The 144,179-nt window shown below is 41.1% G+C and overlaps 5 protein-coding genes and 2 long non-coding RNA genes across 9 annotated transcripts; 2 read left to right on the forward strand and 5 right to left on the reverse strand.

Annotated features, from left to right (window-relative positions):
- Positions 1 to 8,449: 8,449 nt before the first annotated feature.
- LOC143477589 (uncharacterized) lies at positions 8,450 to 15,213 on the forward strand. Its single transcript, XM_076976267.1, has 2 exons — positions 8,450 to 14,591; positions 14,681 to 15,213. The coding sequence occupies exons 1-2, from the start codon at positions 12,554 to 12,556 to the stop codon at positions 14,749 to 14,751; spliced, it is 2,109 nt and encodes a 702-aa protein (XP_076832382.1). The 5' UTR covers positions 8,450 to 12,553; the 3' UTR covers positions 14,752 to 15,213.
- An 11,446-nt stretch (positions 15,214 to 26,659) lies between these two features.
- On the reverse strand, positions 26,660 to 33,591 carry gyg1a (glycogenin 1a). 2 transcript variants are annotated; one of them, XM_076977134.1, is made up of 8 exons: positions 33,447 to 33,506; positions 32,580 to 32,657; positions 31,658 to 31,793; positions 31,086 to 31,260; positions 30,769 to 30,931; positions 30,304 to 30,430; positions 29,602 to 29,812; positions 26,660 to 27,264 (listed from the first exon to the last, which is right to left on the reverse strand). In XM_076977134.1, the coding sequence occupies exons 1-8, from the start codon at positions 33,451 to 33,453 to the stop codon at positions 27,097 to 27,099; spliced, it is 1,065 nt and encodes a 354-aa protein (XP_076833249.1). In that variant the 5' UTR covers positions 33,454 to 33,506; the 3' UTR covers positions 26,660 to 27,096. The 2 variants fall into 2 exon arrangements, with proteins under 2 accessions (XP_076833249.1, XP_076833250.1); XM_076977135.1 differs by lacking the exon at positions 32,580 to 32,657 and having other exon boundaries at positions 33,447 to 33,591.
- LOC143478176 (uncharacterized) lies at positions 32,637 to 59,706 on the forward strand. Its single transcript, XR_013121707.1, has 3 exons — positions 32,637 to 32,895; positions 49,018 to 49,175; positions 59,412 to 59,706. It is a non-coding gene; the product is annotated as an uncharacterized LOC143478176 (long non-coding RNA).
- LOC143478173 (uncharacterized) lies at positions 52,276 to 59,466 on the reverse strand. Its single transcript, XM_076977136.1, has 2 exons — positions 54,588 to 59,466; positions 52,276 to 54,510 (listed from the first exon to the last, which is right to left on the reverse strand). The coding sequence occupies exon 1, from the start codon at positions 56,024 to 56,026 to the stop codon at positions 55,070 to 55,072; it is 957 nt and encodes a 318-aa protein (XP_076833251.1). The 5' UTR covers positions 56,027 to 59,466; the 3' UTR covers positions 52,276 to 54,510; positions 54,588 to 55,069.
- A 4,985-nt stretch (positions 59,707 to 64,691) lies between the features above and the next one.
- On the reverse strand, positions 64,692 to 91,459 carry LOC143478174 (gamma-interferon-inducible lysosomal thiol reductase-like). Its single transcript, XM_076977137.1, has 7 exons — positions 91,269 to 91,459; positions 90,226 to 90,408; positions 90,065 to 90,136; positions 81,524 to 81,613; positions 66,874 to 67,026; positions 65,366 to 65,434; positions 64,692 to 64,975 (listed from the first exon to the last, which is right to left on the reverse strand). The coding sequence occupies exons 1-7, from the start codon at positions 91,404 to 91,406 to the stop codon at positions 64,916 to 64,918; spliced, it is 765 nt and encodes a 254-aa protein (XP_076833252.1). The 5' UTR covers positions 91,407 to 91,459; the 3' UTR covers positions 64,692 to 64,915.
- Positions 91,460 to 93,941: 2,482 nt separating this feature from the next.
- bloc1s3 (biogenesis of lysosomal organelles complex-1, subunit 3) lies at positions 93,942 to 96,385 on the reverse strand. Of its 2 annotated transcripts, none has more exons than XM_076977027.1 (2): positions 96,267 to 96,374; positions 93,942 to 96,052 (listed from the first exon to the last, which is right to left on the reverse strand). In XM_076977027.1, the coding sequence occupies exon 2, from the start codon at positions 96,037 to 96,039 to the stop codon at positions 95,434 to 95,436; it is 606 nt and encodes a 201-aa protein (XP_076833142.1). In that variant the 5' UTR covers positions 96,040 to 96,052; positions 96,267 to 96,374; the 3' UTR covers positions 93,942 to 95,433. The 2 variants fall into 2 exon arrangements, with proteins under 2 accessions (XP_076833142.1, XP_076833141.1); XM_076977026.1 differs by having other exon boundaries at positions 93,944 to 96,052; positions 96,272 to 96,385.
- Positions 96,386 to 102,634: 6,249 nt separating this feature from the next.
- LOC143478088 (uncharacterized) lies at positions 102,635 to 117,632 on the reverse strand. Its single transcript, XR_013121694.1, has 4 exons — positions 111,545 to 117,632; positions 111,102 to 111,412; positions 107,857 to 108,026; positions 102,635 to 103,992 (listed from the first exon to the last, which is right to left on the reverse strand). It is a non-coding gene; the product is annotated as an uncharacterized LOC143478088 (long non-coding RNA).
- Positions 117,633 to 144,179: the final 26,547 nt, after the last annotated feature.

Consider the following 144,179-nt stretch of genomic DNA (forward strand, 5'->3'; position numbering starts at 1 on the left):
TTGTTAAGTAAGAATAAAACCATGAAAGGGCTGTGCCAGAGACTCCAACCCAGCGTTCTAACCTTTCTAGCAAGATCCTATGATCAATTGTGTCGAATGCTGCACTAAGATCAAGAAGCACTAACAGTGATACATAGCCTTGATCTGAAGCAAGGAGGAGATCATTTGTTACTTTAACTAATGCTGTTTCAGTACTGTGATGGGGCCTAAAACCAGATTGGAACTTTTCAAATATGTTATTCCTATGCAGATATAGGCATAATTGCTGGACAACAGCTTTTTCTATGATCTTAGATATAATGGCGCATTTCCACTAGGGCCTGCTTGTCGCGGTATGGTTCGATACGGGTCGATTCGCAACGGAACGGTTGCGTTGTGTTTCCATTACAATGGTGAACCACCCCAATGTGGGTGGAGTCGTTGTTGGCGCGCGGGTTGTAGTGTCGTGACATCATTTGTATGCGACCACAACACCAGTCGATGCCCCTTAACACATAGCATTATTGTATCTTATTTATCTTTATCTTCATTATTGTATGTGGTTGCTCTAATTATTGATAATAATTTGGTATTACTCAAACAGGCTGAACACACCCTGCATAAAAAGCATCAGTCATACAATCAAATGAAATCAAACTTTATTATGAAATATTTAAAGTACAACATATGTAAATAATATAGTTATAGTTTAAAAAAAGTTTTTAAAAATATTTATAGTACTACAAGCAACATTTTGTGTGCTTTTACTGGCGTCTGTCTCGCATGGTGTTCACAAGTTCGCCAAGCACCCCGAGGAAAGCCCGGTTGAAGGAAACATTTTCCGCCAACTCCGCTCGCCTCGTCAGTGGAAGGGGAATCTTGAACGTAAAAAATAACAAATATTAAACACAAGCATTCCCGTGAAAGCAACAACAATATAGCGTAACTGCACAAAATGTGTAGCACGTCATCGCTGCTCATGCTGTGTTTATGGCTACAGGGTTGCCAACTTTTGACGTTCGCTTGGAGTGAGATTTTAACCTGGAGCCGGTGGCGAATGAAAGTTGTTGAGCGGGGGGGGGGGGGGTTTGGGGGGGGGGGGGGGGGGGAACGGTCAAATACATGTGTCTCACGCTCAATGCGTGAGAGTTGGCAACCCTGTAACTAGCAACTAGCAAGGCTAAGAGCTAGCTATTGTACAGTAGTGACTGTGGTGGTAACATTAACTACAAACACAGCTCTAAATTCCTGTGTTTACAATAGATGCGTTCATATTACGTTCATATTACATCTTTTATGAGCCTAGTAGTAAAACTGTGAAATCACAATACACTCACCATTCTCCGTGGCCTCCAGCACCGACATTGTCCAGCGCGTTTTCTCTTCCGTTACTGGCTGGCTGGTGACCGTATATGACATCCATTTGCTGGAACCATATCCAGTCTTTGCGGTTTGCTCCGCTGCATCCGTTATGGTCCTTCACCGCCCGGTAATCGCGTTAAGCTTTTTTAGCTTGGACCTTTACATTTCTAGTGGCCCCGTCCAGTTCGCCCTGGATTTTTTGATCGCTGATTATTAACAGAAAAGTTTATACCTCGGCGTTTGACTTCGCTCCTTGGGTTTTAAAAATGGCTGAGGAGTCCATAGCATAGCGGAGGAGTCGCTCTCCTGACGCAACCTGTGATGACACTCCCTGGCCAATCAGTGTCATGCTGTTCCTCCACGTCACAGAACTGTACCGCTTCGGAACGGTTAGAACCTCGAGCGAGTCGGTACGAAAAAAGTACCCGAAGGGGCCGGCTCACAGGGAAGTGGTACTAATGGAAACACTCACAAACCGTCACGAATCGAACCGTACCGCGCCAAGTAGGCCCTAGTGGAAATGCGCCATAAATGATGTGTTTGAAATGGGTCTATAATTAGATAGCACAGTCGAATCAAGATTTGGTTTCTTGATCAGAGGTTTAATAATTGCTAATTTACATGATTTGGGCATGTGACCTATTGTAATGGATGAGTTAACTATAGTTAGAAGAGGTTCAGTTACAGCTGGTAATACCTCTTTTAATAACTTTGAGGGAACTGAGTCTAGTGTGCAGGTAGTACAATTTAAGGAAGAAATTATTTTCTCAAATTCTGATTGTGGGAGTGGATGAAAAGCATCAAGTTTTTCTCCCGGTATGTAATTTAAATCAATATCAACCAAACCAGATGACATACCAGTTGTATTGCTAATAAAGGGTTTTATATTTTGTCTAATATTCTTTATTTTATTATCAAAGAAATCTATAAATACATTACTAGTGAGGTTTACTGGAATCTGAGGTTCTGTGCCTGCTTGATTTTTTGTAAGTTTAGAAATAGTATTAAAAAGAAATCTAGGGTTGTTTTTATTTTTCTCTATCAGTGAGGCTAAGTATGCTGAGCGTGCTTTAGTGAGAGCCCGTTTGTACTCGATAATGCTATCCTTCCAGGCACAGTGGAATACTTCCAATTTAGTAGATCGCCATTTCAGCTCTAATTTACGTGCTATTTGTTTTAAGTTTGTAGTTTGGTCAGTGTACCACGGGCGAGCTTTTTGGATCTAGCTTTTTATATTTTAGTGGAGCTACTATATCTAGAGCTGATCTGCAGGTATTCTCTAAGCAGTCAGGTAGACTATCTAACTCTCCTGGATCGGATGGCGAGTGGGCTAAAGCAGTTAAGTCAGGGAGGGTTTCAATAAACTGTGTTGCTGTTGATGAAATTATCGAGCGCTTTATACACTGCCGAGGAGACGGGCGGGTATTTATGTTAAGATGAATCTCAAATTGGACTAAATAGTGATCGGAGATTGCTACGGTTTGCAGAAGTATATTTATGTTATCTACGTCAATACCCAGCGTTAAGATTAGATCTAGGGTATGATTTCGATAATGTGTAGGTCCTACTACATTTTGTTTAATGCCGACAGAGTTCAATATAGAGGTAAAAGCCCTTGTCAGTGGATCCTCCACATTATCAAAGTGTATGTTAAAGTCACTACTGTTTTTGTCACTACTGTTCTGTAAAGCGGAATAGTGTAAAGCAGGGGTTCTCAACTGGTCTCAGCCCGGGACCCACATTTTCTCATTGTCATTAAGTCGCGACCCAGTTTTATACAGTACAAATATTATAACCTCTGGTTATAACAAATTAAAAGGGTAAACAATTGGTGGTTACCATGGCAACAAGTTGGTTCTCATGCTGGGCTCCAGACAAAAAAAAATACTCAAGGAGCCATTTGGTCCCAAAAGAAAAAATGAGACACCAATAACTTTTTCTAGGCTCCATAATAATATACAAAATAATAAACATTGCAACACTCACATCAGATCAGCTGTTATTTAGGATCTCTGTCGTCCAACATGCCTGATGTCTTTCTCTTCCTTGTAACTGTGGTTAAGTTGGCTTCATGTTCTCATTTTAAATGTACTACTATTACCGTCTACAAATGACCTTAACATGGACGAAAGTGGCGGTCGTAAAGGCCCCAGAGCACTGCGCACTCTGTTTTTCTTCAAAGATTTAAATAATTTTTAAATGATTCTTCATAAGATAAAAACAAGTTGTATAAATATTAAGTGCACATTTTGTCAAATCTTTCAATAGCTTTTAAAATGTCCATCATAAGAGCATAAAACAAGTTATAGTACATTAAGTGCATCCTAATCAACAATCTTGTTTTGTGGAATTATGGTGGCCCATTTAAAAGCTATTGAAATATTTGACAAAAACCACCACTCATTGGTGCAAGGTATAAATACTTTTAGTTGTAGGTTGTTACTAAAGATGAACTTAATGTAATCCAACTACTTTGGTGGTCTTAGATGGACCGTTTAAAAGTTATTGAAATTATTGCAAAAAACGGAGTGCGCAGTGCTCTGGGGCCTTTACGACCTCCACTTGCGTCCGTGTTAAGGTCATTTGTAGACGGTGCCTTAGATGTTGCAGCGGTGACAGCAGTATATTTAAAATAACATGTTTTAAAATACATATATTCCTGACATAAACAAAGTTGTAGATGTTTGTCTTGGGTGCCAGAAATAGAAATTTGCATATTTTGGCACTTTTAACTTAAAGGTATTGAAGAAATAATTCCGAATATGCGAACGTGAAACGAACTTTACCAAGTTTCCTAGTATGAGTGACTTTTGATCCCATTAAAATTTACTTAAAACTATGTACAGTTATAAAGGAGTGTGTCCTCTTATGGTCCGACAGAAATGTAGACTGTGTGAAAAAATCCAATAATTTTGGCTTCGCTATTTTCAACAAGCTAACGCTTAGTGCTAAAGTTTCAGCTCGGCTCCGCTGCTTTGCGAGTCACGCTGGTGATTCCCGCTTTTGTTAATGGGCAGAGCGAACATGAGAGTGGGAACTACAGCATATCGGTTAACTTTTAAAATACAACCTCAAAAGAAAATTGTGGATATTTTTCCAATGACAAAAAATCTTCACCCATAGAAAATAATGCTCTTGTATCACCTGTCGCCACTGGCGAGTGAAATAATTTTATTACTCGCAAATTAATATTTATGGTCGCGATTGCGACCATTTTAGTCGCAGTCTGGAGCTGTGGCATGTGCCTCTGTCTTTTTTCAAGATAAAAGACGAGTACAAAATCAGAAGAGTACTTTTTTTTAACAAGCTGTCCGCGACCCACCCAGAACGTGTCCGCGACCCACTTTTGGGTCGCGACCCACCAGTTGAGAATCACTGGTGTAAAGCACTGCAGAGAGTTGTAGCACGGACTATGTTGTGTGTAACACACTTCCTGTTCTGGAGGAAATAAAGTCACCCGTGAGTTACTAAACCGCTAACCTGAGTACTGGTCTCCTTCATGCTCACTCACAGTCTGCCCCTTAACATAACAACTACATACTGCTAAATTTGCTGCAAAATCAGTGAAATCGTTTAAGAAATCTGAGTAAGGCCCTGGTGGTCTGTATACATTAGTTAGGGAAAATGTACTTTTATTTTCAGATGGACTAATTACATTAATAGACTGCATCTCAAATGAGTTTGAGATATCTAAGTATTTCTGATGAATTTCTAAACAATCACGGTAGATTATACATATTCCTCCTCCTCTGCCTGACAATCTAGGTCTATGTATATAACTATATCCCACAGGAGTGGCTTCGTTTAGAGTTAAATATCGTTTAGAGTACACTAAACGACGACACTCCTGTTTCCTGTTTCACCGGCGCACGGCAGCACGCTCGCACGCAAACTCGGATTCACGTATCACATTAGCATAGCTGAGCTATAGCCTAATACACTTACATTAAACACTACAATTCTAAATCAGTATAATACACGTACCGACATCTAATTATTAGTTATTAATTATTATCTCGTTTCTGTTTTCTCCCCGTTTCTTTCTTTCTCCCTTTGTTTTCTCCCCCTGTTTCTTTCTTTCTCCCTCTGTTTTGTCTTCCGTTTTTCATTGCTACCGCAGAGGAACGGGCTCTCATCAAGCTCGGCTCGGAGCTGGACAAGTTGGGTCGGCAGATCCAGCGTCTTCTGGAGAAGCAAGCGGAGCTCACCCAGGAGAAGACCAGGCTCGAGGCCGCCCGCAACGCTGCCTACTCGGCCGTCTCCACTCCCTCATCACGGCCAGTGTTGCCATAGTTACTTTGAAACAGTAATCCGACTACTGACTACTTCTTTAAAAAGTAACTCAGTTAAGTTACTGACTACTTGCTTTTAAAAGTAACTAAGTTAGATTACTTTTAGTTACTTTCAGCAGAGGCTGATCCCCCGCCCCTATAACATGAAAATGACTACCAGTTCTGCCAATACTCACTTTATTGACATGTATTTTAACCGGAACATCAAAAATGACACTGGAATTTGTAAACTTTTTCTTGAAATAGGCTTACATGTTTTTTAAAATAAATAAATAAGACAGTCTTTCTGTTCAACTCCGCCCACTTACAGGGTTGCCAACTCTCACGCATTGAGACACACGCATTTGACTGTCTTCACACGCTTACACGCCACACTTCCGATATCTCATGCCGAAAAAAAATATAGTTTATTTACCTCTGATCCACATCTATGATTCAATGAGTTACTTGTTTGATCTGACGCCAACCACCGGCGATCGATCGATCGCGATATAATACTGAATTTAGTCCATTTTACACCCCGCCCGGTAACAATTTACGTTCGCCGCCAAGCCCCGGTTTTTTTTTTCAGGTTTGACGTTGTGTTTTTGAAAGTAGACAGCACTCTGTCGCCAGGACAGAGTGTACAACTGACCTTAATGTTGTCTTCCTTAGCCAAAATAAAATCAAAATAATGCCTGTATTTCCAGCTGCTAAAGGCGAACCTCTCCTTCCATCTGACTTTGGCGCCGCAGAGCAGAGATGACGTAACCGCGTAAGAAACGTGTAGCCAAAAAATAAGAATGAATAAATATAACCTACGTTCCCCCGAAATGCAGAAATAGTAACGCATGATGTTTTAGATAAGTAACTTTAATCTGACTACTAGTTTTTAAATAGTAGTTGCGTTAGACTACTCGTTACTGAAAAAAGTAGTCCGACTACAGTAACACGTTACTAAGTAACGCGTTACCGGCATCACTGGTCACGGCGGCTCAGCGCGACCGCCATCTTGACCCGGGCACCAGGCTGGGAGTGCCAGCAAGGACGCGGAAGGCAGCCGGCGTCGTCACCCCTACCTCAGCCGGACTTCTCCTCTGCAAATCCGTTCGAGGTGCTCAGCTCCAGGTCCTCCGTCTCGCTCTCACCCCTGCGTCCGACACCACCCTCACCAGCGCCGGCACCGAAGAAGAATAAGGGCGGTATCCTTGTTATCGGCAACTCGATAACATGACACGTAAAGATTAGCCTGCCAGGCTCTAAAAGAACCCCCACTGTGTCCTGTTTTCCAGGCGCTCATGTCCTGGACGTGGCCAGGCGGCTTCCCTCGGCGCTGAAGCAGCGAGACGACTTCGGCACCGTCATCCTTCACGTGGGGGCTGTCGACACCTTCGCTCGGCGCAGCGAGATCCTGAAGGAGCACTACCGCTCGCTTCTGGACACCGTGCGGAAGAAGACGTTGGCCAGGCTTGTTGTCTCCGGTCCGCGTCCAACGTTCCGGCGAGGGTGCGAGTTATTTAGCCGTCTTTTCTGTCTCCACAGCTGGCTCCGGGACACCTGTAGCAGTGCCGGCGTGGACTACGTCGACAACTGAGAGAGTTTCCGAGAGCGTCCATCACTCTACCGCCGAGATGGACTTCACCCCAGTCGCCTAGGCTCGGCAGTCCTCTAATTAAAATTAAATTAAATAATCAACATGAAGTGAGCAGCAATATTAAGCTAAGGCTAGGACTTTTAAACATTAGATCGCTTGCATCAAAAGCTGTGATAGTAAACGAAATAATCTCAAATAACAGACTAAATGCACTCTGTTTAACAGAGACATGGGCTAGAGTAGACGAATATGTAAGTTTTAATGAAGCAGCTCCTCCTGGATACAGTTATGTTCATCAGCCCCGTATCACAGGGCGTGGAGGTGGAGTAGCCACAATATATGACACAGATATAGGTTTTACTGTAAAACCAACCACCTCTATTAACTCATTCGAGGCTTTGATAGGTGAAATAGGCAATAATCTTATAGGCAATAAAACAAAGCTTAAATTAGTGACCATCTATCGACCGCCAGGTCCCTACTCAGAATTTCTTCAGGAATTTGCTGAGTTTCTTTCGAACTAGTCTTAACCATAGAGAGATTTGTAATTGTGGGTGATTTCAACATTCATTATGAAAATGAATCAGACCCACTGAAAATTTCGTTCGACTCCATACTAGATTCAGTAGGTATAGCTCAAAATGTGACAGGGCCTACCCACCGCTGTAAACACACCTTAGACTTAATACTTACTTACGGATTAAACATTGAACATTTGGCAGTCATCCCCCAAAATGACGCCATTTCAGATCATTCCCTACTAATATATGAAATGACTTTATACAATGTACATCAGATGCGCCATACAAAAACCACGCGCACTATCACATCCGACACTGCAGCAACATTTATAAACTTACTGCCGGAGCTACCGAACACTATGCCACTGCAGCCCAATGAATTGGAACAGGCAACACAACAGTTTTATTCCACACTCAGCAATACCTTAGACCAGGGGTGCTCATTACGTCGACCGGTCGATCGCGAAGGAAGTGTCGGTCGATCGCGAAGGAATGTGCGTAGATCGCGTCACATAAAATAGTAGTAGATGAATCGCACATCTGCACTGACGGTTGTATTTTGATTGACATTCACGGTAGCCAATCTGCAATCCACTCAACAAATTACGTTCGCCAACCCCCCCCCCCCCCCCCCCCCCCCCGCTCAACAAATTACGTTCACCCCCCCCCCCCCCCCTCGCTAAACAAATTACGTTCGCCGCCACCCCGGTAGATCTTTCTGACTTGGTCATCTTATAAGTAGCTCGCAAGCTGAAAACTGTGGGCACCCCTGCCTTAGACAGTGTAGCTCCAGTTAAAACAAAATTAATTAGGGAGAAAAAGCTTGCACCATGGTATGACGACCACACTCGTCTTCTAAAACAGGCAGCTCGAGCAGCGGAGCGAAAATGGAAATCCACCTCACTAGAAGTGTTTAGAATCACATGGAAAGACGCCATAGTCAAATATAAACATGCCCTAATAAAAGCTAGAGCCGCATACTATTCAACACTAATAGAAAACAACAAGAATAACCCTAGATTTCTCTTCGCGACGGTATCTAAACTAACAAGAAATATTACCGACACTAGTTCTAACACAGCACTTACACACACTAGCGATGAATTTTTAAACTTTTTAAATAATAAAATAGATAATATCTGACTACAGAGTCATAATACATCGTAGCCTAACCTCCAATCCAACCCCAGTAGTTTAGTTATTAGTAACTATGCATCCAAAAATATTACTGAGCTAAATATCTTCGATCCTATATCGCAAAAAGAGCTCACAACACTGATTAATTCGTCTAAACCTACATCATGTATATTCGACCCAGTTCCAACCCATCTATTTAAAGACCTACTCCCAGCCATTGCAGGGCCCTTACTTAATATGATTAACTCCTCCCTTAACCTAGGTTACATGCCCAAACAATTAAAATGCGCCGTAATTAGACCCTTGATTAAAAAACAGAATCTCGATCCGCAGATTCTAGCCAACTATAGACCCATTTCTAATCTCCCATTTATCTCTAAAATTTTAGAAAAAGCAGTTTCCAATCAGTTAAACCACTATCTCCAATCAAATAGTATCCATGAAAAGTTCCAATCAGGATTTAGACCAAACCACAGCACTGAAACAGCTTTACTCAGGGTAGTGAATGATCTACTAATATCGGCCGATAATGGGCTCGTCTCGTTCCTTATACTGTTAGATCTTAGTGCAGCTTTTGATACTGTAGACCACAACATTTTGCTGGATAGACTAGAAAACACGGTAGGTATTAAAGGAGTCGCACTCTCCTGGTTTAGATCATATTTAACTGACCGCTTCCAATGTGTAAGTGTTAATAATAAAACCTCTAAATCTGTGCAGGTTAAATATGGTGTCCCACAAGGGACAGTCCTAGGACCACTTCTATTCACACTGTACATGTTACCCTTAGGCGAGATTATGCATAAGCGTGACATCAGTTTCCATTCCTACGCAGACGACACTCAGCTATATTTATCGGCAAAATCCGATGATTTAGGTGCAAACAGTAAGATTGAGAAATGTGTAGAAGAGATAAAACATTGGATGGCGTGTAACTTTCTAGCACTAAATCCCGATAAAACAGAATTAATAATAGTTTGGTCTAGATGTAGCATTGAATCTACATTCTTTTACTATAACCCCCAGCGCAGAGGTAAAGAACTTGGGCGTCACAATAGACCCAGATCTCTCGTTCGATACACATATTAATAATATAACTAGGGTAGCGTTCTTTCACTTGCGCAACATTGCCAAAATTAGAAACATATTAAATATTAGTGATGCAGGAAAACTAATCCATGCATTCATATCCTCTCGTTTAGATTATTGCAACAGTCTCCTAGCTGGATGTTCTGGTAAATCCATAAACAAACTCCAGCTGGTTCAGAACGCAGCAGCACGAGTTTTAACAAAAACTAAAAAGTTTGATCACATTAGTCCCGTACTATCGTCATTACACTGGCTGCCAATTAGATTCCGTATTGACTATAAAATACTTTTATTAACATATAAACGCTGCATGGCTTAGCTCCAGACTATCTTAGTGAACTTATTGAACAATATAACCCAGCACGTTCACTTCGCTCGCAGGACGCAGGGTTATTAACTGTTCCTAGGATCAAAAAGATCACAGCAGGTGGAATAGCCTTTTCTTTTAAAGCTCCACAATTGTGGAATAATCTTCCTGCCTCTATTCGGGACTCAGACACAGTCTCAATGTTTAAAACTCGATTAAAGACTCATCTGTTTAGTTTGGCCTTTGATTAATCTGTTACATATTTACTACATCTCGTATCTTTTCTCCGAGGTTCACCTGGAGAGTAACATTGCAGTCGGAGCCTACAATACCAGCATCGCTGCTCCGACACGGAATGAAAGCCTGGCGTTCATCAACAGACATTTACAGTGACAATATCATAACCCAGAACTTTCATTTTTACCTTTACTTAGTCTGATTGTGTGATTTGTGTGTGACTTGTGTATTTGTCTGTATTTTGTGTAATTTGTGTGTTAACGGGCCACCCAATGGAGGATGGGTTCTCTTTTGAGTCTTGGTTCTCCCGAGGTTTCTTCCTATTCCCCACCATCATAGGGAGTTTTTCCTCACCACTGTCGCCTTTGGCTTGCTCATTAGGGTTCTGGACCCATAGTATTGTTAACCCTGTAAATCCTGTAAAGCGCTTTGTGACAACTTGTGTTGTGAAAAGCGCTATACAAATAAACTTTGATTGATTGATTGATTAGAGTTAAATAAATAATGACAAATATAGTCTGACAAATTATTATTTAATATAAATTCCAGATATTGATATATATCCATGATGTTTGCATGGCATTATCTAGTTGTAACAGTGCCTGGTTTTATGTAGCTGAGGATATGATGTAAAATAACTTTCACTCACTGCAGAACATGCAGCTCAGAGGTGATCATGGTGACAGTGTGGTGGGTCGTGTGTTTCTTGGGCTGCAGTGTGATGAGAGACTTGGGTAGATCAAACCTGGATCTCTTTGAAAGTGCTTAACATGGACATGGGCCTAGAACAAAAATAAAGAAAATAATCACATCTTAAGACATTTTTATTTAGGCAGGCTTTCTTTTAAGTATTGTTCATTGTGTTTTAATTGTTATATTATCCGTGACTTGTTCCTAGTTATGTTTGTTCAGCAATTTGTGATGATTCTGTATGTGAAAGGTGCTATATAAATAAAGTTTACTTACTTACTTACTTAATTCAGCTAATTTGGTTCAGTTTTACTGGTGTGGCACACAAGGAAGGTGTTTTAGTACAGCTGTTCAATGTTTACATTTACATTTACGGCATTTAGCAGACGCTATTATCCAGAGCGACTTACAAAGTGCTTTGCATCTGATCACAGAATTCATCCTAGGTAATAGTACGGATAGGCCAGAATTCAAGACACCATTGAGTCAGACTACTACTAAACTACAGGAGTCAATGTCATTACCTAGTGTTTTGCAAGTTAGACATTTGCCAAGAAGCACAAATAACCTTAGACAGACATACAATTTAAGAACAATGTTCTAGGCTAATAAGATTATTCACAATGACATTTAGCACTTTTATTACTCACACTGTTCATATAGCTGTGATACCTGAGCTCCAAGAGTATAGGAAGCATTCAAGAGCCAGGAGAGCTAGGAGAGCCAGGAGAACTAGGAGAGCTAGGAGAGCCAGGAGAACTAGGAGAGCCAGGACATGACCTAATGGGGCTTCTCCCTTTATGGAGGGTTACAGTCTGTTTACGGAGTGAACAGGACTTGTGGGGCATGATGAGTTGTGCTGTGTTTTTCTTGGGATTGTCTTCTGGTTTTAAGGTAGGCCTTGGATTACATTACTTTCAGCTTGATTCTGCTAGTCTGTAGTCTACTTGGTATATATTGTCATTAGTGAAATCAGCTGTCTTAATTTCAGGTTAGGAAGTGTGAATAACTGAGGAGGCGGGACCACATATTGACTGCTGCTTAAATAAGTGGCATTTCTGATTGGAATTAGTTGTGCTGTGTTTTTCTTGGGATTGTCTTCTGGTTTTAAGGTAGGCCTTGGATTACATTACTTTCAGCTTGATTCTGCTAGTCTGTAGTCTACTTGGTATCTATTGTTGTCATTAGTGAAATCAGCTGTCTTAGTTTCGGGTTAGGAAGTGTGAATAACTGAGGAGGCGGGACCACATATTGACTGCTGTTAGAGACATCCTCTACTCTTCAATCAACTGAAGCCCATCTTCATTTTTTGGTTAAGTATCACACCTTGACACACATCATATACCACCTTCATTCATTATTCATCATGTGTTTTTCCATCCCTGTTCTTACTCCCTATAGTCGCCGTCAATTCAAACATCACTGCAGAAAACGCACTACCAGTAACCTCATCTACCCTCCACTCTCAACAAACACCCCGATCATTGCGACCGGGGGGCTCTGGAACTGCCAGTCTGCAGTCCAGAAAGCAGACTTCATCACAGCCATTGCAGTTCATCAGTCCCTTGACTTCTTGGCCCTAACAGAGACATGGATCACCCCAGAGAACTCTGCTACTCCTGCTGCCCTGTCATCTGCATTTTCCTTCTCGCACTCTCCAAGACAGACTGGAAGGGGAGGTGGCACTGGATTGCTTCTGTCCAGTTGCTGGCGCTTTACTCCTTGCACTTTCCCACAAATTACCATCTCAACATTTGAGTATCATGCTGTCACTGTATGCTTCCCAACCACACTTCACATCATTGTTGTTTATCGTCCACCCTGCACCCTAGGTAACTTCACTGAGGAATTGGACACACTTCTGAGCGTTCTCCCTAATGATGAAACTCCTCTTCTTCTGCTTGGTCACTTCAACCTCCCAACAGATAAACTACAATCATCTGGCGTTCTTCCTCTGCTGTCATCATTCAACCTCAACCTCACCCAGTCTTCTCCAACACACAGAGCAGGCAATGTCTTAGACCTGGTCTTCACTAGACCACCTGCAGTGATGGACATTGCAGTAACTCCTCTCCACTGTTCAGATCATCACCTTGTATCTTTTTCCTTATCTCTTCCTCCCCACCGTCACACCCTTACTGCTACAGGCACTACCACCATCCGTCGTAACCTTCATTCCATCTCTCCATCAGTACTTGCCTCTACTATCACCACAACCCTCCCGTCCCATGACTCTTTCTCTTGTCTCTCCACAGACACCGCCACTGACACTTTATTGTCCTCCCTCTCTTCATCTATTGACCTCTTATGTCCCCTCTCTTCCAAACCCACAAGATCCTCCCCACCTGCTCCTTGGCTCTCGGACACCCTACGTAACAACCGACGAGAACTGAGGATGGTTGAGAGGCAATGGAGGAAATCGAAGCTTACTGCTGATCTTCGCTTGTATCAGTCTCTCCTGTCCCTATTCTCCATGGAACTAACTTCTGCCAAGACATCATTCTACAGAGAGAAGCTGGAGGCATCTACATCAGATCCACACAAGATGTTCAAAATCTTCTCTTCTCTCCTCAAACCCTCCCCCACTCCAACTCCCACTTCTCTTACTGCAGATGATTTTGTCACCTTCTTTGAAGAGAAGGTCAATACGATTCGCAGCACCTTTTCCCTAGTCCCTGTGCCCACTGTGTCCCCTCCTACTCCGCCCTTTTCTCTAACCTCCTTCTCTCCTCTCTCAGCTGAGATGGTGCTTCAGCTGCTGACATCCAGCAGTCCCACCACATGCCCTCTGGACCCCATCCCATCCACACTCCTACAGACAATCTCCCACGAACTCCTCCCTTTCATCTCGACCATAATCAACAACTCCTTATCTTCAGGAATTGTGCCATCATCATTCAAGGCGGCTAGGGTGGTGCCAATCCTAAAGAAACCCAACCTTGACGCCACCAACATCAGCAACTACAGACCGGTATCTCTCCTCTCATTCCTTTCTAAGATCCTTGAACGGGCTGTACACAACCAGCTATCCTCTTTTCTCTCACAGAACCAGCTTCAGGACCCCAACCAATCTGGCTTCAAGCCGGCACATTCTACGGAAACTGCACTCATTGCAGTAACTGAGAAACTCCATGCGGCTAGAGCAACTGGACTATCATCAGTTCTGATTCTGCTTGACCTTTCGGCGGCCTTTGACACAGTCAATCACGAGATCCTCCTGTCCATCCTCTCAGGCCTTGGTATCACTGGCAATGCATGGACGTGGTTTGCATCCTACCTGGAGGGTCGTTCCTACCAAGTAACATGGGGAGGATCAACATTCATGCCATGCAAACTCTCCACCCGTGTTCCACAAGGCTCAGTGCTGGGTCCACTTCTTTTTTCCCTTTATACCCGCTCTCTGGGTGAGTCAATCTCTGCACATGGCTTCTCTTATCACTGTTATGCGGATGACACCCAGCTCTTCTTTTCCTTCCCACCCTCTGACACACAGGTTTCAGCTCGAATCTCTGCATGTCTGAAAGACATTGCCTCTTGGATGGCAGCTCACCACCTAAAGCTTAACCCAAGCAAGACGGAGATGCTGTACATCCCTGGAAGAGCCAGTCCTCATCGTGATCTTTCTATCTCATTCGAGAACACCGTGATCACTCCATCCATGGAAGCGCGTAGCCTTGGTGTAGTTGTCGACAATCAACTCTCCTTCACGGCCCACGTTGCTAACACAACACGATCATGCAGATTCGCCCTTCACAACATTCGGAGGATTCGGCCATTTCTCTCTAGGGAGGCCACTCAGGTCCTTGTCCAGTCCCTTGTTATCTCAAGACTGGACTACTGCAACTCCCTACTGGCTGGTCTTCCTATGCATGCCATCAAACCCCTGCAACTCAATCAATCAATCAATCAAAGTTTATTTGTATAGCGCTTTTAACAACTCAAGTTGTCGCAAAGCAGCTTTACAGGGTTTACAAGGTTAACAATACTATGGGTCCAGAACCCTAATGAGCAAGCCAAAGGCGACAGTGGTGAGGAAAAACTCCCTATGATGGTGGGGAATAGGAAGAAACCTCGGGAGAACCAAGACTCAAAAGGGAACCCATCCTCCATTGGGCGGCCCGTTAACACACAAATACACAAGTCACACATAATTCACACAATCAGACTAGGTAAAAGGTAGAATTGAAAGTTCTGGGTTTTGATATTGTCACTGTAAATGTCTGTTGATGAATGCCAGGCTTTCATTCCGTGTCGGATGCTGGTATTGTAGGCTCCGACTGCAGTGTTACTCCCCAGGTGAACCCCGGTATCAGCACATCCACCGGCAGCCAGACCATCCCCCAGGTGCCTGTAGGTGCCTGTATCCAATCGTCTTGGGTAGAGCCATGCAAGAAGATAGATAATACAGACTGAGTGGACATGAATTTAAACCACCGTTGATTTAAATGTACGTAGCTCACGTGCCAGTGATCAGCATGTGGCTCCGGCAGACTAATCTATAGCAGCATAACTAAAGGGAGAGGTTCAGAGGTGACCACAGGCATGAGGGCTCACTGAGACATTGCTTTCCAGTCAAGTCATTGTCACAAATAGAGTGATGCCATGACACAGCTGGATGACAGCATCAACATCTCAGATCACCAGAAATCTCAACGTCTGGGGGCCCCCAAGCCCCTACACCTTACAAGGGGAATTTTAGCTGAAGGCTTGACTAAACAAGTGAGTCTTAAGTCTAGATTTAAAGATTGGAACTGTGTCAGAGTCTCGGATTGGAGCTGGAAGGCTATTCCATAATTGAGGGGCTTTAAAAGAGAAAGCTCTGCCTCCGGCTGTAGTTTTACTAATTTTTGGAACTACGAGAAATCCAGCATTTTGGGAGCGCAAAGGGCGAGATGGGTTGTAGTAATCAATGAGTTCACTCAGATATTGTGGGGCAAGACCATTTAACGCCTTATAGGTTAACAGGAGAACTTTAAATTCAATGCGATATTTAATCGGCAGCCAGTGTAGTGCGGCGAGAGTGGGACTAATATGATCGAATTTCCTAGCCTTGGTTAGGACTCTAGCTGCGGCATTTTGTACAAGTTGTAGCTTCTTTATGGACTGTTTAGAGCATCCAATTAGAAGACTATTACAGTAGTCCAATCTCGACGAGACAAAAGCATGAACTAGCTTCTCTGCATCAGCTAATGAAAGTAAGTGTCTCAGCTTGGCAATATTACGTAAATGGAAAAAGGCAGCCTTAGTGACATTGCATACATGTGTGTCAAATGAAAGATCAGAATCAATAGTGACACCTAAACTTTTTGCAGTAGATTTTGGTGTTACTGAAAAACCATCTAGGGTAAGGGGAATATCAGCCCAATTGCTTCTAACAGCTTTAGGCCCAAGAATCAGTACCTCAGTCTTGTCAGAATTTAGTTTAAGAAAATTAGACGCCATCCAGTTTTTAATATCCTGGACGCAGTTCTCAATCTTGAGAGTTGTGGTGGTATCATCTGGATTAGAAGATATATACAACTGAGTATCATCTGCGTAGCAATGGAAGCTAATACCATGCCTACGAATGATAGTGCCCAGTGGTAGCATATATAATGAGAATAATATGGGGCCCAGTACAGATCCTTGTGGGACACCATACTTTACTTTAGAATGCTCAGAGCATTCGTTATTTACTAGCACAAATTGGTAACGATCTGTCAGGTAGGACCTGAACCAGGAGAGTGCTTGACCTCTTATGCCAATGAGTGTCTCCAGTCTATTAAGTAGAATATTATGATCAATGGTGTCAAAAGCAGCACTGAGGTCTAGCAGTATGAGAAACGAAATGTGTCCTTTATCAGAGGATATTAAGAGATCATTCAGTACTTTAGTTAGTGCTGTTTCAGTGCTGTGATGAGCTCTAAATCCAGACTGAAATAACTCTAAGACATGTTCTGTCTGTAAGAAGGAAGAGAGTTGTGAAGAAACTACTTTCTCTAAAATTTTGGATATGAATGACAGATTAGAAATTGGCCTATAGTTGGACAGTTCTTGGGGGTTAAGACCAGGTTTTTTAATTAGCGGCTTGATGACTGCAAGTTTAAATGAACTGGGAACGTAGCCCAGGCTCAGAGAATAATTTATTATAGTAAGCAACGGTTCTACATTGCTGTGCAGTAATTCTTTAAGTAGATGGGTTGGTACAGCATCTAGTATGCATGTGGAGGGTTTAGCAGATTTCACCAGTGAAATAAGCTCCTCACGACCAATTGGGGAGAAGGACTCTAACAGGGCATCAGAGCTGACCAGACAGCTGTCAAGGTGCATTGGCATGTTGACAGGCTCTGAGATAGCACCAGTAATGTTTTCCCTAATTTTATCAATCTTATCATTAAAGAATTTCATAAAATTGTTACTGCTACACTCTAGTGGTAAAAGAGAATTGTTTTGTTCATGACTCCTCGTAAGGCTGGAAACAGTTTTAAAAAGGAGTCCTGAATTGTTTTTATGTTTTTCTATTAAGGCCGATAAGTATAAGGACTTTGCCATATGGAGGGCATGCTTATATTCAATAAGGCTGCTTTTCCATGATAGTCTATACACTTCTAACTTCATATTTCGCCATTTCTGTTCCAGGATCCGCGCGGCTCGTTTGAGGCTACGCGTGTGCTCATTGTACCATGGCGCTATTCTTCTCTCCGTGGCTCTCTTATAGCGTAGTGGTGCAACTTTGTCTAAAGCTGTACGAAGGGAAGTCTCGACGTGCTCGGTGAAACGCTCTAGTCCTTCCGGAGCTACAAGTGGATCAGTGTTTGTCAGACCCGGTAAAATATCAGTGAGCGCGGCTATGGTGCTGGGTGTTATAGCTCGTTTAATTTGATAGCGGGGTGGCCGATGAACACAGTCAGTTAAACACAACTCGTATGTTATGAGGCTGTGGTCAGAAACAGCCTCACTCTGAGGAAGAATTGCTAAACTGGATATGTCAATACCAAATGACAAGACCAAGTCTAAAGTATGACTACAGTTATGCGTAGGACCCACCACATTCTGAGTGATACCCATTGAATCAAGAATTGCTTGAAAATGAATGCTAAAAGAGTCACACCGATTTTCAAAATGGATATTAAAATCACCCACTATAATCACCTTATCGGCTGATAGCGCTACATGAGACAGGAAGTCTGAAAACTCCTGCAAGAACTCAGAGTATGAACCAGGGGGGCGGTAAATGGTAATTAAGTAAGTCAGCTCGCAGACAGTCGGTTTAGCCTGTTTGTCTGCTGCCTGGCCTCGGCTCTGGTTTGTCAATCCCCATTAACTACACCTACACTACCACTATTAAGCCTAGCAGATATGCTATGAGAAATGAGAGCAGCACCCTCCCAAGAGGGGTGAATGCCGTCTCGCTTCAAAAGGCCAGGCCTGCCCTCAAAACGTGTCCAATTATCTATATAGCCCACTTTGTTATCTGAGCACCATTTAGACATCCAGCGGTGTAACGCCCATAACCTGCTGTAGGTTTCAGCGCCACGCCGAACTGGAATGGGACCAGAGCATATTACGGCATCTGACATCGTCCCCGCTAACTCGCACACCTCTTTAACATTATCCTTGGTGATCTCAGACTGTCTCAATCCCACATCATTGGTGCCGACGTGTATAACTATCTTAGAATATTTACGTTTAGCCAGCACCTTAAGATTAGCCCTGATGTCAGGCGCTCTAGCCCCCGGGATACACTTGACTATGGCCGCTGGTGTCTCTAAACTAGTCGCTACGTTCACGTGTCTGAGCTGTGAATCTCCTATCACCAGAGCTCTTTTAACAGGTCGCTCAGTCGGTGTATTACTGAGTGGGGCAAACCTGTTTGACACGGGAACCTGAGAAGGACGGTGCTCAGCCCTACGGTTATGCCGCCGAGACGTCACCCATTCGCCCCGCTGCGAGGGCTCTAATGCCGGAGCTGAGGGCTCGCTAGCTACAGCTGTGCAACCCGGGCCTGCTACGCTAGCTGCGCTAGCCGCTACGCTAGCTGCGCTAGCTGCTACAAACTTTCTAGGACTTTCTAAAGCCCGGATGCGTTCCTCTAAAAGCGAAATCTTCTCCGTCATACTAATAACTAACCTACACTTTACACAAATATAATTATTATTATCACTACTGACGGAAGAAGAGTAGCTATACATGCCACACTCAACACAAGCAACAAGGGACTCAGACATGATGAAATACTTAGCATCGGTTAAGATGTCGAAATGTCGAAGATGTTTCCAGTCGAAGAGAGTAGTCAACTGTCTTGATAGTGGAAGCACTACCTGTAATAGTTGTCTAGGGAGGCAAAAAGTAAAGATTAGTACGTAAACAGATTATCACACTTTAGAGAAACAATCAAAATTCGCTCCGCAACAGCGTCGGCAGGAAGCAGCGTCGGCAGGAAGCCGTTCTGATCCAGAACGCTGCAGCTCGGCTGGTCTTCAACCTTCCCAAGTTCAGCCATGTCACTCCCTTGCTGTGCTCCCTCCACTGGCTTCCGGTAGCTGCTCGCATCAAATATAAAACCCTGGTGCTGGCCTACAAAGCAAAGAATGGTCCAGCTCCTCCTTACTTGATGGCCATGGTAAAACCCAGATGCATACCTAGAGCCCTCCGCGCCTCAAGTATGTCTCGTCTTGACCCTCCATCATCCAGGACACATGGGAGACAAGCATCCAGACTTTTCTCTGTCCTGGCTCCAAGGTGGTGGAATGAACTTCCCTTGTGTGTCCGAACATCGGAGTCACTTGCTGTCTTCAGACGCCGACTGAAGACCCACCTCTTTCAAGTGCACTTTGCATAATTATGCTTTGTCTATTGTACTTTATCGTCTCTTTCCTCAGATATTGTGCATAATTGGGTTATAGGAATTGTTTACTGTCTTTTTCCTCAGGGGATGTGTATATTCAGGTATAATTGTTAGGTATCATTTGACTTTCGTCTAGTGGTTTTTCCAGCTTAGAGTACCTTGTGTTCAGGACTATCTATTCTACCTTGGAGATTCCAAGCAACTACATAGCACTTTTGTAAGTCGCTCTGGATAAGAACGTCTGCTAAATGCCATAAATGTAAATGTAAATGTAAATATACAAACACGCAATGTTATACACGAAGGACAATACCAAAAATACAATAACACAGGGCAGCTATCTGCATTGAACGTCTGCTAGCGGGTCGCCCAATGGAGGATGGGTTCCCTTTTAAGTCTTGGTCCTCCTAAGGTTTATTTCTTACTAAACTGACTAAGACTGAGGTGCTGATTCTTGGGCCCAAAGCTGCTAGAAGCAATTGGGCTGATATTCCCCTTACCCTAGATCAGGGATGTCAAAGTCAAATGCACCGAGGGCCAAAAAACCAAATTTGCTACAAGCCGATGGCTGGACTGGTTCAATGTTTATTAAAACATATTGAAATGATTGCACATGGCCTATTGAACCTAACACAGTGTATATTATTTAATGCTTAAATGAATAAAGCAATATTTTCTTATGGATCTGTCAGTAGTTTCAAGTGAAAACATTTTTCAACAAGCAAACAGATAAAAATAAACTTCCTTCAAAGAAAACATGTTCTGTACATTAAATGAATAAAGTAATAAAGGTTTGAAAAGTGCTGGAATTTAGGCTAAAGTACTTGAAAATGCTTGAAATTGTAACTACTTCATTTCACAACAAATATCTGTCTGACTGAACAGTTCTCTTGTATTACGTTAATAATTCCAGGACGAAACATGAGAGAACATGAAGACGTTAAGATTGGGCGTTTTAAAAATTAACAACCATTAAATAATGTGAATAAAAAGTGAATTATTTTGAATAGATGTATAAATATTTAACTTAATTAAGTTTAACGTGCTGGTGCGCGCAAAGTTACAAAATTTGAGAGGTGCACAACCTCGCGAATCAACAGCTCGCGACGCCCTCGCCCACGGGCAGAGCCACTGCGATTACGTCATTTTCGCCGAGCGGACCATATATGTAATGCTGCAGGCCGGAGCCCCGGTGGGCGTGGGTGAAGGGATTACGTCACACGCAGCGCCGTGCGGCCGTAGTGCCTGTAAATTTGAATTTTAATGGTGAAATGAAGGTAATTTAAAAACCAGGACATTTCCTCACTAAAAAAAAAAACCCGGGACAGGACGTGAAATACGGACCAGTCCCGGGAAATACAGACATTTAGTCACCCTACTTTAACCCTCCTGTCGTGTTCGGGTCAAATCTGACCGATTTACAACTTAAACCACTCATAAATATTGTGTTTTACATCTGATTGCTGCAAGGCCTTATGCCATCCTCCACACTATGCACTGGAACATATAAGTGATGATCATCTTTTTCACTGAATTTTGAGTGTTTTAAACCAACGTTTTACATCTGTGTTGTTGCCGGTCAAGCGTGACCGTCACAGGAAATGAATGGGTATTCAGAATATATTCATCTATGAGACAGAAAACATCTCCATACACACTCACACACACACACCTACACACACAGACACACACACACTCACACACACACACCTACACACACAGACACACACCTACACACACAGACACACACCTACACACACACACACACACACACACACACAGACACACACCTACACACACACACACACACACACACACACACACACTCGCTCTCTCACACACACACATGCACACCTATACACACACCTAAACACACACACACACACACCTACACACACACACCTAAACACACACAGACACACACACACACACACACACCTATACACACACAGACACTCACTCGCTCACTCACTCACTCACTCACTCACTCACACACCTACACACACAGACACACACACACATGTTATGCCTATGTTTGCAAGGCCCCTCTGATCTGAGTGTGACATGCCACTCATGTGCATGAATTCACACACACACACACACACAGACACAGACACACACACGTTATGCCTATGTTTGCAAGGCACACTCTGATCTGAGTGTGATGAATTCACACACACACACACACTCACTCACTCACTCACTCACACACCTACACACACCTACACACACACACACCTAAACACACACAGACACACACACAAACTCACTCACTCACACACACACACCTACACACACAGACACACCTACACACACACCTACAGACACAGACACACACATGTTATGCCTATGTTTGCAAGGCACACTCTGATCTGAGTGTGACATGCCACTCATGTGCATGAATTCACATGCGCGTGTGCACACACACACACACACACACACACACTCTCACTCACTCACACACCTACACACACACCTAAACACACACACACACACAGACACACACACACCTAAACACACACAGACACGCACACACACACACACCTACACACACACCTACACACACAGACACACACACACAGACACACCTACACACACACCTACAGACACATACACGTTATGCCTATGTTTGCAAGGTGGTGAAAAAATTTTTTGTGTGTTAAAACAGACCGGTCTCTGAAGACCGGGAACACTAAAGTAAAAAACGTGAAGTCAACAAAACCGAAGGGTTAAGAGAGCTGGACTGTTTGCCATACCTAGCCACGGCAAATTTAACGGCTTCGGCTCTTTCTGCGGGGTCTTTTTACGTCTTGTCGTGTTTTGTCTGGTACTGCTTCTTAATGCTGGAAGTTCGGCACGCAACGTTGTCATAACACACGATCTTTGACATACACCAAACCATAGTCTTCTGTCCAGGGTTGAAATGCCCTCACTTTGTTTTTTTTTAAACCAGAGGCTCCATCATCTCTTGTAACGCTATCAGGTAGGTTAACTGATTTCGATTAGGCTAAATTTAAACATGTGTCTGTGGTGGGAGATGAGTGCAGAGCGTTGAGGAGTGATTTCGATTGGATTTATTATTATTATTATTTTTTACTGATGCTGGTCCTGCGTGGCGCGTGCCAGTGATTATGCCTTGGCATGCCAGCAGTGGCTCGCGTGCCATAGGTTGCCGACCCCTGGTTTAGAACATCGATAAAAGTACTTAGACTGTGGGTCCGTCCCAAAACCTAGTGAGCTTTCTAAGTAGGTATTGTTTATGCAGGTAGCCATTTTAGAAGACCACATTCTAACAGACATCTATCCCCAAAGCAAATTATTGAGATGCTGTAGACCTCATCACATCTCGTTCTTGCACAATGTATGAACCAGTGTTTGTAGCATAGCCTCTCCGTTTCAGCACCATGGATTCTCGTTCTCATGTTATACACTCACTGGCCTCTTCACTAGGTACCCCCTTTTGCCTTCAGAACTGCCTTAATCATTTGTGGCATAGATTCAACAAGATACTGAAAACATTCCTCAAAGAGTCTGGTCCATATTAACATGATCGCATCATGCACCCGTTCCACCACATCCCAAAGGTGCTCTATTGGATTGAGATCTGGTGACTGTGGAGGCCATTCGAGTACAGTGAACTCATTGTCATGTTTAATAAACCAGTCAGAGATGATTCGCACTTTATGACATGGTGCATTATCCTGCTGGAAGTAGCCATCAGAAGATGGGTACACTGTCAGCAACAATACTCAGGTAGGCTGTGGCGTTGACACAATGCTCAATTGGTCCTAATGGGCTCAAAGTGTGCCAAAGAAATATCCCCCACACCATTGCACCACCACCAGCCTGAACCATTGATACAAGACAGGATGGATCCATGCTTTCATGTTGTTGACAGCAAATTCTAATCCTACCGTCTGAATGTCACAGCAGAAATTGAGACTCATCAGACCAGGCAATGTTTTTCCTATCTTCTATTATCCGATTTTGGAGAGCCTGTGTGAATTGTAGCTTCAGTTTCTTGTTCTTAGCTGACAGGAGTGGCACCTGGTGTGGTCTTCTGCTGCTGTAGCCCATCCGCCTCAATGTTCGATGTGTTATGTGTTCAGAGATGCTCTTCTGCGTGCTTCGGTTGTAATTTCTGCTTATTTAAGTTACTGTTGCCATTCCATCAACTCAAACCATTCTGGCCATTTTCCTCTGACCTCAACAAGGCATTTGCACCCAGAGAACTGGATATTTTCTCTGTTTCAGAGCATTCTCTGTAAACCCTAGATATGGTTTTTGCGTGACAATCCCAGTAGATCAGCAGCTTCTGAAATACTCAAACCTAGTGTGCTTGTGTCTGTGTGCATGGTAGGCCTGTGTTGAAAAAATCGATTTTCCAATTCAGAATCGATTCGCATATGATGATCTGATAATCGATTTGTACGTCCAAAGATTGATTTTTAAAAAATTTAAATAATTTTTTACATTTCCCCCAGTGAACTTTTACCCCCGCCTCGTCACTAAATTCACGCAGGTATGCTCGGTCTAACTAACTGTAAAACAACATGGCGTCGGACAGTGCCGGTAACGACGATAGTCAAATCGGAAAAATCTAAAAACAGAAGGACAGTTTATCCAGTGTCAGTCACTATTTACAGTTAAAGTGCACTTTCCAAATCGTTTCCAAATCACGTGTGACTCAAACAACGACGAGCACAGGATGCTGCGTGAACGCACATTAAATAGACAAACCACAAAACCACGTGATGATGGATAATCGCAAGACGCACCCGCACCCACGGAGATCCACAGATGCAGACGATTAGACGCAGACGACGTAAACACACGCCCAAAATGGAGGGGTTGGGGACCGTAACGTGAGAGTTCTGTTCTTATATTCTCACTTTAAAGAAAAATACACGTTAACATTTTATACTTTCAGTTTATTAATTGTGAGCACTTTTAAAATAAAAATGCATTTGGTAGCAACAGCTTTTAGGTGAATTCTTAATTATTTCAATCATAATAATAATGCACTGGTTAGTGTCCCAGTAGGAGTCCACTGTTGCAGATATAGACACCTCAAATATGTCCTCTGTTTATTGTCCTGGATTACCTTTCTTGAAGGTAGATTTATGATTACTCTTTTCACCAGTATTCTGGTGATATTTGCTGATTAATATCGATATAATACTAGTTTTAGCATTTTGCTTCTGTACACAATCAGGAAACAGCTCAAATACATTTTTAATAACACTAAACCCTCAAATTGGATCAAATCGGATCGATTAAATCGGATTAAATCAAAATAAATCGATTCTTAATCTTCAGAATCGGATCGATTCTTGGAATTTGAATCAATACCCAGCCCTAGTGTATGGGGTGAGTGATTGTGAATGAAGGTGTGTAAGATGAGTGTGTGCATAATTTTGAGCATAAAAAAAGTGTGTATGATGTACATGTTGCATATACTGAGTGTATGAAGGTGTGCAGTGTGTGACATTTTAGGTAGGTGTGTGTGCGCACACGCATGTGTGCGGGGAGAGTCATTCAAAAATAACAGTCACTGCTCATCTTGGTGGAGAAGCCTTGTTTTAGTCCGATTTGCAACCTCCACACAAACGGTCATAGTTCAGGACTTAACTGAAGATATTGTGCGAGAGAGGACCCCTTGCCCATGATTTACATGGGCGCCAATGGGGCAGTTTTCTGTGCTTGGGGCCAAACAAATGCTCTTAACTCAAACTAATTGACCTGATGAGATAATAATAATAATAATAATAATACATTTTATTTCATAGGCGCCTTTCTGACACTCAAGGACACCTTACAGACAACACAGCAATAAATAAGAGAACAAACAATTTAAAACAGTTAAAGCTATAATACAACAGAAGCAAATTCACACTTACATTATGACATTTGGCAGACCAATCAGATGTTATAGGCTATCCTAAACAGGTAAGTTTTAAGTGAAGATTTGAATTGATTAAGAGAGCTTATGTTCCGTAGATCAGATGGCAGAGAATTCCAAAGTCGCGGAGCAGAGCGACTAAAAGCTCTGCTCCCCATGGTGGCAAGACGGGCAGAGGGTATTGTAAGGTGTATAGATGAGGAAGATCTGAGAGAGCGAGAGGTCTGAGAGATATTTAGGTCTGCCAGAAAGGACAAGTTTCTCGAACATTTAAATTTTAAATGGAGTGTCTAGGTGAAAGTGTAAGGATTTTACAGCAATTTATCCAAGGGGTTTTTGGTCATTCATGATGGTACACACTAACTGCCAGTTATAATTTGAAATCCGAGCAGAGATCTTTGAACTGCAGTTTGAACGGAGTCTGTATGTTAAGTGGTTCAGGCTGTATTAATTGCAGCAATGTGTTGAGAAGCATGAGGCTTTTCCAGCCCTCCAATTTGAAAACTTGCCTTAGCACCAGTGGAACCATTTGAAATTGGGCCTGTTTAAGAGTCTCAATAGGCAGCATATTTAGAAAGGTACCCAAGAATTGGGACAGCCTGCATATCGTGAGCATGCACACTGACTTGAAACACTGTCAATGCTCACTAGGTTTTGCAACAGATCCTAAAGTATACATAGAAACCAGAAAACACTAGAAAATGAAAACCGCTAAACTCCAAGAGTCTGGATAAGACAGGACGGACATCTGAGGATAATTTTTAATGATTAGTTCCAAGTGCATAATTGAACACATTTTATTCTCTTCAGGTAACAGCTTGATAGGCAGACAAAATAGCGTTTGTACTACAATTTATTATATTTTAGCATGCTGACAGTGGACTGCATTGTCTCCTTACAGCTGGTGTTTGACACCATGGACCAAGTCCTTAAATAAAAATCTAATCCAAGGTTTTATCTACCTGGAAAGCTAACGCTTGGTGTATCCAGACTCTTGTCATAGTATAATGAGATTAACAGGATGTTAGACAGCCAAAGTGTGTAGGTGTTCTATACATGTAGAAAAATACTTCTCCACCAGATCCACATCAATACCATTAAGAACCAGAAGACAGTAAGATTCCACTCTTCAAGCTCCGTTGGTATGCAGTACAAAAGTGACACCCCAACTCCGAGATCTTCACTTCAGGAAGGAATCAAGCTTTTTCTCTATATTTGCAAAAGAGTCCATGCCCAGGTAGTCAGCATGTCCCTGCTCCCACCTCTGCTTACGCTCCTGGGAAGATATCCGAACTGGTGAAGGAGGATGAGATTCTTGTTCCTGAACTGCCTCCAAATGCATGTCATCCTAAGGAATAAATGAAATGCTCATTAATGTATTTTCCAAATAAATCATAAGAACGTGAAGTTAAAATGCTTTTTGGCATGTACCTTTAAATAATGAAACAACTAAACAAGTAGAAACTAATCAGGACCATTGTACAAGAGTTGAAACTGTAGCCATGCTATGTAGCCATAGCAGAAAAAGCAGTCCCAGAACATGTTTAACAGTATAAAGGCAACTAGTGTTCAATGCCTTAAAATACAAGACACTGCAGCAGCTGCACCTACTTCAAGGCCAAATTAGCTTTGTATCCAACATACCAGCATCTGGGTCTTCAACATATTTAAAAGGTCATACAGTCATATGAAAAAGTTTGGACACCCCTATTAATATCATTTTTAGTTATCAAAATCTGGGTTTTTGCAACAGCTATTTCAGTTTGATATATCTAATAACTGACGGACAGAGTAATATTTCAGGATTGAAATGAGGTTTATTGTACAGAAGATGTGCAATATGCATTAAAACAATTTTACAGGTGCAAAAGTATGGGAACCCTTATTTTCTTGATTTGAATACTAACTCCTAACTACTTTTTACTGAAGCACTAAATTGGTTTGGTAACCTCATTGAGCTTTGAACTTCATAGCCAGGTGCAGGGGCGCAGATGGCACTGGGGACGGGGGGGGGGGGGGACATGTCCCCTCCAGATTTATATTGACCCCATCCGAATTCTAGCATCTACAAGCATAAACGTATATATTGTACAGCTTGGTCCCCCTCACTTCAGAATTTCCATCTGCGCCGATGGCCAGGTGTATACAATCATGAGAAAAGGTATTTAAGGTGGCCACTTGCATGTTGTTCTCCTATTTGAATCTCCTCTGAAGAGTGGCATCATGGGCTCCTCAAAACAACTCTCAAATGACAAAGATTGTTCAACATAGTTGTTCAGGGGAAGGATACAAAAAAGTTGTCTCAGAGATTGAAACTGTCAGTTTCCACTGTGAGGAACATAGTAAGGAAATGGAAGACCACAGGGACAGTTCTTGTTAAGCCCAGAAGTGGCAGGCCAAGAAAAAGAGAAGAAAGGCAGAGAAGAAGAATGGTGAGAACAGTCAAGGACAATCCACAGACCACCTCCAAAGTCCTGCAGCATCTTGCTGCAGATGGTGTCACTGTGCATCGGTCAACAATACAGCGCACTCTGCACAAGGAGAAGCTGTATGGGAGAATGATGCGAAAGAAGCCGTTTCTGCAAGCACGCCACAGAGTCGCCTGAGGTATGCAAAAGCACATTTGGACAAGCCAGTTTCATTTTGGAAGAAGGTTCTGGACTGATGAAACAAAGATTGAGTTTGGTTATAAAAAAAAAAAAAAAAAGGCGTTGTGCATGGCGGCAAAAAAAAACAGCATTCCAAGAAAAACACTTGCTACCCACTGTAAAATTTGATGGAGGTTCCATTATGCTTTGCGGCTGTGTGGCCAATGCCGGCACCGCGAATCTTGTTAAAGTTGAGGGTCGCATGGATTCCACTCAGTATCAGCAGATTCTTGAGAATAATGTTCAAGAATCAGTGACGAAGTTGAAGTTACGCCGGGGATGGATATTTCAGCAAGACAATGATCCAAAACACCGCTCCAAATCTACTCAGGCATTCATGCAGAGGAACAATTACAATGTTCTGGAAAGGCCATCCCAGTCCCATCTGTGGGATGATTTGAAGCAGGCTGTCCATGCTTGGCGGCCATCAAACTTAACTGAACTGGAATTGTTTTGTAAAGAGGAATGGTCAAAAATACCTTCATCCAGAATCCAGGAACTCATTAACACCTACAGGAAGCAACTCCTTTTGCAAAATGAGGATCTACTAAATATTAATGTCACTTTTCTGTTGAAGTGCCAATACTTTTGCACCTGTCAAATTTTATTTTAATGCATATTGCACATTTTCTGTTAGTACAATAAACCTCATTTTAATCCTGAAATATTACTGTGTCCATCAGTTTAGATATATCAAACTGAAATAGCTGTTACAAAAACCCAGATTTTGATAACTAAAAATGATTAAGATCAATAGGAGTGCCCAAACTTTTTCGTATGACTCTGTGAACAAGGGGAAGCAAACATTCTCCTAGAATTGGTTATTTCTTCTGATCTCCGTAAAATTGTCTCTTTAGTTGTCCAGCTTTAAAAACAAATTAAAATATAGCTATATAAAGAATTCATTTGTCATCACAATGTGTACAGAATGTTTACGTTCAAAGTCAGATATAAAAATTTTCCCACAATGTACCCAAAAACTGGTTGATTTAAAAAGCAGGTTATTTTTGCACTGCTATAAAGCAGACAGAAGTTACCTCAGAGCACCCTGTGTAAAAGGGCTGTTCATTGTATTCCTCCTTCATATGGGGCACCACTGATGAGGAAAATACATCCCACCATTGCAGCAGATAGTTGGACTGCATGTCAGATGTCTGGCCCTTCACTGACTTACTGGTAGCATCATATATATAATCCCAGGGCTTCAGTTTTCCCAGGAAGTGGACTACCTTTGCATTGTGACCATATCTAAGGACATAAGGAAACATGATGTGTAATGGGGAAAAGATGCAAGCAAACTCCGTTCTAAATTCACCAAGTGGTAGTTTTGCTCCTTGAGGGTGATCCTTTGGTGCATCAAAAATAGTCAAGAAAACAATAAAGTAACGACTGGAACTATGGCACAACAATTAGGTGTCAGAATTGGCAAGTAATTTGTAGCGTTAATACTGCTACTGCTTTTTACATACATTTTGCAATTTTAATTAATTTGTAGTTGGTCATATTGACATCTGCAGTTTTTGGTACAAGTTCTATAAACAATGAGTAAGGTATCACTAGGCAACAGGAGAGATGGTATTTACTTCTCCTTTCAACTTTTAAATAAATGTTATACTCCATCTCTTAGGGCACTGAAATTCCACAAGTGGGGGAAAAATATGAGCACAGAGTATGCATGTTGTGGCTCAGAGTTAAAGTACCAAATCCCAAGGAACTGCGTGTGTGGACGTTATACTCACTGCTTGAATGCTGGAAGATAAGTGTAGATGGCAATGCTACTCAGGTTATAAATGAAGGGAAGATGCTTGGAGATGTCTGCAGTTGCCCAGTCACTGAAGAAACTGTTCAAGATACCCTGATCCCCACCTGGAGATAATCAATTTCATACTGTAGATATGAAAGCCTTTCACTGGATTCTTCATAAAGACTCAAAGGGTGCACCATAATTGCAAATAAAAGTAGTAAGTAGTTAAGATTAGTGCTGTAGCTGGTTGAACTACTTTAGAACGAACTATGGGAGCTTAAGTCCAAAGAAAGTGATAAACTTGAATACTACTCATACTGTTCAGGCACCGAGTTTTATTTACATGAAGACAGGGCTACGTATTCCTTCGTCTATGCACCCAAAACAGCATAAAGCACAACCAGCTAATCTGGATGAGAACTCCCAACATATTCTAGAAGAGGAGAGAAGACCAACTTACCATCAAAACTACCCTGTTCCATGCACGCTGCCAGGAGCTTCCTATACGTGTCATAAGATGGTTGAAAGACAAACACGCCAGAGTTAAAGCAGTCGGGCCAGCCAGGATCTGGAGCAGCAGACAGCTCCTCTCGCTCAAACAGTTCATCTACGTTAGATACAACCTGTTGGCAGACATTATTGTTAGAGTTTATTTGCCCCAAATGCCATCAGTGCCAGTGATTCATTATTAAATAAAGATGTTAACTGATACCTGCCAGTTACATGTACATGTTGGTTAAGTGTTTCTTTAAAACGTGGAGCAGGAACAGTGCTCACCATTGTGTCTGCATCCATGAACACACATTTGGAGTACTGTGTGAGGGTCCAGCAGTGGAGCTTGGTGAACGTGACACCGAGGTCAGGCCTCTTCATCATGGCCAGGTGAGCCGTGTCTCCACTATCCAGGACATCAACCAGCTGGACCTCATCATAAATCTTACGAAGCACTGCTCTAAAAGCACAGCACATTCCAAATAACACTCACGCATGCACTCCTAGTTGAGCATCTGCAAACTAATGTAAAAGCAAGACGACAACTGAAGGAGTGGTTCTCTTTGTACTTGCTTTCCAAATTGAAAAATGTTCTACCTGATATCAAAGAAGCAATGAATCAAAAATTCTTAACCTGAAAGACAATCTACCCGAAAGAGTTGTTTTATTAACTGAACTAATGAGTTTGGAATACATCTTAAAGTTAAAAAAAACTGCTCTAAATGTGGTAATGCTTCAACAAGTCTGAAACAACAGTAAAAGAATCAGCTTCTCATGCCTTTTGCCAAAAATGCATCACTGATCAGAAGTTCAGTAGTGACCTGTGGTTTACTCATACTGGACAACAATTATAGTACCTGGACGTCTCTGCTACACGTGGGCCAATCAGGGCAACCAGCTTCCGTGATGTCATATGATTCCTTAAGGACTTGCCAAGCACCATAGCACCTTTGGCATAATTATTATTTGTGGCAAGTGTAACAAAAGCCTGGCCTATGGACGGACACACACACACACACACACACACACACACACACACACACTACAATTGTTAAGGCTATTAAGAGTAACTGCACTGAATAATACTCTTGACCATAATACTCTTGACCATCTTTTCCTTTTCTTTATTTCTTTCTGTCTAAATTGTTGTTGTTGTCATGGTGACCGGTGTCGGCCAGAGGAGGATGGGTTCCCCCCTGAGTCTTGGTTCCTCTTAAGGTTTCTTCCTCATGCAAAAAACTAGGGAGTTTTTCCTTGCCACTGTCGCCCTTGGCTTGCTCACTGGGGTCTAGGACTCAGCACTTGTAAAGCTGCTTTGTGACAACAACAGTTGTAAAAAGCGCTATATAAATAAAATGTTATTGATTGATTGACCTTGGTAATATTCTCATCGCTGTTAAATTCATAAGTGATTGATTGGAATTATAACTCTGAAGAGAGGAGGATCTTTTAGCTCAAAAATGGTTCTTCGCTCTTTTTTCCAGGCAGCAGGAGGCGCTACTGAGTAAACTTTATAAGACAGCCTTGATATTAATATCAATGAACAATTATGCAAATATTGCTACCTTGCCTTAAATGTAGCCCCAATTCAAATACTTTAAAAGTAAAAGAAAAAAAATCAAGTATTCAAATTGACAAGTATAGTTTTACAAAACAGAGTTTTGTGTAAATAGTTTGGTATCTGATTTGTATCGGTTGTATAACTTGTAGCCAAACTGGGCCTGTATTTCAATCATAAAAACAATTAGAAACAAAATCAAGATAGAAAATGTCATTTACATTTTGCAACTCTGCTCATTTGCTGAACGTGCTCTCTGCATGTCGACTGTAGTTCTGTCGGGCGCACGAGCTCCATATCTGCGCGTGCAGGAGGGCGATATTGAGTGTCGACGGATTTTTATTTCCACAATAAACAGCTCTTAACTATGACCGATACCATCTACTGATGCGAAGCGGTCTGTGTGGATTACAGCCAATATGAACTACACAAAAATAAACAGAAAATAAATCATTTGTATCGGCGCCCAGAGGTGTGACTCTGCTCTTTTCGTTCATTTAAAGAGCCGTTCAATAGAACTGGATGAATCACTGTAAGGTAAGAACGCAGAACATCGCCTACAGCTAAAGACACACTCATCCTTCATAAACACGCACTTCTGAAATCTAGGAGGATATTTTAACTAATGACGGAGGGGATGTGTACGATGGTATACTCTAGTTAACAAACGCAGAAAGTGAGTGCACGCTTCTTGATTACATGCGGAATTCAAAACGCGAAGAGTGTTAACGGTGAACTTCGTCCTGCCTGCATGTCACACGTATTAAAGTCATTACATTGTTTGGCTGTTGAATGAATTCCGTACGCCACGGAGGTGTATTAGTCCACCGCGCCGCAGTTCACTCTACTGCGTGTGACCGCACGGGCATCCTAAATAAACCATTTGGTCCGTTTAAAACTCAGCCAAAGGTCACTGTACGGTTTACAGGGTATCAATACAACATGTTACTATTATAGGCCTTTAAAGCCAATATCGCAAGCCAGTTCCTCGACACTGTAACCATGTAGTCATGTGGACCTTAACCAGAAGGATTCATCCTCGGACGACCACTCCAGTCCAAAATACACCAGCGGTGAACGTGTCCTACCTGCCATGAGCGGTCAAACCACAGGAATGAAGCGCAAGCGTTTGACCAGTAAGTAAGGAAGCCGGGAGAGAGATCCAAACGTATTTTATACTTGCAGCGTTGACATTCAACGGTCACGTGATCTGTGACGGCTCTAGACACACCCACAACAATGTGTGCACATTTGGAAGGCTTCATGTTTTAAATTCATGCACAGATCAGCTATACATACAACTGAGTTTACGTGGATCACTGCATTTTTACACTGATACAAATACTTTTTCCAATCTCAACAGACAGCGTGATCTTTCCTGTCACAATTAAACTGAGAATTTAGCAACCTATAGGTTTTTCTTCCGATGTTCAGTCGAATTTTCCTACCAGTCGAAAATTCCTACCTAGGCTTTCTGCGCATGCGCCAGTCACTATTACGTCATGATTTTGGTTAATGATGTTTTATAATGACGTTTAGGCTGTCGAAATCTCCTACCTATAGTGTTAATGAACTTAATGCTGGTTTATAATGACACACAGGCTAAAAACATGTTCATACAAAGATGTAAACAATCCAATTTGCTTGTATTAATATTAATAACAATACATGAATATACAAAATAAAACTTTTAATTTAAAGTAGATAATATAAATATACTCCCGCAAACCGTAGCAATCTCTGATCACTATTTAGTCCAATTGGAGCTTCATCTTAACATAAATACCCGCTCCTCTCCTAGGCAGTGTATAAAGCGCTTGATAAATTCATCAAAAGCAACACAGTTTATTGAAACCCTCCCTGACTTAACTGCTTTAGCCCACTCACCATCCGATCCAGAGGAGTTAGATAGTCTAACCGACTGCATAGAGAATACCTGCAGATCAACTCTAGATATAGTAGCTCCACTAAAATATAAAAAGGCTAGATCCAAAAAGCTCGCCCCGCGGTACACTGACCAAACTCGAAACTTCAAACAAATAGCACGTAAATTAGAGCGGAAATGGCGATCTACTAAATTGGAAGTATTCCACTGTGCCTGGAAGGATAGCATTATTGACTACAAACGGGCTCTCACTAAAGCACGCTCAGCATACTTAGCCTCACTGATCGAGAATAATAAAAACAATCCTTTTTAATACTATTTCTAAACTTACAAAAAATCAAGCAGGCACAGAACCTCAGATTCCAGTAAACCTCACTAGTAATGTATTTATAGATTTCTTTGATAATAAAATAAAGAATATTAGACAAAATATAAAACCCTTTATTAGCAATACAACTGGTATGTCACCTGGTTTGGTTGATATTGATTTAAATTACATACCGGGAGAAAAACTTGATGCTTTTCATCCACTCCCACAATCAGAATTAGAGAAAATAATTTCTTCCTTAAATTGTACTACCTGCACACTAGACTCGGTTCCCTCAAAGTTATTAAAAGAGGTATTACCAGCTGTAACTGAACCTCTTCTAACTATAGTTAACTCATCCATTACAATAGGTCACATGCCCAAATCATGTAAATTAGCACTTATTAAAATCAAATCAAATATATTTGTATAGCGCTTTTCACAACACATGTTGTCACAAAGCGCTTTACAGGATTTACAAGGTTAACAATGCTATGGGTCCAAATCCCTTATGAGCAAGCCAAAGGCGACAGTGGCAAGGAAAAACTCCCTAGATGGTGGGGAATAGGAAGAAACCTTGGGAGGACCAAGACTCAAAAGGGAACCCATCCTCCATTGGGCGGCCCATTAACACACAAATTACACAAAAACAAATTATACAGACGAATACACAAGTCACAAACAAATCACACAATCAGGCTAAGTATAAGGTAACTAGAATGAAAGTTCTGGGTGCTGATATTGTCAATGTAAATGTCTTGTGATGAACGCAAGGTTTTTATTCCGTGTCGGAGTGATGATACTGGTATTGTGGACTGCAGTGTTACTCCCCAGGTGAACCTCGGAGAAGAAAGATATGTGATGTGGTAAATATGTAAAAGAAACGCTGAATTCGTGCTAGAAACCACCTTGAAATGCAATTGACTGAACGTCATTGTATTCCATTCCGTCTAGAGGCAACGCTGTATTCGTGCCAGAATGAAATCTAATCACTGTCCAATAGGAACGCTCGCCTGAATTTGGGGCGGGGCTTAGACTCCAGTCAGAAGCAATCGCTCGTAGTTGGACTTGAAAGCAGCAGAAATGTCTTTTCATGACAGAATAAAAGAAGAAACAAACACTCGAATTGGACAAATTGAGGCTGGTGCAGTTACAGACGACTACGTGCTTAACTTAATTAAGCTGAAGGTGCTGGAAAATATTGAAAATGGACCTTGAAAGTGCCGTACATGTGCTTCAATTCCACCTTGTAAAGGTGGATGAACCCTGCAAACAGCACTGAAGAGCGGAACGCGGCCTCAACATGCCACAGTGGAGCCCCTGCGATTGCTACCCGTATTTTCCAGATTATAAACCAGTTTATTCCCTCACGCTTTGAACCATGACTTATAATGAGGTGCGGCTTTTCTGTAGATGTTTCTTCACCCATCAGGGGTGGAACAGAAAGTTAATCAGGTGGTAGGACAAAGTTGTAAATCAAAGAAGAAAGTGCTCATTTTCATTTAACACATGCAAGCAGCAGGCACGACGGAGAATTTTTTTCAAACGAACGTGTTGTGCCGAATTCCGACTCCCCTCGTTTGCACACGCATAATAATACTGCTGTATACTGTAATACTGCAAAGTCGTGGTCACAGGTGAACTTCGTATAGCTAGTGTGTATTTTATTTAAAATAATTAACACCCTTGAGCTAGTGTGGCTTTGGACATAGATAATTCCGTGCCGTTTGCTGTGATGGATAATTAAAGTCTAGCTATTATTTATGCATAGAAACATAAATCCACAATATAATCTGTAGCGTCTTTATGCGCAGATAAATGAATTCAACACAACACCGGCTGAAAGACCTTACAAATCAAATCAAATCAAATCAAATTTTATTTATATAGCGCTTTTTACAACAGTTGTTGTCACAAAGCAGCTTTACAAGTGCCGAGTCCTAGCCCCCAGTGAGCAAGCCAAAGGCGACAGTGGCAAGGAAAACCTCCCTAGTTTTTTGCATGAGGAAGAAACCTTGAGAGGAACCAAGACTCAGGGGGGGAGCCCATCCTCCTCTGGCCGACACCGGTCACCATGACAACAACAACAATATAGACAGAATGTAGACAGAATGTAAAAGATGCAATAATGTCCATTTAGACAGAATATAAAAGATGTAATAATGTCCATCATGGTGTAGGCATCCGGTTAGGCAGGAGGTGGCCGGCCCAGGATGGATCGCTTGTCTCTCCTCATCTCATTATTCCTCAAGCAGGCGGGCAGCCATGTGGAGAAATGAAACAGGGAAAATTAGCTCTGTATGAGGACATGTACAGGACAGGTAAATTTATAAACATTTCTGGAGTGTGGCAGCAACTCCGGCACTAAGTTAAATTATTACAGCCTAGCTAAAAAAGGCAAAACCAGAAGGTAACATAGGCTTGGGGGCATTCTGAGACAATGGCATCCGTCCACTGCACTGTCAACAAACTTGAGTGACCACGAGCAGTGACAGGATGACAGCACCAGCGCCCCAGTCTACCATAAAACCCTTCGTCTATGAACCCCTGGATCTGTACCTTTATCTAAGGGGGATATTAATTATCAAACGCTAGACTAAATAAGTGGGTTTTCAACCTAGATTTAAAGATTGTGACTGTGTCAGAGTCCCGGACACATTTAGGAAGATTATTCCAAAGCTGGGGGGCCTTATAAGAAAAGGCTCTTCCCCCTGCTGTTACCTTGTTAATTTGTGGAACTAATAACAGACCAGCACCCTGTGATCTTAGTTGACGTGGGGGTTCATAGTAGGAAATAAGTTCCTGGAGGTATTCAGGAGCAAGCCCGTGTAGTGCTTTATATGCTAATAATAGAATTTTAAAATCAATACGAAATTTAACTGGGAGCCAATGCAGGGCTGATAGGACTGGTCTAATATGCTGAAATTTTCTAGTTCTGGTCAGAACTCTAGCTGCGGCATTTTGAACTATTTGAAGTTTATTTAGATTCCTATTTGAACATCCTGACAGTAGTGAATTGCAGTAGTCTAGTCTAGAGCTAACAAAGGCGTGCACCAATTTTTTACAGGCATGAACTCTGAACTGTCAGGCACCGTTCAGAAACTGATCAGTTCAGTTAAATGTTCAATGAGTTCCACTTAACGATGGGTTTAGAGACTGAAAAGTCCGTCGTAAAGCAGCTTTCGTCATTAAGCGTGACCCTAGATTTAGATACGCTTTGATCATAAATACAGTGTAGAAAAAAACTAACAATATTCTCATGCGTACAGCGTGAGAAAGAGTGATCGCGTTGCTGAGAAGGTTGTCACTCTCCTTGTCAGCCAGTCCTTAGGTTCAGCGTAAGATCTGCCCAACTCCCTCTCCATCCACACCCACTGCTTCATCCTGCTGCACCCCCCCCCCCCCCCCCCCCCCCCCCCCGGAGGTTATTGAGTTGTTGAGTGGAAGACAGGCCAATCAGAACCCCCTCAGAGAAAAAAAAGTCTGTCGCATGTGTGCGCGTTTGTGTGGGTCACTCGTTCTGAATTCCGGGAGATTATATGTGACTCACGGGTATCAGGGAGACACTACCGAAATGTGGGAGACTCCCGCAGCTTCCGGGAGACTTGGGATGTCTGGGATACTGTTCATTGACTACAGTTCCGCCTTCAACACGGTCATCCCTCACAAACTCACCCACAAACTTTCATCCCTCGGACTACATCCCACCCTCTGTGGCTGGCTTCCGTCTGTCAGAATTAGAAACAGGACCTCAGCCAGTATTACCACCAACATTGGTACCCCGCAGGGCTGTGTCCTCAGCCCCATTCTCTACACCCTGTACACCCACGAATGTGTCGCCTCCCACCCTGACAACATCATCCTGAAGTTTGCTGACGACACTGCTGTGATAGTTTGTATCACTAGTGGAAACGAAGTAGCCTACAGGAAGGAGGTGAACAGTCTGGTGACCTGGTGTATGGACAACAACCTCACCCTAAACACAGACAAGACCAAAGAGATGATAGTTGAAAAGATAACTCATCAGCCACTATTTATCTGGGACTTTGAAGTCGAGAGGGTCAGCAACTTTAAATACCTGGGGGTCCACATCAGCGATGACCTCACCTGGACATACAGTGGGGAAAATAAGTATTTAGTGAGTCACCAATTGTGCAAGTTCACCCACTTAAAAAGATGAGAGAGGCCGGTAATTGACATCATAGGTAGACCTCAACTATGAGAGACAAAATGTGAAAAAAATTTGAGAATCATTTTGTCTGACTTTTAAAGAATTTATTTGCAAATAATGGTGGAAAATAAGTATTTGGTCAATAACAAAAATTCATCTCAATACTTTGTTGTATATCCTCTGTTGGCAATGACAGAGGTCAAACATTTTCTGTAAGTCTTCACAAGGTTGGCACACACTGTTGCTGGTATGTTGGCCCATTCCTCCATGCAGATCTCCTCTAGAGCAGTGATGTTTTGGGGCTGTCGGCGGGCAACACGGACTTATAACTCCCTCCAAAGGTTTTCGATGGGGTTGAGATTGGGAGACTGGCTAGGCCACTCCAGGACTTTGAAATGTTTCTTACAAAGCCACTCCTTTGTTGCCCTGGCAGTGTGCTTGGGATCATTATCATGCTGAAAGACCCAGCCACGTTTCATCTTCATTGCCCTTGCTGATGGAAGGAGGTTTGCACCCAAAATCTCACAATACATGGCCCCATTCATTCTTTCATGTACACAGACCAGTCGTCCTGGTCCCTTTGCAGAGAAACAGCCCCAAAGCATGATGTTGCCACCCCCATGCTTCACAGTTGGTATGGTGTTCTTTGGATGCAACTCAGCATTCACTGTCCTCCAAACGAGTTGTCTTTTTAACAAATAGTTCTACTTTGGTTTCATCTGACCATATGACATTCTCCCAATACTCTTCTGAAACATCCAAATGCTCTCTAGCAAACTTCAGATGTGCCTGGATATGGACTGGCTTAAGCAGGGGGACACGTCTGGCACTGCAAGATCTGAGTCCCTGGCGTCGTAGTGTGTTGCTGATGGTAGCCTTTGTAACGTTGGTCCCAGCTTTCTGCAGGTCATTCACTTGATCCCCCCTTGTGGTTCTGGGATTTTTCCTCACCGTTCTTGTGATCATTTTGACCCCACGGGTTGAGATCTTGCGTGGAGCCCCAGATCGAGGGAGATTAGTTGTGGTCTTGTAGGTCTTCCTTTTTCTGATTATTGCTCCCACAGTAGATTTCTTCACACCAAGCTGCTTGCCTATTGCAGATTCAGTCTTCCCAGCCTGGTGCAGGTCTACAATTCGGTTTCTGGTGTCCTCCGACAGCTCTTTCGTCTTCACCATAGTAGAGTTTGGAGTGTGACTGTTTGAGGTTGTGGGCAGGTGTCTTTTATACTGTTAACGACTTCAAACATGTGCCATTAATACAGGTAATGAGTGGGGGAAAGAGGAGCCTCTTAAAAAAGAAGTTACAGGTCTGTGACAGCCAGAAAACCTGCTTGTTTGTAGGTGACCAAATACTTATTTTCCACCATTATTTGCAAATAAATTCTTTAAAAGTCAGACAAAATGATTTTCTCAATTTTTTTTTTCACATTTTGTCTCTCATAGTTGAGGTCTACCTATGATGTCAATTACAGGCCTCTCTCATCTTTTTAAGTGGGAGAACTTGCACAATTGGTGACTGACTAAATACTTATTTTCCCCACTGTAGAACACCACACACATGCTAAAGAGGACTCAGCAGCAGCTGTATTTCTTGAGGAGACTGAGAAAATTTGGCATGTCACCCCAAATCCTCAACAATGTCTACAAGTGCATCATTGAGTCCGTCCTGACCAACGGCATTACTGTGTGGTACGGCAGCACTACTGCAAAGGACCGCAAACGCCTGCAGAGTGTGGTAAAAACAGCCACAAAAATCACAGGGATTATACAGTCCTCTCTACAGAGCATTTACCAACGCAGAGTCCACAGGAGAGCTGCCTCCATCATCAAAGACCCCACCCACCCCCAACACAGACTATTCACCAGACGTGTGGACTCGAGTCACATGACTTGGACTTGAGTCCGACTCGAGTCACTAAACTGATGACTTGTGACTTGACTCGACAACATCACTGAAGACTTGCGACTTGACTTAGACTTTACCTTTACTGACTTGGACTTGGAATCGTACTTGAGCTTTAAGACTTGAAAAGACTTGAAATCCTTATTTTAACATAATAAATAAGTAATATAGAATCACATGACTGGATTATTTTGTATAAAATGGTGCTATAAAATGTGAACTGCTCAGCTCAGATTATCTGTAACCTACAGGTGAGGTTCTGCAGCCGATCGGGGGAGAGGGGGAGGGGGCAGCAGCGTTGAATTTGTGCAGAGAGGACAAGCAACATGTTCCCAAAAATGATCCTGTTCAATTATAAAGATTATGCTGTTGTGAATAAAAGAAGAACTGCGACATGCAAGACATGTGGAGTCAGGATAAGAGATGGAGATGCAGCCACTTCAAACTTTGTTCGACATTTGAGGCTGCACAAACTAAAGCAAGTCTCTGCTATGTATATTTAACATAATGATATAACGGTATAGCTGGGGGGGGGGTTAGGTGACAACAATTGCGACATCTCACTGAAGCGAACCGAAACACTCAAATGCCTAACGTTATAGTCTGACTAAATTAATATACTACGCATCAACTGTATCAATTGTGTTAAATATTGAAATTACATTTGGTGACTTGACAAGGACTTGAAGTTTAAGACTTGGGACTTGACTCGAGACTCGCTTGTATTAACTTGGGACTTGACTCGAGACTGGACTGTATTGACTTGGGATTTGACTCGAGACTTGATTGTGAAGACTTGAGACTTACTTGTTACTTGCAACTTAGTGACTTGTTCACATGTCTGGATCACATGATGAGTTAGACCCTCAGCAGTGTCAGTGTGCAACTGGCGTCTCTCTCTTGACTTGTCACTCGTGGGATACAAACAGAGATATAATTAATGTGGCATTAGTATGGACAAGGCTTTTCCAGTTCGTGACCACTTGTATTAATAAGTGACACAGCTGCTGTATGTTTTCGAAGTCTGGCCCGGATTTTCTGGGACAAGTTGGTCTTTTTTCTGATCTCTGCTGCATGCCGTCAGCCCACATCAGCTGGCTGGCATGCTCGTTCATTTGTTTACAGGCCCAGTCCGTGGCTGCACACCGAGCAGCTTTGCCTGACTGCAGCTGTGATAGGCACCGTTAAGGCTGGATTATACTGTCGCGAGTGACCGTAGCACGCGACTCCGCACACCTCGGGCTGGAATTTTTACTTTACTTTAGAAAACCAAAGAGATAATCGTCGACTTTAGGAAACACAGCACGGACCTAGCCCCTTTATACATCAACCTAGCCCCTTTATACATCAACCTAGCCCCTTTATACACAGAGTTGTATAGTAACGAAGTAGAACTACTTCGCTACTGTACTTAAGTACTAAAATGCTGTATCTGTACATTACTGGAGTATTATTTTTTTCTCCTACTTCCACTTTTACTTCACTACATATTTTCCATCAGTTTAATACTTTTACTCCGATACATTTTTTACGTGCTATATAGTTACTCGTTATAATTATAAACGTGTTAGTTGGCGCTGTCACCGTGTCAAGAGATCAGGCTGTCTTATGAGAAAACTGCACATTCTCCGGTCGCGTCTCGTTTACTCTGCTGCTGCCTTCACTGAACACTTGAGCTTCGTAATCTAGGTTCACTTGACACGTCGTGACTGCCGCAAGGGTCCGCGCGGCAAAAATGACGCAATCGCGGCAGCTCCGCCCATGAGCGTTGACCACACGCGCGGTCGCGTCGCGATGTCGTGCACCACTCAATTTTTTTGTGCGTGCGAAGTTACAAGGTAGAATTCATGCACTTGTACGGCACTTTGAAGGTCCATTTTCTGTATTTTCCAGCACCTTCAGCTTAATTTACATATTTATACAAATGCACATATATTCGAAATTATTCCAAATAATTCGCTTTTTATCTCATTAAAAGAGATGGTACCGTGTTTGGTAACAGCAGAAGAGCGCAGTAAGCACTAGTTAGGTTAGATATCTTAGCTAACTAACCTAATTATGTTCATGGCGTGCTGCAGAATTCACTTAACATTAGCTGGCAATAAAGGCAACGTGCTGACTAATCGTGTCCATTTTTATAGTGTAGTGTTTTTATAGGGTAAGGGCATTTAATGAGGGTAAACGCAGGGCAGTAGGCTCACCCTTAGAATCCGACAGACGGATTTTACGTCCAAAATACACCTCGTTTTTCTCAGCTAAATTAAGGCGAATTTGTACTTCTGCGTCAAACCTACGACATAGCAAGACATAGGTTATCTGTTTTTTGTGTACGAAGTGTTAACCCCAGTTTTTTAAGTACATACAGAACACTTGTACTTGTGATCTTTGACATCTTTGATTTGTAAGTGATATATAAAAACTATTGATAATCAAACTTTGATGGCTTTCTTTAATTAATTCAAAACACAATACTTGTACTTTTTACTTTCAGTACTTGAGTAATAAATTTTAGACTAAACTACTTGCAATACTTAAGTACAAAAAATGCTGAATACTTCTGTACTTCTACTTAAGTAAAGTTTTTAAAGAACACTTCAACTTTTACTCAATGTTTTGAGAGTACTTGTACTTTTACTCAAGTATGGGTCTCGAATACTTTATACAACACTGTTTATACATCAACCTAGCCCCTTTATACATCAACCTAGCCCCTTTATACATCAACCTAGCTCCTTTATACATCAACCTAGCCCCTTTCTACATCAACCTAACCCCTTTATACATCAACCTAACCCCTTTATACATCAACCAAGCCCCTTTATACATCAACCTAGCCCCTTTATACATCAACCTAGCCCCTTTATACATTAACCTAGCCCCTTTATACATCAACCTTGCCCCTTTATACATCAACCTAGCCCCTTTATACATTAACCTAGCCCCTTTATACATTAACCAAGCCCCTTTATACATCAACCTAGCCCCTTTATACATCAACCTAGCCCCTTTATACATTAACCAAGCCCCTTTATACATCAACCTAGCCCCTTTATACATCAACCAAGCCCCTTTATACATCAACCTAGCCCCTTTATACATTAACGGTGAGTATGTGGAGGGTCCACACTTTCCGGTTCCTTGGTGTCCTTATCTGTGCCAACCTAGACTGGAAAGAGAACACCACAGCGGTCATCAAAAAGGCTCAGCAGAGGCTACACTTTCTGAGAGTCCTCAGAAAACACAACCTGGACTCCAACCTACTGCTGGTGTTCTACCGCGCCTCCATCCAGAGCCTGCTGACATACTGATGTACTGCATCACAGTGTGGTATGGCAGCTGCACCATGGCAGACAGAGAGAGACTCCAGAAAGTAGTTAAAACAGCACAGAAAATAATTGGCTGCCCTCTTCCATCCCTGATGGACATTTATACCTCACGCTGCCTCAAAAAAGCTATATCTAACCTCATATCTACACTGTTTAAAATGTTTTTGAAGTAACGTAATGGTTTGTACTACATCAGGGATGGGCAACTGGCGGCCCGCGGGCCGCACACGGCCCTTGTCCTCACTCAGTGCGGCCTGCAAATAGATCAATAATAATTTAATAATAAATAAATAAATAAAAGCGATAGAGCAGGACTTTTTTGTTCTTGTCACGTAGGGCTACGCCCCCCTCTCCCGTGTCGGTGTTGTTCCTTGCCCGGTTATCCCGCCCTGCGTGTCTGTTGTCCTGGTTTCCCTCTGTCTGTCACGCCCGTGTCGTCATTGTGTTCAGTTGTGTCTAGTGTAGTCCGGTGTACTCCGGTGTACTTGTATCTCTGTGTTTCGCCCGTTGTCGGTTATTTGTGGTTTGTTCGGTTTTGTGGATTATCTCTATCATCGCTGTTCTGGTATTTTCCAACTCCGTTGTGTTTCTCTGTTGTGAATGTCTCTCCTGTTACGACTCCTGCCTGTCCTGTTGACCACTTGAACGGCTCTCCCGTTTTGACCCGTGCCTGTACAAACGACTTCGCCTATGGAATTTCCCTTATTAAATCTCATTCTTCTCAGCGTTTGTGTCCGCCTCCTCGCTCCGCAGCGCGTTACGCGTTACAGTTCTTTGATATGAAGGAGTTCAAATTCCTTTCTGCACTTTTTTATTAAGCAAATGTTTTGTCTTTGTTGCTTATTAAGGACAGTGTTGGGGAGTAACGAATTACATGTAATGACGTTACGTAATTTAATTACAAAAAAGTGTAACTGTAATTCGTTACAGTTACAATGAGAAAATATGTAATTCAGTTACAGTTACTTCTGGAAAAATTAAGAATTACAATTTTAGTTACATTTTTTAAATATAAACAAAAACCTTTGCGAAATATTTAATGATATTTTTATTGCTTTGCGCCCTATATCGCCGTTTCCCGCTTGTTTCTGTGCTGGAGCAGCAAGCGCGCGGTTCAGTTTCAGCTCAAGCAGCAATGACTAGCCGGGTTTCCATCCAAACCTTTCGAAAAAATAGTGCGCAATTTCCAAGTTTCGGCAGAAAAAAATGTGAATTAAGCCTTGTTTCTATTCATTACAGTTATGCGAATAAACTTTAGATCACGTGAGAGGACGCCAAACAATAGTGGTTTTACGTCCATCTGGCAGTTACGCATTTTTGCACGTTGAGGTTTTTAAACATTTTTTCTTTTTCTTTTCTATACATGGAGAAGTTAAATTCAATTTTTGTTCTCTCCAGAACTGTTTTTGTATGAATTTGCCATCTTTACATCGCGATCATGTACAGAACCACATGACTTGAGGCATGATACGTCATCGTTTATGCGAAAAACCTTTTTCCATCCAGTTTTTCCGAATTTTGGCGATGCGATAGTCTAACTTTTCCACCTCCTCCTAGCGTAAAAATCTTTTTGCGATATTTGGGGCTTTTTTCGAATTTTGGTCTTTTTCCATCCAGCTTTTTTCATGTGCATTTTCAAAATGCGCAAAAACTCGGTGGACCCTCTACAGACGCCTTCAAGCACTGGACATTTAAAACCAGGTTCACACTACACGACTTTTCAGTCGTCAGGTTTTTGTGCCATTCGCACTACATGACTGGTTGTGCTGTAATCGCGAGTCTTTAGTTGTTGTGGCTTTCACACTACATGACTGATCGGCGACGCGGGCTCACGAATTACACGACTGGGGAATCGCCGACTCATCTGGCTGCCGTCCAAAAACGCGAGAACACGAAAATGAAACTCTCGCGAGAACCAGCAACACCACATAGAAGAAAAAAAACAATGTACATGTACTCCACATTTTCGTTATTATTTTTTTACCATTTAAACACTCCATAGTCCCAAGTGAACATAAATATAATCAATCGCACTATTTCTCCAGTGCTGTCACAATAACTTAAACACAGTGTTGTAGTAAAGTTGTAAGAAAGGTGAGGATTTTGTGTGTTTGCTGGGTTACTGTTTTGAAAGCATTCTTGAAAGTTTTTTACATTCTTCAGAGATATCTTCAGCGGTGCCGCGGTTCTCTCTACACGTTCCCATTGGCTGTAGCTAGCCGCTGCTGCCGACTCTCAGTCGCCGACTGGGCTAGATATTAAACATGCTAGATATCTGCCGGTCGTCTGCGACCAGTCGGCGACCAGTCGGCGACTGCTCGGCGAGCGTCTTTCAGCAGTTCACACTACACGACTGAGCGAGCAACGAGTGATCGCCGATTTGCCTCCGACCACAGTTTCTGTCCCCGATCAGTCGGCGACTGAAAAACCAGCCTAAAATCGTGTAGTGTGAACCGGGCATAAGGAGCATTTGTTTTGTTTTCGTGTTGTCAATAAATGTGAACCATGTGCCACCATCGGCAACTATTTGTGATTATGCCAAGCCTTTGTGTAAATTTCGGAGTTTGGAGGTTTATTTCCCATCAGAAGAGTTGCCACCTAGGTCTGACAAAAAACAAGGACACTGTCATACGCGAACGTAAATGTTACGGAACAGCTCCGGACCCTTCCCTGTGGGCGTGCCGCTATGTTGTCTGCGTGTCGTTATGTCCATGTTTGTACTTCCGTGGGTGTGGGTTGTTTGTGAGCGTGTTCGTGGTTACACCTGTGCCTTGTCTCGAGGTCACGTGGGTCTGTGTAATTCACCTATTTAATGTGCGTTAGCGCGGTGTCTAGTGCTCGTCTTTGTCTAAAGTTTCGTGCCTGTGTGAGTACTGTGTTTTGCTGTTTGCACTCCGCACGGAGCTTCGTGTTTATGTTCACTATTAAACGTTCATCATTGCACAGTTTGACGTTCCTCGTGCCTCCTTACCGAGCGTCACAGAAAGACGAGCCGCTCAGATGCCCGGATACGCTAAGCGTACCCCCAAGGGGAAGAAGAAGAGCCGGCGTCACCACGGCTCTTCCCCAGTCCGGCGCCACGAAGCCTCCGTCTCCGAGCAGACCATGAAGCAGGACCCACTCTGCACATACATGCTCTGCGCAGCTCAGGAGACGGAGGATGCACAGCTGGCGGAATACTTCCGCACATCCGCGGTACGTGTGTGGAGGGAGAGACACCCTTCCGCATCCGCGGAACTGCCACCCGGTGCCGTGGGCAGCTGCAATGTGGAGGAGAAGAGCGCACCGCTCCTGGTCTTCCCCGAAGAGGAGGAGACCAGTGAGCCGTTTATGGTGGGAGTAGGCGCCTTTGCCCTCTCTCCCCCCGAAGAGGAGTTTGGGAGTGAGGACTCCGGAGAGGAGAGTGAGGGTGAGGGCAGCTGCCCTTCCCCCCGGTCCGTGGCTTCCTGGACGTCGGACGAGGAGAAGGAGACCAGCGCCACTCCATCGGTCTGCTCCGACGTCGTTGAGCTCCCCGATAAGGCGGAGGAAGACGTCAGTCCTCCCCCATCCGTATGCTCCGAATCAACGGTGTATTACGGAGAGGGGGAGGACATTAGCCCCCCTCCGTCCCTGCACTCCGAGTCAACCGTGTGCTACGGGGAGAGAGGGAGCACCAGCCCACCTCCGTCCGTTTGTTCGACCCCTTCCAGGTTCGACAGCGGGAGTGAGGGAGAGGACAAGATCTCGGTGGGTTCTGCGGACACCGTGCGGGGAGAGAAAAGGGTGTCCGGTGCAGGAAAGCCTCTCAGGCGTCGTCAGAGAGGAGCAGCATGTGCTGGTCAAGCTGCCCTGCCACGGACGAACCCATGTCCCTGGACCGGTGCCTCTCGGAGGGAGAGGAGGAGCCCATGTCCCTGGATCGGTGTGTCTCGGAGGAGGAAGGAGAGCCCATGGACACATCGGGGGACAAAACACCGGTGATCCCGGCTGCGCGGGAAGGATCCAGCGCGGTTGGCGGTCCAAGGTGGGGGTTCCGCACGCCTCAGGAGAAGCCACGGAGGTTTGCCGGCGCGCGGCGCCGCGTCTCGGCTCCGGCAGCGCCCAGGAAGGAGGCCAAGGCTCCTCAGGCGAAGGTCTCAGGCGCAAGGACCAGGGGCGAACCAGGAGGAGCAGCGCGCACCGGAGGTGCGAAGCCGAGGACCGGTGGGACTCCGCTGCCGGTTCCGCCTGCTGCGCCCGCCCAGCCTGCTTTCCCTGGAGGGATAGCGCCACCGTTTGCGCTTTGGCAGGCAGCCGGAGCGATGCCGTGGCTGCCTGTCCCTATATGTCTGTCTGTTCCCCTGTGTCTCCCTAATCTCCTTTTCCCTCTTGTGCCTTTCGTGTTTCATGTACCTGTGTGTGTGTTTGTCAGCGTGCCTTTGTTTAATGTATTTTCCCCTGTCTTCCCAGGGAAGGTGTACTAGTGCTGTCCGCGGCGGTTCCCGCCGTCGGGGGTGACGGCTCTCGGAGGCTCGTGATCCCGGGGGCTCCGGACCTGCCCGTCGGTGTTTGTTCGGGGCATTCCCGCGGCGCGGGACGCTCCGGGAGTAGCGAGCCCCTGGCGGGGGGTTCTGTTACGGAACAGCTCCGGACCCTTCCCTGTGGGCGTGCCGCTATGTTGTCTGCGTGTCGTTATGTCCATGTTTGTACTTCCGTGGGTGTGGGTTGTTTGTGAGCGTGTTCGTGGTTACACCTGTGCCTTGTCTCGAGGTCACGTGGGTCTGTGTAATTCACCTATTTAATGTGCGTTAGCGCGGTGTCTAGTGCTTGTCTTTGTCTAAAGTTTCGTGCCTGTGTGAGTACTGTTTTTTGCTGTTTGCACTCCGCACGGAGCTTCGTGTTTATGTTCACTATTAAACGTTCATCATTGCACAGTTTGACGTTCGTCGTGCCTCCTTACCGAGCGTCACAGTAAATTGTTGACGGGGGGGTGGTGAACGTAAAATGGACACAGCGAGAAAAAACAGACAGATTTAAAGTGTGCAGAAACAGTCATTTGAACTAACTTAGTGAAAACCGGGACATTAAATGATTTTTTTTTTGCAGGAACCGAATATTAAAAAGAAGGAAAACCGAGACAAACTGGGACAGCCCGGGAAAACCGGGACAGCGAGGTGAAAACCGGGACAGTCCCGGGAAAACCGGGACAGGTGGCAACCCTAGAAGACAACCAGTATTGAGGTTGTAAGCGAGCTAACAGCAAGGTATGCTGACCGTCACACACACACACACACACACACACACACACACACACACACACACACACACACGCACACACACACACACACAGTGCTTGATTTACAGGCTAACCAAATTAGCTGTTTAAAGTCCTAAACAGGTATTCGTTGGAATCATACATGACTATTATAGACAATGACAGACGGTATCAAATGAATATTTATGACTGTTTGGTGTTGGAAAAACGTTTGTCGATGTCTATGACACAACCTAGCCTACCCAATTGGTTTCATTGGACCTATCTTAGACCTACCGTTCAACAAGCAATACATTTAAATTAAATTTGTATGAAGTAATGAAATACAGTTTGGTATCTAATCAAGTGCAACATTTATAGAATGCAGTATTTAGAGATACAATGCAGTTATTTACAGCTAGTGTAAGTAAAGATGGTTAATAAATATGTGCAGAGTAGATAAATTACCTAGGGAAATGCATGTATGTGTAATGTAGTTATGGCAGTACAATGCACAGGGCAAAGAAAAATAGCATGGTATAAATAAATGTGATAAATACAGATGGAATCATACAGATAATATACAGATTATCCTATACCACTGTAGATGGATTGAACGTGGATTGAAGAGGAACACTGTTCAGATTTTGTGTGGATGGTAAGGTATGGATAGAGAAGGAAAGAATGGTCTTTGGGAAGAGTTCAATAAGGTGACCGCTGTGGGAAAGAAGTGGTTTCTGAACCTGCTTGTGTTAATCTGCAAACTGTGAAAATGGTAGAGCCTGGTGGAGGAGCAGAAGAGTATGGTCCAATGACAGTAGTCTGAGAATCTTACATGCCTGGTGCAGGCATCTCTTCTTGTGGACCTCCTGTGATTGCCTATCAGCAATTCCCTCTCAGCTTAGTACTCTTTTAAGGTTCACACTGTCAGTTCTCAAAAATTAAATGTTGATCATGGGTCAATACTCATTTAAACCTTAAAGTAATCAAAAAGTAATCCAAAAGTAATTAGTTACATTACTTTTCAAAAGTAATCAGAAAAGTTACACTACAATTACATTTTAAACAAGGTAACTTGTAACTGTAACGAATTACTTTTTTAAAGTAACTTACCCAACACTGATTAAGGACATGTTAATGCATTTATATGCAGAAAATAGATGTATGTTGGTGCAATAAACATACAGATCTGAATTCATTTAAAATGTGTTCTTATTGAGAATAATTTGTTGTGTCTTTCATATCCAATTATTTGAAGTGCGTGGTCATGTAGCCCTCCAATAATAGTGCTGAAAAAATTTTGGCTCTCTTTATCATGGAAGTTGCCCATCCCTGTACTACATATTCCTTATGACTTGTGCAATTTAATTAAGTTTATACTGTATATAGGCTACTTTGCACTTCACTTGCCCGACTGAAGACCTCTGTCTAAACCTCCTGTTTCTCTATAAAATCTGCACAATTAGGGGAGACCGGGTATGTTTGTAACACTTTTTGCTTCCAGTATGGAAAACACAATATGTATTAGTTAAACAATATACAAGACTCGTGTGGCTTAATGAAATGTGAGAGTGATAGCATTTATAATTATTTTATATAATTGTGGGGTATTTTTCTTGTCCAGAATCAACCAGCGTTTTTTGCTGCCTTGGTTCTATGGGGTAACTATTTTGCACTTCAATGCATACACACACACACACACACATTATCAGCTTCATCTGACACCACCAGTTTTTGTATCCAGCTGTCAGTAGATTTACCACATTGTTGTACTTTAGACCTGTTGAAGAAGTGACCTTAATAACAGACGTGGTGCAGATGTTATTATATATTAACACAGGCAAACGTTCCCCTTTATTAAGAAAGGTTCTGCAACAAATAAGCAAACTAGTAATATGATTCTAGTATCATGCATTATGTCTCTATCTTGAAATTTATTCTATGGCAACCACATTTCTCAGCAACATTTAAAGTAAACCAAAAAACTGAGGCATTAGACTGAATGTAGAGTAACTGTTGCAGAAAAAGTGTATTGCACATAAAAACTTACATATAAATGTAAATTGTATAATATTGATATTGAATGGAGACCACGCTACATCATAATACTTCAGTTATTAACAGTATTAATATAAACAATTATTTCAGTAATAATTGTCTTTGCCTTTTAAATGGGTTTCTGGACTAGACATCATGATATGCGCAAATATATTACAATATAATATTAGGAACAATGGCTAATTTTTTCACTTGTTTCAGAAATGAGGAGCAGGTGTCATAAGATCTGTCAACATTTCAGTGGTGAATAAACCACACACACACACGTCTTCACATGTCTTAAACCACGCACAAACATGTATTGACATGTCTTAAACCATGCACAAACATGTCTTGACATGTCTTAAACCACGCACAAACATGTCTTGACATGTCTTAAACGACACACACAAATGTGTCTTGACATGTCTTAAACCACACGCACAAATGTGTCTTGACATGTCTTAAACCACACGCACAAATTGTCTTGACATGTCTTATACCACACACATAAACATGTCCTGATTTTATCTAATCGTCTGGAGTCAGTTTGTTTAGCTACCTGCCATCCAACCATACATGAACTACACAAATATTTACCGCAGTTATTTTCTAATGCACCGTCAGTGCTAAATAATTCTTACAGCAAGCCCATGCCTGTGGCCACCTACAGATTGTCAATTAACGGTTACCCTTTTCCATTGGGGTAGCCATGTCATACGGCCACATTCACTTTTTGTGACTTCTGTGTGGCAGGTATTCTACTATGGGGATCTTATGTACAGAGCATGGCACAAAGGGATTGCTTACGATGCCAAGCACAATTACTTTTACCACAAGAACTGGCCCACTTTCACAAAGAGCAGGTTTGGTTTATGTATGTATATACGGTCATGTACTGTCTTTTAGTGTTTCAGAAAAGTCTCTCCTGGCCTGTTCACGTCCTTTATTGAACTCATTGGAAACTGATGGAAATTTTATTATTTCATTATAGTCCATGAGTCATAATAAGCAATCATTATTAAAACACATAAGAGATATTTAATCAATTGATTAACCATTGTATTAGATATGTAAACTAATAATACATACACATATGTGAACCTTTACTGACGCTCACATAATACTTATGTGGTCTGCATATGAGACCCATGTAAACCTACAAAACTCAATAGAAAAACAAGGAACGTGAGCTCATGTTCATGGTCAGGTTTCCTAAGTAGAGTCACAGTAGCGTGTGTGATTGATGATGGGCTACATATTAAGGGACCAAAAGATAAAAATTTAACAGCACAAAATAGCGGCTATCCAGATCTTGATGTCCTTCACTGGTCGACAGTAAACAGCTCACTTTCAGAGGCTGTAATGAGGGTAGAATCTACTAACAAGGGCAATTACAGAGAATATCCATGTACCATGATGTCTTAACCACTCCAGTCATCCTCTGTTTTCTGGCATGTCCAATTACAGATAATATCCATGTACGATGATGTCTTAACCACTCCAGTCATCCTCTGTTTTCTGGCATATCCAACTACATTCAGAGTTATTTACAACTGTAGGCTCTGCTATTACAGCCTCTGGCCTTAATGAAATCAAATATGAAGTTCCATCTGCTTACATTTTTGACTGGCGAGTAGATAAGACAACTGACATTTCATGTCATGCACAACAGTCTGTGATAATTTGTTATGTAAATACCGCAGGCCAAACTTAGTAATGATTTGTGGTTGTTTTATATTTCAGAACGTCAAAATGCCCAATCTGTCTTTGGTGATTTAAAATAACAGATGCAGCACTGTGTGATGTAAAAATGTGATGTACAGTGTGACTGTACTTCCGCGAAAGGACTTTAAGATAAAGAAATTGCCACAAAAGCAATGTTTGTGAACTGCTATGCATATAGATTAAACTTGGTGTTAAACTGCTGCACAATTCATGCTTCTGTCCAGTGTTTTTGCAACTTTCTATGGGTTTGTCACATTTATTGTTAAACCCACATTTTCTGTTAAATGACTACCTTTCCTAAGTCTTCAGGAAGTTCCCTGAAACTCTGCTACACAGTGGAGCTTCACATAACAGATATTAAGCACTATGACCCAACATGTATCATAGGCTCCTGCAGACTTTGTTTTAAAAGAGTCAGGTGAATCCTGAGGAGATATTCCAACATTTGATAAAAAGTTATGGCAGTTTCTTTGATATAGGGAGACTGAAATCTGAGTTCCATGTATTAAAAAAAAACAGTGAAGCAGTGAATAAAACAACGTATTAATATTTTACATATATTTACATTGTTTTAAGGTTGTCATTATAAACATGATAGTTTAACAAGGTTCTCTACATTATATTTTAAAAGAGGTAGTTTTAATGTTTATACAGTGCGGTTTAACCCTTACGGAGGGAAGTGTGTGTGTGCACGAGTCTGCGTGACTAGGGTGTGTGTGTGTGTGTGTGTGTGTGTGTGTGTGTTGCAGGTGGGTAGTAGAAGGGGGTTTCCCTATAGAAAGCACGAGGAGAAGGCCGTTGATCGTTATTCATTCGGCAGGTACCATCCCTGACTGAGGCATATTTGTGACTAGGGGTGTGTGTGTGTGTGTGTCGCGGGTAATGGACGGGAGAGTCAAGGTCATGTGCGAGCGCATCAGTATGTGTGTGTGTGTGTGTGTCTGAGACCCTTCCTGTCTTTAGCACTGTTCTGTGTGACTAGAGGTGTGTGTGTGTGTGTGTGTGTGTGTGTGTGTGTGTGTGTGTGTGTGTGTGTGTTTGTGTGTCTGAGACCCTCCCTGTCTTTAGCGCTGTTCTATGTGAACAGGGGTGTGTGTATGTGTGTGTGTGTATGAATGTGTGTGTGTGTGTGTGTGTGTGTGTGTGTGTGTGTGTGTGTGTGTGTGTGTGTGTGTGTGTGTGTCGCAGGTGGCTAGGGTTATACAACTCCGGAGAGTCAACATCAAAGAAGATCAAAATAAAGTTTAAATTAACCTTATCAAGCAAAATATCAAAGCAATGCTTTACACTTTGATCGTCTTGACATTGATTGATGTGATGGGGTGGGGGGTAAAGGTCAAAGTCATTAATCACTTTTTGTCATATGCCGTACTCTATAAATATATACCAAGGCCTGAGAGGATGGACAGGAGGATCTCGTGATTGACTGTGTCAAAGGCCACCGAAAGGTCAAGCAGGATCAAAACTGATGATAGTCCAGTTGCTCTAGCCGCATGGAGTTTCTCAGTTACTGCAATGAGTGCAGTTTCCGTAGAATGTGCCAGCTTGAAGCCAGATTGGTTGGGGTCCTGAAGCTGGTTCTGTGAGAGAAAAGAGGATAGCTGGTTGTGTACAGCCCGTTCTTAGAGAGGAATGAAAGGAATGAGAGGAGAGATACCGGTCTGTAGTTGCTGATGTTGGTGGCATCAAGGTTGGGTTTCTTTAGGATTGGCACCACCCTAGCCGCCTTGAATGATGATGGCACAATTCCTGAAGATAAGGAGTTGTTGATGATGGTCGAGATGAAAGGGAGGAGTTTGGGAGATTGTCTAGAGGAGTGTGGATAGGATGGGGTCCAGAGGGCATGTGGTGGGACTGCTGGATGTCAGCAGCTGAAGCACCATCTCAGCTGAGAGAAGAGAGAAGGAGGTTAGAGAAAAGGGAGGAGTAGGAGGGGACACAGTGGGCACAGGGACTAGGGAAAAGGTGCTGCGAATCGTATTGTTACTTCTCTTCAAAGAAGGTGACAAAATCATCTGCAGTAAGAGAAGTGGGAGTTGGGGGGGGGATTGAGGAGAGAAGAGAAGATTTTGAACATCTTGCATGGATCTGATGTAGATGCCTCCAGCTTCTCTCTGTAGAATGATGTCTTGGCAGAAGTTAGTTCCATGGAGAATAGGGACAGGAGAGACTGATACAAGCGAAGATCAGCAGTAAGCTTCGATTTCCTCCATCGCTCTCAACCATCCTCAGTTCACGTCGGTTGTTACGTAGGGTGTCCGAGAGCCAAGGAGCAGGTGGGGAGGATCTTGTAGGTTTGGAAGAGAGGGGACATAAGAGGTCAATAGATGAAGAGAGGGAGGACAATAAAGTGTCAGTGGCGGTGTCTGTGGAGAGACAAGAGAAAGAGTCATGGGACGGGAGGGTTGTGGTGATAGTAGAGGCAAGTACTGATGGAGAGATGGAATGAAGGTTACGACGGATGGTGGTAGTGCCTGTAGCAGTAAGGGTGTGACGGTGGGGAGAAAGAGATAAGGAAAAAGATACAAGGTGATGATCTGAACAGTGGAGAGGAGTTACTGCAATGTCCATCACTGCAGGTGGTCTAGTGAAGACCAGGTCTAAGACATTGCCTGCTCTGTGTGTTGGAGAAGACTGGGTGAGGTTGAGGTTGAATGATGACAGCAGAGGAAGAACGCCAGATGATTGTAGTTTATCTGTTGGGAGGTTGAAGTCACCAAGCAGAAGAAGAGGAGTTTCATCATTAGGGAGAACGCTCAGAAGTGTGTCCAATTCCTCAGTGAAGTTACCTAGGGTGCAGGGTGGACGATAAACAACAATGATGTGAAGTGTGGTTGGGAAGCATACAGTGACAGCATGATACTCAAATGTTGAGATGGTAATTTGTGGGAAAGTGCAAGGAGTAAAGCGCCAGCAACTGGACAGAAGCAATCCAGTGCCACCTCCCCTTCCAGTCTGTCTTGGAGAGTGCGAGAAGGAAAATGCAGATGACAGGGCAGCAGGAGTAGCAGAGTTCTCTGGGGTGATCCATGTCTCTGTTACTGTGCGTTCACACCGAAAGCGACGAGAGCGACACGGCGACCGGAAGTCATTCATTTTCAATGAGAGTGAGCGACACCCAGCGACGCGACGCGACGTGAGCGATTCGAGCGACGCGAACAAGTTGAGCTTGGCTCAACTTTATGCAAATGAGCAGTGACGCGCGGCGGCGACTACCAATCAGAAAGTATGTTTGCACCCTCCTCCGAAACCGCACCTCTGACTTTGGTTCCTACTGATTATTTGTTCCGATTGCAAAATGGAGGAGAGATTAATAGTGGCTGTCTCTGCATGTCCCGCAATTTACGATGTGTCCCTGTTTATTTACAGTACAAAATGTTTATTTTTGGAGGGAATACTGTTCATTTGTTAAAAAACATCTGCAATAAATTAGCGTATACCCGATTATTGGTTATGATTTTTTTAATTCCTGTTTGATCTTCGGGTCTGGGGTAAAAAGTAAAAAAAATACATAAACATTTTAGGTTTATATACTATATGTGTTTTATACACACACTATGTTTTATACACGCACTCCTTTATAATCGTGTGTCCTGTAATCAATAGATTAAAATAAATACTGCGTCCTGCTTTAAAAACGTGATTTGCATATGTCACGTGCTGCATGCCGGCGTGATGTTGGACACGCCCCCACGCGACGCGATGCTGGCGACTCGGCGACGGAGAGCGATTTTATCGCTTTCGGTGTGAACGCACAGTTAGGGCCAAGAAGTCAAGGGACTGATGAGCTGCAATGGCTGTGATGAAGTCTTTCCTATACCAGTCTTTTATGATGGGCTGATCTGATGAGGCTGTGTTCTAGGGGTGGGAATCGTTTACTATCTCACGATTCGATTCCGATTTTGGGGGCCACGATTCGATTCAAAATCAATTTTTCGATTCAAAACGATTTTTGATTCAAAAAACGATTTGATTTATAAGAATGTCTGCTTCAGTCTATAAAATCTGCATGATCTTATTAAATTAAGTGTCTTTCACATTTAATTAACAAAAATAAAGTGCTTTGGTAAAATAAAATGGTTTTTGTTGTGTTACCAAAATTCTTGAGCTTCATTTTGCAAGCTATCAGGGCTGGCTCAGATGCAGTTCCCCCAGCTGTCGCTAGGGGCACCAGAGTCAGTCCCAGACTAAACCGGCGTAACCGTACGTTCTCAGCCAGTCTCTGCTTTCTCTGTGATTGCTTATCGTTTAATGGTGTCTCGCCACCTCTCTCTGTTATGCTTTCTCTTTACTTATTAGAGTATCTATCTCCTGCGTCGCTTCCTGACCCATCTCAAGTTTTCCCAATCCTGTATTTCTTCCTATCCGTTTTGCCTTTATTTTTGGTAAGGGTTTTATTTTGCTGCAGTTACTTCTGCTGGCGTCCTTGGTTTCGTTTTCGCATTGCATTTATCTGCGCTGTAGTTACTTTTAGTTACTGTTTATATTTTGTTTCTTCCTCCCGTCTCTCTACGGTTGAGTGTTATTTTTCACCCGTTGTGTTTTCTGCATTGTTTTTTTTTATTCTGTTTACTCCGTGCCCTCACGGTTTTGGTTTCTATTCTCTCGCGTCGAGTCTTCCGTGTTGTTTTGTTTGTTCATTCTGGGTCGCTGATCTTGCGAGCCGGCACTTGGGTCCACCCTTCTCTATATTATCTCTCACCCTTCTCTATATTAACGCTCCCGTGCTCACCGCGTTACACACGCCTTGCACACGAGCTACATTGTGTCCAGTTCGGTCTTCCCCGGCATTCGGTAAAAAAAATGGACCCATATTTTTGCCTTAAATGAAGACCGGGCAGGTTGAATATCTCTTTCCTCCATCTGTTTTGAACCTTTTCCGCACGAATGTGTCCCAGAACCTGCTGCGTAAAGTATTGCCTAATTTTGTAATTGCATAACGCGAGACTTCACCACGACTTAGAATCGATTTTGGGACTTAAAATCGATTCTGAATCGTAGTAAATGAGAATCGATTTTTGATATATGAATCGATTTTTTGGCACACCTCTACCGTGTTCCAGGGGTAAAGGGGAAACTGACTGCCTAGCATGCACTCAAACGGGGTCCTCCCTGTGCTGGACTGAACAAGGGAGTTTTGGGCATATTCTGCCCAGGTCAGTAATGTGCTCCAGGTATCTGGGTACTCACTGCAGTACGCACGTAGGAATCTCCCCAGCTCCTGGTTGATCCGCTCCATTTGCCCGTTAGCCTGCGGGTGGTAACCTGAGGTGAGACTGACAGTGATGTCTAGTTTTGCCATGAACTCCCCCCATACATGAAATGTAAACTGCGAGCCTCTATCCGAGACGATGTCCTTGAGTAAACTGAACTGCTGAACACATTTCAGAAGAGAAGGTCCGCCGTCTCCCACGCTGTGGGTAAGCCGGTCAGGGATAAGAAGTGAACCATCTTAGAAAACCGCTAGGTCAATCACCACTAGGATGGCAGTGTTCCCTTTTGAGGGTGGCAGGTCAGTTATGAAATCTAGTGCAATGTGAGTCCACGGTTGCTTTGGTATGGGTAAGCGGATCAGGTTACCGGCAGGTGGTGTGCGTGGCACCTTGCTCCTTGCACACTCTGGGCAGGAGGCTATGTACCGCATGATGTCGCGGTGCATCCCCAGCCACCAGTAACGCACCCCCAGCAGCTGTGATGTTGGGTGTCCCATCCCTAGCGACGAGTGTGCCCAGCTGATCAGAGCAGTGCACTGAGCCGGCGCCACGTACTTGCGATGAGGCGGACATTGTGGATTAAGGTTAGCTGTAGCGATGGTTCTGTCGATTTCTCACTCCACCAAGAGAAGAACAGAGACCAACGGGCCTGGCGAGTGTTTAACCTTAATACTCCAAGTTCTTATGGTCAGTTATGACTGTGAATGGATGTCATGTCCCCTCTTGCCAGTGCCTCCACTCCTCGAATGCGAGGCGCATGGCCAGCAATTCATGGTCTCCAACTCCATAGTTACACTCAGCCAGGTTCAGTTTTTTGGAATAAAAGCGCTGGGTTTCAGCACACTGTGTTTCTTGAAGCGTTGTAAGAGCACTGCGCCCACTCCCACATCCAAAGCATCCACCTCCACAATGAAGGGCATACTAGGATCAGGTTGGTGTAACACTGGGGCGGAAATGAATGCCTGCTTCAGGTCTTCAAACACCTGCTAAGCCTTCTTCTTCCATTGTGCTAGTGGTTTCATCCTGTCACTCAAGTTTGTTGACAGTGCAGTTGATTGATGCCAATGTCTCAAAATGCTACCAAGTCTGTTACCTTCTGGTTCTGCCTTTTTCAGCTAGGCTTTAATAAAGGCATTTATTAGTAATTTATTGCCAGAGTTGCTGCCACACTCCAGAAATGTTTATAATCTCATCTGTCCTGTATATATCCTTATACAGAGCTAATTTTCCTGTTTTATCTTCTCCACATGGCTGCCCGCCTACTCAAGGAACACTGAGATGAGGAAAGACGAGCTTTTCCACAGATCCATCCTGGGCCGGCCACCACCTGCCTAACCAGATATGATGGAGGATCAACCCACTGCCCTGACTAACCAGTGTGGATGATGGATAAAGGATGATGGATAGAACTAAACAGAAATTACATAAAGGACTCATGTTTATAAATCTACATCAAGATAGACTTTATTTATACCTCACTTCTTTTCCTTTTTTCCTCTCTCTCTTTAAATTGTTGTCATGGTGACTGGCATCAGCCAGAGGAGGATGGGTTCCCCCCCTGAGTCTTGGTTCCTCTCAAGGTTTCTTCCTCATGCAAAAAAACTAGGGAGTTTTTCCTTGCCACTGGGGACTTGGACTCGGACACTTGTAAAGCTGCTTTGTGACAACAACTGTTGTAAAAAGCACTATATAAATAAAATTTGATTTGATTTTGATTTGTATAAGGTTTGTGAATAGATTAGGATGTCATGGATGTAAGCAACAACGCATCTATTCAGGTACTCCCTCAAGATCTCATTAATAAACATCTGGAAAAAAAAGACGGAACAGAAGCCAAGCCGTATGGCAAGACCTTGTACTCATAGTGTCCGGTGGACATACTAAATGCTGTTTTCCACTCATCCCCCTCTCTAATGCAGATTAGATTGTTGGCGCTGCGTAGATCGCATTTAGTGAACACATTCGCTGTCCTGCGTTAAAGCCTCCCTTACGTTCTGACTCATTACCCACTCCTCTTCCTGGGACAAGCCCATGGGCGATGAGGAGATAGCTGGGCTGCCTTCGCAGAGCTGAATACCTCGGCCAAGTATACTGGCTGGGGATCACCTGGGGGTTGGCTATGTTTGGGCTCTCGATGGTGGTGATCTGAACCATAACCCAGGGTTTGCGCTGTGTGCGTCTGTATGGTATGGACCACCTAAGGATGCGGCCCAGAGGCCTGGCACACAGTTTTTGTGTCAAAGTTCGCGGTGGAAGGCGAGAGCCATCTCTGACAGTCTCTGTGTGGGGGTAGGAGCAGGTAACCAAGACGGCGACCTTCTGGGAGAAATTTGTTTGGGCGCCAATGCAGATAAATAATCATGAATGAAGAATTTAGCAGGGAGCTCGTCCTTGAGTGTTTGAACACACAAACTCCCCTTAAGTCAGCGGTCTCCCAACTGATCCAACTTTACGCGTAGAGCATTGATTCCATCCATGATCAAATCCAGCTTTTTAAAAGTCACAGTGTGTGTTTCAACAGTTCCAACAGCTCTACCCACCGCATCAATCAAGTTGGGCAATTTTCGTGGGCGTTCAGACCCCACTTTTTAATTTCCCGATACACCAGGGCAACACCTAATCCAGGGGTAATCAATTAAATCTTTCCACGGTCCATTTTTGGCAGATAGCTCAGACCTTAGGTCCGGATCCGCGGTGGCGAACGAAAGTTGTTAAGCGGGGGGGGGCGCGAACGTAACACTCAAATGGGTGGTGAACGTAACACTCGTCTGAAAATAAATTTTTTTGGCATTTGGGTCCATATCCAGTTAATCAGGAATGTGATTGGGTCCGGACAGGACGGCGTTCGGGTCCGGATCCGGACCGCGGTCCGCCATTTGGTGATACCTGACCTAATCCAATCGGCAGAACCCCAGTGATCAAAGTTCCAAATACCATCCTCAACATCTTCCAGGGAGAGAGGCGCAAGACACAAACTACGCCACGTCCCCCCTGAGCCAAACACATATCCAGATGAGGACGGTCTGTCCAGACATGTGGGTTCTCCCAAACCATGACTCCACGTGGAAAAAAAAAAAGCCAATTGCATTGAGAGACCACCTGATCAAATCCATTTTCTTTGAAAAATTCGAAGAGCAACGCCAGGTTACTAAGACAAGACAGAGAATCTAAGCTGAGCAGGGCAGAACGGAGGGAGTGCAGGAGCAGAGATAAAGTGCGACCGCCTCTCTTGAAAGCCGGAAGAAGAAAAAATGAGTGGGTTGTGAAGTCTGAGCCAGGGGTGACCCACCGTCACAGCCTGCAAAGCATTGATTCAATTAATCAAAATTGTCATTTTATATTCAGAGGTGACTGTTTCAATACCCACGTTAAAAGTGAATGACTGTAACTTAGTTGACATCAAGTGTAATAACAAGATTATCAATGATGGTATGCGACAAAAGATTTACTAGGAATATAATAGAGATTCTTTCAAGAAACATCCCAATACAAATGATAAAACCACACTGGCTTTTGCTCATTCCAAATTTGTCAAATATCTTAAAATGAAAGAGACTCATTTCAAAATAATAAATAAGATAGATCCTGTAGCCATGTTTGTTGAAAGAAGATTTGGATTTTTGAACTTGATGTGGATTCATGTGCCTTTTGTAAGTCAGAAGAGGAATTCCAGGAGCATTTGTTTTTTTTTTTGTTGTTTGTTTTTGCATGGACATTAGAAACGGGATTAACCTCAAACTTAACATTCCTTCTTTTGATGTTGATAGTTTAATTTATGCAGAAAACTTGATCCGGATTTCTCTGATGTCATAAATGTAGTCGCAAAATACCACATTTACTACAGTAAGTGGAAGGGTAATAGGCCCTCTGCTTTATGAATGAATTTAAATCATATTATTCTTTGTTAAGAAATAGAAAACTCAAAAAGTGCTAGAATCATCTCACACCAGATCTCAAGAAATGTATTGTTCTAATTTCATTATATGTGTCACGCTACGGTCCCCGAACCCTTCCTTTTGGGGCGTGTGTTAACGTTGTCTGTGTCTACTCGTCTGCGTCAGTGTAGCTCCGTGGGTGCGGGTGCGTCTTGTCATTATCCGTCTCACCTGTGGCTCGTCTCGTCATCACGTGGGGTTGATGTGGTCTGTCTATTTAATGTGCGTTCGCGCAGTGTCTTGTGCTCGTCGTTGTCTAATGTCTACACGTTGCCGTGTCTGTTTATGTTAAACGTGCGCTGTATTGCGCAATATTTGTATCACATTAAACGTGACGTCTGCTGAATTCGGAGGTTCTGTGTCTCATCCTTCGCTACGCTCCCGGCGTCACAGAACGACGAGCCGACAAGAGACACCAAACCATGCCAGGCTACACCACCCGACCTAAGAAGGGGAGGAGGCCCAGCAACTACCACCACGCCTCTTCCCCTGCACAGCACCGCGGAGCCCCCGTCACCCTCGAAGCGATGCAGCAGGATCCGTTATGTGCGGTTATGCTGCTTCGGGCTCGGGAAGCCAGGACTGAGGAGTTGGCGGACTATTTCCGCGAGACCGTGGTGCGGTTTTGGAAGGAGCGTCACCCCTCTCCCTCCAAGGACCTCTCACCTCTGCGGGTAGGCTCCCTTGAGCTCTGCTCCACGGAGAAGACCCCCGAGAGCGAGTTCGAGGGGGCGGACTCTCCGGACGAGGAAGAAGAGGAAGAGGACAGTTCACCCTCTATATGCTCCGCACCCACCATAGATTATGGCGAGGGAGAGGAGGAGGTGGACTATCCCCACTCCGTGTGCTCCGCCCCAACCGAATACTACGGCGGGGAGGAGGAGGACTACCCTCCATCAGTGTATTCCGATCCCACCATAGACTACGGTGAGGAGGAGGGGTCCTACACCGAGGAGGAGGGCTACATCCCTCCGCCCGTAGGTCCCTCTACCACCGTGGAGGAAGGCGGAGAGGAGTATGACGAGGAGGAGTACCCTCCGTCGGAGTGCTCCGCATACCCTGAGGAAGAGGGCTCCTATACCGAGGAGGAAGAGGAGAGCCCTCCCCCCTCGGAACTGTCCGCCGGGACGGTGAAGAGGAGGAGGTTTCCAGAGGCGGGCTCATCTCCCGAGCACTCCCCAGCCAGCGACATGGACTGTTCCCGGGGTGGCAGCTCGGGGCAGCCCATGAGCTGGAGCCGTGGCAGTGAGGAAGATATGGAAGCAGAGGAGGGTTTGCAGCGAGGGCAGGAGGAGGACCGCCCACCGCAGCGCCTGCAGCCCCAGCAGCTCCCGGTCTCTCTCCCCTGATCGCTCTCCTCCTGGCGCGCAGCCTGGCGCCACTGTCATGTGTGTCCGTTCCTGTTTTCGTATGTATTCCCGTATGTCTGCCTAATCTCCTTTTCCCTTTCGTGCCTCTGTGTGTTAATGTTCCTGTTTGTGTGTTTGTAAATGTCCCGTTAAATGTGTCTAACGTGTTTTCCCCGGTCTTCCCAGGGGGGGTGTTCTAGGCTGTTCGTGGCGGATTCTCCACCGAGGGCGGTCACCTCCCAGACGCAGGACTGGGCGCTTCGGATCCGCCCATCGACTTGGGTTCGGGGCACTCGGTCCTGTTGGCACCCCGGGACGGGTAGTGCCCTTGGTGGGGGCGTCTGTCACGCTACGGTCCCCGAACCCTTCCTTTTGGGGCGTGTGTTAACGTTGTCTGTGTCTACTCGTCTGCATCAGTGTAGCTCCGTGGGTGCGGGTGCGTCTTGTCATTATCCGTCTCACCTGTGGCTCGTCTCGTCATCACGTGGGGTTGATGTGGTCTGTCTATTTAATGTGCGTTCGCGCAGTGTCTTGTGCTCGTCGTTGTCTAATGTCTACACGTTGCCGTGTCTGTTTATGTTAAACGTGCGCTGTATTGCGCAATATTTGTATCACATTAAACGTGACGTCTGCTGAATTCGGAGGTTCTGTGTCTCATCCTTCGCTACGCTCCCGGCGTCACAATATGGCTTTGCTCCCCTGTTCTGTCTATGTATGTATGTGTATATGCATATGTGTATTATTATTATTATTATTATTATTATTACTTTGTCTGCTGGCAACATGTCATTATTTTGCCAGCACAAGTTCATTTTAAATTGCATTGATTCCGCAGGGCCTATGCTGACTTCTACTTTTACCAAAGTTCAGTCATTCTCCTGTAGACTTTATTGACGAAATTTGTTTGTTTGTTCAGCACTGCATTCTAGCGTTTCCTGTACATAGTTAATGTGTGTGTAGCTGCTTTACATGCATGCCACCTTCTCACAGGTGAATTGGTAAACATTGAGTGTAAGTGAAGTTTTCATTGAATCAGCGCATGAATGTCATGCACGGAAAATGAATATTTCAGCATACATGGCTTGAAATATGGCATTCAGTCTTTTGAATTTGCATTATATTTGAGCAAATTGGTCCTGGAAAGTCATTGAAAGGTCCTTGATTTGAATCAAGGTGTGGGAACCCCTGTTAATATTATCTGTGAACATTTTACTCTGTTAAATTTCACTGCAGTGCTATTCAAATTAGTCAAATAACAGTAAACTGGGAGTTTTAGGATTTTATTAAAAGAATAATCATAAACAATCCCAAGTGTTTCATATAGGCCTATTCATAATTCTCTTAACACCATTTAAAAGTTCATGATATTCATACTTAATGATATGATATATGATTATATTATATCATATCATCATGGTATGATTAACGAGTATGAGAATTTGAATTAATTATTTCAAGAGATGAAGCCATGCGGAGAGGTCTGCTGACTTAGCAGTAACTTCCCCTTTTGCTCTTCAATCCAACAGTGCATGCGGCTGGTTTCTCACCCTGCATTGGGTTAAAACAGGCAATGGACATCAAGAAATGGTGCACAGATCACATTTTAAATATAGGGGGTGGTAGTTATCAAAGAGTTCTTAGAAAATTATCTGAATTTCAACCACTGAGCCATGTTAGCCTTAATTCATGTTACATAGAATGTGTTTCTTTCCAGACAAACTTTAGCCCTTTAGCTAGTTTCACATACCAATGATAAGTCTAGAGTAAAGAGTGTATACAATTTACCATTCACCTAACTAGGCAATACTACTATGACTAATCTAGGAGACAACCATGCATCAGGGATCATATACAAGATCATATGCAAGGAATAAGAGCTGGATATATATTTTATCCTATACTGTGTTATCACAGTGCCTATATATGATAGTCACTAACCTGATACAAGCTGCAAACCAGATTAAAGAGGGAACTCATTGCTTTGTTCTGCAGGTCATCAGTGTGCTCCTGAAAAATATATGAAATATATGATAAACATAGGTTACATGATACTGATAAAATTATGAAAGTATGTTTCATACACAAAGGAAAAGTTTCCCCAAAATATGATTCAACATCATATTATCAATATCAATTATGATTTAGTTTCTTACATCTTACTGAAAAAATTAAAGGCAGTTGAATATTTTTTTGCATTGTTGTCCTTTATATAAAAAAATAATTTATTAGAAGCCAAAAAACATTTCTAAACCAGGGATTATTAATTATGGAGGGCGATGTACACACACACACACACACACACACACACACACACACACACACACACACACACACACACACACACACACACACACACACACACACACACATACACATACACACATACACACACAATATTGCCAAAAGTATCACCAAGTGCAAAGCACAGCATCGGATACAGTGGAGTAAAACATGCCGCCACTGGACTCTAGTAGAGCAGTGGAGGTGTGTTCTCTGGAGTGACGAATGGTGCTTCTCCATCTGGCAATCTGATGGGCGAGTCTGGGTTTGGCGGTTGCCAGGAGAACGGTACTTGTCTGACTGTATAGTGCTAAGTGTAAAGTTTGGTGTAGGGTTGTTTTTCAGGCACTGGGCTTGGGCCCCTTAGTTCCAGTGAAAGGAACTGAGTGCTTCAGCATAACAAGACATTTTGTACAATTCCATTCTCCCAACTTTGTGGGAACAGTTTGGAGCTGGTACCAGTGCACAAAGCAAGGTCCATAAAGACATGGATGGCAGAGTCTGGTGTGGATGAACTTGACTGGCCTGCACAGAGTCCTGACCTCAACACTTTTGGGATAAATTAGAGCAGAGACTGAGAGCCAGGCCTTCATCAGTATGTGACCTCAAAAATGTCACCACCCTAGCTGCAAAGGGTGGACCAACATCATATCCAACCCTATGGATTAGGAATGGGATGTCACTTAAGCTTATATGTGAGTCAAGGAAGGTGAGCGAATACATCAATATAGTGCGTAAATATACACCGGCCACTTTATTAGGTACACCTTGCTAGTACCAGGTTCATCCTCCTTTTGCCTTCAGAAATGTCTGGCATAGATTTAACAAGGTACTGGAAACATTCCTCAGAGAGTCTGGTCCATATTGGCATGATAGCATCACACAGTTGCTGCAGATTTGTCAGCAGCACATCCATGATGTGAATCTTCCGTTCCACCACATCCCAAAGGTGATCTATTGGACTGAGATCTGGTGACTGTGGAGGCCATTCAAGTACAGTGAACTCATTGACGTGTTCAAGAAATCATCTGAGATGATTTGTGCTTCATGACATGTTGCAATATTCTGCTGGAAGTAGCCAACAGAAGAGGTGTACACTGTGGTACACTTGCTTGTGGTGAAGATCATGATAAATGGTTAATATATGTGAAGTAATGTGGTCTTACACCATTGATGGTTATCCAAGGCACATACTGATGGGGTGGTTTCAAGGCTTCAGTCTTTAAAGCATTTGCATGCATTAGCTGGTTTCCCAGGTCACCCTTCACACAGTCCATGACAGCATCCCAAGGAGTGTCTGGACTAAATAGCTCAGCACACTGCAGAAAGAGAATGAATAGTTATTACAAAAGATGAGCATATATTTATATTTTTAATAGTGGTGGGCATGCTGATAGATTAACGGCGATAATTTTTATATCGCCCGATAAGAGTATCAAATTAACGACTGCCGTTAACGCCATTAACGCCGTTAACGGCGGTCGTTAATTTGATACTCTTATCGGGCGATATAAAAATTATCGCCGTTAATCTATTCTTAAAGTTGGGTTGGGAACTGGGTCAAAATGGGTAAGCAAACTATGATGACTTTCAACTTGATAGTTTAGCTCGGCTGTATTCCTAACCAAATTGCACAGTAGGGGCGAGAACGAGTTTTTAAACCTGTGAATTACAAATCGTACGTGTTTTTACATGGATGCAGCCACGAAGTCGCCAGGTTTGCTTCATGGAAAATTCATTTTTAGGAACGTAAAGTGTTACCGGAGCGGAGCTCGGAGCGGTCGTTTTCTGCATGGTCCTAGCGCTAGATTCGTCGCTATTTAAATATTTCTTTTTAACCGTTAAAACAACAGAGGACCAAAACTGACTTTTGAAAATTACGTTAAACGTGAGGTTAAATGTACTAAATGTTGGCTTATATTACATTTAGCTGAATAAACATGTTATTTAATGTACAGTATGTAGGCTTACAAATTCATGTTTAACTGAATAAACCGTTGAACACGAGTAGCCTACATTTTATTGAGCATGTTTTTTTTTTTTCTTCAAGTATCAAAGTAGAACAGCTTTCTCAAGCAGTCATTGATGCATTTTGAAAACAGGAGATGAGTCCCTGGTCTAATGCACCCTCTGTATTAAGAAACCCTATCTCAAAAACTGACTATTAGTCATTACTTGGGTAGCACGCATATGAGCCATTTTAATATAGATTAATCTAGATTAATTTCAAGATTTCAGTGAGATTAATCTAGATTTAAAAAATTAATCTATGCCCACCCCTAATTTTTAACCACTCAAGTCTGTAAGCTGGTCCTGAGTGTGTCTGCCCATCCCCCAGCTGCATTGTTGTGCATGGGACATGCATAAGGTGAGAGAGGCAGTCAGAGGGCCTGGCTGAGAACAGCAGCTACAGAGGACATAATGTAAGTTTAGAAATATATACAATAAAGTTGAAATGTTCTCACCAGAGCACTCACATACAATTATCCACTCAGTCCGCCACTCCCTCATTTGGGGAGAAAGCTACACTATTGTGGCTATTCCCCACTTTAAACAATTTTATTAGATAATTAGATTTAGACTATTTTTAATCATGGAGGGGTCTGAAATTTTCATCTTAGGCGCATGTCCTCACTGTATTTGAATATTTATTGTCTGAGTGAAAGAGAAACAAAATGGGGTCACTAAAGTGGGAATAGCCACAATACTGTATCTTTCTCCCCAAGTGAGGGACTGGCAGACTGGGTAGATAGTTGTATGTGAATGCTCTGATGAGAACACTCATGAACAATTGTGCAAATGTGAGATGTGTCGACTGCTACAGATACACGTGTGGCAAATGTACCAGGGAGATACCCTGGCAGTGCCAGGCATGTTCTGACAGACTGCTGAGTGACTGCTGAAGTGCTAGTCACACAAGAAGGACATGCCACTCACACACACACACACACACACACACACACACACACACACACACACACACACACACACACAGCCCTGCACTGCAGTCTATTGTAAATATGTGTGGAATTGTTTTATTCCTTGTATTTTTTGTATAATTTTATGGCAATAATAAAAAGCATGGAATATAAAAAAGCATGGAAACATAACAGTTGTTCTTTTGTATGTTTCTCATGCTGAAATTTCAGTCCTCCTGACTTAGACACAAATGCTTCTGGTCATTACTCACAGTTGTACCTGGCTGTAAAATGTCTAATTCTCTATTTAAAATATAAAAAAATAATTTATTGTTGCTCAGATAAAACTAAACTAAATACAATATATATAACCTTTATATTATAAAATACAATAAAATGAATAGAACTAACTAGAAACTAAATGGCCAAACTCAATGGAAAACAACAATTAGTTGTGAGTTTAAGCATGCCCCCTCCTGTGGTGCGCCAATAATGGCCTTATTTACAGAACAAAAGTGCCTGTTTGCTGCTGATAATAGGGTGTTAGCTAAAATCCTTCAGCTCTCTCGACCCTTCTCTGGGTTCCAATGGTAGAAGTGTTGCAAGACCCTTCTCTGGGACTTCTAGTGTTAAAACTGCTCCTTCACTCATGGCAGTTCAGCATGCCCCCTACTGTCAACCGACAAACCCAAAAGAAAAAATAGGTAACAAAAATACCCACACGTATGACTGTGTTTGCAGCTACAGACATCCTGTTCGCATATAATTAGTGGAGGTGGGGGGTTAAGGGGATGTTTAGCTGGGTGTAAGGTGGGGGTTGCCTTTGTCCTGGGGAGGGGTGTTAACGACTCCTTTTCAAAATGGCAGTAGAAACCATTCAGGTCATTGGCGAGGCTTATGCTTGTCTCAGCAGTGGGGGGATGGCTTATTGTAACCAGTAGGGGTGACCTGCAATAGTCGCTGATTCGACTATAGTCGAATATACCCCCTAGTGGACTATGAACTTCATAGTCGAATGTGCCATTCTTACTGCATGGAGGTGCCCAAGGATGCTGCTAAGCATTAGTTGTTACATGAAATGTTTTTGTTTTCGTTATATATAGCCTTTTGTGAAATAAAATCTTCCTTACCACACATTAATAAATCACACCCTGTAGTTGCACGAGCGGAGCTGAACACGCAACACAATACGCAGCATCTGCCGAGATGATAACGGCTACTAAAAAACTTCAAAAGTATTTTGAAAAAGATAAAGATGAATCAAACAAAGTAAAGTGCGAGTTATGTCATCAACGTCTTTCATTTCGCACGACAATAACCAACATGGGATACCATTTAAAACGCGTAAGGCGGAAAATAAACTTCATTGTTTTGGTCGTGTCGTCTCGTCGCGGTGCGTCTCGGCAAGTAGGCCTATAAACATTTTTTGATGTTGTTTGCTCATAAACCCCGTTACTTGAACCTTTCCTTATACTTTTTTGCTGTTGTGTAGCAATTTTTTTTATATTTTTAGGCAGGCATATTTTATTTAAAATATTTTTTGACATTTTGCACAGTGCCTGTCTGACAGTTCGATATACGCAATGTGCACTGACGGTTAATGTTCTCTAACGTTTCATAAAAAAATAAACAAGTAAATAAATAAAAGCTGAATAAAGCCAACCTACCGTGTTTATTCATTTATCTGAGTGTTTTAGGTTTTTACTTTGAAGAGGAAAAAAGTCCTGAATGAGAACGGGATCCCGTTTAAGGTGCTAAAAATAAAAATAAACCCGATTCGACTATTAGTCGACTAAAGGGAAAAGCTGACGAATCAGATTCGACTATGAAAATCCTTAGTTGAATACACCCCTAATTTATACATATACTCGAAATTATTCGAAGTAATTCACTTTTCATCACATTATTTAATGGTGGTTTATTTTCAAAACACCCAATCTTAACTTCTTCACGTTCTCTCATGTTTCGCCCTGGAATTACAAGAGTAACGTAATACAAGAGAACTGTTCAGTCAGACAGCTATTTGTTGTGAAATGAAGTAGTTACAATTTCAAGCATTACTTTAGCCTAAATTAATAATAATATAATAATAACATTTTATTTAGTAAGCGCCTTTCAATACACCCAAGGACACTGCACAATAAAAGCGAACAATAGAAGGAAAATATAAGAATGCTAAAATACTATTTTAACGTTAAAATACAATACAAAAATACAAAATAAACAATAAGGGCTCAGCCATAAGCCAACTGAAAAAGATGGGTTTTTAGATGTGCCTTGAATGTAGTGATAGATGGGCAAGCACGTAACTCAAGCGGCAGACTGTTCCATAACTTCGACCCAGCCACACTAAAGGCCCTATCACCAATAGTGCGCAACTTACTGGTAGGAACTTTGAGCAAGTGCAGCTCTGACGAGCGCAAGGTGCGTACTGGAGAGTATGTTTGAAGGAGACTACTGAGGTAGGATGGTGCACAGCCATGCAGAGATTTAAACACCAGCACAATGACCTTGTACTGAATACGATACTGGACAGGGAGCCAGTGAAGATGTTCCAGAATGGGCGTAATGTGCTCCCAGGATCTGGTATGAGTCAAAACCCTCGCAGCTGAGTTTTGCACATACTGGAGCCTGTTCAACAGCCGAGCCGGGAGTCCATGCAATACAGCGTTACAGTAGTCAACCCTAGATGTCACGAATGCATGAACAATAGCCTCAGCAGCAGTATGGGAAAGAAATGGTCGGATCCTAGCAATGTTCCTTAAATGAAAGAAGGCCGTCTTGCAGATGTTCTTAATGTGTTGTTCGAAGGAGAGGGTTGAGTCTAGGATGACTCCCAGATTTCTGATCTGGGTTGATGATGTGACAGTAAATTCAGGAATAGAGACAGCACTATTGCCAATCTTCTTGAGTGTACCTGGAGAAGCAATTAATATAGCCTCTGTCTTGTTACTGTTTAGACTCAAGAAGTTCTCCTTCATCCATGTCCTCACATCAGCTAGACACTTAGTCAGAACAGGAGGCGGTAGACTAACAGAAGGTTTAGTGCATATGTATATCTGTACATCATCAGCAAAACAGTGGAACTGTAGCCCATGACCCCTAATAATGTCACCAAGAGGGAGCAAGTACAGTATAAAAAGTAGTGGACCAAGCACTGAACCCTGAGGGACACCATGTGACAAAATGCACGACTCAGATCTAAAACCTCCAATTGAAACAAACTGTTGCCTATCTGTAAGGTAAGACTGAAACCAAGAAAGAACAGTTCCAGATATGCCAAACAGATTACAGAGCCGAGTTAGTAATGTCTTGTGGCAGACTGTGTCAAATGCAGCTGTCAGGTCTAATAGTATGAGTAAGTTTACCAACCCCTGGTCAGCTGCTATAAGAAGGTCATTAACCACCCTCACTAGTGCAGTTTCAGTGCTGTGATTTCTCCTAAAGCCGGACTGAAACACCTCAAACAGCTCATTTGATTCAATGTGTTCTGTTAACTGGGTAGCTACAGTCAGTTCTAGAGTTTTGGCAAGGAAAGGAAGATTGGAGATAGGCCTGTAGTTCGCCAGATTTTCAGGGTCTAAGCCATTTTTCTTTAAAACAGGAGTAATGGCAGCCATCTTCAAGGAAGCCGGAACTAAACCTGTGATCAGTGAGGCATTAATGCACTGTGTAATAAGAGGGCAGATTGCGGCAAGGCAAGCTTTGACCCAGGATGTTGGCATCGGATCTAGTTGGCACGTGGTGGCTCTCGAGGTCATAATTAACTGTGAGACGAAACTTTCCTGCACAGTATTGAAAGTGCACAAACAACTACCATTAAAACGTAGCAAGGAAGAGTCAGAATCAGCAGATGCTAGACTGGATGGCAATTGAGAATAAATTGTGGCTATTTTCTGGTTAAAAAACGCCATGAACCGACAACATAGTTCAGTAGATGGAACTAAGGTAGAGCATTTTGCAGGATGGAGTAACTTACTAACAGTGGAAAAAAGAGCTCTTGGATTGCCATGGGCACCTTGAATTACGTTTGAGTAATAATAGGTTTTAGCTTTTTTCAGTTCCTCCTTGTAGTTCGCAACAAAGTCTTTGTAAGCATGGCCATGCACAGTCAGACCAGTTCTCTTCCAAAGACGCTCAATTTGTCGTCCAGAAGCTTTTAGTTTGCGCAACTCTGGTGTAAACCAAGGAGCCGAATATGAAAATGTAACAGTGCGAGTTTTGGGAGGAGCCAGTCTGTTTAAAATAGAAGAGAATGTTCTGTCATAATGGGCTGATAAAATATCAGGGTCCATTATTTCAGGTGTAGCAGTGTGATCAAATAGGTCAATAATTGCAGGAGGACTGATATTCTTTATATTTCTAAAAGTGAACTGGCGTGGTTTACACTTCCCCTGCTTATAACATGGTAGAGTAAAATCAAAGAGAACAGCCTTATGGTCAGATATAGTTAAATCAATACCGTGGAGATTAGTAGGGGATATGCCAGTAGAACAAACAATGTCCAGGATGTGACCCTTACTATGTGTAGAAAAGTCTACGTTCTGGGTAAGATCGAAACACTGGAGCACATTTAAAAGTTCTTTGGCAAGTGGACAGTTACCAGAGTCAACATGGATGTTAAAATCACCAAGCAGCAGAATGTTTGAGTAAAGAGGACAGAATGAAGCAAGTAACTCAGAAAGCTCAGAAATAAAAACAGGAGATATTTTGGGGGGGCGATAGACGAGTACAATCAATAGAGGGCTAGCAGCAGTAATTAGTACTGCTAAACACTCAAATGAAGACGTATGAGGGACTGGAACAGTTTTAACTTTAAACTCTGATTTAAACACAATAGCTAGTCCTCCACCACGTCCAGTTAAGCGCGGTTTATCCACAAATTGATAGTCAGTTGGCATAGCTTGGTTCAGTGCAAAGTAGTCATTTGTTTGTTGCCAGGTTTCAGTCAGACACAGAAGATCAATGTTATGTTCTAAGATAGCATCAGCAATAAATTCAGCCTTGTTATTAAGAGAGCGAACGTTGAGCAGCGCACTTTTAATGTTCATATCAGTGCTCGATGGTGGCAGGTTTACTACAGGTATGTAGAGTAGATTCCGATTCTGATTGGGTGAACGTGATGACACGTTGGAAACCCCACAGCGCCATTCCGCCCAGAATGACGGGATATTATTGGGATGCAGTTTGTAAACAAATGTCCGACCCGAACTGCGGTGTAAGTATTTAGGTCTGCGTAGGATACCAAGATTGCGATGTATGAGTAATTGATCCGGAGTTTTGCACTGTACTTGTTGAAGTGCATAGAGTTGACTGAGTGAGTACCTAATCGTCATAATGAGACCGCGCTGGAAGTTGAAACCAACACAGTTCAACAACCGGAGGAGGAAGCACAGGATGAGCCACATAGCCCAATAGCGCAGGTAATCCAGCAAATAATCCACAAAGTGATCCAACAGTGGCAGTTGTTCGGCCGCTTATCCAGAAGGTACAGAAAACATGCACTCGGTCTCCTCAAGGAAGTAGCCTTAAGTATACAACACAGTGTATAATGTAAAATAATGTAAAATAACCTAAAAGCACAAGTAAAATTTCAAGTAAAAAGTTCACCGGGGGAGAAGCGGCAGCCAAACGCGCCAGCGTATCTCTCGCAACCCGGAAATTCCAGCACTTTCAAACCTGAAACACAAAGCAACATTAAAATTCATCAAGTAAAAATTCATTCACCTGTTTTTGAGGGGTGTTTATACTACCACATATCGTTTTGGAGAACACTGCACGCGGAAAGTATAAACGCTTCCACCGTCCGCGCGAGGTGGGCGGAGTCATGCGCTATGGTCACCCGCAAAAGTATAAACCAGGCTTTAGGCTATTTAAACCGGTGTGGCCGGTATAAGAAAAATTCTCATCATAACAGAAATAAACACCTGTTTTCGGTGCGAACTGGTATACCGCTCAGCGGTCAGTGGGTCAGTGACAAATAAGGGTTGGTATGGCATCCAAATCACAAAATCACAAATATGCTTTAAACATGTTAAAACAACATGCTAGATGTTTGTTTATAGTTTGCATTTCTGTTGGTGCCATAGCATTTTATGACATTTCTACCATTTTTAACCAATTAAAGAATTAGAGTCCCATTCAATAGTCAAATGGTGTAACCACAAAAGCATGACAAGTATTAAATAATTCAGCCTTCTAGAAGTTATGTAAGTGAACTGATGAAAATAAGTGATTTATTATGAAATATCATTTCAAATTATATTTAAAATATTTTATTTCTAAACTAAGATAATATGGGTTTTTGGTGTACTGAGCAAGTCAATATACCATAGACATTAATGTTTTCTCTCTAATCATGGGTCAGTTGGTTTACAATAATTTTATATTGTATAAAAGTCATGAAGTTAAGTGATTTAGGTGTTTTAATAAATGTGATCACAATATTTAATACCATATAAAACGATACTCTTATCAAATAGATTGATCTCTGATTTCAGTACAGTACAATTCATTCACCATAATCATATTACATTAAAGTTACTTTCTCCTCTGCCATTTTATTTTTGTCTCTCTTCTTGTTTCTGACACTCATTTTCATTTTATTCTTTGCTTTTTCCGTTGCAGCTTTTTGCCTTCATTCTTTCATTAAAGTTCCTTATTTTTATGAACCTTAGCTTCTCTCTTTTCTTCAGCACTGCTCTATGTTTGCTGTTACTTGTCTGCTCTACCCTCACATGAGTGGAGGGTGTCTGTGGTCTCTTTAAACTGCACACAGTCATGATCAGCAACATACACTATGGGCTCTGGAGTGCCATTAAAAGCTGCTCATCTGCTGTTGAATACAGTGATAGAGGAGTAAGGTTCAAAACTTCAGCAAGCACCCTTTTCTTCTTCTCTTCTCTCTGTACTATATCTGATACTGCTTCCACTCTTCCCTCATCTGCACCTGTGTTTCCCTGGGCAGATCTGTGACTGGATATTTGTGATCTTTCCCTGTCTCTTTCTCTTTGATAGCTAAAGTACAGATGACGACTGAAAATGTTAGTCTAATGTCCAGTGCCTAAATTAGTCTTCCATTTTGACTTCAAACCTCTCAATAAAACTACCCTTTTAGGAGACCTACACCACTGATTTTACTTTCTCTAGAAACACTAGCATGTGCATCACCAGGGCCTTACTCAGATTTCTTAAACGATTTCACCGATTTTGCAGCAAATTTAGCAGTATGTAGTGATAAAATAATAATAGTAGGAGACTAACATACACTTTGATAATGCGGAGGATCCACTGACAAGGGCTTTTACCTCTGTATTGAACTCTGTCGGCATTAAACAAAACGTAGTAGGACCTACACATTATCGAAATCATACCCTAGATCTAATCTTAACGCTGGGTATCGACGTAGATAATATAAATATACTTCCGCAAACCGTAGCAATCTCCGATCACTATTTAGTCCAATTTGAGATTCATCTTAACATAAATACCCGCCCGTCTCCTCGGCAGTGTATAAAGCGCTCAATAAATTCATCAAGAGCAACACAGTTTATTGAAACCCTCCCTGACTTAACTGCTTTAGCCCACTCGCCATCCGATCCAGAAGAGTTAGATAGTCTAACCGACTGCTTAGAGAATACCTGCAGATCAGCTCTAGATATAGTAGCTCCATTAAAATATAAAAAAGCTAGATCCAAAAAGCTCGCCCCGTGGTACATTGACCAAACTAGAAACTTAAAACAAATAGCACGTAAATTAGAGCGGAAATGGCGATCTACTAAGTTGGAAGTATTCTACTGTGCCTGGAAGGATAGCATTATTGAGTACAAACGGGCACTCGCTAAAGCACGCTCAACATACTTAGCCTCACTGATTGAGAAAAATAAAAACAATCCTAGATTTCTTTTTAAAACTATTTCTGAACTTACATAGGAATAACACATTTGAAAAGTTCCAATCTGGTTTTAGGCCCCATCACAGTACTGAAACAGCATTAGTTAAAGTAACAAATGATCTCCTCCTTGCATCAGATCAAGGCTATGTATCACTGTTAGTGCTTCTTGATCTTAGTGCAGCTTTCGACACAATTGATCATAGGATCTTGCTAGAAAGGTTAGAATGCTGGGTTGGAGTCTCAGGCACAGCCCTTTCATGGTTTCAGTCTTATTTAACAAATCGCTATCAGTTTGTAGAGCTCAATAATATTTCATCCAAACGTACAATGGTTAAATATGGGGTCCCGCAAGGCTCCATCTTAGGACCACTATTATTTACATTATATATGCTACCATTGGGCACAGTTATAAACAAACATGGTGTCAATTGTCACTGCTATGCGGATGACACTCAACTTTACATATCAGCCAAACCCGATGACAAACTCAGTTTAGGAAAAATTGAGGCTTGTGTAAGAGATATTAAATGCTGGATGTCTCTAAACTTCCTACAATTAAATGAGGACAAAACAGAAGTTCTCCTTGTGGGCCCTAAGGCCGCAAGACAGAAAATTCCAAATTTAATGCTTAATCTTGCAGACTATCCCATTACACCTGGCACAGTCATACTCGACTCCGACCTATCATTTGATAAATATATAGATAATACTACTAGGATAGCTTTTCTACATCTCCGCAACATTGCCAAATTAAGAAATGCATTATCACAGGATGATGCAGAAAAATTGGTGCACGCCTTTGTTAGCTCTAGACTAGACTTCTGAATAGAAGTCTAGTCTAGACTACTGCAATTCACTACTGTCAGGATGTTCAAATAGGAATCTAAATAAACTTCAAGTAGTTCAAAATGCCGCAGCTAGAGTTCTGACCACAACTAGAAAATTTCAGCATATTAGACCAGTCCTATCAGCCCTGCATTGGCTCCCAGTTAAATTTCGTATTGATTTTAAAATTCTATTATTAGCATATAAAGCACTACACGGGCTTGCTCCTGAATACCTCCAGGAACTTATTTCCTACTATGAACCCCCACGTCAACTAAGATCACAGGGTGCTGGTCTGTTATTAGTTCCACAAATTAACAAGGTAACAGCAGGGGGAAGAGCCTTTTCTTATAAGGCCCCCCAGCTTTGGAATAATCTTCCTAAATGTGTCCGGGACTCTGACACAGTCACAATCTTTAAATCTAGGTTGAAAACCCACTTATTTAGTCTAGCGTTTGATAATTAATATCCCCCTTAGATAAAGGTACAGATCCAGGGGTTCATAGACAAAGGGTTTTATGGTAGACTGGGGTGCTGGTGCTGTCATCCTGTCACTGCTCGTGGTCACTCAAGTTTGTTGACAGTGCAGTGGACGGATGCCATTGTCTCAGAATGCCCCCAAGCCTATGTTACCTTCTGGTTCTGCCTTTTTTAGCTAGGCTGTAATAATTTAACTTAGTGCCGGAGTTGCTGCCACACTCCAGAAATGTTTATAATTTTACCTGTCCTGTATATGTCCTCATACAGAGCTAATTTTCCCTGTTTCATTTCTCCACATGGCTGCCCGCCTGCTTGAGGAATAATGAGATGAGGAGAGACAAGCGATCCATCCTGGCCGGCCACCTCCTGCCTAACCGGATGCCTACACCATGATGGACATTATTACATCTTTTATATTCGGTCTAAATGGACATTATTGCATCTTTTACATTCTGTCTATATTGTTGTTGTTGTCATGGTGACCGGTGTCGGCCAAAGGAGGATGGGCTCCCCCCCCTGAGTCTTGGTTCCTCTCAAGGTTTCTTCCTCATGCAAAAAACTAGGGAGTTTTTCCTTGCCACTGTCACCTTTGGCTTGCTCACTGGGGGCTAGGACTCGGCACTTGTAAAGCTGCTTTGTGACAACTGTTGTAAAAAGCGCTATATAAATAAAATTTGATTGATTGATTGATTGATTGATTGATAGCGTTATTCTTTTACTACCAGTGATGGCTTAGCTACCTTGAAAAAGTAATCCGATTACTGATTACTCCTTTTAAAAGTAACTACGTTAGATTACAAGTTACTTTAGTAGTTACATTCAGCAGCAAAATTAATTTTTCCAATACTCACTTTATTGGAAGTGCATATTTAACCGTAACATTGTATTGAAGCAGGTTCGGTAACCGAGGCAGAAACTGCTTAATCCAAAAATCCCGAGGAGGGAAACTTTATTGATAACGCAACCCTGGCGCGCGCAGGCTCCGCCCCCCAGTGTCACTTAAAGGGCTCCTTGAGTGGCCAAGTGTCTGTTCGTTAGGGAATTCCCAGTGAGGAGTAGTCGCTACAGTATCTCCTGACATTACGTTTTTGTAGCTGCGCGGTATTATTTGTAAATTTATTTGTAAACAATACAAGCGAACTGTTCAGTCAGACAGCTATTTGTTGTGAAACGAAATACCATTACAATTTCAAGCATTTTAAAGTAGGCTACGTTAGTCAAAATTCCAGCACTTTTCAAACGTGGAACACAATGCAACATTTAAATTCTTCAGGTAAATGTTCCTTCCCCTGTTTTTGAGGGGTGTTTCTTTATACTACCACATACCGTTACGGGAGGACACTGCAAAAAAATTACTTGTAAAACGTGCTGGCGCTCTCACAGGGTCGCGCGCAGCATGCGAGTCGAGCGCTACGGTCAGACGCAAAAGTAGAACTGACCAAGAATAAAGCAAAAAATATATATTTTTACTAGAGAAAATAAATAGTAACACACAGTTACTTGGATAAGTAACTTTAATCTGATTACTGGACTGGAAATTGTAGCGCGTTATATTACTCGTTACCGAAAAAAGTGGTAAGACTTAGTAACGTGTTACTCTAATGACATCACTGTTTACTACGAGAATGCTACTAACATTAGCATTGGTAGTCAACTGTGTTAGACATTCAGTGTTGTGTTTGAGCTACATAGGAGACTTAAGTTTTTTCTGTTTTATATTTGTTACAGTTTTACTCTTGAACTTTCACGTCATGCAAGAAGATTGAATAAAGGAGCAAGGAGCTCGCTTCCTGGCTCGTGAAGTTGAGTTTGGCTTGGTGGTTAGCACGTTTGCCTCTCAGCACTGGGGTCTTGGGTTCAAGTCCCTATCTGAGTTCTCCCTGTGTTTGCGTGGGTTTCCTCCAGGGTCTCCGGTTTCCTCCCACAGTCCAAAAACATGGAGCATGGAGCATTGGCAGTCCCAGACAAATTCTCCCTGTGTGTGTGTCTGTGTCTCTCTCTGTTCAATAAAAACAAGTTGTTGTCTGAATGTGTGTGCTTGTATGCCCAGTGGTGGATGGTGCTCTGCCACTAGGGTCTGTCCTCTCTCTCCCCTTCCTGCACCCCATTCAGTCCCCCAGGGGGCTGTGGATCCCGGTAGAGAGAACGCTGTGTGTGATTGGCTGCCACTTCTCGCCAGTGTGTGATTGGTTGCCTGAGACGTAGCGGTGTTAACAATTATAAAGCGCCTTGGGTATCCTGAAAAGGCACTATATAAATTGAAACATTCATTCATTCATTCATTCATTCAAAACCCAGCATTTTTCAGAGCTGTATTTGGTGTGCTACAGATACAGATATAGCTGCACTTTGCTGTATTTTCCCTGTTGGGTTTTTGGTTAGTTTAGGAAGGGTTTTTTTGTTACTTACCTCTGAGAGCCAGCTACTTTCCCTGGCGTCCTTTATTTGTTTTTTGGACTCATTTTTCCTCACATGATTTTCCTTGCCACTGTCACCTTTGGCTTGCTCATTAGGGATCTGGACCCATACGATTGTAAAGCTGCTTTGTGACAACATGTGTTGTGTAAAGCGCTATATAAATAAATTTGACTTTGACTCTTCCCAGTGGGGAACCGTCAGGGCCCCTATGCCCTCTCAGAGGGCCTAAAATATTATATTTTTATATATTATAAAATATATAATTATCCAATTTTATCTACTTAGTTTTACAATCGACATCTAAACAATTACAAAAATATAAGCAAATAAAATTATTCAACCGTGTCTATTCAATCTGTGTTGGAAGGTGAGGGGTTAAGTGGAAGCCTGTGAGCCTGTCTCTCCCCCTATCAGGACTGTGATGCATGCTGTTCGTTTACAGAGGGCCTGGCAGTTATAATTCAGCGCAATACCAGTTTCAAATGACAGTAAAATTGACCAATCATATTTTCCCTCTTAGTGGGCGGGCTTAACTGTATGATAATTTCCGCCCACTGTGGCGACGCTAGCTGTCATTAGCCTACCGCCGCTAGCTAGTTTCGATTCGGCCCTTTGACGTCCTCATTTAGCTACATATTCCGCTTCCGAGAACCACGGAGCTGTGAAACCTTATTTTGTTTGGAAACTTATTTTGCTTAACAAGTTATCTAGTATAAATGTTATTGTTTATTGCATTTCTAAAGCTATACTGTCGTCTCGGTTTTTTCTTTATTGCAGTTTATTAGGAGAGGAAAAAAATGTTTTAATGGTCAGGTTTAATGGTCACGGTTCGCCACTGACTCTTCCTCCTCTGTCACTCTGGTTTAGTGTCAAACACCACTGACTTTCAGTACAGGTTGGACTCATGGCATCTTCATAAATGTTCTGATGACTCTCTGCAGTGGTCAGATGTATTACTGATGGGCAGGAGGGATTTTCATATTAGTAGTACTATATTTGAACATATTTCTAAGTCCATTGATTGGTTAGTAGTGAATCCTATAAATCCACTCACAGGGTTAGTAGTGAATCCTATAAATCCACTCACAGGGTTAGTAGTGAATCCTATAAATCCACTCAGGGTTAGTAGTGAATCCTATAAATCCACTCACAGGGTTAGTAGTGAATCCTATAAATCCACTCACAGGGTTAGTAGTGAATCCTATAAATCCACTCACAGGGTTAGAAGTGAATCCTATAATCCACTCACAGGGTTAGAAGTGAATCCTATAATCCACTCACAGGTTTTGCTGCATTCAGCACATTGGCAGCGGACTCCATGCAGTCAATCACTTTATATGCAGAAACCCCCATTTTATTCAGCATACAGGTCTGAAGAACAAGACAAAGGAAAAAATATTAAACAAAACTCCACTCATACAAAAGCTCGGTTATGCTATGCTTTTATCCAATGACATTATACGGTATTGCTCTATGCAGCTTAATTACGGTACTTACTAAAAAATTACAGCTCAAAACCAACAAATGACATCATGGTCCATTAATCTAATTAAATCAGATAGTGTTTTGTATAGACAAACATCTCTCAGTTTGGTGTCTTATACCTTGTCATTCAAATGATTTGTACAAACACAGTGGCAATCCATGAGGAACATTTTTGTTTGCATGATCGAAAATGAAAATTAATCAAGACTATTCTTGTAACTGAACTAAACAGACAGTAATGTTAGATTTACCAAATTACATTCAACAACTTCAAAAGCATAACCCACAACAAAGAATGCCCAACAGTTAATAATAATAAATCTTTATTTGTATAGCACCTTTCATATATACATGCAACTCAAGTGCTTTACAGAATAAATAAAAAAGAAAGATTAAAAGGAAGCAAAGATAAGAAGACAAAAAGAAAATATTAAAAGAAATTAAAGATTTAAGAAGATTAAAGAGAAGGAAACGAACAATAAAATGTAAAAGTGACAAATTATAAAATAAGACGGAACAGAGTTGAGTTTCTTAACTAAAAGCAGATCTAAACAGGAAGGTTTTGAGACTCTTCTTGAAGCTGTGCAGGGATGAAATGCCTCTGAGCTCTTCAGGAAGAGAGTCCCAGAGCTTTGGGCCATAGTGGCAAAGCACCCTCGACAATCTTTAATCGGCTTTTAGGAATCACCAGTAAGTTACTGTTTGAAGACCTGAGAGACCTGACTGGAACATATCTAACCATCATTTCAATGAGGTAAAGAGGAGCAAGACCATGAAGACATTTAAAAACCATCACTAGAACCTTAAAATCTATTCTAAAGCTGACAGGTAACCAGTGCAGTGAGTGGAGTGCAGGTGTAATATGATCTCTCTTTCTCCTGTGGGTCAGAAACCTTGCAGCAGCGTTCTGAACTCGCTGTAGGTGAGAAATATAGCTCTTTGGAAGAGCAGACAGAACTGCGTTACAATAATCTAGCCTGTGGAGGTTAGAGTTGGTACGTTGAATGTGGGCTCTATGACAGGTAAAGGGAGAGAGCTAGCTGATGCGATGGACAGAAGGAAGATAGATATACTGTGTGTACAGGAGACCAAGTGGAAGGGGAGCAAGGCCAGGAGCATTGGTGGTGGCTTCAAACTCTTCTATCATGGTGTAGACAGAAAGAGTAATGGAGTAGGGGTAATCCTGAAGGATGAGTTTAGTAAGAGTGTAGTGGAGGTAAAGAGAGTAAGTGACAGGGTGATCTGTGTAAAGTTAGAGATTGATGGGGTGATGATGAATGTCATCAGTGCTTATGTTGTGATGGTACCACTCAGGTAGGTTGTGATGTGGAGGAGAAAAAAGAAGTCTGGAGAGAGTTAGATGAAGTTGTTTTGCAGGTTCCTACAGTAGAGAGAGTGGTTATTGGAGCAGATTTAAATGGACATGTTGGTGGAGGGAACAGTGGTGATGAGGAGGTGTTGGGTAGATATGGTGTTAAAGAAAGGAATACGGAAGGACAAATGGTGGTAGATTTTGCTAAAAGGATAAAGATGGCTGTAGTTAACACTTACTTTAAGAAAAAGGAAGAGCACAGGGTAACGTATAAGAGTGGGGGAAGATGCACACAGGTCGACTATATCCTCTGTAGGAAACGAAACCTGAAAGAGGTTAGTGATTGCAAGGTGTTAACAGGGGAGAGTGTAGCTAAACAGCATAGGATGGTGATGTGTAGGATGGATTTGGAGATGAAGAAGAGGAAGAGTGTGAGAGCGGAACCTAAAATCAGGTGGTGGAAGTTAAAGGATGAGGACTGTGGTGTAAAATTCAGGGATGAGGTGAGGCAGGTACTGGGTAATGGTGGTGGTGTTCTGGATACCTGGGATGAGACTTCAAATGCAGTGAGGGATGTGACTAGGAAGGTACTTGTTGTGACCTCAGGACAGAGGAAGATAGACAAGCAGTCGTGGTGGTGGAATGAGGAAGTTCAGGAAAGTTTAGCGGTTGGCTAAAAAGAATTGGGTTTTTCAGCGAGATGAAGAAAGTAGACACAGGTACAAGGAGATGTGTCGTAAGGCAAAGAGAGCAGTGGCAGAAGCTAAAGAGAAGGCAAGCTGTATGAGAAGTTGGACACTCAGGAAGGGGAAAAGGATCTGTACAGATTGGCCAGACAGAGAAACCGTGATGGGCAGGATGTGCAGCAGGTTAGGATGATAAAAGATAAAGGTGGAAATGTGTTGTCTGGTGAGGAGAGTGTCTTGGGAAGATGGAAGGAGCTGATGAATCAAGAGAATGAAAGGGAAAGAAGGTTAGAAGAGGTAGAGGTTGTAAATCAGGAAGTGCCTCAGGTGAGCAAGGAGGAAGTAAGGGCTGCAATTCAGAGCATGAAGTGTGGTAAGGCAGTTGGACCGGATGATATTCCAGTGGAGGCATGGAAATGTTTGGGAGAGACAGCAGTGGAGTTTTTTGACTGGGTTATTTAACAGAATCTTGGAAGGTCAGAAGATGCCTGAGGAGTGGAGACGAAGCATAATGGTGCCAATTTTCCAGAGGTGTCAATTCCAGGTCCAGAAAGTAAAAGTCCTCACCAGGATTTTGCTCAAGCTTGCTAGATTTTCTAAGTAGTGCAACCCAGGTAAAATTAGTGGAATCAACACAATCCAGGAAGCCTGAGCAAAATCCTGGTGAGGACTTTTACTTTCTGAATCTGGAATTGACACCTCTGCAATTTTCAAGAATAAGGGCGACGTTCAGAGCTGTAGTAATTACAGGGGAATGAAGTTGATCAGTCACAGCCTGAAAATCTGGGAAAGAGTAGTGGAAGCTAGGCTTAGAGGAGAGGTAGAGATCTGTGAGCAGCAGTATGGTTTCATGCCAGCTAAGTGCACCACAGATGCAATGATTGCTTTGAAAGTGTTAATGGAGAAATATAGGGAAGGACAGAAGGAGTAACATTGTGTGTTTGTTGACTTAGAGAAAGCTTATGATAGAGTACCGAGACAGGAGCTGTAGTATTATATGAGGAAGTCAGGAGCAGAAAAGTATGTGAGGGTTGTGCAGGATATGTATGAGAACAGTGTGACAGCAGTGAGATGTGCGGTAGGAATGACAGATGGGTTTAAAGTGGGGGTAGGACTACATCAGGGATCAACCTACATCAGAGTCCCTTCCTGTTCCTGTTGTCATGGACAGACTGACGGACAGGTGTGTCAATTCCAGGTTCAGAAAGTAAAAGTCCTCACCAGGATTTTGCTCAGGCTTCCTGGATTGTGTTGATTCCACTAATTTTACCTGGATTGCACTAATTAGAAGATCTAGCAAGCTTGAGCAAAATCCTGGTGAGGACTTTTACTTTCTGAACCTGGAATAGACACCTCTGCTGACAGACGAGGTTAGGCAGGAGTCCCCTTGGACTTTGATGTTTGCTGATGACATTGTGATCTGTAGTGAGAGTAGGGAGCAGGTGGAGGGGAGCTTGGAAAGATGGAGATATGCTTTGGAGAGCAGGGGAATGAAAGTGAGCAGGAGTAAAACAGAGTACATGTGTGTGAATGAGAGGGAAAACGGTGGACAGGTCCAGTTACAAGGAGTTGATTTGGTGAAGGTTGACGAGTTTACCTACTTAGGGTCGAGGGTACAGAGTAATGGAGGAAGTGAAAGAGAGGTAAAGAAGAGAGTGCAGGCAGGGTGGTGTGGATGGCATAAAGTGTCTGGGGTGATCTGTGATAGAAGGGTGTCGGCTAGAATGAAAGGAAAGATCTATAGGACAGTAGTGAGACCTGCTATGTTGTATGGATTGGAGACAGTGGTACTGACAAAGAGACAGGTGAGGGAGATGGAGGTGTCTGTGATGTTGAGATTCTCATTTGGAATGATGAGGAAGGATAGGATCAGAAATGAGTTTATTAGAGGATCAGCACATGTAGTATGTTTTGGAGATAAAGTTAGAGAAGCGAGATTGAGATGGTTTGGACATGTACAGAGGATGGAGGAGAGGTATATTGATAGGAGGGTCTTGAGGATGGAACTTCCAGGCAAGAGGAGGAGAGGTAGACTTAATAGGAGGTTTATGGATGCAGTGGTAGAGGATATGAGAGTGGCTGGTGTGTCAGTGGAGGACACTCAGGACAGGGCCAGATGGAGGAGTTTGATCTGCTGTGGCGACCCCTAAACAGGAATTGCCGAAAGAAGAATAAGAAGTAAAACATGTGCACATGTGTCAATATGGGGGTGTGTGTGTAGGGGGTGCGCGAAAATCTACTAAAGGGGGGCATGGCAGAAAAAGTTTGGGAACCACTGCCCTAATGAGATCTGCTTACAGCGGAATGCTTTATGGTAAAAACATGCAACACCATCACCTCTCTTATTTACTCTAGAGACATTAAAATAGTTAAAGTCGGGAGGCGAAGCTTCATTTAGCACTATTGTTCCATTGCCATCAAGCCAAGTCTCCGTTAGATTATTGTCTGGACTTTCTTTTTCTTCAATTAATTTAGCTATTATAAAAGACTTGTTTGTGAGTGAATGGACATTTAGTAAGGAGACTTTGAAGACTTGATGTGAATTAATGAATGTTCGATTTATATAGCGCCTTTTCCGAATTCCCAAGGCGCTTTACAATTTAACACAGGTACAAGTCACAGACAACCAATCACACACACACACCGGCGAGAAGCGGCAGCCAATTGCGCACAGTGTACTCTCTACCGGAAGCCACAGCCCCCTGGGGGACTGAATGGGGTGCAGGAAGGGGAGAGAGGACAGACCCTAGTGACAGAGCACCATCCACCACTGGACATACAAGCGCGCGCGCGCACACACACACCTTTTTATTGAACATAGAGACACAGACACACACTCAGGGAGAATTTGTTAGGGACTGCCAATTTACCTAACCTCCATGTTTTTGGACTGTGGGAGGAAACTGGAGATCCCAGAGGAAACCCACGCAAACACAGGGAGAACATGAAAACTCCACTCCGATAGAGACTTGAACCCAAGACCCCAGTGCTGAGAGGCAAACGTGCTAACCACCAAGCCACCATGTTGAACCACAATGTGTATGCACAATGTGTATGCTGATGTAATGTAAGCTATGCTGATCAAACACTTTTCACTGGGATCAAATTTTGTTTGTTACAATGTTTGTTTTGTACCCTTATGTTTTCTTCTGATTACATTTTTATTTTGATTCTGAGATCCATGCCACCGGCTATTTAAAATAACTGGAATGTAGCACTGACTAGGAGCATGGGTTCCAGTGTATCAGACCTGAGAAATCACTGAGTGTGCAGGAGAAGTAGGTGAGTTCCTACAAGACTGCAGACTGCAGAACCTCTTCAATCTCCTGGAGTTTACCTCGGAGACTGTGGACAGATTCTCTGACAGGAGATGGTGGGCTCCTTTGACTGACATTACTGACGTTACTGCTGGCGGTTGGGTGCAGGTTCTGCATGTGAGTGATTCCATACATTAGATTATCCACAAGCATTTGAGTCCCAGCCCTGTTAGGGTGAAGCTGATCAGGTTTTAAAAGCTCAGGAGGCCTCCAAAAGATGTTGAAATTGTCAATGAAGTTTACCTTCCGATGTGCACAGGCTGTAGTGAGCCAGCTGTTTAGAGCCAGCAGTCTGGTAAAGTGACCACTGCTCCGACGTGCAGTTGGTATCAGTCCAGAAATGAACACTTCACACCGGGAAAACTCCAGAATGTCGAGCAGATGGTTAAAATCCTGTTTCAGAATCTCAGACTGTTGTTTGTAAACATCGCTAGAGCCGACATGTACAATCAGTCTTTCCGTAGCTGGATGATCATGCAATGTGTGTGGAATCATGGGTATCACTTCACAGACAGTAACACGAGGAAAGCAAAAGGCCTTAATACTGTTGCTCCATACATCTCTGATGACTGAGTCCCCAATTAGCAGCGTTTTGGGCTGTGGCGGTGTTCCTCGTCTCCTTTCACCGTTAATGCCTCGGCGGCTAACATTGTTAGCATCCCGATGGCTAACATGGTTAGCACCCCGATGGCTAACATGGTTAGCACCCCGATGATTAACCCCATTCCCTATTAGCATGCTTATTAGTTAGCAGTCAACTGGCATGGTTTGCAAGCTGGTGGTTGGGACGGGTGTGGCCACACTGATGGCAAAGACTCTTAGCATGCTTGTTAGCATGCTGCTGGCTAACACAGTTGGCAGCCTGGTGGTTGGTCCGCGAATGGCCAGAGTTATTTGCATGCTGTTGCTGTTGCTTAGCAGCCAGACTGGAGTCGGATCTCTGATGCTGATTGGGGTGTGTTTGATGTCCTTGATGTCCTGGAGAGGGAGGCAGTATGTTGTGATGAGACTGCTCGATTCCTGCTACTCCAATTGAGGCGAGAACTTCATATCCGTTATCTAAAAGAATGTTCTGTTCTGGAGATTGCTGCTTGCCACCGCTGCTGGTTTCTGGACAAGTTTTGGACAAGGTTTTCTGCTGGTTTTCTGGACAAGAGTCCAGCCCTTATCATTGTTGTTGTTAACGGGATTAGGAGTTGAGGCCAAGATGAGCTTAGGCTTTGCCCCCAGTACATCCCAGCGACAATGCAGAGAGCTTTGCATGCGGATACAAAGGCGGTGCAGTGAAACTCATAAAACGTGAGCAGGATTCACTATTTGCAGAGTGAACGGTGCTCGTGTTGATGTTAATTGTTTATGAACTGAACGGTTCAAGTTTAGAATTCCAAAAAAATTTCATGCACAACACTGCACACACAAAATGTAGGCCCAACATCTGCATTGGAGACACTGCTTGGCCTAGATATTGAACAATAAAAATGAACTGCTACTAGCTGGTCTGCCCAATGGAGCATGGGTTCTTCCTAATCTCTCCCTGGAGTTTTTCCTTGCCACGATCATTTTTTACCCTTACGACAAGATGTGGTTGTCATCAGGGTAAAGAAAAGAAAACTCAAAAACGCATGCTACCATAAATGTATACAATTCTGTGAACATGGAAAGCTTCTATTAAGACACAGAATCCATTGGCATTTTGTTCTGAACCACTCATATTAAAGATGGCTGCAGACTTGGCAATCTTGGATCTTTGGAGGCATAAAAATGTTCTTACTAGTAAAAAATAGGAATAAAAGCTAAAACGGCTTGACATCCGTTTTCCAGAATTCTTATAAGTGAAAAATTAGAATTACATTTTTATAGAATTATTCTTTATGTCAACAAATGTATTCCTTATCAATAATTTAAGAAAGCAAGGCAACTTTGTAAAGTGGACTATGACCAAACAATTCATACAGTCAAATGAGAATCTGGTGTTTCTCATACAAAAACAGTGGACATAAATAGATTTCAATAATTCTATGACCATTTATATGACTCCAAATTCAATGCGGATCCTAAATCACTAGATGATTTCTTAGTGAACTGTGCACTACCTACATTAATATAAATCAGTCACCACTGAGGACTAACAGGTCTTTGAGGGCCAGAATTTGTGCTGTTTGGCAGGTGTTCAAATACTTATTTGCAGCAGTAACACACAGATTATTAAAAAACGTACATTGTGATTTCCAGATTTTTTTTTATTACGTCTCACAGTGGACATGCACCTAAGATGGAAATTTCAGACCCCTGAATTTCATGATTTCTAAGTGTGAGAACTTGCAAAAGTCGCAGGGTGATCAAATACTTATTTTCCTCACTGTAAGTAGTAACTTTGTTGGGGATAGTTATTTTTACTGTCCAACTTGCATTGTGAGATGTTTGTGACGACATTAACAGTGATGATTACTGTACTTTTTCAGTTTCATGTTCAGCTTTGCTTAGAAAAATAGAATTAGTTGCTCAGGAGTTGAGCCACAATTTCATGAATAATCTATATCACAATTATTTAAAATATGCCATGGCCAGTGTTTCCCATTGTTGAAATACACAAGAGATCATGTTTAACATGTTCGGTGTAGGTACTATAGAATAACTGCAAAACACAAAGAAGTATCCTATTCAATACAGAATATCTTGCAAGATAGCACAGCCTTCAGGAATCTATTCTTTGAAGATTTTCATATTAAATGTTGTGGTGTATGTGAAAGATACTGTGCTGTGCACTGTGATCCAGTATAACTAGTTTAATCTTGTCTAATAAAGGGAACTGCTTTGTAGAAATTTTACAATTTCAAGTTTCAATATCAAAACAGCCTCACGCAATTCTGGGAAAGAATAACAGACTGTAGATTATTCAGTGAAGAATGAAATTTTACGTGATTATTCAGGATGGCAAATGCTATACTATAGTAGATACTAAAACAAATCTTTAAAATGTAATGTGAAATGTTTTGTGAATTGTTCTATATAATAATCTCACCTCAATCATGTTACCCAGACACTCGTCCTCCCCATGTTGACAGATGAATATGTACTTCTCAGCCTGCTTCTCCTGAAACATCCACCATTTAGTCAAATCAGTCACCAGAACCTAATTACAGAAATGTTCAGAAACTACTGGGAAACTAATTAGATCTGTACCTGGGCATTTCCATATGGCACTAGCTCAATGTTCATAATGTCTTCCAGCATAATGAGCGTTGGCATAAGCTGCTTTGTTAGAAAGAATCGGCAACCAGGACAAAGGGATTCATAATATAGGCTCACATTCACAGACATGCCATTTGATTTGGTAGCATTGGACGATACACAGTGCTCCAGTACCTGTTTGGAATAGAACAAATGTGAAGTGACTGAAGTCACTTTGAAAAAATAGAGAAGTAATGCAATACAATGCATTATTTACTAAGGAACCATCTGAAAGATGAGTAAAGGTGAGTAAAGAAAAACATAACAATAATGCCAATAATAATAATACAAATCTGATCATTCACTTGATTATAGTCACTTGATTATGGTTTCATAAGAATTTTTAAACTGGGCGTGTTCTTTGATTTTGTCATTAGAATGGAATGCCAAAGTTCTCTGGATGCTACTAGAATGCCATTGTGCAACCATTTGGTACAAACCATTGTGCAAACCACTTCTGTAGTTTAGGAAATTTGTAAGTATTTTAACATGTTCACACCTACATCTTGTTATGGTCACCTGTTCTTTCCACCTGCCCCCTCCCCCTCCCAAAACACAGAAATGCTTATTAATGACCTAAACAGGTATGATAAGTCATTTCGGGATTCTCCATACCCTTAGGTCCATTTTTTTAAATTCATCTGTATATAATTTTCCGTAAAGTTGTTAAAAGCAAAATCAAAGTCAAGCCTATAACAATTCACAAAGTACAGTACAATTTAAAAATAGTGTCCGCCGTCCGCACTACTGTGGCTCCACTGTTAACTTTTATTTTGACATAACATGAAATCTCAAATAACATACTGCTAGAAGACGCAGTAGGTCGATTCAACCAACTCATGCGAATCCCCTATGACGGCTTGGAAACATCCACCAGACTGTTTTTGTTTTGTTTGTTTGTTTTTTCTTCCTTTCTTTGTTCTCAACCCAGTTATATCAAACACGTTATAGAAGGTACATCATAGTTTACGCACGCTTTCTCATTTATCACTTACCCCGCATTTGCCTGCAATATCGTAAGTGTCACACCACTGCGAAGTTGGATACTTGCATGCAGGTATAGACTGACCCATACATTTGTTCAATGATATACAAAGAACGACGAGCAGAATAGCAGCTTTCAAAACAAGCATTTTCAGAGATACCGAAGTCGACTCAGTCTACAACTGCTGAAACTTCAGTTTATATCCTGGTTGTGCCACAACTTGATTGGTTTGAAAAATCACATGGATTAGCGTCATGAATATCCTGCAGAGGAGCCTCGGCTAACTGCACTGATGTTGTCAAGTAACACATACATTCACCTATTTACCCGTTTAACACCTAACGAATTATTTAACGGTTAATCCGCATTTGAACGAACATTTCTTAAAGCGTTTCGTGCGTTGTTTTATTTTCGCACATTCAAATTGACATTTCACCAACAGTAGCCTATGTAGTTTCCAGTCATTCAGAATTGTACGCAAATTTGCGCCTTATGTTTGTGCAATATTGTGAATGTTTTGTGGCACCGTCGATATAATCGTAAAATCTACAGAACTGTGTGAAGCTGGTAACTACGGAAGCGAAAACAAATATGTCAGCTGCTTGACATATTTCACAACAAAAATTTTCACATATTTCCGCTTATCCTTGAATGTCTGATTTATTGTTCAAGTGAAAGGAGGATGTGTGTCGTCAGAAACCGACCAGGCCCAAAATAACAAAAAATGGGTTCCCCCCCCTGAGTCTTGGTTCCTCTCAAGGTTTCTTCCTCATGGAGGGAGTTTTTCCTTGCTCACTGGGCGCTTGGACCCGGACACTTGTAAAGCTGCTTTGTGATAACTGTTGTAAAAAGTGCTATATGAATAACTTTTGATTTGATTTGAAAGAAACGCTCTAGAAAGCAAAAAAGATAACTAGCCTACCTTACATATCGTTGAAATAAAGAACATAAAAATACACAAATCTACTCTATAAGGGGAAAACCAGGAAAAAAACACAAAGGAGGAAGCAAACAAAAAAAAAACGTGGCTTCCCTCTACGTACAATAGTGTACAATGAAGTTTTCAGCAGTTCTATTTACAATCAAATTACTCAATAACCCAAATGCAGTCAATAGTCAATCGATCAAATACGTCACAATTAGTGATGCGCGAATTATATCGAACTTCGGAGCTTGTGTGAAGAAATCTAGGAAGGAAAAAAAATAAAAAAGAAATCTAGGAATAGGTTTATGAAGCACGTGTCGAGGGCCAGTGACGTCACTGATGACGTCTGAAGCCTCGCTGATTCAGCACGTGGTTCTGGCGTGATTTTTGAACATATATAAAATGCAATGGATCCCCGCAGAATTTGCTTGTTAGTGTTCATGTTGGAGTTTCGCCAATTTGACTGTGACACAGGGGAACTTGTTTTCATGGAGTTTCCCCTGTATGACAACACTGTGAGCACATCTCTCCCAATAAGGCATTACACATGTCTGAACATAATGAGGTGTTACTACTATAATATTTACTAGTAGTTTTTTCATTCCCAGGTGGTGTTGTGTTGCGTGCCAAGTAACTCATCTACGCTGAGGCATTATCATGCCTGTCATGACAGTAATGAGGGGAGTGGAAATGGACCAGCCGACCATGATAATAATGACACTGACAATACTAATGATAATACTAATACAATAATATTATATCATAATATTAATGATAATATTAATACAATAATATATAATTATAATACTAATGATAATACTAATACAATAATATATAATTATAATACAAATGATAATACTAATACAATAGTATTATATCATTATAATATTAATGATAATATTAATACAATAATATATCATTATAATACTAATGATAATACTAATAAAATATTATATCATTATAATATTAATGATAATATTAATACAATAATATATCATTATAATACTAATGATAATACTAATAAAATATTATATCATTATAATATTAATGATAATATTAATACAATAATATTATATCATTATAATACTAATGATAATACTAATACATTTATCATACACATTATAAAATAAAAGCAAACAAAAAACCATTACACATGTGTACGTTTATCAATCAATATCTTTCAAATACTGTAATTAAACCGCAACCTAATTTTGTTCTTGCGTTGTTAACATTATTAGGCACATGTAAAATGTGTATATCCATATTTATATATTCCATTATTCTTTATACCTTACATGCTATTTGCTATTTTATATGTTGTGTGACCAATCAGAAACGGAAGAGAACACATCTGGAGATCCAGAAAGGGGTGGAGCTTCTCATGTAAATATAAATGTAAATGTATTTATATAGCACTTTTTTGAGCCCTTGCTCCAAAGTACTTTACAACTCTCAAAATAAAAGGAAAAAATAAAAAAGAAATAAAATATACAAGACGTATTATGCAGACGTATACTTTCACACACAGCAATCCAAATAGCAATACATTCCTCACAAGACTCATGCAGGGTTGTAACAATTGTTATGTGTATGTCGAATACACTGTGTAAATTCTCATGGGTAGTAATAACTCTAAAGGTGTACAATACAATCTGAAGTACAGAAAACATAGAAATTACTTAGTACTCAACAGCAGTTCTTAAACTGTTTTAGTATGTTAACCCTTATGTTGTTTTAATATCCTATATACACCCGTGTCCTAAGGGTGTCCTGATCTGCCTTCAGTAAAAATAAAATAGCTTAATTTAGTTTTTGAACCCCCAATCTTCAATCTTCATACATGTCTGTCATTATGAAAATGTTCTATACATTCAGTTTTCTCTGGGTTTTTTTTTTCAGAAAGACTGCAGCATTTAATGTGACCACCACTCGTTTTTATTACAGCACATATATAGCTATAATGCCTTACATCATTATATTATATATAGATATAATACCTTACATCATTACACATCCAAAAACCTTTGCTTTCTTCCACAGCACAAAAGGAATTTGACTGCTTGAATGAACATTTATGACACATATATGCCAAACTTGCATTTTAATATGTAAGGACTGAAAGAATGAAATTTATACATAATATACATATTTAATGCTTTTTAAATAAATACTTCACATTCATAAGTACTACACAATTACTCTAACTGGGAGGAGACCCTGGGGAAGACCTTGGACATGCTGGAGTGATTATATCTTCCAGCTGCCCTGGGAATGTTTCTATATCCCTCTAGAAGAGCTGGGAGATGTGGCTGGGGAGAGAGAAACCTGGGCCTCCTTGCTTGGCTACTGCCCCCATGTCTCAGATGTTAATGGATGGTTGGACATGCATAATGTTTGCTTTAAATGCATTTTGTAATCGTATCAAAATAAAATCCTTCACTCCAGCATAAAGCTACACTTCTATTAGAGGCTACCAGGTGATGTTTAACATGAGATAAATTGTTTAAGGTCAAAATAAGGTAAACATACATCAATTTACTGTGATTGTCTAAACAATCATTTGTCAAAATTGTCCTATTTTAAATGAATGTAGTGAAGTAAGTGAAAGTAGGGAATTATTCAAAATTACTACATAGTTGTAACTTCAAGATCACAATGTTATTAGTTACCTAGTTACTTCATACAGATCCCTGATTGGTATATTTTTGCTAAATTACAAAATTACATGTAAATGTGTAGAGGATGAACAAATATACAAACTTTGGGCAGAGTGAGGGAATTAGTCTTTATTTGTTGCCTTTTCGTTACTAAAATTCATATTCCTTATATTCTATATACATTATTTCTCTTATTCTTTGTTTTACAGGAAACATTATTCAGAAGCAGTTTTATAATCCAGTGTACATAACTCCACACCTGCTTTTGTAACTAGGCCTAAGTGAGATAAATGCTGTGACCTGCATTTTGGACAGGTAAAAGGTAATAAACAGTCACTAGCCTCAAGATTTCACCTGGCCACTGATGTGACCCCACAACACACAACACTTAAGGTTAAAAAATGTATTGCTGAGACACTGTGATGCAGAGAAGCTATATGTAAGTGACTTGTTAAGTGACTTTGGAAAAGCTGCGTAAGAACCAACTGTTTTTTATTAAGTCTGAGTAATGATTCCAATAAAGATAATGCTGTTTAATATAAGACACCCATATAAACGTTGCAATCTGACAGTAACAATAAGCTGGAAAAAAATCAGAACCCAGAAAAGGGAATGGATGTGGTTATGTCTGGAAGCAAATTACAGTTCGTTATGATGTCGATTTTCTCCGTGACAGATCTGAGATCTTCAAGAATGAGACGGATGCTGTGGGAGGCGTTGATTATACCATTCTGTGAATTATTTAAATGAGTTGTAGCCATTCGAATCTCTCTTGTAGCATTCTGATAAACGTACCGAAAGCTTTGATTAATATCTGCACATAAGCGAGTATTGCTCTCTTGCAGTTTTTGTTGCAGTAAGGTGCTATTTTGTCTGTCGGTCTCCGATTTCAATTCATCTTCTGCACCAGAAACCAATTCGGCTTTGTTTCGAATAACAACAAGAGGAGGTAGTTTTTGACGGAATATGAAAGACTCCTCCGAATTCCCTGCACATACTTTGCACGAATTTCCTATTTCACCTTCGCTGTCGGTTTCCGATGCTTCTCCGGGAACTTTGACACCAGGGGTGGAGGAATGCAAAAATGGAAGCGATGTAATGTAGACATCGTCAGGTAGCGACGTAATGTAGACCTCATCGTCCGAGTCCGTTTCCGACGCTTCTCCCTGCACCACGATTTGGAATTTGCTACTTGCCATGGTCGTGTCAAACCTGAGCAACGATAATATTAAATACAATTACAATAGGGAAGAAATCAGACGATTAGTCAGTTAACTCTAGCAACTTACATAATTGGAGGCTATCAATTTGGACTAATTTCTGAGATTGGACTTGGCAGTGGATTAATCAAAATCTTTGTACTACGGTGTCACGCACAAAATTAAACAAACAAGGATAATTTAAAGAGTAAAACTAGACACATTACCTTACCTTTCGAGACCAGGACTCACAAATACGTATCACATGATTAGTTAAAGAAACGCGTGAAGCCAACAACAGTAAACCTAAGTATAACTAAACGGAAATTACAAAATAAAGCTCCCTTTGAGTGCGTGCCTGCGCGCGCGAGTGTATAATGGTCTTTATAAATAAAAGTCTTTTTCAATCAAGCTTGGGTCACATCTAGGGTTGCCACCTGTCCCGGTTTTCACGTCACTGTCCCGGTTTTCCCGGGCTGTCCTGGTTTGTCCCAGTTTGCCTTCTTTTTAATATTCGGTCCCGACAAAAAAAAAAAAAAAATCATTTAATGTCCCGGTTTTCACTAGGTTAGTGCAAACGACTATTTAGACTGTTTCTGCACACTTTAAATCTGTCTTTTTTTCTCGCCGTGTCAATTTTACACCCCCCAGTAACATTCTACCGTTTGAAAAAAAACATCTGTGCATCAACAAAAGTGGTACATATGGCAAGATGTTTTGGAAGTCTGGGGAAAATAGTAAAAGTTCATTAATATGAATGATCTGTATCATCCTGTCATGACAGATTTAGACACGTAACGTATGAAGATGGGCAGTCATGGTCTGTTTGTCTTGTGACTGGAGGGTTGTGGGTTCATGACTGAAGTGCCCTTGAGCAAGGCATGCCGACTGCTCCCTTGGCACTGGGCTATGTGTGTACTACAGCCCCTTAGTGATCACTAGTGTGCATTTTGTAAGTCACACTGGATAAGAGAATCTGCTAAATACCCTAAAATGTAAGATGAAGATCTGATATAGCCTGATTTAATCCTGGATTTGAATATATATATATATATATATATATATATATATATATATATATATATATATATATATATATATATATATATATATATATATATATTTAAATGTAGAAAGCAAGTCGTAGGCAAACAAAGAAAGATGTTTATTCGGTAGCACGTAAGTGCTTATACAATGGACAAAATTTATGTTGGAATAGTACACATTATGAAGGGATGAGTGTGTTGGAATAGTACACATTATTAAGGGGTGAATGTGTTGTAATAGTACACATTATGAAGGGGTGAATGTTTTGTAATAGTACACATTATGAAGGGGTGAATGTGGTGTAATAGTACATATGAAGGGGTGAATGTGTTGGAATAGTACACATTAGGAAGGGATGAGTGTGTTGGAATAGTACACATTATTAAGGTGTGAATGTGTTGTAATAGTATACATTATGAAGGGGTGAATGTTTTGTAATAGTACACATTAGGAAGGGGTGAATGTGTTGGAATAGTACACATTAGGAAGGGATGAGTGTGTTGGAATAGTACATATGAAGGGGTGAATGTTTTGTAATAGTACACATTATGAAGGGGTGAGTGTGTTGTAATAGTACACATTATGAAGGGATGAATGTGTTGTAATAGTACACATTAGGAAGGGATGAATGTGTTGTAATAGTACACAGTATGAAGGGGTGAGTGTTTTGTAATAGTACACATTATGAAGGGGTGAATGTGTTGGAATAGTACACATTAGGAAGGGATTAATGTGTTGGAATAGTACACATTATGAAGGGGTGAGTGTGTTGTAATAGTACACATTAGGAAGAGGTGAATGTGTTGGAATAGTACACATTATGAAGGGGTAAATGTGATGTAATAGTACACATTATGAAGGGGTGAATGTTTTGTAATAGTACACATTATGAAGGGGTGAATGTGATGTAAAAGTACACATTATGAAGGGGTGAATGTTTTGTAATAGTACACATTATGAAGGGGTGAATGTGATGTAAAAGTACACATTATGAAGGGGTGAATGTTTTGTAATAGTACACATTATGAAGGGGTGAATGTGATGTAATAGTACACATTATGAAGGGGTGAATGTTTTGTAATAGTACACATTATGAAGTGGTAAGTGTATATATGTAATACAGTTTTAACTTATAAACATTTTACTTACTGTTTTTTTGCACAGTGCCTTTGCATTCTTCATTACATGGCTGAGACAACGAATAATAGGATTTTTAACTTCTTCTGTAGTGCCTTTTCCAGTTACTATGTTGAAGGAATACTTCAGCAGCAAATCACTGAGTCTTGTCTGAAAAAATACTGATATGGCCTGCATGAGGACTATAGAGCCATCACATATAATCATTATTGGTTGTTTGTTCCTCTGTCCATAAAGTTTGGCATGATCTGTTTGAAATGAACTGAGTAAATATAGAACAGAAGCAGTGGTGTGATCACATGTCACATATGTGGCTACAGGGAATGGAGGAGAACCCTCGCTTCGGTTTCTCACTACTAGCTCATACACACAGAAGGGTCCAGAGCTAGATTTGGTATTTTTTACAATACTCCCTGTGGCATCCAGGTACACTATGTCCTCCTTTGTTCGCCTGTGGAAAATGTCAATGTTCTTCTTGGACCAGAGCATTACACCTTTTGGAAGGAGAGACACCTTATGAAGACCTTCATGAGATGAGCCAGTTTTTTCATCATTCACTTTCTGGAAACTCAGAATTTCATTTTGATGTTTCCTCTCCTTACGTCTTTGTCTCCAAGAGACTTCAGAACCCCGGGAGTTGGAGCTTCATCTCTGCATCCAGACTCCAATACAGAACTCTTCATTTTCTGCTTATTTTGAAGATAAAGAGCTCTTGGGAGTATGGATACAAGCTGCTGACATATTTGTGTTTGATCTTCCGCTCTCTTCGCCTCTGAAGAACACATAAGCTTTAAGTGTGGCTTCACTATGCACTACAACTTCTACTTCCACAGGGCAGTCATCAAATTAACAATACCCTGAGCATTTAACAAGAGGAGTATTCCTGTAACGCAGCAGCGACTGGGCAGCGATACTCACAGAACTAGGTTCACAAGCATGAATACAGAAACACAAAGAACGTGAAAATATGAAAGCACAAAACCACCAATAACCAGACTGTATGAACATGGAACTAACAAGACACAGGTGAGGACGATGATAACAAGGTGTGGCAGACAGGGGAAACCGGGGCAACAGACGAGCTGGGCGGGATCGAGGAGCAGGGAACAACACAGACAGGAGGGACAGAGACACCGGAATGACAGCGAAGGGAGGGGGGCGTAGCCTAACAGTACCCCCCCCAAAGGGCAGACAGGACAGGACCCAGACTAGGACAGGACAGGGAACCACGGGGCACGGTGAGCGACAGGGACAGCGGACACAGGACAGGACACTACAGGACAGACCGGAGGAACAGAACAGGGGAAAGCAGGGCATGGAGACCGGGGCATGGCAGGGACCGGAGACGCGGGTGACCCCTTCTGGGTTGCGGGAACAGGAGACGTGGATGACCCCCTCTGGGTCACGGGAACTGGCCGCTGAAGCGACGAGACGTCCTCGGGGGGGCCATACTGACGTCATCACGAGTCTGAGCCGGCCACTCTTGCTGTGAGTGGCTAGTACTCCCCCAGCGCATGTATAACTCTTACACATGTAAATGTGGACAACGCAAACAAAAACGAGTATGGGACACTGTAATATCTTGCCATAAGCTAAACAATGTATTTTTCATTTAACAGTGCAGAAAATTGAAAATATATTTAGAAGATGTTTCCAGACTGAAAGATCATGGCTTTTGGGCAGAGCTGTGCACAATCCTGGGTGTACCCAACACATCAATAAATAGATACCGGCTTATATAAACGCCAGTGTCAACGTCTACAGTGAAGAGGCGACTCTGGGATGCTGGCCTTCAGGGCAGAGTGGCAAAGAAAAAGCCATATCTGGCTAATAAAAGGGCAAAAGAACACAGACATTGGACAGAAGAAGATTGGAAAAAAAGTGTTATGGACAGACGAATCAAAGTTTGAGGTGTTTGGATCACACAGACGAACATTTGTGAGATGCAGAACAACTGAAAAGATGCTGGAAGAGTGCCTGACACCATCTGTCAAACATGGTGGAGGTAATGTGATGGTCTGGGGTTGCTTTGGTGCTGGTAAAGTGGGAGATTTGAACAAGGTAAAAGGGATTTTGAATAAGGAAGGCTATCACTCCATGCCATACCCTGTGGACAGCGCTTGATTGGAGTCAATTTCATCCCGCAACAGGACAATGACCCAAAGCACACATCCAAATTATGCACAAACTATTTAGAGAAGAAGCAGGCAGCTGGTGTTTTATCGGTAATGGAGTGGCCAGCGCAGTCACCAGATCTCAACCCCATTTAGCTGTTGTGGGGGCAGCTTGACCGTATGGTACAAAAAAAGTGCCCATCAACCCAATCAAACTTGTGGGAGCGGCTTCTGGAAGCATGGAGTGAAATTTCTCCAGATTGCCTCAGCAAATTAACAGCTAGAATGCCAAAGGTCGGCAATGCTGTAATTGCTGCTAAGGGAGCATTATTTGATGAAAGCAAAGTTTAAAGTAGAAAATTATTTAAAAAAAAAAAAAAACATTTCTACCTTGTCAATGTCTGGACTATATTTCTATTCATTTTGCAACTCATTTGATAAATAAAAGTATGAGATTTCAGGGAAAACACAAAATTGTCTAGGTGACCCCAAACTTTTGAACAGTAGTGTAAACTCCCTTCAGCTATGGAAACTGCAGAGGTTATATTCTGTCACATCATCCGTTCTTTTGGCATCCCTGAGGACATTGTATCTGACCGAGGTCCCCAGTTCACGTCACACGTCTGGAAATCATTCTGCAAGTTGCTGAATATTACGGTGAGCCTCACATCAGGTTACCACCCCCAATCTAATGGGCAGGCGGAACGGTTAAACCAGGAGATCGGGAGGTTTCTGAGATCCTACAGCAGTCATTCTCAAACAGACTGGAGTACATTCCTCCCCTGGTCTGAATATGCGCAGAATTCACTGACTCATTCCTACACCGGACTCACGCGGAGGCTACCAACCTCCGCTGTTCTCTTGGTCAGGAGAACCCTCCGATTTACCCGTGGTTGATGACTGGTTCAGACATAGCGAGCAAGTCTGGGAGGAGACGCACGTACGTATACGTAGGGCGATCCAGCATCAAAAGATTCAGGGCCAGTATACCCCCCGGGTCAGTGTGGCTGTCCACCCATGATCTCAGACTCAAGACCAAGTGTAAGAAATTGAATCAATAAAGGCCCTTTCAAGGTACTGCGCCGTATTAACCCTGTGTCATACAAGTTACAGCTGCCCCCGCATTACCGCGTCGCCCCCCACTTTTCATATCTCTTTGCTCAAACCTGTGGTCTCTTCCAGTATGTCTCCGTCTCCCCAGACTCCGCCTCTTCCACCTCTTGACATAGACGGTGGTCCCGCCTACCTGGTTCGGGAGCTGCTGGATTCTCTTCGGCGGGGCCGTACTCTACAGTACTTGGTGGATTGGGAAGGGTATGGTATAGAGGAAAGGAGTTGGGTCGATGCCGACAACATCCTGGAACCCTACCTCATTCTGGACTTTCATGCAGCCAACCCTAGTCGACCAGCGCCCAGACCTCACGGTCGTCCTCGGCGACGTCTATCTGTGGCGTCAGGAGCTGCCCCTTCGATGGGGGGGTTCTATCAGACCTGGAGTCACTACCTCCATCCGCCAACAGAGGTCACAATCACCGGAATTTTAGTAATCAGCTGTTTTCTGTCAAAGCTGATTGAAACCAGTACTAAAGCCCGTCCTCCCCAGCCCTACCTCGCGAAGTATTGCCATCTCTTTACGAGTCTCTACTGAGTGTATTCCTAGTGAAGTCTCTGATTGTCTTTTTGGTTCTTGATCTTGCTCTGGTTTTGTCTTCTGCCCCTGTCTAGCCCTCCGGTACTTCTGCCTGACCTCACCCGTGTCCTCGGACCTGGCTGCTGGTGGCCTGTCTTCCCGTAGCCTGTGTCTCTCTCTTCGCTATTCCCCTTTTTGTGTATTTTTGTCCTCCTTGAATTAAAGGAATTCTGCCTGCACACTCTGCTCATGGATCCTCATTCACAGCCTGATCACCACCAGGCGTTACAGGACCACTCATACACAAAACCATTCACAGTGCTCAGAAATCTTTAGTAAGAGCAAAAGAAAGCATAAAAAAATGTAAGCATAAAAAAATGTTTGTCAAACAGCTTTGTAGGGGTTTCACCTACTAATCCTTTAAAGTAGATATAATTTGTTTTACCTTAATTATTAATCAGTCTCATTAATTTAGAATCAGTCTCATATTCTAATTATACCAGAACCACAAGTTTAGTTATCAACTAAAGGTAATTAATGGTTTGGTATCTGAAGGATTTAACTATGAATTCTTTGGAGGTTTTGGCAACAACCACTTTTGAATGACATCAACAGACAATTTGGTGAAAATAAATGATACATTTATTTAAAACCAACTATTCTAAAACAAACAGCATCAACAAGGATCAGTTTATTTACAGTGAAGACTCAGCATCTATTGTGTGTGTGTGTGTGTGTGTATAAAAAGGGCAGGAGAGTACTGTGTGTGCACGCGCTTGTGCGCGTGTGAGGAGGCGGAGCTGTAATCTCAGTTCTCCTATAGAGAACAAAGCAACTAAAATGGCGCCCACTTTAAACAGTAGAGCAGCGCGACTGTGTTAATGAGCTCAGTTGGTTTATTCCAACGTGGTCAGAACAAAGAGTAATGGAGCTGGCTTAATAACTAAAAATTAATGTGATGTGTCTGAGAATGAGGAAGACTACAAGTTGTCAATTAATCAGATAAATAAAAGATGGTGGCATGCACAGCAAATATAACTTTGTATGTACAAATCTTGATGAAGATTATGAAAATAAAGTTAAACACAAAACACTGAGAAGGTTTTGGTTAAACTTAGATAAGTCTGCAGTCCAAATAACTTTGCCCTTTGATAAACTATGCCCAGCGGTTAGAGTCTCACGTGTTGAGGATTTTGGGTGGTGTCGTTGTCCTCCCTGAATTAGGAGAGAATTTCCACCGCAGGCTCCTCGTTGATAAAGCGGCGTCGTCCAGGTGTGCTGGGAAACGTCCTTCTGGATATGAAGTCCAGGAATGAGAGTCCCGTTCACGGTTTAACAGCAGGGAATTGATCGCCTTTGTTTCAGTCCGTGTGGCCACGTTAACAAGCTTGATTGAAGTAGTTCGGTGAATCTGTTGCCGCGGTAACGTTGATCGGTTGCAGGTTAGATTACACCGTAACTCGGGTTCGTTAATTAACTAATATGACTTTCAGCTGTGTGCTGTTAGTCGTACCAAAGTTCGCGTGCTCTCAAACAAAACCGGAGAGAGAGAAATGGCCGAGCCTCTCTTTAATAGATCTAACCTCGGTGTCAGTCAAACAAGAGAGAAAAATATTACGGAGCCTCTCTTTAATAGGTCTAACCTATGTGTCGGTCAAACCAGAGAGAGAGAGAGATGAATGGCTGTTCAGGGTATTTAAACACCTGAACTGTAGACACACCCTTACTTCCGTCAAAGCAAGCTTGTTCCATGTGTTTCCAGTGGTACTGCCACCTGCTGGTTTAGCATGGTACCTACATTCCCCCCTTGGTCTTCAGACTGGGGCTGATGTCACAGTCCTGAAGAGCACAAAAGGTTATCCATGCAGTCCATGTTCCCTGTAGCATCCACTGGGAGGTGATCAATTCCATGAGTCAAGTTGTCCATCCTGCTCATAGCATAATCCATGAGATGGCTGGGAGATGCTGTGGAGATGTGTGGAGACACATCTCCCAGTTCACTTCTGGGCAGTTCTTGAACAGTAACTAAGGTTAACCAAATTAAGAAAAACAATGAAAGGACATTAATGCATGGCTTAGATTTCCCTTGGCTTTATACAAGGTCACATGCAGGGTTAAATGCCTTTGATGGAGGAGAGGTAGTACATCAGGCATGGAGAAAGGTGTGGAGTTAGCACATGTTGGTGTTAGTCTGTTGGCTGGAACAAACCTAACAATGTTTAAAGTGAAGGATCTCGTTGGATCAAGACGGACATTTGGGTTAATGTCTAGTTAGAATGTGGTTCCTTGTGGGATCTAAAGGTAATTGTAAATTGTAAAATGTAAATGGGGGTTTAACTGAGGTGTAATGCCTCATCCTATCTTGTGACAGTGAAGTATTTAAACAACCAAAATACATTTCTAATGCTGCTATTGCTAAGTGTACACTTGAGCATCAGGAGCTGTCATCATGCAAAAACAACCAACATCTCTAGTGGTTCTGAGGAATAGTGTTATGCAATTTATGCCAGACTTATTTTGCCAAGTCTGCACCACAGTGGTAGCAGATGTGCTTACCTATATTCTGTGCGCATTTGGGAAAACATTAATATGGCAAACAGTTTCACAAGTCTTGTTAAGACAAAGCTGGGCTGCCAAACAGTGTTCCTAAAGTATCTCACACTTGCTATACTGGTAGAGGAGAGAAAAAGATCTGTGTGAGGGGTACATTGTAGTATAGAAGTTAGGAGGTAACACCGGGTACACACCCCTTAGTAAAGAATCTACTGCATTGAAAATGCAGACATGTGGGCGGAGATGATGCCAGGAACATCTCCCTTTAAAAGATCAGAGATCTGGAAACATAGCTACATGCTTACAGGCTGAATGTTTACATGTAACTTCGTATAAAGTCAGTTCTACCTCCTCCTGGCTCAGGCTGGAGGTCCACTAACTGACCCTTATCTATGGCTGTCCCCCCTTCCACTGGTTCTGTCTCTCTTTCCACCTCTTGGCTCTGTCCCTGTGACGAGAGTAGTGAGAGGGGCCTGCAGAAAGAACAGTGTCTGAATTTACAGGAAAATCATAGGGAGGATCTTGGAGCTCTTTGGAGTCTCCTTCAGGCATACTGGGCTGCACAACAGTCTCCCAAACTGTCTGCGTGGTCTTTCTGATCTCACGCATCGACAGGTCACCCTGGCGTGCTAAAAGTGTGACATGGGTTCTTAAGGTTCGGTCTTCTGTGAGACCTGGTCCATTTCTTCCCTGGAAAAATGTTTGTTTCAAGCGATTAAAGTAATCTTTGGGATGCTCTGAACGCTTGTGCTTAATTTTAATGGCAGACATGAATGCTGACGCTTCGTCAAAGAAAGGGGAGTACTCCTCAGCGAGGGCTTTGCAAAGTTGAGTGTAACTGTCCCTAATGGAAAACGGCTGTGACTCTATGAACGTGTGAACAGATCTAGAGGTGGTTTTCCAAATTAGCTTCACTTTCTCTCGTTCTGTTGCATAAGGCAAGTCCGAGAGGCTACACTCAACTTCTTGGAGGTAGTCTTCAACATGGTAGTTTGACCTTGCTGGGTCGAATGGCTCCATGTCTTTGGCTAGTGAATCTAGCAGTTTTAACCGAGGGAAATGTTCAAGGATATGTCTATTAGAATAGGAAGGTGGACCTTCACTATCCAAGTGGTGTAACTCATGGTCAATAGGATGCCTACTGCCTCCTGTCTCTCTGTGCCTAGGTGACAGTGATGAGCCTTTATGCATCTCAAGTTGAGAAATATCTGGATTTCTCCTTGAGGAAAGAGCTAGAGCATGTACATCACTGTGCCAGCCTGTGCGTGGGACAGTGGAATGATGCTCAGCGTTTAAGTAAGGCCTCTTATCTGCTCTACCTGGTGAGACGTCCCTTGTCTGTACATTCTGCCAGTGGTGTACATCAGCATGCCTCCTGCCGACCTGCTCTGTGTCTATAGGGGGCAACAGTGAGCCTTTGTGCATCTCAAGTTGGGAAATTTCTGCATTTCCTCTTGAGGAAATAGCTTGAGCATGTACGTCACTGTGCCAGCCTGTGCGTGGGTCAGTGGAATGATGCTCAGCATTCATACAAGGCTTCCTAACTGTGGTACCTAATGAGATGTCCCTGGTCTGGACATCATGCAGAGGATAATGGTCACCAGCATGCTTTCTACCTTCCTGGTCTCTGTCCATAGGGGGCAACAGTGAGCCTTTGCGCATCTCAAGTTGAGAAATACCTGCATTTCTCCTTGAGGAAGAAGCTGGAGCATGCATCATCACGTGTGGGGTGCTGTCTATGTTGGCTTTCCACAGTAACTAATTTAGAAGGTCTAGAGGTGTCAGACCTAGTTATAAGGAAATCCTGCGCTCTTGCACGGGCAAGCTCACTCTCCCTTTGGAGGCGGGCAGTTTCTGTTAAGCCCGTGTGACGTTCACTTACGGTGAGCACGTCATTCAGTGCACGAGTGGTCAGTTGAAGGTCATGGCGAAGGCAGTGAACCTCAGAACTGAGTTTAGCAGTTTCCTGCTTAAGAAGTCTATTTTCCTTGTGTAGTGCCTCTACTTCTAAGCGAGCCTGCTGCTGACATAGAAGGAACATTTTTAAAACTATATCTGGAATGGTAGGGGTCTCCTCAAAGGAGTCCTTTAGAGGTTTGTCAACTTCCTTTCTACCTGGTTCAAGCATCTGAAGGAGCTGAACAACCAGAGATGGACAAGTATTTTGCTTTAGAAAAGCCATGGTTAGTCTAAATGTACTTACAGACTAGCTCAAAAAAAAGGACAAAATTAAGTCAGCTTCAGTACAATCTGGCTTAGCTATTGTGCCAGGACCTTGTGTCTGGCAAGTGTGGGCAGGTAAAAGGGTAATTACCTAGGTGAACAAGCCAAATTGAAAACTGGGGTAAAAAGAATTGTGCAAAAGGTGATTATGGTTTCTGAAACTAAACACTAGCACACTGGACCAAAGACTGCAACAGTGAAGTTATACAAAGACAGTGAAGTCTGATAACTGCTAAATAATTATCCCAATACTTCTGCAGTACAGGGGAAATCAGTGGGATGCCACACAAGTTAAAGCAACTGAATTACTATTGAAGTAATCAGAGATTAATATAAAATAAATATACTGATCTTCAGTTGATTGCTCAATGACTGAATAGTAACCAAATGGTAAACAAATTAGAACAAGATATTACCAAACTAAAGTTACCAAAAATTAGCTTTCCTCTATAGGAAGACTTAGGAAGCGCTCTGGCGCCCTCTTCTGGCGAATTTGGAGATGGTCCTATTCTAATGGCTTGAAAGCCTGTGATATGAAAATATGGTTGATATCAAACAAATATGGTTGAGCCAGAAATCTCCCTCATGCAGGGTCACCAATTATGTAGGGGTTTCACCTACTAATCCTTTAAAGTAGATATAATTTGTTTTACCTTAATTATTAATCAGTCTCATTAATTTAGAATCAGTCTCATATTCTAATTATACCAGAACCACAAGTTTAGTTATCAACTAAAGGTAATTAATGGTTTGGTATCTGAAGGATTTGACTATGAATTCTTAGGAGGTTGGAGGTCCATATAGCCTCTTTTTTTAAAAGTAGTTACTCTCTTTTTAAAAGTAATCATGTAGCATGACGTCACGAGACAACAACAACAACAGCCGCTGTGGATGGAGGCGGCCGGTAGGGGGCCGCCTCACCGTGACAGCATAAATAATGATTCTAAAGAACTTTTAGAGTTCTGTTGAACCCTATTATACATTTCTTAGTGGATGATAAACATGGTGAAACAAATTTGGCAAGTATCGATATATTCATATTCAGTAATCTTAGAACCGCGGATTAGTTTTAAAATATTTTCAGCCATTAATTGCAGACAGGTTATTACTTACCGTTGAATGGCACCGTGGTTTCTGTCAATGATGTACCATCTGACATACTCCTCCACGAAAGCTTGCTTCTCACATGCCTTCACACTTCTGAGGCATCTAGCAGTTTGGAACATGGTACTGTTTTGCAAAATAACATTTTGCAGAGATTCCTCCGATTCTGCTTCTAGGACCTTATAGAACAAGCAGTTTATTGTAAGGAAAACTACCAAAATATCAATTTGACAACCTTTTAATGAAAACAAATATAGGATTAAAATCAGGGCCGGCGCTAGGGGGGGGCAGAGGGGGGCATTGCCCCCCCAAATTGTGTCTTTGCCCCCCCAAGCACAATGCAAGCAACGGCTTTTTTTATTATCTCTGAACCAATCACAAAAATGCATTTTGCTTTACAGCGTGAAGATATTTCCTTGCTTATTCCTGATTGGCTCTTTGAGTCATATAAAAATCGGCAGACCGCCTCAAACGGTTCAGTTCGGCAGTATATGTTCTGTTAGTGTGAGTGAAAGACAGGTATAGCCTACTGGTAAACACTCTTCTGAGTTTATACTGACTTCCACATGGTAATATTTGCTTAACTGTGGTTTTTCGTTGCTTTAATGTTACTCACCTCTTACATAGGTGTTGCTTAAATTATTTTATTAGCCGTTAGCGGTTAGGCTAACTTGGTTCTCTTAAACCTGCGCGAACGGCGGAAGCGTTGAAATACTTGCCGCGCAGTGTTGTCCGAAACGATATGTGGTAATAAAAAACAGGGGAATGAACATTTACCTGACGAATTTTAATGTTGCTTTTTCAGATTTGAAAAGTGCTGGAATTTAGGCTAAAGTACTTGAAAATGTTGAAATTGTAACTACTTCGTTTCACAACAAATATCTGTCTGACTGAACAGTTCTCTTGTCTTAGGTTAACAAATACGAGCCTCTTGTAATTCCAGGACGAAACATGAGAGAACGTGAAGACGTTAAGATTGGGCGTTTTGAAAGTGTGATTAAAAAAGCGAATTATTTTGAGTATATGTATAAATATTTAACTTAATTAAGTTTAACGTGCTGAGAAATATTGAACTGGACCTTTAAAGTGAGGTACAAGTGCTTTAATTCCACCTTGTATAGGTGTATGAACCCGGCAAACATGACATTGTTCATTGCGCTGAGGCGCGGCGCGCGCGAAGTTACAAAATTCGAGAGGTGCACGACAGCGCGCGAGGCTGCTTTTTCCCCCGTGCAAGCCGTCGCGGCTCATGGTTTAAACCACATATGTCAAAGTCAAAGCCCGCGAGCCAGATCCGGCCCGCGAATTGATTATCTATGGCCCCCTGGATGATATTGAATTACTATTAGAACCGGCCCGCAGGCTACAGCCGCCCGATGGTGTTTTGTACGCACAAACACTACATTCCCCACAATGCAACGGTAGCCCGCGAAGTCACTGCAGCGCGAAGCGTCGCGAGGGTCCGCGCGGCGAAGATGACGTAATCGCAGTGGCTCCGCCAGCGCAATGAACAAAGTCATGTTTGCAGGGCTCATACACCTTTATAAGGTGGAATTCAAGCACTTGTACGTCACTTTAAAGGTCCATTTCAATATTTTCCAGCACGTTAAACTTAAATATGTTAAATATTTATACATATACTCGAAATGATTCGAAATAATTCGCTTTTTATTCACATTATTTAATGGTTGTTTATTTTCCCCAATCTTAACGTCTTCACGTTCTCTCATGTTTCGTCCTGGAATTACAAGAGGCTCGTATTTGTTAACATAATACAAGAGAACTGTTCAGTCAGACAGATATTTGTTGTGAAACGAAGTAGTTACAATTTAAAACATTTTCAAGTACTTTAGCCTAAATTGCAGCACTTTTCAAACCTGCAACACAAAGCAACATTAAAATTCGGAGTCGCGCACTATGGTCACTCGCGAAAGTATAAACCTAAATCAGCAGTCAGAGCAGACATCAACGTTCAGCTATCCCCCTTCTCAAAAATGACTAAACGTAAGGTGGACACTGAGAACGGGTTTCAAGCCAGGTGGGAGGCAGAGTACATGTTCACGGAGGTAAAAGGTAAACCTGTGTGTCTTCTGTGTGTCTTCATGTGATTTTTCTTTGAAGGAAGTTTGCTTTTATCTGTTTGCCTGTTGAAAAATGTTTTCACTTGAAATTACTGACAGATCCATAAGAAAATAGTGCTTTATTCATTTAAACATTAAATAATATACACTGTGTTAGGTCTTGGTTCAATAGGCTATGTGCAATCATTTCAATATGTTTTAATAAACATTGAACCAGTCCGGCCCTCGGCTTGTAGCAAATTTGTTTTTTTGGCCCTCTGTGTTTTTGACTTTGACATCCCTGGTTTAAATGATTCCTCGCCATCACAGCCAGTATTGTTATACTGTGCATAAATACCGCATTGTACCAGTACGTTTCATAACATCAATAAAAACTTCAATACTTTACCAGATTTTTTACCATTAAAGTGCAGTAGATTTCTTATTTTATGTACTTTCATATTTTTTTCTTTTTCAAAATAGAAATGTGACGAATACTCCCTTTTATAACAGAATTTGTATTCTTTTGTTTTCTTTATATTTTAATTTCCCAGTAATATAAATATTCTCACTCATTCCTATTTCCATGTTTGAATATTCTCAGTCTGTGTATAGGTACATTTGTCAGCCTTTCAAGAAATAGAGTTGTTCTATTAGTAATGGCAGTATTGAAATGAAATACAATTAGATAATCTTTGTTCTCCATTTACATAATCAACATGTATTTTTTAATCATTGTGTTTTAAGTTTTAAGTTCGAAAATGTGCATTTTTATTTCTTTACCTAATACATCACTTTAAGCCAGTATCAATAGTCATCATTCATGCACAAATCAAGCCTTGAATATATTTCTGGCTTCATAAACATGACTATCAACATGCCCCCTCATTATGTTTTACTGCCCCTCCAAGCAAAGCAGTCCAGAACCGGGGCTGATTAAAATTATTCCATTTGTGACTTCACATTTGCTGAGAGAGGTTGAAATATGCCAGTTCAAAAACAGAAATAATTCACTCAACCATAATCTTTATTTGAATTTCAAAATAATCTCCACTTGTCCTACAGTAAATCTGTTCTGTTATACAGAGCACAGAATTATTGTGGTTAATTACTACTTAAATCTGCCTATGATAAAAATGAGATGCTTCTGTTTTTAGTTGTACAACCCCTTCACTATACATAAAAAAGACTCACCTCTTGAATTGTATACAAGATAACAGTTTTCTGAGGGTCCATCAAAGATGGGGCGATTTCTCAGATGGCTCGTGAGAAGTGTGAGGAATTCACGCCTTGGGCCACCTGTATCCAACCCTTCTTCAAAGCAGCCAGCATCATCATTAAACCTGATGAACATGTCGTTGTTGTCAGAGTACGTGCTGCGTTGAAATCCGCGAACAACTCCATCCCAAACATCTGACCGACATATATTGAACCTGCTGATCTTCTTGTGGTCAATTGCCAGTGCCAGATGCGAAATAATTTCATGTGCCTGCACATTTGTTTCTCTAGAAAAAAAAACAACATTATGTTAAGCACAGTGTATGTACTTCTGTACTGACTGATCAAACTTTGCATAATGTAATTATGTGCAAGAACAGATGCTGGTTAACTGAATACAAAATGTCTAAATTACTAACACAGGTTCTTCTGTAGACAGGTCTTTCTTTTTGTCTTGAGTAAGATCTTCAACATCGGGGGGGCGCTGTTGAGCGATGAGGCGATAAGACGCGCTGGCTGTAGCTCCTGCAGAATTTAACTTAAAATTCCATTTAAAACCAAACTTACACAAGCTAAATTATTTATTTGGATGTTTGTGGACTGGTGATACTCAAAGTGACCAAAACACCAAAGTGGTCAAAATACACCAGAAATGGGCAAACCGAAAGGGAACACCAGGGCCGAACCATCTGAAGGTGAGGCCCAACCGAAGCACCGAGCTGAAGTGGGAAAAACAACCCCTGAAACAAGCACTCCAAGCTCGGATCAGCAGACCGTGCTAGCCACTATAGCAGCGCTACAGGCGGAGTTGTCGCAAGCCAAATCGGACATTTGCACCAAGATTGATGAAAAGATTGCTGACGTGAGTACAGTTTTGAGAGGTGAAATTGCTGCGATGAAGGCAGAAAGTGACTACGCATTTATTACAGTACGTGCTCGCCTTGATGGCCAAAATGACACGCTGAAAAGTTTAGTTGAGTCGGCTAATGCTAATTCTGACGTTGTTGCGGATCGCGGAGCTAAAGTTAAGGCACTGAGTTGACTAACTCTCAAAAAAGTGCCTGAACCTCGAGGGACGGTCGAAGCGAGAGAATTTAAGAATTGCAGGAGTTAATGAGGGGCTGGAAAATGGACAGAAAACTAGAGACTTTGTGGCACAGCTGCTGATGGATGTCCTACAACTGGATGAAAAACCAGTGATTGACCGAGCTCACAGGGCATTGCGAGTGCACCCGGATGACAACGAACCACCTCGGCATCTGATTCTCAGGGTGCACTACTGTCATTCCTTTGAAGAGATCCTGAAGAAAGTAATGCAGTCTAGAACCCTTACCTATCAAGACGTGCGAATTCAAATTTTCAGAGACATTCCCCCTGCTGTTGTCAAATGCCATGCGGCTTTCACCCCCGCCAGAAACCTATTGCGGGGCAAACCTGGAGTGAGATTCGGTCTCGTCTACCCAGCCAAGCTAAGAGTTACGCACAACGGGAAGAAGACTACATTCACAGACGCAGAGGAGGCAGGTTTGTTTGCTGAACGTCTATTTGGCCGCGATCACGAATCCCCTGAAGAAGAAAGAGGTGACGGTGGAGAAAACACATGAGACCACATGCACTGCTGTGAGCCCAAAATTTCCCCCTTTTGTGCATATAGGGGCTGGGCCACCTAGCCTATTTAAATGCTGACATTATGGGGTAGGCCTAACATTACTACTACTCTCTTTTCTTAAGTGACACTTTGAGTATGTTTACAAAAAAGAAAGAGAAAACAAGCTTAAGTTTTAGAAAGGCAGCCCCATGGCTATTTATTTTTGCCTTTTTCATTCAATAGGCCGATAACAATTTTGAGGATCACATATTGTACACTGTATTCCTAGGAGGATGCACAACACTTGAATTGAATTCAGGTTGGTTTGGATAAGAATTCTATAACTGCAAGGCTACTAGAATGAAGAGTTATTCACTGTTAGTTGTTAAGACTAAGGTCATACTGTCACGTTGTGGGGGGGCCCCCTGCCGGTCGCCCCCCCGTTTACAGCGGCAGCGGTCCTGTTTTTGGTCACGTGATGTTTGTCCTTCAGGTGGGCGGGACCCGTGATCCGTCTCACCTGAGGGTCGTTTGTTCGTCTATATATGTCTTGTCTTTGTCCCAGTTGACTGCTGGTTATTATTTCCTTAATCTGGAACCATGCACGGGTTTTTGGTTTGCACACTTTCTATTAAACCATCCTATTTCCCTGAGACTTGGCGTGATCGCTTCCTTTTTAGTTGCTCACACCTGCCCGTCACACATACTCTCCTTTTGTAAGGTTCAGATTTTGTAACTGTCAGACTGACAATATATTTTATTTAGCTGTTATTATTATTATTATTGTTATTATTATTATTTTTGTTTTTGTATTATTATGTATGAAAATATGAAAATATTTTTCATATATATGAAAAAATATATATGAAAATATGTTTCTAGGATGAGAGGGGGGAGGGGCCAGGGGGGAAGGAGTGCTATTTGGCTTTTGGTCGTATATGTCAAGCAGGAAGGAAGAAGAGACTAAGATATGCCTTTATCCTGCCCACATGATGCATGGTGGGAAACAGTTCGGGAAGAGTGGTGGCAATTTAAACTTCTGCTCATGGAACGTCAATGGTATTAATGAACCAGTTAAGAGGGGTAAAGTGCTTGCTCATCTTAAATCATTACAAGCGGATATTATTTTTTTACAAGAAACACACCTAAGGCATAACTCGCACGGAAGTAGGAAGTAGGTGGATACAGCAAATTTACCACTCTAGTTTTTCCATAAAGGCCAGAGGTTACAGCTATTCTAATCCGCAGGGGGGTTCCTTTTAATTAAACAAATATCCACAATCGTTGACATGGATGGGAGGTATGTAATTGTTATTGGGGAGATTCATTCCACCCCGATGACCTTATTGAATGTATATGGACCAAACAATGACGATCCAGAATTTTTCAGAAAAGTCCTAAATTTGATACCAGACATTTCCAACACTAACCTAGTGATTGGTGGTGACTTGGTCTGGATACATACTTGGATAGATCTTCCACCATTAGAATAGAACCTTCAAAGACATGCGATCTCCTTAGGTCATACATAGAGAATATGAATCTTTCTGATGTTTGACGGCTCTCCAGCTCTTCAGGCAGAGAGTATTCCTTTCACTCCAAAGTACACAATGTTTACTCAAGGGTAGACTTTTTCCTAGTTTATGGCAAACTATTGCCCTATTGTTACAATGCCAAATACCACAACATTGTTATTTCTGACCATAGCCCAGTGTCTTTTACCCTTAAGCTCCCTGGCCATATATCCAGCCATAAAAACTGGAGATTCAATCCAGAACTCCTTACAAACATCAAGTTCTGTGAATACATAGAAACGCACATAAAACTCTTTGAAACTAATGATAAAGATAACATTTCACCCAAACTACTGTGGGAAACCTTTAAGGCATATTTCAGAGGCTGTGTTATCTCTTTTCAATCATCCCCTAAAAAGAGTAATAAGGAACGACAAATGGATTTAGAAAAACAAATTAGTCAGCTAGACAGGGATAATGCTCAACAACCCTCTTTGAGAAAACACACAAAGATCACTGCACTCAAATACGAACTGAATAAAATACTGGGGTGGGTTTCCCGAAACGTTCATAGCGCTAAGTACTTCATAACCTCGTATGAAACATATGAGGTTAAGAAGTACTTAGCGCTAAGCACTTTCGGGAAACTCACCCCTGTCTGATAAGATTAGTGGAGCCTTTGTTTTTGTAAAACAAAAACACTTTGAATTTGGCGATAAACCACTTAAATTAATAGCAAGACAATTACGTAAAATTGAAAATGACAGAGCAATTCATAAAATCAATTCAAGAACGGGACTTACCCTCACTTCACATGAAGACATTAGTGACCAATTTATGCAATTCTACAAAAAATTATACACATCCGAACATAATGCGTCGCCAGACGCTGCACAGTCATTTTTGGATAAATGCAACCTCCCATCTTTGAGTGAAGCAGAGCGTAATATCTTAAATGCAGACATTAGCTGTGAGGAGCTACTAGCAACTATTAAATCGCTGAACAATGGCAAAAGCCCAGGCCCCGATGGGCTTAGCAATGAGATATATAAAAAAAATTAACTTATTAATAGTTCCATACTTGCGTGCACTATATATCCAGACATTTGAGGACGGTGTGCTACCGCAAACTCTAACTGAAGCCACGATCACCCTACTATTAAAAAAAGGAAAGGACCCAGAAGAAGTGGGCTCATATAGGCCAATCTCCTTATTAAACACTGACCAAAAATTTTTGGCTAAGACGCTAGCCAGGAGGCTCAATACCTTCATGGGCAAATTAGTGCACCTAGACCAAACAGGGTTTATCCCAAATAGGAACTCTTTTCACAACCTCAGACGTGTTCTTAATATTATGCACAGTAATAGGCCACCCACACAAGACTTTGTCATCCTTAGCCTGGATGCCGAAAAAGCATTTGACAGGGTGGAATGGCATTACCTCTTTGCAGTCTTGGAAAAGTTTGGATGCGGTCATACATTTCTGTCCTGGATCAAATTACTGTACAATAACACCTGTGCTAATATACTTACAAATCAGACACTGTCTGCTCCATTTCAGCTGGGTAGAGGTACTAGACAGGGTTGCCCACTTAGTCCGTTGCTCTTTGCCCTAGTCATAGAACCGCTCGCGGAAACTGTCCATGCACATCCAAGGATATATGGCTATGAAACAGAATGCACTAAGAACAAGATCTCTTTGTATGCAGACGAAATATTGCTATATGTAACAGAGCCACCAGTATCTATCACTTCAATATTAGAGGTGTTTAGCCTTTTTGGGGTTTTCTCTGGGTATAGGATTAATTGGGGTAAAAGTGAGTTGTTACCAATACGACTGGGACACAAGGAGTGGCTCAAACAGCTTCCTTTGCGTGTAGTCCAGGACAATTTAACTTATTTAGGAGTGACAATTACCAAAAACTATAGTGCCCTTTATAAAGCCAACTTCCCAGCCTTGTTAAGAAAACTGGAGCACAACATTCAGTTTTGGAGAACGCTACCAATTTCCCTCCAGGGAAGAGTTAATGCTATAAAAATGATTTTTCTCCCTCAGATACTTTATCTCTTTCAAAACCTACCCATATTCCTCACTAAATCTTTCTTCAAGAAATTGGACTCCATTATTCTTCCTTTTATATGGAACTATAAAACACATAGAATTAAAAAAAGAACACCTATGTAAACATACATCTGTTGGAGGGTTAGCTCTACCCGACTTCAAGCTATACTATTGGGCTGCGTTCTATCGCGCATTGGTTGGAGGATGTTTCTTCACCTTTCAAAGGGATGAAGATGGAATGTGAAGACTGTTTACCATATTCAATTAGAGCAGTTATATTAGCACCTGTGAAGATCAATAGAACATGTTACACTATTAGGATGTGGAAACAACTGAAAAAGCATCTCAACCTTAATACGCTGTCCTCTCTGCTGCCAATAGTGGCCAATCCTACCTTCATCCCCTCCACTTTGGATGGAGCATTCAATCTGTGGAGGGAGTTAGGGATAGGAAGTATCGGGGACCTGTACATTAGGGGCACCTTTGCCTCTTTTCAACAACTCCAGGAGAAATTTAAATTACCAAAGAATCATTTCTTCAGATATCTCCAGATTAGAAATTATGTCAAAACATATCTTCCCAATTTTGAGACACTAACTCCAAATGCTTTGGAGATCTCTATTAAAATGTCTGCCAGGTGGCATTCCAAGATTTCTCAATTATATGACACATTGCTGAGCATGGGCTCACCCAAAACAAACTGCCTGAAGGATAAATGGGAACCCAAATATCTCAACCTGTGTGGGAAGAATGCCTTGAACACATACGTAACGGTTCCATTAACACCCGACACTGTTTGATACAATTCAAAATTCTACACAGGTTATATTACTCCAGGGCCAAGTTGCATAAAATATTTCCAGACGTATCTCCACTGTGTGAGAAATGTGAATGCGCAGATGCTACCTTGTCACACAGCTATGCCATAAACTACAAAAATATTGGGGTGACATATTTAATTTCCTGTCTAAGATTCTGGAAGTCCAGATAATCCCAGATCCTGTTTTGATTATTTTGGGAGTATCCAATGAGCTCTTAAAGCTTAACGTTGCCCAACGGCGTCTCCTGTCATGTGGTGTTATAGCTGCTAAGAAGCTGATCCTTCTACATTGGAGGGGGAAGGAAGTGCTATCACTGGCTATCAGACCTGACCGATACCCTCCACCTAGAGAGGATCAGATTCACTCTAAAAGATAAACTGAGGGAGTTTGAAAAAACTTGGGAACCATTGGTCTCTTACCTTGACTCAATAACCGACTGACATGACCAACAGCGTGGAACTCCTGAGGAAGGCTGGGGTGGGGTTCACCCGGGGGATACTGGGGACTAGGGGTAGATTTGGATTTGGGGGGGGGGGGGGGTGGCGGGACTTGTCCTATATGTCTTGTGATCTTGTACTCTTGCTGTTTATGTATGTGTCAGGATTTTTTTTCTTAAAAGAAACATGTAAATGTCAGACCAAGTGCCTTGTTGAAAGAAATGATTCACAATAAATATATTTGAAATGATAAGATCTTCAACATCGTCTTCGCTGTCAATCACAATGCGTTCAAACAGGTTGGTGTAGTTTCTGCAGACAAAAAATGTGCACACAGTATAGATGAAAACAAAAATACATAAGCATGCAGTTCCAGCTTTTCTACAACCAAACATTTAATTTATGACACAAGTCAAATATAAAAGATTCACAGTAAATATTTTTATAATAATTATCATTTTGTCTCATCCCCTGTAATAATTACAGGAGATACAACACACCTGTAACAGGAGCTCTGGACAGTGAGAGATTCACTGGTACCTGGACCATTTCTGTTATCCAAATCTATAACCTAAAAACACAAAAATGAAAATTTTGGTGGTGTTTGACCAGTTTAGAACTATTTTAATATCTCAACAGTTTAAAGGATTGAGAGGAAAATCTGTAGATTGTGGTGCGAGATGAATGTCAGTTCAAAATAGCTGTAAACGCTACAAATATTGGCAAAAATAAAAAGACTTAAAAAGAGTTAGCACCTATTGTACTTCATCCAGATCCTCAACACCATTCTTTGGGGGCAAAGAAAAGCATATATCATTGCTTGTCTTAGAATCTAAATGTGCAGTCTTAGAATTAATTATGAGAGTGCCCTGTTTTCTTCAATGTCCTGTTTATTTCATTGCCTTGTGTAACGAACTGGCGGGGCAGATAGGACACAGATGCAGATATTTAGAGGTTTAATAGAAATGACACACAAAAGCATACAACTCATACAAAGACCAAATAATGCTATGAAAGTTAACACAAAAGGACACAGAGAGCATAAACAAACTGAACAAAAACCACTACTCACGACTAGACCTATAGACTTATAGCTTAACGTACAACAACATACAATAACCCACAACCACAGAGACCAAACACAGGACTTAAATACATTAACTAAACAAGGGACACAACAAGACACACCTGATGGTGATAACGAGGGGCAGAGAACACAGCAGGGGTGTGAAAACAGAGACAACTAGGAAATGTCAAAATAAAAAACACTCAAAACCACAGAGAACAAAACAAAAGACAAGACTGACAGGGGGATACAGGACCACATGACACCTTGTAACTCCTCTGTGCATTATGTGACAAACAGACAAAAACCATGGAATGCCTAAAAGCACTGTTGTTGGCAGTATAATGCGTTAGCTATTGAAGTAAAGTGATTTTGGTCATTCTCGCAAAGATTTTGTAGAAAATTAATAGATACAAGTTTTCGAAGTAAACTCTTATTAGCTATTTTTGTTGTTATTGTATTTGCATAAACAAAAGTACATAAACTTGTACCAGACAGTAAAATGAACAAGGCACTGAAGAAAGCAAGGATGGTCTAATAATTATTTCCATGCCTGGATATTTGACACTTCAAAAACAAACAAGCATCCAGAAAATAAACAAGCCATACATGCACTTTATAGGACATAACCACATACAGGACATATAACCAAACTACATGTCATTAATACATAAATACAGTAAAGGTGTCACGTTGAGGACCCCGGCCCCTCCCTTTTGGGCGTGTGTACACGTTGTCCACGTGCTTTGTCTGCGTCAGTGGGACTTCGTGGTGAGGGTCATAGACATATATACATAGACGCCTCATCGAGCGGGGCAGCCCGCTGCTGCGATACGTAACAGCGTCCGCCATATTGGTGAGGGCATATGTGCCAGTAAGGCTAATGCAAGTGAATGGTGAACTTCAGAAAGTGCTCTTCTACAAAGTATTTTTAGCTAATGTTCGTCATCGACCCACTCACATATAAACGTTAATATATTTGGAAATTAAACAATCACCAAAGACAATATTTATGACTTTTCATTATATTTTAATTGTAATTTCTGAATAAAAAAATGTCAACCTATGATACAATTGATTCCGTTTTTATATTTACAGTAATTAACATTTATGAACATGTGTACACACACATCATCAATATATGAAATAATAAATAAAATATCTATTTATATATGTACACATTAATATCTATATATATATATGTGTGTACACATTAATATCTATATCTATCTATATATATGTACACATTAATATCTATCTATCTATATATGTACACATTAATGTCTATATCTATATGTACACATTAATATCTATATCTATATATATGTACACATTAATATCTATATATCTATATATATATCTATATATCGGTCTATATCTATCTCTGTATATACTGGGATCTCTATTGTTTGAAACTAATACCCTTGGAAAAGAACAGTCTTGCACAGCTTTTTCCGTGTGTTACCACTCTGCAACTTAAGAGTGTTCAGCTTGGCAATATGGTGCAGTCTCAGTTTGTGGAAGACAGACACAACTTGAGACATCAACATGAAATGGTGGTTGTCAATTCCAAATTGTGTTTCTTGAATGTGCCCCCCCAGAAAAAATACATCCTCAGACCCAATCTCTGCACGAACCAACTGACAGATCAAGGCCACTTTGACCACTTGTTCTGACCTCGTCTGACGAATGAAGCGCTCAGCTGATCTGACCACCCTCACTGTGCCCTCAGAAGGAATCATCAGTCCTCCTTTGTTTTTTAATGTGAGCAGGTGATAGCTCTGATCAAATGATGCAGGTGTAGCATCAGTAACCAAACTACCACGGCACACATCACAGGACAGCTTTGTAAGAATTTGCCTGACAACAAACCCTGAGATGTACACCAGTGCATTATCAACCAGTGCACCAAAGCGGGTTGGTAGATATGTATGGTCACACACTAAAGCAGAGATGTTGACAAAGGGGGTCTGCTACTGCTGGAGAAGAGGACATCTCAAGAGCTGGCTGGGACACGGTCTCATCCTGTGCTACCACATTTCCTGATGAACTTGGAGACACACCGCACCGCACCATCAGATGCCTGAAGATGGCCTGGAACTGGTTGGCTGAGGGGTTGTTATTCCAGCCCCCTGAAAACATGCACACAAACACTTACATATGCAGTTAACCTGACAACATGCAGACAAAAAGACAAAGCTCATCTTCAGAGGAAAGAAGAATCTCAGCTCTGTACCCGATGCTCTGATTGAATTAAAGAGGAGCTCCAAGTGATTCTGATCCTGACTGCCTGACCTGTCCTGTCAAAATCCTCTGGCCTGAAATGCTCACTGCAGAGCATGGAGGACAAGCTGGCAGAAAACCCTTCTCGTCTGACAGCTGTTTCCCATCTCTTTCTGAGATCTCTATCTTTTGGAAACCTACATAGTATGACAAACGTTTGCTAAACAAATCACAATAATCAGAGTACCTACTTCGGTCGAATTTAGTAAAAATATACTTTGTTCTGAGACTGGTTTCACCGCGGGAAATCACAGTATTACGTCCGTGATGAACAGTATTGAACACAAAATCAGGAAAATCTGTACGTAAAATGACTCCGTAATGTACAAATAGAAGCATTAATACATTTACATTCTTACCAGTGAAAGGTTATGCCAATTGATCTTGTTTCAGTTGAAAAGCGGTTGGTGCAGTTATACGCAGAGCATGAGCGAGGCATCTTTCGCTGCTTCTCCGATCGCTCTTCTGCCCTCACCAATATGGCGGACGCATTTACGTACGACTCAGCGTTCCATGAGGCGTCTATGTATATATGTCTATGGTGAGGGTTATGTCGTGTGAATAATGTGTCTCACCTGTGAATCGTCTCGTAATCACGTGGGGCTAATGTGGTCTGTCTATTTAATGTGCGCTCGCGCAGTGTCCTGTGCTCGTCGTTGTCTAAGTCTGCACGTTGTGTGAATCGTGTGTGTTGCTCGTGCGCTATTGCGCAATCTCTTTGTTATTAAAGTGACGTCTGCCTGGAAAGCAAGGATTCCCGTGTCTCGTCCTTCGCCCTACCCGCGCATCACAAAAGGCTAAAATACTTTTGGTACACATACAAACATCATGCTATGATATATTCTTAAAATATAACTTACGCTCTTTCTGCCACTTGTTGTAAAGGACTGCTTTCATACAGAGGTTCCCATGGCTGAAGTAAAGACACACAATGCATTTCACATAAAAACATAGTTCAATGGAGTTGAGGTAAAAGATAAATGGTGCTGGTGATGGCTGAACAACCAAAAAAAAAGGACAGACATATTACATTTTAAATTGAACTTACCAGTGTATCAGCAACATCAAACTCTGTTTTCTTTTTTTAAACAATCTCTGGGTCAGAGTCAGACAAGTCTGACAAATTTCCAACTGCAAAACATAGAAAAAAAAAACTAACTTAATTTCTACTAAGTGATAATACTATATTTGTTAACCGATGTTACACCCGAATGCATAAACACAACATTTGTAAAAACTCATGACTCAGTAGATCCCAAATGGCTTTCAAGGTTTCTAGAAAGTAATTTGACATGTAGGTCAATGCTAGTGATGCTTACTTGCACAACTTCAAAATTTATATTTGTTGAAGTTTAGGCAATGTGTGCCAAACTCCACACACAAACATCACAGCTTACCTTCTTCAAAGTCCCTTTTCAAGCAGATGAAAACAGTAATCCTTTGATATGGCTTGCCAACTTCAGCCTTATAAGCACCAAGTGTAAAAGGTCTTTGTGTCCCAGGGATATTAATGACCTCTGTCCCATCTGGATACAGAAGAAGGAAAGGCCCATCTTTTACATCTTTGTTGAAGTCCTTAATTTTTTAACAGCCTGACTAAGCAGAGTTGTGGGAGAGATGTCTGGGTCTGTTGTAAGGGAATGTTGTGGCCTTAGACTACCCTTCTGATTGACCATCAAGCCAACATTTATCTGAAAGAAAAATGATATGAAAGACTGAGCAATGTTTAAAAATCATTGTCAAACGTTCTTTTTGTTTTTAATTCTTGTGTTACATGCTGCAATAGCAACCAAATGGACCAACTATTTACTAATATCAGTCAAAGCAGAATGATGGAAACCTTGGATACAAACAGTTCATAATAAGGGTTGGTAATTTACAACGCCAGCAATCGCTGTTTTGAACGCCTAAATGCAAGACTTACTACTTGTTTGGAAATGCATGTGTAACATTACAAACATGATAAAACAGCTTGTTATCACATCCAAACACTGTTTTCATTCAAAATATGAGTTTTCCTTTCATTCTTCAAAAGTTGCACTTTTGCTCCAAGTTATGCTCAGAAACACTGTTTAGAGCGCTTACAGGGCCAGCAAACGCTGTTTTGAACGCCTAAATGCAAGACTTACTACTTGTTTGGAAATGCATGTGTAACATTACAAACATGATAAAACAGCTTGTTATCACATCCAAACACTGTTTTGAAACAAAATATGAGTTTTCAGTTCATTCTTCAAAAGTTGCACTTTTGCTCCAAGTTATGCTCAGAAACACTGTTTAGAGCGTTTACAGCGCCAGCAAACGCTGTTTTGAACGCCTAAATGCAAGACTTACTACTTGTTTGGAAATGCATGTGTAACATTACAAACATGATAAAACAGCTTGTTATCACATCCAAACACTGTTTTCATTCAAAATATGAGTTTTCTTTTCATTCTTCAAAAGTTGCACTTTTGCCACAAGTTATGCTCAGAAACACTGTTTAGAGCGCTTACAGCGCCAGCAAACGCTGTTTTGAACGCCTTAATACAAGACTTACTACTTGTTTGGAAATGCATGTGTAACATTACAAACATGATAAAACAGCTTGTTATCACATCCAAACACTGTTTTCATTCAAAATATGAGTTTTCCTTTCATTCTTCAAAAGTTGCACTTTTGCTCCAAGTTATGCTCAGAAACACTGTTTAGAGCGCTTACAGGGCCAGCAAACGCTGTTTTGAACGCCTAAATGCAAGACTTACTACTTGTTTGGAAATGCATGTGTAACATTACAAACATGATAAAACAGCTTGTTATCACATCCAAACACTGTTTTCATTCAAAATATGAGTTTTCCTTTCATTCTTCAAAAGTTGCACTTTTGCTCCAAGTTATGCTCAGAAACACTGTTTAGAGCGCTTACAGGGCCAGCAAACGCTGTTTTGAACGCCTAAATGCAAGACTTACTACTTGTTTGGAAATGCATGTGTAACATTACAAACATGATAAAACAGCTTGTTATCACATCCAAACACTGTTTTGAAACAAAATATGAGTTTTCAGTTCATTCTTCAAAAGTTGCACTTTTGCTCCAAGTTATGCTCAGAAACACTGTTTAGAGCGTTTACAGCGCCAGCAAACGCTGTTTTGAACGCCTAAATGCAAGACTTACTACTTGTTTGGAAATGCATGTGTAACATTACAAACATGATAAAACAGCTTGTTATCACATCCAAACACTGTTTTCATTCAAAATATGAGTTTTCTTTTCATTCTTCAAAAGTTGCACTTTTGCCACAAGTTATGCTCAGAAACACTGTTTAGAGCGCTTACAGCGCCAGCAAACGCTGTTTTGAACGCCTTAATACAAGACTTACTACTTGTTTGGAAATGCATGTGTAACATTACAAACATGATAAAACAGCTTGTTATCACATCCAAACACTGTTTTCATTCAAAATATGAGTTTTCCTTTCATTCTTCAAAAGTTGCACTTTTGCTCCAAGTTATGCTCAGAAACACTGTTTAGAGCGCTTACAGGGCCAGCAAACGCTGTTTTGAACGCCTAAATGCAAGACTTACTACTTGTTTGGAAATGCATGTGTAACATTACAAACATGATAAAACAGCTTGTTATCACATCCAAACACTGTTTTGGAACAAAATATGAGTTTTCCTTTCATTCTTCAAAAGTTGCACTTTTGCTCCAAGTTATGCTCAGAAACACTGTTTAGAGCGTTTACAGCGCCAGCAAACGCTGTTTTGAACGCCTAAATGCAAGACTTACTACTTGTTTGGAAATGCATGTGTAACATTACAAACATGATAAAACAGCTTGTTATCACATCCAAACACTGTTTTCATTCAAAATATGAGTTTTCCTTTCATTCTTCAAAAGTTGCACTTTTGCTCCAAGTTATGCTCAGAAACACTGTTTAGAGCGCTTACAGGGCCAGCAAACGCTGTTTTGAACGCCTAAATGCAAGACTTACTACTTGTTTGGAAATGCATGTGTAACATTACAAACATGATAAAACAGCTTGTTATCACATCCAAACACTGTTTTGGAACAAAATATGAGTTTTCCTTTCATTCTTCAAAAGTTGCACTTTTGCTCCAAGTTATGCTCAGAAACACTGTTTAGAGCGTTTACAGCGCCAGCAAACGCTGTTTTGAACGCCTTAATACAAGACTTACTACTTGTTTGGAAATGCTTGTGTAACATTACAAACATGATGAAATAGCTTGTTATCACATCCAAACACTGTTTTGAAACAAAATATGAGTTTTCAGTTCATTCTTCAAAAGTTGCACTTTTGCCACAAGTTATGCTCAGAAACACTGTTTAGAGCGCTTACAGCGCCAGCAAACGCTGTTTTGAACGCCTTAATACAAGACTTACTACTTGTTTGGAAATGCATGTGTAACATTACAAACATGATAAAACAGCTTGTTATCACATCCAAACACTGTTTTCATTCAAAATATGAGTTTTCTTTTCATTCTTCAAAAGTTGTACTTTTGCCACAAGTTATGCTCAGAAACACTGTTTAGAGCGCTTACAGCGCCAGCAATCGCTGTTTTGAACGCCTAAATGCAAGACTTACTACTTGTTAGGAAATGCATGTGTAACATTACAAACATGATAAAACAGCTTGTTATCACATCCAAACACTGTTTTCATTCAAAATATGAGTTTTCCTTTCATTCTTCAAAAGTTGCACTTTTGCTCCAAGTTATGCTCAGAAACACTGTTTAGAGCGCTTACAGGGCCAGCAAACGCTGTTTTGAACGCCTTAATACAAGACTTACTACTTGTTAGGAAATGCATGTGTAACATTACAAACATGATAAAACAGCTTGTTATCACATCCAAACACTGTTTTGGAACAAAATATGAGTTTTCCTTTCATTCTTCAAAAGTTGCACTTTTGCTCCAAGTTATGCTCAGAAACACTGTTTAGAGCGTTTACAGCGCCAGCAAACGCTGTTTTGAACGCCTTAATACAAGACTTACTACTTGTTTGGAAATGCATGTGTAACATTACAAACATGATGAAATAGCTTGTTATCACATCCAAACACTGTTTTGAAACAAAATATGAGTTTTCAGTTCATTCTTCAAAAGTTGCACTTTTGCCACAAGTTATGCTCAGAAACACTGTTTAGAGCGCTTACAGCGCCAGCAAACGCTGTTTTGAACGCCTTAATACAAGACTTACTACTTGTTTGGAAATGCATGTGTAACATTACAAACATGATAAAACAGCTTGTTATCACATCCAAACACTGTTTTCATTCAAAATATGAGTTTTCCTTTCATTCTTCAAAAGTTGCACTTTTGCTCCAAGTTATGCTCAGAAACACTGTTTAGAGCGTTTACAGCGCCAGCAAACGCTGTTTTGAACGCCTAAATGCAAGACTTACTACTTGTTTGGAAATGCATGTGTAACATTACAAACATGATAAAACAGCTTGTTATCACATCCAAACACTGTTTTGAAACAAAATATGAGTTTTCAGTTCATTCTTCAAAAGTTGCACTTTTGCTCCAAGTTATGCTCAGAAACACTGTTTAGAGCGTTTACAGCGCCAGCAAACGCTGTTTTGAACGCCTAAATGCAAGACTTACTACTTGTTTGGAAATGCATGTGTAACATTACAAACATGATAAAACAGCTTGTTATCACATCCAAACACTGTTTTCATTCAAAATATGAGTTTTCTTTTCATTCTTCAAAAGTTGCACTTTTGCCACAAGTTATGCTCAGAAACACTGTTTAGAGCGCTTACAGCGCCAGCAAACGCTGTTTTGAACGCCTTAATACAAGACTTACTACTTGTTTGGAAATGCATGTGTAACATTACAAACATGATAAAACAGCTTGTTATCACATCCAAACACTGTTTTCATTCAAAATATGAGTTTTCCTTTCATTCTTCAAAAGTTGCACTTTTGCTCCAAGTTATGCTCAGAAACACTGTTTAGAGCGCTTACAGGGCCAGCAAACGCTGTTTTGAACGCCTAAATGCAAGACTTACTACTTGTTTGGAAATGCATGTGTAACATTACAAACATGATAAAACAGCTTGTTATCACATCCAAACACTGTTTTGGAACAAAATATGAGTTTTCCTTTCATTCTTCAAAAGTTGCACTTTTGCTCCAAGTTATGCTCAGAAACACTGTTTAGAGCGTTTACAGCGCCAGCAAACGCTGTTTTGAACGCCTAAATGCAAGACTTACTACTTGTTTGGAAATGCATGTGTAACATTACAAACATGATAAAACAGCTTGTTATCACATCCAAACACTGTTTTCATTCAAAATATGAGTTTTCTTTTCATTCTTCAAAAGTTGCACTTTTGCCACAAGTTATGCTCAGAAACACTGTTTAGAGCGCTTACAGCGCCAGCAAACGCTGTTTTGAACGCCTTAATACAAGACTTACTACTTGTTTGGAAATGCATGTGTAACATTACAAACATGATAAAACAGCTTGTTATCACATCCAAACACTGTTTTCATTCAAAATATGAGTTTTCCTTTCATTCTTCAAAAGTTGCACTTTTGCTCCAAGTTATGCTCAGAAACACTGTTTAGAGCGTTTACAGCGCCAGCAAACGCTGTTTTGAACGCCTAAATGCAAGACTTACTACTTGTTTGGAAATGCATGTGTAACATTACAAACATGATAAAACAGCTTGTTATCACATCCAAACACTGTTTTGAAACAAAATATGAGTTTTCAGTTCATTCTTCAAAAGTTGCACTTTTGCTCCAAGTTATGCTCAGAAACACTGTTTAGAGCGTTTACAGTGCCAGCAAACGCTGTTTTGAACGCCTAAATGCAAGACTTACTACTTGTTTGGAAATGCATGTGTAACATTACAAACATGATAAAACAGCTTGTTATCACATCCAAACACTGTTTTCATTCAAAATATGAGTTTTCTTTTCATTCTTCAAAAGTTGCACTTTTGCCACAAGTTATGCTCAGAAACACTGTTTAGAGCGCTTACAGCGCCAGCAAACGCTGTTTTGAACGCCTTAATACAAGACTTACTACTTGTTTGGAAATGCATGTGTAACATTACAAACATGATAAAACAGCTTGTTATCACATCCAAACACTGTTTTCATTCAAAATATGAGTTTTCCTTTCATTCTTCAAAAGTTGCACTTTTGCTCCAAGTTATGCTCAGAAACACTGTTTAGAGCGCTTACAGGGCCAGCAAACGCTGTTTTGAACGCCTAAATGCAAGACTTACTACTTGTTTGGAAATGCATGTGTAACATTACAAACATGATAAAACAGCTTGTTATCACATCCAAACACTGTTTTCATTCAAAATATGAGTTTTCCTTTCATTCTTCAAAAGTTGCACTTTTGCTCCAAGTTATGCTCAGAAACACTGTTTAGAGCGTTTACAGCGCCAGCAAACGCTGTTTTGAACGCCTAAATGCAAGACTTACTACTTGTTTGGAAATGCATGTGTAACATTACAAACATGATAAAACAGCTTGTTATCACATCCAAACACTGTTTTCATTCAAAATATGAGTTTTCTTTTCATTCTTCAAAAGTTGCACTTTTGCCACAAGTTATGCTCAGAAACACTGTTTAGAGCGCTTACAGCGCCAGCAAACGCTGTTTTGAACGCCTTAATACAAGACTTACTACTTGTTTGGAAATGCATGTGTAACATTACAAACATGATAAAACAGCTTGTTATCACATCCAAACACTGTTTTCATTCAAAATATGAGTTTTCCTTTCATTCTTCAAAAGTTGCACTTTTGCTCCAAGTTATGCTCAGAAACACTGTTTAGAGCGCTTACAGGGCCAGCAAACGCTGTTTTGAACGCCTAAATGCAAGACTTACTACTTGTTTGGAAATGCATGTGTAACATTACAAACATGATAAAACAGCTTGTTATCACATCCAAACACTGTTTTGAAACAAAATATGAGTTTTCAGTTCATTCTTCAAAAGTTGCACTTTTGCTCCAAGTTATGCTCAGAAACACTGTTTAGAGCGTTTACAGCGCCAGCAAACGCTGTTTTGAACGCCTAAATGCAAGACTTACTACTTGTTTGGAAATGCATGTGTAACATTACAAACATGATAAAACAGCTTGTTATCACATCCAAACACTGTTTTCATTCAAAATATGAGTTTTCCTTTCATTCTTCAAAAGTTGCACTTTTGCTCCAAGTTATGCTCAGAAACACTGTTTAGAGCGCTTACAGGGCCAGCAAACGCTGTTTTGAACGCCTTAATACAAGACTTACTACTTGTTTGGAAATGCATGTGTAACATTACAAACATGATGAAATAGCTTGTTATCACATCCAAACACTGTTTTGAAACAAAATATGAGTTTTCAGTTCATTCTTCAAAAGTTGCACTTTTGCCACAAGTTATGCTCAGAAACACTGTTTAGAGCGCTTACAGCGCCAGCAAACGCTGTTTTGAACGCCTTAATACAAGACTTACTACTTGTTTGGAAATGCATGTGTAACATTACAAACATGATAAAACAGCTTGTTATCACATCCAAACACTGTTTTCATTCAAAATATGAGTTTTCCTTTCATTCTTCAAAAGTTGCACTTTTGCTCCAAGTTATGCTCAGAAACACTGTTTAGAGCGCTTACAGGGCCAGCAAACGCTGTTTTGAACGCCTAAATGCAAGACTTACTACTTGTTTGGAAATGCATGTGTAACATTACAAACATGATAAAACAGCTTGTTATCACATCCAAACACTGTTTTGGAACAAAATATGAGTTTTCCTTTCATTCTTCAAAAGTTGCACTTTTGCTCCAAGTTATGCTCAGAAACACTGTTTAGAGCGTTTACAGCGCCAGCAAACGCTGTTTTGAACGCCTTAATACAAGACTTACTACTTGTTTGGAAATGCTTGTGTAACATTACAAACATGATGAAATAGCTTGTTATCACATCCAAACACTGTTTTGAAACAAAATATGAGTTTTCAGTTCATTCTTCAAAAGTTGCACTTTTGCCACAAGTTATGCTCAGAAACACTGTTTAGAGCGCTTACAGCGCCAGCAAACGCTGTTTTGAACGCCTTAATACAAGACTTACTACTTGTTTGGAAATGCATGTGTAACATTACAAACATGATAAAACAGCTTGTTATCACATCCAAACACTGTTTTCATTCAAAATATGAGTTTTCTTTTCATTCTTCAAAAGTTGTACTTTTGCCACAAGTTATGCTCAGAAACACTGTTTAGAGCGCTTACAGCGCCAGCAATCGCTGTTTTGAACGCCTAAATGCAAGACTTACTACTTGTTAGGAAATGCATGTGTAACATTACAAACATGATAAAACAGCTTGTTATCACATCCAAACACTGTTTTCATTCAAAATATGAGTTTTCCTTTCATTCTTCAAAAGTTGCACTTTTGCTCCAAGTTATGCTCAGAAACACTGTTTAGAGCGCTTACAGGGCCAGCAAACGCTGTTTTGAACGCCTTAATACAAGACTTACTACTTGTTAGGAAATGCATGTGTAACATTACAAACATGATAAAACAGCTTGTTATCACATCCAAACACTGTTTTGGAACAAAATATGAGTTTTCCTTTCATTCTTCAAAAGTTGCACTTTTGCTCCAAGTTATGCTCAGAAACACTGTTTAGAGCGTTTACAGCGCCAGCAAACGCTGTTTTGAACGCCTTAATACAAGACTTACTACTTGTTTGGAAATGCATGTGTAACATTACAAACATGATGAAATAGCTTGTTATCACATCCAAACACTGTTTTGAAACAAAATATGAGTTTTCAGTTCATTCTTCAAAAGTTGCACTTTTGCCACAAGTTATGCTCAGAAACACTGTTTAGAGCGCTTACAGCGCCAGCAAACGCTGTTTTGAACGCCTTAATACAAGACTTACTACTTGTTTGGAAATGCATGTGTAACATTACAAACATGATAAAACAGCTTGTTATCACATCCAAACACTGTTTTCATTCAAAATATGAGTTTTCCTTTCATTCTTCAAAAGTTGCACTTTTGCTCCAAGTTATGCTCAGAAACACTGTTTAGAGCGTTTACAGCGCCAGCAAACGCTGTTTTGAACGCCTAAATGCAAGACTTACTACTTGTTTGGAAATGCATGTGTAACATTACAAACATGATAAAACAGCTTGTTATCACATCCAAACACTGTTTTGAAACAAAATATGAGTTTTCAGTTCATTCTTCAAAAGTTGCACTTTTGCTCCAAGTTATGCTCAGAAACACTGTTTAGAGCGTTTACAGCGCCAGCAAACGCTGTTTTGAACGCCTAAATGCAAGACTTACTACTTGTTTGGAAATGCATGTGTAACATTACAAACATGATAAAACAGCTTGTTATCACATCCAAACACTGTTTTCATTCAAAATATGAGTTTTCTTTTCATTCTTCAAAAGTTGCACTTTTGCCACAAGTTATGCTCAGAAACACTGTTTAGAGCGCTTACAGCGCCAGCAAACGCTGTTTTGAACGCCTTAATACAAGACTTACTACTTGTTTGGAAATGCATGTGTAACATTACAAACATGATAAAACAGCTTGTTATCACATCCAAACACTGTTTTCATTCAAAATATGAGTTTTCCTTTCATTCTTCAAAAGTTGCACTTTTGCTCCAAGTTATGCTCAGAAACACTGTTTAGAGCGCTTACAGGGCCAGCAAACGCTGTTTTGAACGCCTAAATGCAAGACTTACTACTTGTTTGGAAATGCATGTGTAACATTACAAACATGATAAAACAGCTTGTTATCACATCCAAACACTGTTTTGGAACAAAATATGAGTTTTCCTTTCATTCTTCAAAAGTTGCACTTTTGCTCCAAGTTATGCTCAGAAACACTGTTTAGAGCGTTTACAGCGCCAGCAAACGCTGTTTTGAACGCCTAAATGCAAGACTTACTACTTGTTTGGAAATGCATGTGTAACATTACAAACATGATAAGACAGCTTGTTATCACATCCAAACACTGTTTTCATTCAAAATATGAGTTTTCTTTTCATTCTTCAAAAGTTGCACTTTTGCCACAAGTTATGCTCAGAAACACTGTTTAGAGCGCTTACAGCGCCAGCAAACGCTGTTTTGAACGCCTTAATACAAGACTTACTACTTGTTTGGAAATGCATGTGTAACATTACAAACATGATAAAACAGCTTGTTATCACATCCAAACACTGTTTTCATTCAAAATATGAGTTTTCCTTTCATTCTTCAAAAGTTGCACTTTTGCTCCAAGTTATGCTCAGAAACACTGTTTAGAGCGTTTACAGCGCCAGCAAACGCTGTTTTGAACGCCTAAATGCAAGACTTACTACTTGTTTGGAAATGCATGTGTAACATTACAAACATGATAAAACAGCTTGTTATCACATCCAAACACTGTTTTGAAACAAAATATGAGTTTTCAGTTCATTCTTCAAAAGTTGCACTTTTGCTCCAAGTTATGCTCAGAAACACTGTTTAGAGCGTTTACAGCGCCAGCAAACGCTGTTTTGAACGCCTAAATGCAAGACTTACTACTTGTTTGGAAATGCATGTGTAACATTACAAACATGATAAAACAGCTTGTTATCACATCCAAACACTGTTTTCATTCAAAATATGAGTTTTCTTTTCATTCTTCAAAAGTTGCACTTTTGCCACAAGTTATGCTCAGAAACACTGTTTAGAGCGCTTACAGCGCCAGCAAACGCTGTTTTGAACGCCTTAATACAAGACTTACTACTTGTTTGGAAATGCATGTGTAACATTACAAACATGATAAAACAGCTTGTTATCACATCCAAACACTGTTTTCATTCAAAATATGAGTTTTCCTTTCATTCTTCAAAAGTTGCACTTTTGCTCCAAGTTATGCTCAGAAACACTGTTTAGAGCGCTTACAGGGCCAGCAAACGCTGTTTTGAACGCCTAAATGCAAGACTTACTACTTGTTTGGAAATGCATGTGTAACATTACAAACATGATAAAACAGCTTGTTATCACATCCAAACACTGTTTTGGAACAAAATATGAGTTTTCCTTTCATTCTTCAAAAGTTGCACTTTTGCTCCAAGTTATGCTCAGAAACACTGTTTAGAGCGTTTACAGCGCCAGCAAACGCTGTTTTGAACGCCTAAATGCAAGACTTACTACTTGTTTGGAAATGCATGTGTAACATTACAAACATGATAAAACAGCTTGTTATCACATCCAAACACTGTTTTCATTCAAAATATGAGTTTTCTTTTCATTCTTCAAAAGTTGCACTTTTGCCACAAGTTATGCTCAGAAACACTGTTTAGAGCGCTTACAGCGCCAGCAAACGCTGTTTTGAACGCCTTAATACAAGACTTACTACTTGTTTGGAAATGCATGTGTAACATTACAAACATGATAAAACAGCTTGTTATCACATCCAAACACTGTTTTCATTCAAAATATGAGTTTTCCTTTCATTCTTCAAAAGTTGCACTTTTGCTCCAAGTTATGCTCAGAAACACTGTTTAGAGCGCTTACAGGGCCAGCAAACGCTGTTTTGAACGCCTAAATGCAAGACTTACTACTTGTTTGGAAATGCATGTGTAACATTACAAACATGATAAAACAGCTTGTTATCACATCCAAACACTGTTTTGAAACAAAATATGAGTTTTCAGTTCATTCTTCAAAAGTTGCACTTTTGCTCCAAGTTATGCTCAGAAACACTGTTTAGAGCGTTTACAGCGCCAGCAAACGCTGTTTTGAACGCCTAAATGCAAGACTTACTACTTGTTTGGAAATGCATGTGTAACATTACAAACATGATAAAACAGCTTGTTATCACATCCAAACACTGTTTTCATTCAAAATATGAGTTTTCCTTTCATTCTTCAAAAGTTGCACTTTTGCTCCAAGTTATGCTCAGAAACACTGTTTAGAGCGCTTACAGGGCCAGCAAACGCTGTTTTGAACGCCTTAATACAAGACTTACTACTTGTTTGGAAATGCATGTGTAACATTACAAACATGATGAAATAGCTTGTTATCACATCCAAACACTGTTTTGAAACAAAATATGAGTTTTCAGTTCATTCTTCAAAAGTTGCACTTTTGCCACAAGTTATGCTCAGAAACACTGTTTAGAGCGCTTACAGCGCCAGCAAACGCTGTTTTGAACGCCTTAATACAAGACTTACTACTTGTTTGGAAATGCATGTGTAACATTACAAACATGATAAAACAGCTTGTTATCACATCCAAACACTGTTTTCATTCAAAATATGAGTTTTCTTTTCATTCTTCAAAAGTTGCACTTTTGCCACAAGTTATGCTCAGAAACACTGTTTAGAGCGCTTACAGCGCCAGCAAACGCTGTTTTGAACGCCTTAATACAAGACTTACTACTTGTTTGGAAATGCATGTGTAACATTACAAACATGATAAAACAGCTTGTTATCACATCCAAACACTGCTTTCATTCAAAATATGAGTTTTCCTTTCATTCTTCAAAAGTTGCACTTTTGCTCCAAGTTATGCTCAGAAACACTGTTTAGAGCGCTTACAGGGCCAGCAAACGCTGTTTTGAACGCCTAAATGCAAGACTTACTACTTGTTTGGAAATGCATGTGTAACATTACAAACATGATAAAACAGCTTGTTATCACATCCAAACACTGTTTTCATTCAAAATATGAGTTTTCCTTTCATTCTTCAAAAGTTGCACTTTTGCTCCAAGTTATGCTCAGAAACACTGTTTAGAGCGCTTACAGGGCCAGCAAACGCTGTTTTGAACGCCTAAATGCAAGACTTACTACTTGTTTGGAAATGCATGTGTAACATTACAAACATGATAAAACAGCTTGTTATCACATCCAAACACTGTTTTGAAACAAAATATGAGTTTTCAGTTCATTCTTCAAAAGTTGCACTTTTGCTCCAAGTTATGCTCAGAAACACTGTTTAGAGTGTTTACATCGCCAGCAAACGCTGTTTTGAACGCCTAAATGCAAGACTTACTACTTGTTTGGAAATGCATGTGTAACATTACAAACATGATAAAACAGCTTGTTATCACATCCAAACACTGTTTTCATTCAAAATATGAGTTTTCTTTTCATTCTTCAAAAGTTGCACTTTTGCCACAAGTTATGCTCAGAAACACTGTTTAGAGCGCTTACAGCGCCAGCAAACGCTGTTTTGAACGCCTTAATACAAGACTTACTACTTGTTTGGAAATGCATGTGTAACATTACAAACATGATAAAACAGCTTGTTATCACATCCAAACACTGTTTTCATTCAAAATATGAGTTTTCCTTTCATTCTTCAAAAGTTGCACTTTTGCTCCAAGTTATGCTCAGAAACACTGTTTAGAGCGCTTACAGGGCCAGCAAACGCTGTTTTGAACGCCTAAATGCAAGACTTACTACTTGTTTGGAAATGCATGTGTAACATTACAAACATGATAAAACAGCTTGTTATCACATCCAAACACTGTTTTGAAACAAAATATGAGTTTTCAGTTCATTCTTCAAAAGTTGCACTTTTGCTCCAAGTTATGCTCAGAAACACTGTTTAGAGCGTTTACAGCGCCAGCAAACGCTGTTTTGAACGCCTAAATGCAAGACTTACTACTTGTTTGGAAATGCATGTGTAACATTACAAACATGATAAAACAGCTTGTTATCACATCCAAACACTGTTTTCATTCAAAATATGAGTTTTCCTTTCATTCTTCAAAAGTTGCACTTTTGCTCCAAGTTATGCTCAGAAACACTGTTTAGAGCGCTTACAGGGCCAGCAAACGCTGTTTTGAACGCCTAAATGCAAGACTTACTACTTGTTTGGAAATGCATGTGTAACATTACAAACATGATAAAACAGCTTGTTATCACATCCAAACACTGTTTTGGAACAAAATATGAGTTTTCCTTTCATTCTTCAAAAGTTGCACTTTTGCTCCAAGTTATGCTCAGAAACACTGTTTAGAGCGTTTACAGCGCCAGCAAACGCTGTTTTGAACGCCTTAATACAAGACTTACTACTTGTTTGGAAATGCATGTGTAACATTACAAACATGATGAAATAGCTTGTTATCACATCCAAACACTGTTTTGAAACAAAATATGAGTTTTCAGTTCATTCTTCAAAAGTTGCACTTTTGCCACAAGTTATGCTCAAAAACACTGTTTAGAGCGCTTACAGCGCCAGCAAACGCTGTTTTGAACGCCTTAATACAAGACTTACTACTTGTTTGGAAATGCATGTGTAACATTACAAACATGATAAAACAGCTTGTTATCACATCCAAACACTGTTTTCATTCAAAATATGAGTTTTCCTTTCATTCTTCAAAAGTTGCACTTTTGCTCCAAGTTATGCTCAGAAACACTGTTTAGAGCGTTTACAGCGCCAGCAAACGCTGTTTTGAACGCCTAAATGCAAGACTTACTACTTGTTTGGAAATGCATGTGTAACATTACAAACATGATAAAACAGCTTGTTATCACATCCAAACACTGTTTTGAAACAAAATATGAGTTTTCAGTTCATTCTTCAAAAGTTGCACTTTTGCTCCAAGTTATGCTCAGAAACACTGTTTAGAGCGTTTACAGCGCCAGCAAACGCTGTTTTGAACGCCTAAATGCAAGACTTACTACTTGTTTGGAAATGCATGTGTAACATTACAAACATGATAAAACAGCTTGTTATCACATCCAAACACTGTTTTCATTCAAAATATGAGTTTTCTTTTCATTCTTCAAAAGTTGCACTTTTGCCACAAGTTATGCTCAGAAACACTGTTTAGAGCGCTTACAGGGCCAGCAAACGCTGTTTTGAACGCCTAAATGCAAGACTTACTACTTGTTTGGAAATGCATGTGTAACATTACAAACATGATAAAACAGCTTGTTATCACATCCAAACACTGTTTTCATTCAAAATATGAGTTTTCCTTTCATTCTTCAAAAGTTGCACTTTTGCTCCAAGTTATGCTCAGAAACACTGTTTAGAGTGCTTACAGGGCCAGCAAACGCTGTTTTGAACGCCTAAATGCAAGACTTACTACTTGTTTGGAAATGCATGTGTAACATTACAAACATGATAAAACAGCTTGTTATCACATCCAAACACTGTTTTGAAACAAAATATGAGTTTTCAGTTCATTCTTCAAAAGTTGCACTTTTGCTCCAAGTTATGCTCAGAAACACTGTTTAGAGCGTTTACAGCGCCAGCAAACGCTGTTTTGAACGCCTAAATGCAAGACTTACTACTTGTTTGGAAATGCATGTGTAACATTACAAACATGATAAAACAGCTTGTTATCACATCCAAACACTGTTTTTCATTCAAAATATGAGTTTTCTTTTCATTCTTCAAAAGTTGCACTTTTGCCACAAGTTATGCTCAGAAACACTGTTTAGAGCGCTTACAGCGCCAGCAAACGCTGTTTTGAACGCCTTAATACAAGACTTACTACTTGTTTGGAAATGCATGTGTAACATTACAAACATGATAAAACAGCTTGTTATCACATCCAAACACTGTTTTCATTCAAAATATGAGTTTTCCTTTCATTCTTCAAAAGTTGCACTTTTGCTCCAAGTTATGCTCAGAAACACTGTTTAGAGCGCTTACAGGGCCAGCAAACGCTGTTTTGAACGCCTAAATGCAAGACTTACTACTTGTTTGGAAATGCATGTGTAACATTACAAACATGATAAAACAGCTTGTTATCACATCCAAACACTGTTTTGGAACAAAATATGAGTTTTCCTTTCATTCTTCAAAAGTTGCACTTTTGCTCCAAGTTATGCTCAGAAACACTGTTTAGAGCGTTTACAGCGCCAGCAAACGCTGTTTTGAACGCCTTAATACAAGACTTACTACTTGTTTGGAAATGCATGTGTAACATTACAAACATGATGAAATAGCTTGTTATCACATCCAAACACTGTTTTGAAACAAAATATGAGTTTTCAGTTCATTCTTCAAAAGTTGCACTTTTGCCACAAGTTATGCTCAGAAACACTGTTTAGAGCGCTTACAGCGCCAGCAAACGCTGTTTTGAACGCCTTAATACAAGACTTACTACTTGTTTGGAAATGCATGTGTAACATTACAAACATGATAAAACAGCTTGTTATCACATCCAAACACTGTTTTCATTCAAAATATGAGTTTTCTTTTCATTCTTCAAAAGTTGCACTTTTGCCACAAGTTATGCTCAGAAACACTGTTTAGAGCGCTTACAGCGCCAGCAAACGCTGTTTTGAACGCCTTAATACAAGACTTACTACTTGTTTGGAAATGCATGTGTAACATTACAAACATGATAAAACAGCTTGTTATCACATCCAAACACTGTTTTCATTCAAAATATGAGTTTTCCTTTCATTCTTCAAAAGTTGCACTTTTGCTCCAAGTTATGCTCAGAAACACTGTTTAGAGCGCTTACAGGGCCAGCAAACGCTGTTTTGAACGACTAAATGCAAGACTTACTACTTGTTTGGAAATGCATGTGTAACATTACAAACATGATAAAACAGCTTGTTATCACATCCAAACACTGTTTTCATTCAAAATATGAGTTTTCCTTTCATTCTTCAAAAGTTGCACTTTTGCTCCAAGTTATGCTCAGAAACACTGTTTAGAGCGCTTACAGGGCCAGCAAACGCTGTTTTGAACGCCTTAATACAAGACTTACTACTTGTTAGGAAATGCATGTGTAACATTACAAACATGATAAAAACAGCTTGTTATCACATCCAAACACTGTTTTGGAACAAAATATGAGTTTTCCTTTCATTCTTCAAAAGTTGCACTTTTGCTCCAAGTTATGCTCAGAAACACTGTTTAGAGCGTTTACAGCGCCAGCAAACGCTGTTTTGAACGCCTTAATACAAGACTTACTACTTGTTTGGAAATGCATGTGTAACATTACAAACATGATGAAATAGCTTGTTATCACATCCAAACACTGTTTTGAAACAAAATATGAGTTTTCAGTTCATTCTTCAAAAGTTGCACTTTTGCCACAAGTTATGCTCAGAAACACTGTTTAGAGCGCTTACAGCGCCAGCAAACGCTGTTTTGAACGCCTTAATACAAGACTTACTACTTGTTTGGAAATGCATGTGTAACATTACAAACATGATAAAACAGCTTGTTATCACATCCAAACACTGTTTTCATTCAAAATATGAGTTTTCTTTTCATTCTTCAAAAGTTGCACTTTTGCCACAAGTTATGCTCAGAAACACTGTTTAGAGCGCTTACAGCGCCAGCAAACGCTGTTTTGAACGCCTTAATAACAAGACTTACTACTTGTTTGGAAATGCATGTGTAACATTACAAACATGATAAAACAGCTTGTTATCACATCCCAAACACTGTTTTCATTCAAAATATGAGTTTTCCTTTCATTCTTCAAAAGTTGCACTTTTGCTCCAAGTTATGCTCAGAAACACTGTTTAGAGCGCTTACAGGGCCAGCAAACGCTGTTTTGAACGCCTAAATGCAAGACTTACTACTTGTTTGGAAATGCATGTGTAACATTACAAACATGATAAAACAGCTTGTTATCACATCCAAACACTGTTTTGGAACAAAATATGAGTTTTCCTTTCATTCTTCAAAAGTTGCACTTCTTGCTCCAAGTTATGCTCAGAAACACTGTTTAGAGCGTTTACAGCGCCAGCAAACGCTGTTTTGAACGCCTAAATGCAAGACTTACTACTTGTTTGGAAATGCATGTGTAACATTACAAACATGATAAAACAGCTTGTTATCACATCCAAACACTGTTTTCATTCAAAATATGAGTTTTCCTTCATTCTTCAAAAGTTGCACTTTTGCTCCAAGTTATGCTCAGAAACACTGTTTAGAGCGGCTTACAGGGCCAGCAAACGCTGTTTTGAACGCCTAAATGCAAGACTTACTACTTGTTTGGAAATGCATGTGTAACATTACAAACATGATAAAACAGCTTGTTATCACATCCAAACACTGTTTTGGAACAAAATATGAGTTTTCCTTTCATTCTTCAAAAGTTGCACTTTTGCTCCAAGTTATGCTCAGAAACACTGTTTAGAGCGTTTACAGCGCCAGCAAACGCTGTTTTGAACGCCTTAATACAAGACTTACTACTTGTTTGGAAATGCATGTGTAACATTACAAACATGATGAAATAGCTTGTTATCACATCCAAACACTGTTTTGATAACAAAATATGAGTTTTCAGTTCATTCTTCAAAGTTGCACTTTTGCCACAAGTTATGCTCAGAAAACACTGTTTAGAGCGCTTACAGCGCCAGCAAACGCTGTTTTGAACGCCTTAATACAAGACTTACTACTTGTTTGGAAATGCATGTGTAACATTACAAACATGATAAAACAGCTTGTTATCACATCCAAACACTGTTTTCATTCAAAATATGAGTTTTCCTTTCATTCTTCAAAAGTTGCACTTTTGCTCCAAGTTATGCTCAGAAACACTGTTTAGAGCGTTTACAGCGCCAGCAAACGCTGTTTTGAACGCCTAAATGCAAGACTTACTACTTGTTTGGAAATGCATGTGTAACATTACAAACATGATAAAACAGCTTGTTATCACATCCAAACACTGTTTTTGAAACAAAATATGAGTTTTCAGTTCATTCTTCAAAAGTTGCACTTTTGCTCCAAGTTATGCTCAGAAACACTGTTTAGAGCGTTTACAGCGCCAGCAAACGCTGTTTTGAACGCCTAAATGCAAGACTTACTACTTGTTTGGAAATGCATGTGTAACATTACAAACATGATAAAACAGCTTGTTATCACATCCAAACACTGTTTTCATTCAAAATATGAGTTTTCTTTTCATTCTTCAAAAGTTGCACTTTTGCCACAAGTTATGCTCAGAAACACTGTTTAGAGCGCTTACAGCGCCAGCAAACGCTGTTTTGAACGCCTTAATACAAGACTTACTACTTGTTTGGAAATGCATGTGTAACATTACAAACATGATAAAACAGCTTGTTATCACATCCAAACACTGTTTTCATTCAAAATATGAGTTTTCCTTTCATTCTTCAAAAGTTGCACTTTTGCTCCAAGTTATGCTCAGAAACACTGTTTAGAGCGCTTACAGGGCCAGCAAACGCTGTTTTGAACGCCTAAATGCAAGACTTACTACTTGTTTGGAAATGCATGTGTAACATTACAAACATGATAAAACAGCTTGTTATCACATCCAAACACTGTTTTGGAACAAAATATGAGTTTTCCTTTCATTCTTCAAAAGTTGCACTTTTGCTCCAAGTTATGCTCAGAAACACTGTTTAGAGCGTTTACAGCGCCAGCAAACGCTGTTTTGAACGCCTAAATGCAAGACTTACTACTTGTTTGGAAATGCATGTGTAACATTACAAACATGATAAAACAGCTTGTTATCACATCCAAAACACTGTTTTGAAACAAAATATGAGTTTTCAGTTCATTCTTCAAAAGTTGCACTTTTGCCACAAGTTATGCTCAGAAACACTGTTTAGAGCGCTTACAGCGCCAGCAAACGCTGTTTTGAACGCCTTAATACAAGACTTACTACTTGTTTGGAAATGCATGTGTAACATTACAACATGATAAAACAGCTTGTTATCACATCCCAAACACTGTTTTCATTCAAAATATGAGTTTTCCTTTCATTCTTCAAAAGTTGCACTTTTGCTCCAAGTTATGCTCAGAAACACTGTTTAGAGCGTTTACAGCGCCAGCAAACGCTGTTTTGAACGCCTAAATGCAAGACTTACTACTTGTTTGGAAATGCATGTGTAACATTACAAACATGATAAAACAGCTTGTTTATCACATCCAAACACTGTTTTGAAACAAAATATGAGTTTTCAGTTCATTCTTCAAAAGTTGCACTTTTGCTCCAAGTTATGCTCAGAAACACTGTTTAGAGCGTTTACAGCGCCAGCAAACGCTGTTTTGAACGCCTAAATGCAAGACTTACTACTTGTTTGGAAATGCATGTGTAACATTACAAACATGATAAAACAGCTTGTTATCACATCCAAACACTGTTTTCATTCAAAATATGAGTTTTCCTTTCATTCTTCAAAAGTTGCACTTTTGCTCCAAGTTATGCTCAGAAACACTGTTTAGAGCGCTTACAGGGCCAGCAAACGCTGTTTTGAACGCCTAAATGCAAGACTTACTACTTGTTTGGAAATGCATGTGTAACATTACAAACATGATAAAACAGCTTGTTATCACATCCAAACACTGTTTTGGAACAAAATATGAGTTTTCCTTTCATTCTTCAAAAGTTGCACTTTTGCTCCAAGTTATGCTCAGAAACACTGTTTAGAGCGTTTACAGCGCCAGCAAACGCTGTTTTGAACGCCTTAATACAAGACTTACTACTTGTTTGGAAATGCATGTGTAACATTACAAACATGATGAAATAGCTTGTTATCACATCCAAACACTGTTTTGAAACAAAATATGAGTTTTCAGTTCATTCTTCAAAAGTTGCACTTTTGCCACAAGTTATGCTCAGAAACACTGTTTAGAGCGCTTACAGCGCCAGCAACGCTGTTTTGAACTCCTTAATACAAGACTTACTACTTGTTTGGAAATGCATGTGTAACATTACAAACATGATAAAACAGCTTGTTATCACATCCAAACACTGTTTTCATTCAAAATATGAGTTTTTCTTTCATTCTTCAAAAGTTGCACTTTTGCCACAAGTTATGCTCAGAAACACTGTTTAGAGCGCTTACAGCGCCAGCAAACGCTGTTTTGAACGCCTTAATACAAGACTTACTACTTGTTTGGAAATGCATGTGTAACATTACAAACATGATAAAACAGCTTGTTATCACATCCAAACACTGTTTTCATTCAAAATATGAGTTTTCCTTTCATTCTTCAAAAGTTGCACTTTTGCTCCAAGTTATGCTCAGAAACACTGTTTAGAGCGCTTACAGGGCCAGCAAACGTTGTTTTGAACGCCTAAATGCAAGACTTACTACTTGTTTGGAAATGCATGTGTAACATTACAAACATGATAAAACAGCTTGTTATCACATCCAAACACTGTTTTGGAACAAAATATGAGTTTTCCTTTCATTCTTCAAAAGTTGCACTTTTGCTCCAAGTTATGCTCAGAAACACTGTTTAGAGCGCTTACAGGGCCAGCAAACGCTGTTTTGAACGCCTAAATGCAAGACTTACTACTTGTTTGGAAATGCATGTGTAACATTACAAACATGATAAAACAGCTTGTTATCACATCCAAACACTGTTTTGAAACAAAATATGAGTTTTCAGTTCATTCTTCAAAAGTTGCAATTTTGCTCCAAGTTATGCTCAGAAACACTGTTTAGAGGCGTTTACAGCGCCAGCAAACGCTGTTTTGAACGCCTAAATGCAAGACTTACTACTTGTTTGGAAATGCATGTGTAACATTACAAACATGATAAAACAGCTTGTTATCACATCCAAACACTGTTTTCATTCAAAATATGAGTTTTCTTTTCATTCTTCAAAAAGTTGCACTTTTGCCACAAGTTATGCTCAGATACACTGTTTAGAGCGCTTACAGCGCCAGCAAACGCTGTTTTGAACGCCTTAATACAAGACTTACTACTTGTTTGGAAATGCATGTGTAAACATTACAAACATGATAAAACAGCTTGTTATCACATCAAACACTGTTTTCATTCAAAATATGGAGTTTTCCTTTCATTCTTCAAAAGTTGCACTTTTGCTCCAAGTTATGCTCAGAAACACTGTTTAGAGCGCTTACAGGGCCAGCAAACGCTGTTTTGAACGCCTAAATGCAAGACTTACTACTTGTTTGGAAATGCATGTGTAACATTACAAACATGATAAAACAGCTTGTTATCACATCCAAACACTGTTTTGGAACAAAATATGAGTTTTCCTTTCATTCTTCAAAGTTGCACTTTTGCTCCAAGTTATGCTCAGAAACACTGTTTAGAGCGTTTACAGCGCCAGCAAACGCTGTTTTGAACGCCTAAATGCAAGACTTACTACTTGTTTGGAAATGCATGTGTAACATTACAAACATGATAAAACAGCTTGTTATCACATCCAAACACTGTTTTCATTCAAAATATGAGTTTTCTTTTCATTCTTCAAAAGTTGCACTTTTGCCACAAGTTATGCTCAGAAACACTGTTTAGAGCGCTTACAGCGCCAGCAAAACGCTGTTTTGAACGCCTTAATACAAGACTTACTACTTGTTTGGAAATGCATGTGTAACAT

This window comes from Brachyhypopomus gauderio, chromosome 16 (genome assembly GCF_052324685.1).
Source record: "Brachyhypopomus gauderio isolate BG-103 chromosome 16, BGAUD_0.2, whole genome shotgun sequence".
NCBI lineage: Eukaryota > Metazoa > Chordata > Actinopteri > Gymnotiformes > Hypopomidae > Brachyhypopomus > Brachyhypopomus gauderio.

Coding starts and splice junctions, on each gene's coding strand:
- LOC143477589 (XM_076976267.1), top strand. CDS start 12,554: ATGTGTTTTTCCATCCCTGTTCTTACTCCCTATAGTCGCCGTCAATTC. Junction 14,592..14,680: donor CCTTTATACCCGCTCTCTGG/GTGAGTCAATCT, acceptor TCTGACACACAG/GTTTCAGCTCGAATCTCTGC.
- gyg1a (XM_076977134.1), bottom strand. Junction 31,794..32,579: donor AATGAGCAGAGTTGCAAAAT/GTAAATGACATT, acceptor GTCCGTCCATAG/GCCAGGCTTTTGTTACACTT. Junction 30,431..30,768: donor GGAACAGGGTAGTTTTGATG/GTAAGTTGGTCT, acceptor GATTATCTCCAG/GTGGGGATCAGGGTATCTTG.
- LOC143478173 (XM_076977136.1), bottom strand. CDS start 56,026: ATGAATGACTTCCGGTCGCCGTGTCGCTCTCGTCGCTTTCGGTGTGAA.
- LOC143478174 (XM_076977137.1), bottom strand. CDS start 91,406: ATGCTTGTTTTGAAAGCTGCTATTCTGCTCGTCGTTCTTTGTATATCA. Junction 81,614..90,064: donor GTCTGGGTAACATGATTGAG/GTGAGATTATTA, acceptor CTTGTTCTTCAG/ACCTGTATGCTGAATAAAAT. Junction 64,976..65,365: donor TGGTTTGCAGCTTGTATCAG/GTTAGTGACTAT, acceptor AACCCAATGCAG/GGTGAGAAACCAGCCGCATG.
- bloc1s3 (XM_076977027.1), bottom strand. CDS start 96,039: ATGGCAAGTAGCAAATTCCAAATCGTGGTGCAGGGAGAAGCGTCGGAA.